Source organism: Wolffia australiana, chromosome 5 (assembly GCF_029677425.1).
Source record: "Wolffia australiana isolate 7733 chromosome 5, ASM2967742v1".
Classification (NCBI taxonomy): Eukaryota; Viridiplantae; Streptophyta; class Magnoliopsida; order Alismatales; family Araceae; genus Wolffia; species Wolffia australiana.
This window is the reverse complement of record NC_135839.1, coordinates 13,442,912-13,587,090: the sequence shown is the minus strand read 5'-3', so window position 1 is coordinate 13,587,090 and position 144,179 is coordinate 13,442,912. Positions and strand designations below refer to the sequence as shown.

At 40.8% G+C, this 144,179-nt stretch overlaps 4 protein-coding genes and 1 pseudogene across 8 annotated transcripts; 3 read left to right on the top strand and 2 right to left on the bottom strand.

Moving 5' to 3' along the window:
* Positions 1–39,722: 39,722 nt before the first annotated feature.
* LOC144703284 (transducin family protein / WD-40 repeat family protein) lies at positions 39,723–73,825 on the top strand. Of its 2 annotated transcripts, XM_078575428.1 has the most exons (17): positions 39,723–40,190; positions 40,342–42,966; positions 48,363–48,747; positions 49,627–49,855; positions 50,367–50,531; positions 67,333–67,605; positions 67,706–67,945; positions 69,133–69,447; positions 69,529–70,659; positions 71,085–71,141; positions 71,337–71,741; positions 71,815–72,038; positions 72,109–72,242; positions 72,730–72,894; positions 72,976–73,154; positions 73,239–73,394; positions 73,550–73,825. In XM_078575428.1, exons 1-16 carry the CDS (start codon positions 39,767–39,769, stop codon positions 73,341–73,343), a joined length of 7,056 nt encoding a protein of 2,351 aa, XP_078431554.1. In that variant the 5' UTR covers positions 39,723–39,766; the 3' UTR covers positions 73,344–73,394; positions 73,550–73,825. The 2 variants fall into 2 exon arrangements, with proteins under 2 accessions (XP_078431554.1, XP_078431555.1); XM_078575429.1 differs by lacking the exon at positions 50,367–50,531.
* Positions 73,826–81,543: 7,718 nt separating this feature from the next.
* LOC144703282 (alpha/beta-Hydrolases superfamily protein) lies at positions 81,544–85,160 on the top strand. Its single transcript, XM_078575423.1, has 11 exons — positions 81,544–81,804; positions 81,912–82,098; positions 82,183–82,265; positions 82,351–82,451; positions 82,871–82,966; positions 83,054–83,107; positions 83,173–83,321; positions 83,426–83,543; positions 84,445–84,532; positions 84,634–84,837; positions 84,915–85,160. The coding sequence occupies exons 1-10, from the start codon at positions 81,684–81,686 to the stop codon at positions 84,834–84,836; spliced, it is 1,200 nt and encodes a 399-aa protein (XP_078431549.1). The 5' UTR covers positions 81,544–81,683; the 3' UTR covers position 84,837; positions 84,915–85,160.
* Positions 85,161–85,221: 61 nt separating this feature from the next.
* On the bottom strand, positions 85,222–89,885 carry LOC144703283 (protein ABIL2-like). Of its 4 annotated transcripts, XM_078575425.1 has the most exons (10): positions 89,738–89,885; positions 89,364–89,650; positions 89,183–89,265; positions 88,968–89,118; positions 88,794–88,884; positions 88,617–88,706; positions 88,490–88,529; positions 88,294–88,400; positions 88,101–88,210; positions 85,634–85,781 (listed from the first exon to the last, which is right to left on the bottom strand). In XM_078575425.1, exons 2-10 carry the CDS (start codon positions 89,472–89,474, stop codon positions 85,707–85,709), a joined length of 858 nt encoding a protein of 285 aa, XP_078431551.1. In that variant the 5' UTR covers positions 89,475–89,650; positions 89,738–89,885; the 3' UTR covers positions 85,634–85,706. The 4 variants fall into 4 exon arrangements, with proteins under 4 accessions (XP_078431552.1, XP_078431551.1, XP_078431550.1 ...); XM_078575426.1 differs by lacking the exon at positions 85,634–85,781 and adding an exon at positions 85,222–85,579 and having other exon boundaries at positions 89,364–89,847; XM_078575424.1 differs by having other exon boundaries at positions 89,364–89,843.
* Positions 89,886–123,745: 33,860 nt separating this feature from the next.
* Positions 123,746–125,392, top strand: LOC144703182 (uncharacterized). The gene has a single exon (XM_078575295.1). It carries the CDS (start codon positions 123,799–123,801, stop codon positions 125,149–125,151), a length of 1,353 nt encoding a protein of 450 aa, XP_078431421.1. The 5' UTR covers positions 123,746–123,798; the 3' UTR covers positions 125,152–125,392.
* Positions 125,393–140,045: 14,653 nt separating this feature from the next.
* On the bottom strand, positions 140,046–141,547 carry LOC144703529 (putative acetyltransferase At3g50280; annotated as a pseudogene).
* Positions 141,548–144,179: the final 2,632 nt, after the last annotated feature.

Below are 144,179 nucleotides of genomic sequence, written 5' to 3'. Positions count from 1 at the left end.
TGGGATGAGATGATAGTTAAAGGAAGGTGGTCAAATGGGTAAATTAATGTTTGTGTTTTGGTGAAGATGAGATATAGATATATAATATAAATAGCAGGTGTGGTTGAGATATGGTCATAGAGCTATATGAAACGAGAAGATAATATGGATCCATGTAATGAATATGTTAGAGATGAATGAATATAAGACAATAGACTAACCCTAGATCCCTGGTGTATCGGGATCAAGGTGATTTACTGATCCAAGGAAGCATCTCTTCTTCTCTGATTGATCTTCTCCAAACACTTTTGGCAGCACCAAATGCTTTATGGGTCTTCAGAATACTTAATCTATTTCAATCAGCCTCTCTAAGAGCGAGTGACTTTGAAGATGTTTCATAAAAATATTAGGGGCGTTTTCTAGATAGAATATAAATATTTATGGAGAGAGAAGATAAAGACAAATATGCCTTCACAATTTCAGACATATCGGCTTTGTAAATCATGAGATATCAATCCTAAAGTTGATTATTCTCAGTCGTTGATTTAATCTGAATATTCGTCTCTCATCATTTCTGTCGCTGGTATCACATCAGGTCTAGTGTTGTTATGGAGTGTTAGCCATTTATTGACAAGGCTTTGTAATTTTCATCATCAATTCAGGCCTCACAATGTACCATGTATTCCTGCAAGCATAAAATCATAACGGACGTAAAAGTACATAATTATATATGTTAGATATATGTATGCCACCTGGCAACATGGGTGCACCCTATCCCTACATTCTGAACTCCAACCAATATTATTGAGGCACATCGATATTCATGGTGCCTTGATTCTCATGACACAAGGGGATGATGCCACGCTAGTAGACCTATCTAACGACAATAATCAGAAAATATGATATTGATTCTCCCTCCGTCAGTCCACCCAATCACATTGATTTCAAAAAGAATCACACCTTTTTTATTAGGCTACATCTTCCTGCACATTCAAATAAAAGTAAAAGTTTATGTAAATGATTTGGACATCATGGAATTGTTTTAATGCTTAACTGACAATAATTATCGCCAAAATGGACTATTGGTGACCATTTAACAAATTCGATGGCCACGTGTGACACCTAAAAATATTTACTCAGAAACCCTTATTAAATCATACAAAATAGAATATAGATAAGTAAACCAAAAACAAATATGTTTTCCGACCTAGATAAATTATATCTTTATGAATTTAATATAGAAAAATTTTGAAAAATAAGACTCTGACTCAAAAGATATTATCCTTTTGAATTTTAAATTCTTAAAAATACCTGAACCTTTAAAAGTTTCAAAACACAATTAAAATTTTAAATTTATTGAATTAGGATTTGAGCAAACAGGTAAAAACATTCTAATGTAAATAAACATGTAGGATTTTTTGGTTTCAATGCCAAAGGACTATTTCACAACCATTAAAAAAATCATCCTGATTGAAATAAGGCACAGTATCATTCAAGGATTTATATAAATTTATTCAGTGAAATAGTTTCCCCCTGAGTAACTACTATTTGTGTTCAATGTCTTCACACAAGTGACTACAAGTTTTTTATTGATGAAATAATACATCATTATTCTTATTAGAAAGAAGTGAGTAAGGGTGGAATTCACACAGAAAAAAATGAAAAATTTGGGAGCCTAATTTATTATTATCTCTGGAGGAATCTTGCATACTTAATAATAAAGTATAACTTAATAAAAACTAATTTTTGGAATGTGAGTAATTTAATACATGAAATTCCAAATAGTTCAAGGTATGTGAGAAAACAATTTTAGGAATTTATGGGATTTTCTCACAAAAACAATTAGTTAGAATAAAATTACCAAGTCTTGCACTTCAAAAGCACCAGGCAATGAGGAGATATGGTGATCTGAGTGGAATAGAGTGCTTTTACCATGACAGAATGCTGCGGGGATTGTAGCATTCACAGTTGGGACATGGAGCAGGGTGAGTGACACGAGCTTTTAAGGGCTGGTAACTACAGATAATGAGGCAGGTATGCACTAGAGAAAGGCACACTTGATGAAGGCGTCTAGGATGATTATAGTCCAGGCTTTTCTTAAAATCATAACCTGGAAAAAGGATATAAAAAATAAGTTTGAAAATGATCAAAGATTCCGGAAACCTCATTTTCACATTTCAATGGCCCAAGTGATTTGAATATGAATCTCTCCACTCCTGGTAAAACTTCCAAAGATGCATCTCTCATACTTGATGGTCTATTATTAAATCAAAGAACAACGATACACACGTATCTTAAAAACTTAAACGGTAATATATGTTCAAAATGCATGAAATACAGTTTCTTGGGGATGTGCTCAATTGAAAATGGACTTGGTGCATTTATTATTGAAAAGGGTTGATATACTCTAGAGGATATCACCCTCAAATTAGATAAGGCATTTATTATGGAAAAGGGCTGGCGTTCATTGATGTAATGAGTAATAACATAATCCGGTGAATAACTGATTATAAGCATTGACCATGAGTAATAATTTTTGTGGCCAAGAATTTGGCAGGACCAAAGACTATGCACAATCCAAAGGAATACAATCATCACAGCTGGTAGTGTCAAATAAATAGAAAAACAATTATTTAATGAAATGAAAATTTTAAAATATTGAAATTAATAGTAACATGAACATGTCATTTGTAAATAGAAAGTAAACAACTCACAGTAGTCACTGTAAATCCTAAGATTGCCCAACTAAGACCTCATTAGGTTGTTCATTCAAATTCAAAGAAAAAAAGACATGTACGTGAAGTCTTAAAATTATGTCAACTCAATGTTTAGTAGGAATAATACTTAAGACAATTTATAAACTAGCCTTTTGAGGAATGTGTCAATGCCCCTTTTAGTCAAGTAAATTTTGGTGGTCATGAGAAGTGAATATAGTTCTTGGTGGTCAGGAAATTGTCAATCATAAGCATGAGTTATTAGTTGCATCTCTGCATTAAATTACAAAACTTAGGTGTTAATTTGTTTTAACATTTTAGCCCTAATGCATCATTTCAAGCTGTTTAGCTTTACACTATGAAACTTACCAATTTTGCTTATTTGAAACCAAATGGTGAATTTCTGACATCGTCCGGAGTTCATGTGGGTTTGAGGATTTAGGTGCAGTTGTAGGAGGGCATGGACGCAAGTTCTAATCAATAAGACTAAAAAAATGGACCCTTCATCCTTTTAGTGAACCTCCAATGGAGAATATAAGTGACTATTCTTGATGGTGCACATGATCACGACCCATCATCCGATGTGATTCCACCACCATAGGAGCAAATGATCCGTGTCATGACACATCATCATCGTCAACCTCAGACTCAAGATCCAAATTTCCTTTAGTATTAGGATTTGATTTATGAACTCTCTTTGAAATTTTTAGTCATTTCTCTCTCCCCAAGGGCTAATAAATATTCCCCTCCTGTAATGGATAACTGATAACACCCCAAATTTGGTATTTAATTCAAGTAATTAACCCAATTGGATGCTTTTGAAGAGTTTAAAAAAGGGTTGTTATCATATATTCACATGTAATTAATGTTTTCAAGTAATTTCTGATTTTTCCCTAAATTTCTGTTAACTTTATGAATTTTATGGAATTTATTTAAGCTTGGAATAATTCTGTTTATATGAAAATGGCAGGTTTAAAACTTAATTTTGATGTTAATTAATGTGGGGACGAATTACTGAATTTTTTCGAATTTTCTGAAATTTTATTGGAGTTTTTGGGAATTTATTCGAGGAAGAAATTAATTTCTAACTAGGAAAAAGATATACTTATGTAGTTTTTAAGCAATTTCTATAGTGAAAAGTGGTTTTCTTTAATATTTGTTGCAATGATACCCCTAAAACAGCTCTCGGTTGTGATTGTATGCCATTAAAATAGTTACAATGTTTTATTGAAATTGATCAGGATTTTTTCATGGTTTTTTAGGAAAAATGGAGAGAGAAAGCGAAAAAGACATACTCATAAATAGTTTTTGGGCGGCGTCAGTTTGGGCGCCCATATTTAATCAGGAACTCTTATGCAAAATTCCAGAAAATTCTCTTTCTGACTGGTAAGTTCAATCCTGTGATGTGCATTAAAAGCACACGCACCGGAAAATATGTGGCATTCTCTCATGGGCTGTCTGAAATACAAACGCACCAGTATGTGTATAGTGCTATGTACACTGTTTATTTTTCTATTTTTTATTATTCTTGCAGGGGGTACATGACACTAGGATAATGAACCCGTCATTTTAAGTTCAAATGGATAGGCCAATCAGAGAATGACACGACATGGCGTGTAAAAAATTCAAATTAAATAAATGAAAATTGATCCAACGAATTAGATTCGTCGATTTGCATTTATTTATAACTTTTGATCTTGAAGTCCGATTGAGGTGATGTTTTACAGATTTGCTCATCTTGACTTTCTCTTTTTATTTGTGTGGTTGGAGCATTCAGATCAAGCCTACATTGATGGATAAAAATTAATTATTAACTGGGGGTAAAATGATAGTTTTTACCATGTAACCTAAGTATAAACGCCGAATTTTGAGAGGAGGAGATCATTCTGGAGGTTGTTCTTTCATAACTGCAAGAGAGAGAGGAGCTTCATCCTGGATCAGCCCTGTTTTGTACTTTTTTCTTCATTGTATTTGAATTTTTAGTGTAATTTGGATGATTTGGTGGCGAATTTCTTCATCATTCTTGTCATTCTTGGTCTGAACTTCTAAATCGCTAGGCTTGAGTGAAATGTACAAGCCCTTACTGGGATTGAGGGGAGGGATTATAAGATTTACCTTGCTATTCCAAGTGCACCATAAAAAAGTTACAAAAAGAAGGTTTAATTTCTAGGAGATATTAAATTTCCCTTTATGATCTAATAGTTCGTACTTTTTGAATTACCAAATCCCCAAAACCAACAAAAACCAAATCATATTGCATTCTAAATCCCTCTACTTGACTGCTTTGATCCTTTTTAATTGGATCAAAGAATTCAATTTACAGCTCCCTATTTCTTCTACTCTTCCTATCTCTTCTACCTGCCTTGCTAAGTTCTTCCTCTAATTAGGGTAATTTGGTCTCCAGGGAAAATTAAATTAACTCCAATTAGGGTCAAATTATTCAAGTAGACCATCAATTTAAGTACCTTACTAGCTTCCCTTGGACGATACCTCTACTTATCATTATACATCTTAAGTGAAGGTTTTATAAGTTTTATTGTATAAGCTAAAATTAACAACGACAAGGGATTATTAAATTGCAAAATTCACCCATATTTTTGGTGTATCAATAATTGGGGATATTTTTGGAATTGAAATATTCTCCTTAATAATTGCACGGGTCTCCTCTCTACTATTGTCACCGCACTGTCCATCCCACACCATGTTCTGACTGTCGAGCACCATCCAATGCCTACGCATGTGCCAAACCTCCACGCTGTCTGCATGCGCGGTCACTGTGTGCCGCTGTTTGCCCACGCAGCCATCGCACACCGTCACCCACCAGTGCAGCCACCACTAACCGCCATCTGCCCTGGGATCACCGCATGCTGCCATTTATCCCCGCAGCCATTGCGCGCCATCACCCACCCCTGTCCAGACCTGTCAAAGCTCTCTGCCATCCACTCGTCATCTGCTCATGCTATCAAATGCCTTCACAACTTCCCACATCGCCCTATTGTACTACACATGTGTTAAAGGTCCACTCTTCCTTCTTTGGTGACTTGCACTATTTTATCCACTGTTTTCTCATGTGTTTTTTCAACGCCTTCAGATTTTGTATATAGATTAATGGAATAGGTTTCCGTCTTCTCATAGTCGATCATCTAGAGTATTGGATTTGGAGCTTTGTTTTCACCGCCATGGTTGGAAGATAGTCCTCCCATCCTCGACATAGGAAAGGGGCTACACCATCATCATTTTCTCCAGATTTAAATGTTCAAAATAAATCGTGTTGAATTGTGGTCTGTTTTATCTTTTCTTAGTTGACTTTAGTTTTCTCTACCTGCATTACTCCTAGCCATCTTGCATCAGTTCTTCTTCTTGTTTCAGAGCTTTTTGTTTCCCTCTTAGCTTTAGGCTACCGGAAGGAAACATAAGGTATCAGGATCAAAGCTTTGCATTGTTTTTTGTCTAAGTTTCTTTGGAAGGCAAGATTTAGTAGAGGATCATGATCATAATGAGTATAGTAAAACAGGTTTGTGCAATGACTTGGGTATGGCTCTCTCTATATTCTCCTCCATTATTGGTTTGGAAGCTATTGCATTCTTTTTTAGATTTGACTTTATCATCATTACCAAATTCATCCACCTTTGATTTATCTTAGCTTATCACCATTACTGCGTTGCTTCTATTTTTTTTATGCAATAACATGTATTTAAGTAAACATAAAATGCATCAAAATATGTATATCTATGAGCGTATTAGTGTTATGTCCATATTATTTTGATCATCCTATCATCCAAATTTTTTCCGTCTCTTATCTAACTCATCTTCTGCAATCATATATATATATATATATATATACATATCCTTCTCTCATGATCCGGAAATCTCTAACCTTTGCACCTAGAATTCCTTAGGTTCAACTCTTACTCAGCCATATTATATGTGAGGTGATGACAAATAATTATTTATACATAAATTTAAAAGATATCACATATATATGACAAAGTTGAATTCATCGAATGTGTTGTTCCTGTAAACCAAGGTGTCATTGAGTTTAGCAACTTGCTAGTATTAGAAGTTTTCAATCGTAGTTTTAATCTTATGATTTTATGCCCATAAAGAAATGTGATGATCCTTCATGAATAAAGGTAGGTCTGGACAGCCAAATATCGTAAACTTATAAGCAGAGAGAGGACCATCCAATAATAAAAGTTACGGACAAATTGAAGATATGGATACCAAAATGACTCAAAGGAACATGATTGGGGATTGAGGTCAAAATTAAGGAATATGAAAAACATAAGTTTGAGAGATGAAGCTACCCATGAATACTATATAATTTTTAAATGAAGTTACAAATTCCTGTTTAGACTATACTTTTGAAAAAGATGTAGTTTGAAATGCTTTTTTAAAAAGGTATTTAAATGTAGACCACAAATCAGATAAATGAAGATAAAATATGTCTTTTACTAAGAAAAGTATGTAAAAGCTACCCTTGTCTAAAAAAGGTTTACCTAACAGTATAGTAATTGGAAAGGGGTTAGAACTTATTGTTTAAAATCAGAATTATTAATCATGTTTCATTTCCGAGTTGAAGTTTTAAGATAGAAAGTTAAATATTCAAAGAGAAGAGTTGAAACTATAACCAAGTTAAGTATTTTTAGTATTCAGTTTTAGGAATAGTAATAAAACATCTTAATGATTTAGAATTTTATCTTTTTATTCAGAAATTAAAGAATTAATTAGGAGAGTGGAATTAATTTTTTTAGTTTCCAAAATGTTATAAAATTCTCATAGCTTGCAATGTTAATTTCTGTTTTAAAATGCAGTATGGTCAGTAAGAGGAGTAATACTAAACAAAGGTGGTCAGCAAAGAATTTGCAGTTTTGTCTTTCATATAAGCGAGACACAGATATTAAGAGAAGCAGATTATTTTATTCTGTGTTTTCTGTCGATAAAGCTGTTTTTCAGTGTACTCAAATGACTTCTGCAACAGAAAAAGCTCATACTCATTTGATGAAAAAATGGACCTGAATGTCAGAACACGACTCTCACGTCAGAAATTTTTGTTGGTATAGATTTTGGTGAAGTAGATAAAATTATTTATAGTGCTATCACTTCCCAAATTTGACTTTCCGGATCACCACAAGCTTTCTAATTCGTAAAGGTTTGATACAATCGTGAGGGTAACAAAAGGCTTGTAAAAATGGTAAATTACTGAATGCAATGACTTTACTAATGCACCAATGATAACCCAAAACTATTTAAAAAGCGTGATTTTATACTTCCTTTTACCCACTTATTGTTAGATTTTCACTTACATTATTCATCATTTTAGGATAACATTAGAAATTTTATGATTTATTTTAGTAGATTCTATTTTTTGTATTTTGCTTAGTTCTATTTATTTTACCAAGTCCTTAGACTCAAGTAGACTTTTATCATGTTCGTGGAGTTTTATTTGAAATACAGGATACAAATGGGAGAAAAAGAGAAACCAAGGCCATCTACAAGATAATAAATAGACCTCTCCCAAGGCCCATTTAAACATCATTAAAAACTGGCCAAACTTGGGGAAAGAATTATGGAACTAACCCAAATTTTGAATTTAAAAGGTTTATATTCAAATATTTGAAGAGGAACGTATGATGTACCACGACTGCCGGGATCGGTTAGCTTGTGTTACACCACAAGGGAATGGAGGTGAGTGATGTATGTTACGTAACTGGATGAATGCAAAATCATTAAAATCAATGAGAAATACTTGATCATTGTTTAATAGTTCGACAACCAGTTAAAGATTCAGAGAGGACTAGACCACATTCAGACTCCCAATGAACCAAATCAGATCAACTAGATGACCTACGAGGTGAGGGACAATCAAGTGTCCAGCGACATCCACGACCTCCGGGGCTAATGATCCTAGTTGTTATCACAATGAACTCTCCATCTCACGACAAAGGTGGCTATGCTAAAATTGTGTAACTCACTAGCAGAGGAACAATTCAATACGACACTATAACAATTAATACTACTGCAATGAAGACGGGGGTAAGTCAATTTAACCTTATGGGTTGAAACCTGAATGTCCATGGGAAGGGTCTAGTTGTTGAGGGGCTATATGTTGATGAGACTGCAAGTAGATGGTAGTGATGCAGGCGAGACTGGTGCGTAAGTCAAAGGTTGCACTGGTAAAACAAACTCGAGACCAAATGCACGACCTTAATGGCAGAAGCAATAGCACGTTGCGAGTCTAACCGCACAACTGCGGAATGCAGGCGCTGGGCTTGCGGAGCGTCACACGGAGAATGGTGTGAATGTGGACACTATTCAGAAGGATTGGTGGTGAGGTAGGTGAAGCACGAGCGAGCGTGGGCAGGCACATTGAGCATTGTGTGCAGATGGAGACACTTGCACACACGGTGTTGACAAGAAGTTTGCGTGGGCAAATAAGCATAAATTGGGTAAGAAAATTCAGTTAATTGTTAGAATTAGGCTTATGCATTAAACTTTGTGCTACTTACCCTTAATCACAATTATCAAATATACGATGAGAAAGGGGTCAAACCACAGGGTGGCACTTCTCAAGAATGTTTTTCCTATTTGTTTATGAATTAATTCAAGAATAAATTAATTTTGTACTTAATGAGCCCTAGTTATGTTTAAATTTGTTTTGTAATTGGTAAAAAATATTTGGAATCCTTTATTGATATTTGTATATTTTGTCTGAACACTTTAGAGATGATGATTTCTATTCCTATGTCAAAGTAATTCGGATTACTAAGATGCAAGGCAATGTGATTTATCAAGAGAACTTTTATGTATTTAAATTAGGAATTAATAAGCAAAGAAATTGATTGGGAAATTGGAATTGAAGATGGACTAAAGTTTTAGCAAAAGTTTGGATTTAGGTGCTGTAAATGTGGAGTTGAGGTTTCCAACAATCAATTTTATGACTTGGAGAGAGAAAGTGGGAAAATTTGGGGAAAACTAGTTGTAGGTGAAATTTGAGTGTGATCCATGGATCTAAGATGCTAGATGAGATGAGAAACAGTGTAGAACTAGGAATTCCAATTCAGATATTGAATCAAAACAAAATTGCAATGTTAAACACCATTAAATTCACTTCCAAGGGCATGTACATTTAGCCCATGGCTTGGCGTTTTGAAATCATTCAAGAAGATGTTCAAATAGGAAAGAAGAATTTTGCCATTTTGATCCTTGAAGCAATATCTATCGACTTCAGAAGCCAATCCTATGTCATTCTTGGTTAATCTAGTTGGGGGAGAGCTCCCTAGGTGGTTTCGCCCTTCTTCCCGACCTCTATTAATAATCCAAACACATGGATCGTTGAGGGTGAAAAGACAAACCTACCCTCAAATTTTGGGCACGATCGGAGAGTTAGATCTCAAGATATCGTCATTTTATTAGTGGTTAATCTCAACCCTTGGATCGGATTTATCTCTCCACGCGGGTACCAGCCACGTGAAAATGTTATATTCTTATTTTCCAGGGCGCCCTTCTCATTTTCTTCGCTATTAGGTCTTATGCAGCCACGTCTCTGCGCACGGAAAACAACACAATCAACACAATTGCATTCATTGCACAAAAAAAGGGCAGAGAGAGGAATCCTTCTGATGTAACACATTATGACCAGGATCGATCGGCATGTGTTACAACACAACAGGACAAGCTCGTGCAAATATGTGTGATATCAATGAGATGCAATTGTGAATTCAATGAAAGAGTATGCAGCAGTACTGATTAATTCAGATGGTCAATTAAGTTGACGGAGTTTGATTGGTCACAATCAGACTCCTCAACGTCCCTATGGACCAATTAGACGTCTACGTGATGAAGGGTAATATTATTACCCGATGGCGTCCAATCCTCTTCGGTGAGGACTAGTCGTACCGCAAGGAATTTATCCTAACTCTCACAAGAGAAGATGGCTACGTTCTATCACATTGAAATTGATATGTCAGAGGCTATTGGAACACAAATTCAACAGTAATGAAAGAAATAATGCAACTGCGAACAAAGGGGAAACGATGGAACCTGAAAGTTATGTCAGAGTTGCAGAATCAATGACAGCAAGGCTGATGCGGCGATATGATTAGGAACTGTCGGCAGTTGCAGAGAGGGGGCAGATGATCAGCACAATCAAGCGGGATGCAGCTGATAATATGGAGCGATTTTTGGCTAGGGGAATGGTTTACTATGCCAGCGAGGTACGCGGGCACCGCTAGATATGTGCGCGTGGGCGCACACGAGCCCGGGTCTAGATGGTCGTGCTTGCGCGCAAGAGCTGGCCTCACGCATGTGAGGAGAACGCCTGGAGTTTTAGGGGTGAGGCACGCTCCTGGAGGAGGGCAAAAGCCAAACAGCCGCGGTAGAATTGTGGCGTCGGTGATCGTCGCGATGACGGCGCCGGCCGTGACAAGCAATAGCATTTATGTGGGCTCTGTAGGGCGGAGGGTGCGTGTGGCACGGAAGGGGACGCGATTGTGCACAGATTTCTTGACATTTGTCAACGCAAGAATTCCTGGCAATGGTCTATGTGCAGGGTATTAGAATCCGGTGATGCTCATGGAATGTGGTTGATGATGACTCTCAAATATGTCATCAAATAATTAAACTTTTTAGCTTTCATTCATCAAAATTATAATGTTAATTCATGCTAATATCATGCATATGCATCATTTTATGAAATTACTAACCCCACTTGATCCTTTGAATCAAGTGGAATATATTTAACATTTTATGGTTAGTAAACATTCAGAGACAGGTTAAGAAGATCAAGGAAAGAGACGAGGATCAAGAGGAGCGGGCGAAAATTCAAAGACGCAAAAATTACAAAAATGCCCCTGGGCATGACTTAAGAGAAACCTATAAATACCCTCTTGAGAGTTGATTTTAGGCTGTCCAGAATTTCTCTCAAGGAAGCTAGGGCTTGGAGAGAAAGGATTTCTGCAGACCCTCCAAGGCTGATGAGCATTGGAGCTGGGAGAGAAGCAAGCTGAGGAGTAGCTGGAGCACGATGATCGTCGCCTTACCCGGAAGGAGTGACACGAGGAGGCGTGAGCGTTTCAGTTTCAGTACAATCTTCTTCTCCCTTTTAAGACAATCAGAGTTGGGTTGAAGATCACAAGCTGTCTTCAGCATTTCCAATTTCTGTTGTTCCTTTGGTTACGCTTGATTTCAAATTTCATAGTTGATTGAATCGTTTCCCATTCCGTTCTAGCAAAAATTCCATTGTTCTCGCATCAGATCGTGAAATCCATCCCTGTAGAACTTCCAAACTGCTAGCAACCCAGGCAACAGCCTAGGTTGCCAGCAATCCAAGCCGTGGGGAACAACGCCGCACGCAGCAGCGCTGCGTGCCGCAAACTCACCCGCGCGCGGCAGCGCCGCGAGCAGGCTCGCCTGCGCAGGCGCTCGCGCGTGCACAAACACCCGCTGGGTGTTTGTGAAATTGCCCCAAAGGGCAAAGGCAAATCCTCGAAGGAAAGCCTCATCAAGATTTGCTGCACCGAGTCTTTTAAAGAAAGCTCTGTCGTTTGTACCGAAGATCGTTTACCAGAGTTTTTACTTGAGTATTGAGATCCAAAAGAACTGATTTGATAGAAAGAATTCTTCTGCTGTTTTTTTTTTGCCGTCTCCCTGTGGATCGACCCTCACTCACCCTAAGCTGTGAGGTTATAAATTTCGTTGTATAAGCTCAATCCTCACACGTATTAACTGCTAAACAACCAGTAAAAAACACCCCAAAAATTGAGTTTATCAGTTGACGAGGGCGTGTGCAGCAAGAGAGGAGCGACGACGCGTCACAATTCGTGGCATCAGCAGTATCGGGGCGATAATGCTGGTGACGCTGGCCAGATGACACCTTCGATAACAGCGGGCTGGTGGTGATGGAAAATGATGAATGTGGACCTGATGGTATAGACCAAGAATGGAGTTCTTGGAGCGTAACAGGATCAAGAACGGTTTTCTTGATCAAGGGATGAATGTGACGAACAACTATCAGGTGCGTCGATGGCGGTTCCTCCACGGATAATCAGTGACATGGACTGATGAAGCGGTCGACAAAACCCAGAATCTACTCTAGGGAAATGTTAAAGAAATCTCCGAAGTGGAGATGCGGGAGCCAAAATGAAGAAAACACTCAACTTCAATTCAAGTCCAATTGCCTCCTTGGGCATGCCTTCCGTTATATAGGGTAGGGGGCATGCCTAATTGGGCCGAAACAGGAAGGAACCGTCTCGTGATGAGCGCGCTTCTCTTAAATAAAAGTTTAATGAAAATGAAACATTGGACAATGGCGAAATTCGAAAGGCCTGTCCACACTTGAAAAGAAGTTACAATCATGAAAATGCAAAAAGAAATAAACAATCCGATTACCTGTCATTAGGCCGTGTACTTTAATGTTGGGTCGTGGACATCGTCTCGGACTGGTCGAGGTGGCTGATGGTGTGCTTTGACGTCGTTGAGGAGATGGTCCGCCATCACCTTCTCCTCGATTAACCCACGTGAGGTAAGCATATTGTTTGCGATGATTGGATAGTTCTGGCATCGTGAATTGCAGTACCATAATTATCCTACAGCAAATGATTAGGGCATCCAATCATTTGCCCCATTTTTTTTGGGCAGGATGACTTGGAATCCTCTAAAATTCCCTAAAATAATTGTTAAATGTAAAAGATATCATCAAAATATATTATTTTCACTCTAAAAGTATTTTTGTGGCTCAATATTGGCCACAAAATAATAAACAAATTAGTAAAGGTGTTAACAACCTCAAGCCAACTATTCTCTGCCGGGAAAAAAATAAATCCTCAATGAAATAAGAACAAAATATCATGTAAAAATACCAAAAAATTAAAAGCAATCATGAAACAATAGTGCGAGCTATTTATGTCCATTTAATTTTGATAACATGCAAATATGACCAATAGAACACATATATGTATGTAATATTCATCAATTTTATATTATAATTGGAATTTATCATGGACGATGGCGTGTAGTGCGTGGAGGCATGTTGGGCGCGCGGTGATTGGGTGCTGGGGCGTGGGGTTGTGCTGAGTGCCAGCGGCGTTAGGAATACCGGCATGCTGGCGCGTGCAGCGATGATCATGTGAAGCACTTGTGGGTGTTTGTGCGCATGCTAGGAGCACGCAACTGGCAGGTGAGAGGCCGGGTGAACGGTGACGTGCAGGCATAATGGTAGGCAGAACGGCAACGGTTGGGCATTGGGCAGTGCTCAAACATGTGGTGAGCGTGGCTCAAACAAGAATGCTCATGGTGACATTATCCTGCCCGTAAGAAGGGTTAGAGAACCCTAAGGAGACGCGTTCTTGAAATTCTACTTAAAGAAAACTTCAACAACTGGCTATGGGTCCAAGAAGTAGATAATAATGGTGAGGTCATGCATCCTCGGAGGTGTGGCTCGTCGAGGTGAAGCTGGAGACGCGGCGATGTGTGACTCCCACAATCTACTTATAGAAGAATATAGTAATGAAAACTCCAAAAGGGAGGAAGCGGGAGCCCAAATGTGAAAATACTTTCAACTTCAAATGAACTCCAAACAGTTTCCCCTACCTCCCTTACTATATCGAGGCAGGGGAAACCATCTCATGACAAGACATTTCTCCTAAACGTACAACAATACATGGAAAAGTAAAATAACAAATGATAAGGGTCAAACATGATGGCCCATGGAAAAATTCAGAAAATTAAATTACATTAAAATAAAATCAACCATTACGACCTGTTGTTGGGCCGTGTACTTGAATTTTGGGTTGAGGGCATCAGCTCAAGCTTCGCGATGAGGTTGTTCACGACCCATTGTCCGCCTGGTGGGATAGTCCCTTATCAACGTATATCTAGGCTGAAATTCAAGTAATCATAGCCCAACAAACCCTTGGAATGAAATCTAGTGGCTAGGAGAGTTAGGACACTTCTATTTCAATTCTTCTCGCTCTTTCGATTCCATCTTAGATTTCTGCTCCAATTTAATGGCAACGAGGACTAGTATGTCAAATTTCTCTAATTCATTCTTGTAATACAACTGTGTGGGAGAGAATGAGATTTAATGTGTGACCAGTATTCATAGAGAATAAACATCCCTTGGCCCCTCAGGAAAGTGATAACAAGGTTTATGTGTTCTCTTGAATGTTTGATTGGAATTTTTAGAGGATTGTATAGACTTTAATATTTCCAATGCATCAAATGGCACTAAAAAATATCTTATGAAATTTTATGAATGGGCCTAGGGAGAGGTCTTCGTATGTATTAGCCTCTTCTTATTATCCACCACCATAGTTGCCTAATTTATCTGCTCGGTGGGGCACCATCACCCAAATATTGTGTGTTGCTAGTGTAGCTGGCTGTAGATTTATCCACAGGAAAGGCCACTAAGGATTCTAATTTTACGTAGAAAATTTTCTTGGCCTAATTTTTTTCAAAATTTTCCTTTATTTAAAATAAATTATACGAACTTGTCAAAAAAAATATTATTAAGTTCCTTTATTCAAAACAGGTCTGAGTAGTTTTAATTCCTTTTATTGATTTTTCTCTTTGAACATAATTCAATGTCTTGAAAATATAAAACCACTTAAAAAATTATTTTAAAATAATCTTGAATAGCAATTTACCATCTCATTGTATGCTCCTTGTTGATTCAACCCTAACTATGCCTGTACTGAGTAATGAAAATTATATAAATACTGTGTTATAGAATTGAATTTTGAAAGGACATATTAACTAAAATTCCAGTTTATCAACCATGCCCTCAAAACATTATGTGTGTATGTGATTGGAGATGTTGAATCCATGAAGTAATGATTTTTACATTAATTCCATCTGTTGAGACATAACAAGAACTATATAAAATAAATAGCATCATGATATGGTTTATTACAAAAGATCAATTAAACAAGTAAAGATAGATGTTGAAGTGTGAGTGTGTAATGAAGACAAAAAGAAGGGAAACTACTTAAATAATTTGGGAAAAAAATCTATCTATGCTTAGTCTATGTTCATGATTATAAAATAAGTGGATTCTGAAAAAAAAGCTCAGCATAACATGACATCCAGAATGTTAATATATGAAATGCTTGCATGTCTCATAGGAAAGGAATAACTTCCTTTTATTAATTAATCTAAGTAATATTCAATAATATAATTTATAATTTTAAAACACGTGTCGTTGCTTTAAGTGATAAAAATTAATATTTACTTCACAAAAATATTTGTCACTTGAATCTTGACAATTATTTTACTGGAAATATGCAGAATGCCAAGTAGATTTATACTTAAACCCCTTATAATAGTTTTAATCCTGATCAATAAAATGGAGACATCAACATTATTATGTCAGGATACCAAATAATAGTAGATAATAGTTTATTTTTTATCAGACAAATATGGTGTCGGTGGCAATCAACTCCAGGGTCATTCTTGTAGTCCACCTTCTAAGGTCTTGGAAGAACCATTAGTTCATAAATGTTAGGTTTCAGTGTTTTAAAAACAAGTGATGTGTTGGGCATAAATATTCAAGTATACTCACAGACCCAAGTCATCCATGCCCACATCAAGAAAAAATGACATATAAGTCAATACCTTGGTAGGTTATTAATTAGGTCTTTGATGCTAGAACTAGTTTTGCACCCATGGAGGCATCACTGCATGTAAGAGAGAAGATGATACCTTGGTCCTCATCAAATGTCATGGCAAGAGCACAGTGATGTAGCCATCACCTCTGCAGATTATCGTGACACTAGCTACTAGTTAAATTTAAACTACTCAGTTAGCATTTATGTTTTCTTTTATTACATTCAACTTCTTGTATTTATATCTCTATCACTATTGACTTAACTATGTCTTATGTCGGTCCCATTCCAGGGATCCTTGCATCTTTTATCATCAACTAGTGTCCAATAGAATGGTTCAATCCCATATCCATATGAATTTAAGTTGCGATTGCCTACCTGTTTTTTTAAGTATAGAGAATATTGGACACATGTATTTTTTGTAGCTCACAAAACAAAAATGGAGGACACATGAAGATTAGTTGTGGATGATTTAGGATTGGCTCAAATAAACCACCAACTGCAATGTCGATTCCCAATATTTAAATATGGGATTTACTAATAATGGCAGTCCCTTTCCTAGATTAAAGGCGGGAGGACTATCTGTTCAGTACAGTAGATGAAGTCCAAGATTCAAAGATCAGAAGGTCTCAAGCCTTTAGCATATGATGTGATGTAACACGATGGGGCCGGGATTGAATGGCTCGTGTTACACCACAAGGAGAGGAAGAAAATCAGAGATGCACATGCAGATGGATGATGCAAGTGTAGTAAAAATCAATGACAATATATGATGGAAACCACAGACCTAGGGTGAAAGACAAGATAAACAACACGATGGGTCTAGGGTAGCACACAAGCTTTCAATGACCCAAGGGACCAGCTTGAAGGTCAACAGGGTGGAGGACAATCACTGTCCAGGAGCGTCCACGACCATTGTTGAGAGCAACACGAATCCGACACCACGAACAAAATTCCTTACCTCTCAATTCGGTGGCTAAACCTATAACTCAAAATTTTCATAGCAGAGGAGCAAGGGAGGACGGCATTGAAGAAGGTAATAATCATGGAATGTAAGCGGAAGAGGGGTGTGAACTGCGGCCTGGGCCTAGTTGTTATGGCATTCTGAGATTTGTCCAAAGGGAAGTCAACGAGGGGGGATGGGTCGGGCAACCATGCACGCAAGCCTAGGCAAGCGTTAGTGACCTGACTAGCATGATGCCGAGTCAAATCAGCAGGCTGGGTGACCATCACTGATGAGGGTCCTGAATGGGGTTGGGTGATCGGCCAGGTGGCTTGAGCGACCACTAGAAGCCGAACAGACAACCCCTCAAGGTCATCAATCGACAACATGACAGTTTGGGAGTCACTGAGAGAAATGAGAAATGAGACGGGTGGGTTTGACAGTTTGGGACCACTAGAAGACCAACCGAAATGAGAGAAATCAGGCAGACACAGTGGTCATTGGGCGTGGTGGGCAGTCAACACAAGCGTTCGTGGCATTGGTAGTGGCCGGCAGGTCGCCATTATCAGTCGGCTCTGCAAGGCTACGCTCGAATGGTGCCACCATCACTACACGAGTACGACATTGGGCACGCACGAGCAAGAGGCTGACAGCTTGCGGGTGGCACGTATGAACCAACAACTAGGCAGAAACATGCACTGCGAGGGGCTCAGCAACCATGGCTGGGGGCGTGCAAGGCAATTGGTGCGCTGGATGGGCGATTGGGGTGGTAGTGGGCGCGATTAGTGGCTGATTGGGTGCGCGGGCTTGAGCACCGAAGAATTGGTTGCGGCTGTTGTCTAGTGGCAGACATCCAGTTCAAAACATTTATAAGCGTCGCAACAGCGACTAGTGGAGGGCGATGTTGGCAGTGACATTGCACCAGTGATGCCAATAGCTTGGGATGTCACGGTGGCGATGTTTGGGTGTGGTAGCAGCAGAAGCATTAATGGGCACCAATGACACGGTAAGACGAATGATATGGATTTCTACCAACGAGCAAGGATATGTAATGACGGCAAGCTGTGATGGCTGTTCTTTTGGCATCAGCAATGGCTTTGAGGGCCGTGAACTTGGCAGTGGTGGGTCATTCAGTTTTGTTCTCCTCAAGTGTATTTTAGAAAGCAACAAGATAGGTCTCTATGGAGGAGAGGATGAAACCCCCAAAGGTAGAAGGAGAGCTCAAATTTCAATTTCTCAAATGGGATTCCGAAGATCTCTATGGGCTTACCTTCCCTTATATAGTGAGGGCGGGTTGCCCTAATTGGCCAAGTTAGGGGAACGTCCAAAGTGAGAAGTACATTCCCGTAATGGCCCAAATCAAACCTAATAGACATGAAAATATGGGGACCCCAAGACACAGGGGCAACCAATAAAATCCATAAAACAATGCGTCGAAAAGAAAACGAACTCTGGAGACTCATCGTCAAACCTAATACTTGAAGCTCGGGTTCTTCGCATTGGCTCAGGCTCCAAGGTATGGCTGCTCATGAACTCGGGCCTGGTCTTCTAGATGGTCATCCATCATGATGGCCCATAATGGCCCATAATGTTTACTAATATATACCTAGGACAGTAGTGAAACACACGAAAACATACTGAAATATTTTAGAGCCTCACTACAGAAGGGAAACAAAGAACCCAATTTTTGGGTGATCGTTGCTAATGACTTGAGCCATTGTTAATCAGATCAAGATTTACAATTGACGAGGTCAAAGTTGACTATTGATCAGGTCATTGTAGACAATTGATTGGTTAAGGTGGACCACTGACCAGAAGTTCTAATTAGACTATTAAGTGGATTGGCTTGACCAGTCACCAAATATAGTACATCATATCTACGTTTTTTGTACCATTGACCAGGCAAGGATGAACTATTGACCGGGTGTTGCATGGATATTATAGAAGGGTAGCTTGTTGTGATGGGTCTTTGCAGCAACACCGGTGGTGTCCCCACCAATTCCCTTGGAATTGATGAACTTGACTCTAATGAGTTCTTTTATGGGAGGTAGAGTAGGGTCACAAAGCTAGGATAGAGTAATGGCTTGCGGGCCTATAGTGGAGGGTGCATGAAATAAATTTTAAGCAGAAGAAGCATAAGATCACAGCAGAATTGGTCTCTAAATATGTGATATAGAGTACCATATTTGAATTTTTTACCCCTGACTTGGTTCTAATGAGGCTTTTTTCAAGGCGTTCAATTAACCAGCCTCTAGTTGCATCCACACAATTGAAAGATTGTTGAGTCTTCTATAGTGTTTACAATTTCTTCTTGAAGATCTTGTGAATCTTCTCATCATCGAGGACTTGTTGAATGAGTGGAGAGCGCAGAGAAAGAAGAAAAATGGTGGACGGCCATCCAGATCTGGCTGACCTAGGGAGCTAAAATGGGTGACCCCTCTTCTTCGTACTCAAGAAGATTTTTTTATAAATACCATTAAAATAAAGTATATCTGCCAAATCCTTTTAGTACATATAGCAATCTAGCCCCGTAAAGTGCTCCAATAAATAACTTAAGTCCTATTAACATTTATTGACCATTCTTCTTACTCAATGCATTCAACATTGATTAATTAATCATGTATTCACAGATCTCAATCGATATTTTCATTTCTAGCCATTGGGTACTGATAATCTCAATTTTAGGGTTAAAATTCCTCGTTGGTGATTGAGATTATTCAATAAAATGTATTTAAACATACTTAAAATACTTAGTTAGTGATGAGTACGGATTGTCTCCACAGGGAACGATGATTAAGGAATTACTTTCTTATACAAGTGATGATGGACAAGAGGATCGACGAAAGCAAGATTTGAAGACGTGAGCTAGTGATATCGATAAAAGATACATAATTATAAGCTAATTTAACTTAAATAAAAGAGTAAGTGATTGTGATGGATATGACGATGAACGACAGTATGAACGAGGATAGTGGTTCGATATGGAGAGGTACGATGGCAAGGATGGAGAGATGAGAAAATGGGGACGTAAGTAAATGAAGTGATAAAGGAAACGTTGATAAAAAAAACTATAACTATGATAACGATGATGTTGGGAGAGAAACAACGTAAGGCGAAGACACTTACCTTAGATCCTTACGTTCCGCCATGATCACTGTGATTTGCGAGTGCCAGTAAGCTCCCCCTCTTCTTTTTTGTCTCTTCCCACACACCCAAGACACCAAGAACACTCTTGATGGATCTCAAATCTCACTCTCTTTCAATCAGCCCACAAAAGTAGGAAGCAAGTTCAAGATGATTTTTACAATATAGATCAGAGGGTATGGATAGAAAGAGGTGGGGAAGATCAAAAGTTATGGCTGTTGGAAGTTGAAGCAATCCTAGCCTTTAATTTCTTCTCTCTCTGAATCAATGTCATCGGTTTGGTGCCTGTTAAGAAGTCAAAGCACTTGGTATTTTAAGGCTTTTCATATTCTGTGGCTTTTTGTATTCCATAGCTTTTTGTGTTCCATGGCTTTTCGCATTCCGTGCTACATGTACATGACAGAACGACAAAAAGAAACAAAGGAAAAATTCTCTTTCTCGATGCTGACATGGCGGCGCATCGGCGTGCCACGTCACCCTATGCCATAAAAGAAACCAAAATACTTAAAATTTCATATTAAATCAAATAAAAGCCCAAAAAATATGTATAAATATATATTTTGACTCTGAAAAATCATATCTTTCCAAATTTAATATCCAAAAATTCCAGAAAGATCATATTCTGTATCAAAAGTTATGTTCTTCTAGAATATACTGTTAGAGAAATCCTAAAAAATACAGAAAATTCAGAAATTTGTTCTAAAAATAGATATAATCATTTTAATCTTTATAACATGCAAATATGAGTAATTTAAGGCATAAAGACACATAAATATAAGGCACTAGAAATGCATGTTATCAGGTACCAAGCTACACCTCATGGTCGACAAAATATGGAGTAATTTTTTATGTTTCTTATGGACCATAGTTTGTCAGCGGTCACCCTACATGTGTAATCCTTCGTTAGTGTGAGAATCCTGCATGATTTAGGTCATGGTTAACATCAAACCCTAATCCTTCATTCATTTAGTACTGATGTATAATGGGGATCATTGGAGAATGTGTTCTCTATAGTCCTCACTACCCGTGACAAGTATTTATATGCATCCTCTTTCTTGAGTCAATCTCCTTCTGCATGACAAATCAATACAAATGGATTAAATAAAAGTTTACTAATGCACCTTTTATTCGCATTTCATGTTAAATCTTAACTTGGAGTATGTGCATTTAGTGAAATATCCTGTTAGAAGTCTCCACATATATTCATCACTTAAATAGTATAAAAATATAGTTTTTTGTACTTAAGTGAACCACTTGGACAATCATCCAAGTGGGCTAAATCTAACCTCTTATTTAGGAGATATTTGGTCCTTTTTCAGGACTAGGAAAATTGCTGCTATGAAAGGAGGAAGGGACTCTTCATAAAACCAAAAGAGAGCTCATTGGGCTAACGGGCCCCCCTCTTAAGAGAAGACCCAAGAAGGAGCTCCAAGAGACCCTTTAAGAGGGTTCAGATCTTCTAGAAGGGGCACTAATGAGCCTACGGGCTTGGCCCAAATATCACCCATCATATTGATCCGTTATCTAAGGCATGCCAATAAATGCTTTTGAGTCCTTTGTAAAAGACATCCTGATTTTTCATTTTGAGTTTTAGTGAAAGGATGAGAAGATTCTTTTCTTGCTCTCTCTCTAGAACTCTGAGAGTTGGTGAGGGCCAATTGGAAGATGAGCTGACAAGGCCTAGGTGGGAGAAAGAAAGCCTTCTCTCTCTACATTGGAGGTGCCAAAGGATCCAAGAAGTTGAAAGTGTCCAGGGCTTGTCAAGGTGGAATGATGGAGCGCGCCAGCCTACTCCATCAGAGACATCATCAAAGCCGCCATCATCATCATCGACAGCCCGCTGGTTTGCATCCAACTCGACCGGCACACCAAAACGACGGTGGAGACACCATAGTTTAATACCCCGGATGAAAGTATGTCTGTGCATTCAAAGGTTTTGATTTTCATCAGCACATGCTCATTTATTCATTGTTTTTATCATGTTCGTATGTTTATTTTTGTCATGTCCATATCCATGTGTCTCATCATGTTTTTGTTTTTTCGCATTTGTGTCGTCGAGTAAGTGTCATGAATCCATGTTTATTCTGTATTAAGGAGGGTCCTATGTATAAGACTCCCCCCCCTCGTGCCGCGTAAGGGCACTTGTGCCCTTACTAAGGGTTCCCCTCAGAACTTGGTCTCACCAGAAGAAGAAGGAGAGGAAGGAGAAGGGAAGAGAAGAGGAAGGGGGGAGAGAAGAAGGAAATAAGAAGCGGATGACGTTATCTTTGGACCGGATCGCCCAAGGTTTCATGTGCCCCCCCCACCAGCACTGAGCCCATGCCCATGAACATTGCCATCAATGCCCTTAACGCACGTTGGCGCATCTGGCTGCTCTTGACGACACCCCCCGACGTGGCTAAGAGTTTCCGTAACAACGTCGGGTCAACGCAGCAACTTGACTCACCAGTGGGTTCAACTCGGCACGCACCCACGTCCGAACTCGCGATACCTGACTTACCCGCTGCTGGTTGGAGTCTCACGAACACTCAATGTCTGTCGTCATTGATGAGGTGACCCATGTGTCTCACGACCGCAGCTCGACGCTGCAGCCGCTCAAGTTACAGCTGACGATTGCAATTTTCCGACTGTTCAAGACGCTGTAGTTGTCTGCTAGTGCCCCAGAGACAAGCCGCCAAGTGCCCCGTTAGCCAGGCCAGTGTAGCCCCTGCAAACGGTCGTTCAAGAACATCTTGTGCTGGTGCCCACGTGTATACTTACTGGTGGTCATCAAAACCCTGTAGTCAAACCCATCCGGTAGCGCTGAACAATCTGCCTACGTGCGACGGGGCCACTGAATTCCTGGCGATGCAACAACGCGCGTGCGAGCAACTTCCACGTCGCATGCCGCGTGCGGGGACACCTCTGTACTGGGCTAAACACTGGAGGTGGTCTCACGATGACCATTACCGCAAAGAAGCTAGAGTGACTCACGTGACTCCGTCGTGTCCAGTCAAGCCGGTGGGCATCTCTGTGATGATCTCTATGGTGACATAGCACCATGCACGTCAATTCTTATTCGAGCAACCGCCAGAGAAGCCGAGGATGCCGTCAGCCGCTCGACAGAATCACACAACGGCCTTGCTGACGCGGTAGCCACACACCTGCTCCGTTGGGAACCTCGTGATCGCCATCGTCACACTACGCGCGTTCGGCCAAATAAGCGCACCCGTGGCTGCTGCCACTGCCTCTATCGCTGCCTTATCTGAGCTTTGCATGATGATTGGCCTTGCATCAACGAACATCGCCTGCCCCTTTGGGTGCTCCCATCTATTAATACAGATGCGCACATCGAGTTACAGTTGTTTGCTCGTGGCGCTCTGCCATCGCATCCCTCTCTCTCTTCGCCTCCGACCTCCCCAACACGCTCTAGTGCCACACCCATGCCTCCTATCAAGCTATATCGTGCCACCTCCTGGCACACCTTTGCCACTCTTGCCCCTCCCGGCTACAGCATCGATGAAGATATTTGGCGACGAGCGTCACCACAGACGAGGTACGTCATTTCCCTCGCTTGCTTGTTAAATTATCTTCTACTATATATTTTTGTTTGCAGTCCACCATGCTCGGGTTAGTTTACATGAGAGAATATATTGAGAAAACTATGAGTTGAATGTTTTTCTAGGTACGGGTTGAGCCCATACATTACGTGCGAGCATCTACCAAAAGATTCTGTTTGATGTCATAGTCACCGTCGTTGCTCCGACGAGGGTTAGAAGGTCACTGTCATCATCACCAGTCGCTCACCCCGGAGCTCGGAGCTTGGCGAACCCCACGAGTCGGGGCCTGCGCGTACATCTGCCTAGGATTCATTGCATCACATAGTTACATTCCCCATAGAGAATTATCCAATCGGACGACCTCCTCAATGACGTTTGACATCATCGCGGTATCAAAGCATTATCTCGATACACGACTGGACGATGCTCTCAATGATGTCCACCATCATGGAAGGAGGAGCCTACCAACCAAGTAAGCGAATTCTTTCTATCTTTACTCTTCTCCTCTGCTTATCTTTATTTATTGTGGTAGAAAACAAGATTAGTGGTTCTTTCTCTGTCTAGACCACTTGCCTTGTGGGAATTGGGTTCTCTTAACCTAAGAACACACCAAATTCCATCCACAACACTTGGCAGATCCCACAAGTGCGTAGTAAAACAGAATCTTGCAAATTTTGGTCAAAATTCATTTTCAACCAAGATTTGTTCAAGAAGCAGTTATTTTCTTATGAATGTTTCCCCGATTTAGTCATGATGAATTAAGCTGGCAAAAAATCTGTAAAATACCTAAAAATAACTTAAATGTATTTTAACCTTACAGGATGTTAACTCGTTCATAATCCTTTTAATGGATAAAGTCAGAATTCAGTGTCGTTTACACTCCATTTAATCAAAATAAAATTGAATATAATTCCTACAATTATTGCACCTGTTTTTTCCTTAAATCCCCTCACATTTGGTCTATTTCTCTCTGTGGATAGACCCTCACTCCCCTGTCAGTGAGGAATATAAATTCATTGCTTAATCAAGGGAACTCCTGACTTGATCTCAGTAATTAATACTTAGTATCAATAACCAAGACCCCTAGTTCCTTGGTTATCACTGTACCAAGGGTCGACGACTTAATCTTAGCCATTCAATCACCTTCATGTATTTCTTACTATTTTTGACGCTCAACTTATTTGAATCAAAGGTTTTGGGATTCATAAGCTGTAGCCAAAACATATTTGTCCATCCATAGTTGTCCTTGGTCTCTCAAGTCAAGGATTTATGCAGATTAATTCAGTGAACTCTTTCTCTAAAGACCACCCCCCTCCGTCCTTATTGTCTCCACACTAGCAGCTATTATATGTCCATCGTACAATTAGGATTAAATATTGCTACTCTGTTTGTATTACTCGATGTCCATCTCGACTATCCATCAAAAAAGAACAATTAGAATACATGCTGAAAGACTGGTGATAACTTCATTATGATCTCATTATAGTTCTCTAGGTCATTGCACATAATAATGAACTTCATTATAAACATCATAAAAAAATAATCAAGAAACATTTTATTCAGTGAACTTAAAATACGACCTGGTGTTGTGATCATCTTGATGGCCCCATAATATAGATCACAAATCCATGCTAGGTCATTATCAATGATCCATGAGTTATCCATAGAGTGTTTGCACTACAATCACCAAGAAGCATCCGCAGTGTTCCGCTCTTTATGAAGGCAATTCTTTCATATGGGATATCCTGTATGTGTTATTGGAAGTTGTAGGGTGACGAGAATGGATGAGACATCCTCACCTCTTGGTTTGGCCATTGCTTATACCTTTTTGCGAGGGTGGAGCTTTAAAAGAGACAGAATCTGATGTTTTTTAAGGTATGACTAATCCTCCATGTGGAGGTTATACCCACAATATATCTATTTTCTACAACCTATTAGAGAATCGGGAATGGTTAAGGATTAAAGGCTAGTAGACCCCAAAATAAAGAATATCACCAGCCTCACTCTCCCCATTATTAAGTCCCTTGTAATACTGTTAAAATGGATGATGATAATTGACTGATTGTTTGTATGTTGTGTTCCTTTAATAATTTGTTGGTGAATGTCCTCATATTGAATCCTTGTATCTTATACAAAAGGATTTCCATCATCTGAGTTTCTAGAATGACAAGTCATTGGGATTAGGTCAGTTGGCTTGGAAGGGGAATCACCATGGAATATGTCACATGGACTCATGCTAGTGGTATGGGTAACCAGCATGATGTAAGCAATGGAGGTTAATTCTATCCCAAGAGTGAGGTTATCTCCAAGAAGAAACTGCAAAAGGGTTGCAAGATTTCTATTGATTACTTTCGTATGACCATTAATCTAAACATGGGAAGTAATGGAGAATTCTAACTACATAGTGATATGGCAAAGTGTTTTCCAAAACTAGCTAGTAAAAATAATATCCTATATGAGATAATACTTATTGGAAGGCCATAAAGATGGATAGCTTCATTGGAGTAAAGGCGAGCGACATTAATGGCATTGGATTCGTTTAGAAAACTGAATAAATTGAACACTTGTTATATTCTATCCATGAAAACCATGATAAAATCATTGTGGAATAAGCCCCAGGACAAATTCAATGTTAAAGGCAGTCTAAAGCTTATAAGGTATCAGTAGTGAAGTGTAGAGCCAAGTGTTATATGTCACCTCCGTAACTAACACATAAAGACTACTCTAAGTTAAGATATTGGGTACATCTCTCATTACTGTATTTAAGAATAAGTGGCGCTTCACTAAGCAAGTCTTTTATTATCCATAGTGACTTCTCAGTTCCCATATGTGTGTGTTTTCTAGATGTGAAAGTTCTGAAGTTATGTGCCTAGGATGCACATGTGTCGGTTAGAATAGACAAAGTCCATATCAGGGGTGTTACCGTTGTGTCCAATGCATGACGTTTCTTTAATGATTTGTGGGTAGATTATGAGTGAGGGAAATCTGACTAATATTCCTTTATAGGCTTGAATTCAATAATTCAACTTCATGATCTTAAACAAGTGGCATCTTTTACTATGTGTCAACAACACAATTTCCGACTACCTTCTTGCGCTTAATAACAAAGGTATACAGTTTTATGTACTAAATCCAACGTTTAGTCATAATGTTTATTTTTAGGATTGTAGATGTTATATGGCTTTGTGATAAAAGTAAAGGATGGAGTCTTTGTAGAGAAGCCAGTGTTGATAATGACGAATAGATTGAATAACTATTGATTGTAGCTTTGCATACACGACTATTTTAGTTTGAGATTGTTAAATTTCTCACTCAAGTGATGGGATGAATTTCTTTACTTAATACGATTCCAGTGCCCAGGATTGCTGCATTGTAAACAAATTCAAATACCCTTTTGAAGTACGGTAATAAGGCAATTGAAGGATGTTTACTTTATTCATCCTTATCTTCATAACAGGGAGTGACCATTTCTGCTATTGAAGCCCAAACAAACTGAGCAGCCTTCTAGCAATCTTTTATAGGTGCCATCAAAGCTCTAAATTTTTAAATGAATGAATGATAGAAGATGGCCAGACCATGGAAACTAGAGTTTTCATGAACTTTTTTGGTTGGCGGTTGCTAGGAACATTTGAATTTCAATAGACAACCATTTTTTTATGACAGCCATACAATTCCTCAATCTCCTGTACTTTCCCCATGATGTGGTCATTCTTAGCTTTGATATAGACGAGGATATTTTCCAAATAGACAAAAATAAATTTACAGAAGGGCCAAAGGACCTCATTCATACGCTGGGAAGGTGCTAGGGGTATAAGATAATCAAAATTGTATGATCTTCCACTCCTCTAACATATGTGTAATGCTTAATCCTAATCAGGAGAAATGGGTAAGGATAATCTGGGGACCAGATTGATTATGTGCGGGATAACCCATATTTGAGGAAGAACATCCACTATACTTTAAAACTTGGCAGCCCAGAAGTCTCTGATGGCGGTTGACTGGGATCTACTCGAATGGGTTGCTGGCATATGGAGGCATACTCTAGATTTACTATCCAACTTCCATAGCAATTGGTGGCCATCCAAACCATGTAAATTAAATGAAGTTGATGTTTGCCAAGCGGTGTTAGGTGTAGTGGTGTATGGGTGCCTTCTCGCCCTGGAAAAAAAATTTGATTGTGTTACTGTAACAAAGGAGCTGTACAGCACTATCATATAATAATGCGGATCCCTAGATTATGCGTCCTACCTTCAAGTGAAGCACATTGTATAGAACCTCATTGGCTCAGGTTTGCATATTGAGAACAACGAGACACTAGTATTTCGCAGGGATATATGTTGTACATATCCAAAACACTTGATAGGGATGTTCGTTTTCCATTTACGATAGGTCCCGATGTGAAACCATGGTTTTTGAGACTGCGTTGATGCAGCTTCCATTATTAATAATGTTGTGTACGTCCTATAGCGTATTTGTATGTAGGTATAACATATGACGGTTTTGTATAAGTGTGGCAAACAATAATATTGGGTCAAGCTCGTGGAGTACTACTTGGTAGGCGAGAAGATAGTTCTATTACACCAAAAAATTACACTCCATCTTTTATGCATTCATATTCACCGCACTATTAGTTGGGGGGACGGTTCACGAGGTCAGATTTGATAACTAATTTGGTCAAGGCGTAAACAATGATTGAGTACCATTGCCCTGGGTTGTTGATGGCTGGGCTGGTTGTGGGAGTGGAAAAAAAGGCATGTGGCAACCCTACAATAATACTCAATCATTGCTCACACATTTTCTTATTTTTTATTGATACAACAAAAATTATAATAAATCACAATAAATATGTTTCATAGATCGAGAGAAAAAAATAAAATAATTATTTTTTGAAAAGCCAAACGTCTCATTGTTTCACATGGCACACATATGTACCACCACAAATAGTTTAAGTACGCTAATGTTGAAGTGACACAAAAGTATGTTGTAATGTTACACAATCATTCGGGCTGTATTGCCTCCTATTGGGAATGACACACATCAGAATCTCATTATCAGAGAAAGACAGAAAAAACAGTGATGTGGTGCCCAGTGACATGGTACCATGTCATAATGATTAAATAATAACACAAAATCCATTTCTTATTTTCTTCTTGAAATAATTGACACATGGTACACTCGGAGTTGCCATTTGTCAAAGATGAGAAATAGATGTGTGACACTCTTAGAAGGTTAATTGCACTAAAAATTGAGCGCCACTTCATGTTCGCCATCTCTTTGTATGCAGATGTTCTGATCTATATATTGAGGCATGGATTGGTTTCCAATTCATCCACAAAATTGGTACACACAGTTTTGGGCAGATTTAAAACTAGTGACTTTCTATCTTAACTTTGTGAGAAGAGGCAGCAGGAGCTTGCCTGCTCTCACAAATCATTATGATCCTAGCAAAATGTAAGGATCTCTGGTGAGTATTGATAAAGTAAAATATGTGTTAATATGTTGTTGCTGTTAATATTTTCCATTAAATAGTGTATAGTATTTTTTAAATCTTACTCTAGGATGTATTGCGAATAGTATGGTTGTGTTTTCAGGGATTGTGTGTAAGAAGTAGAATTAGTTAAAGGAGAGGTGTACAGTATATTACGATAATAATACTAGTCGGACTTATTATTATTATTTCAGACAAGGAAAATTTAGGAAGATATCTCTGGATATGGATAAGTTGAATATAAAGAGTGCAATGAGAGGGGTCAAAATTTATCTAGAAGAAAAGAAAGTATGAAGTAATTGGAAGGGATTCCATGTGTTTACGGAAATGCCAGAGTGAGACATAGTGGTTATGTAATATTTCTTATAAAAAAATTCAAATTAATTTTACGTAAGTACAAGCAGTAAAATAATATAATATGGTAGTAAATGGTTATAGGATCATTAGCCATTTTAAAGTTTTTCTATAGCACTAAAAATGTGGAGAGAAAGGCAGAAAAGTAAAATTTAAAAATCAATGATTGCAATGAGTTTGATCGAATTCCTATCTAATAACCTACACTTTTTATGTGATGTTAAAGTTTGTATCCTACTTAGTGTGTATGGTTAGCTTTGTATAAACGAAACTTATTTGGTTTTTTCAAATGATGACTTACTGGATTTTGTTGTGATTGGATGGTCGTCATTTGACTATTGCCCTTGCCTCCAATCTATGAAGTTCTAGTGATGTGCTGAGTCATGTTTATCTCCAAACATCTTTTCGTACTCATCGCTCACACTTTATTCAGGAACGTGAGGATGTTACATCCTTGACTATGTCCAAATTATAATGTAAAATTGATGAGTATTATATTACATATATGTGTTTTTTTAGCAATGTTTTCATGTTATCATACATAAATGGACATAAATGACTTACACTATGATTTAATGATTAATTTCAATTTTTTTGTATTTTTTACATTGCATGTAACCTCAGGGCATTGAAGAAATATTTTTGCAGGGCATAAAATACCTGGCTAGAGATCGTTAAGGGTTTTACTCCTTTGTCTGGAATTTTCCATATTGTTTTATACTTTTTCTGACCATTATATAGCCAATAAGTGACTTTTAGACTCAAAAGAATATGTTTTATGAATTATTTAGTATAAAAAGTAATTATGTAATTGATTTCGTGGCGTCCACGTTAGTCGACCAAAAAATTGGGCGAATAATTGGAAACACAAAATAAATCTTTTATAGTCTCATTATCGCATCACAATGCGTGGTGCTATACTGAGTGAATCATTGGTCGATGATCACTGTGCATGGATGGCGAGAAAATGTATATTTTGTTTTTTTTGTCTTTTTATATAATAAAATCACACGGAGAATCAATCTCTACGTGCATTTATAGAGTAAGAATATTCCTTGTGTGCAGAATCAATGCATACTGCAGTCGACTACACCTTCATTTAATAAACGGTAAGCTTTCCTTTGTTTTTTTTATATAAAATGAGAACAGGACGCATGGACGTGGCACGTTCTCACCCGCTGAAAATCCATCATTATTCCGCAATGATTGCAGCCTGTGTAAAGGTGCAAAGATGTGGTAGAACGTGATTCGAGGGCATTTCATATTTGCGTGGAGGATAGATAAACATCCAACAACTAGGCTTAATGGCCAGTAAAATGGCGATATCTAATGATCTGGTCGCCCGATTACGCTCAAATTTTGAGGGTAGGTTTGTCTTTTACCCTCTAGGATAAAGACGGCAGGATTTTTAAATAGAGGTCAGGTAGAAGGGGAAATTCTTTTTGGAGCTCTTCCCCAAGAAATTGGCCTATGAAAGACATTGGTACTGCTTTTAAAGTCGACAGATCTTGGTTCACCCTTCACAGTTGTAAGTTTATTCTTCACGGTTTGAACTTCTTCTTCAATGATTCTAAAATGCCAATGCATGGGTGAAATGTACATGCCCATGGAGATGAGTTTTATGGTCGTTATCATTCCAATTTGATTTTGATTCAAGAACTGACTTTGAATTCTTAGTTCTACATTAATTTTCATCTCATATTGCATCATAGACCTCTAGATTATGGTCGAATGTTATCTTTAATTTTTTTTCCCCAGATTATTCTATTTTCTCTCTTTAGGCTTATTCATCCGATTTCTCTCTAGATCTAGAAATTGATTTTTCAAAATTAAATTAAATGTATAAAAATCCTAAATCCTAAATTTCATTGAAAAATTTGTCCATTTTCAAGGCCAATTTCAAAATCCCTTTCATGTTGATAAATTCCTAATTTTAATTAACAAAAGATTGTGTTGATAAAACAGATTGATTTAAGGCCTGATAATCCAAATCAAGCTGATTTAAATATCAAAATTATCCTATCCAGATTGTCTTGATTAAAAATATTAAATAATTATTAAGCTTTTGTTTAATTTTGGTTGATTACAAAATAAAATGAAACATAGTTAAGGCATATTAAATACATAAATTAATTTATCATTGAATTAATTCATTTGAATTAGGATAAAAATTCCTACAGAGTGCTCCATGCGGTTCCATCCCTTGCTTGCTCTATACATAGTACTTAGTGATTAAGGGCTATTATAAAACTTATTGCATAAGTCTAAATTAAAATGATATTTTTTAATACCAAATTCAGGCTTATCCCTCCTCGTACTAAAGGATTTAGAAATTGAAGAAAAATTAGATGAGGATCTTTCCAAATTAAAATTCAAAATCATAGTAAATTAGGCAACGAGACATCATTTAACAGTGATAAAAAATTCTATCTTCTAAGGGTTAGGAATGCCATAGGATCCTAGATATTTGATGTAAGATTAGCTCCAACTCATCTCTGATATCTAGGCAGCAGTTTCATCCATCTCCATTACTCAAAACCGCTTATCAGTGACGTAGATGAATGCCAGGGGCTGCAATGGGAAATATTGATTTTGGTAATTTGATCCTTGGTCTAGACAATTCAACGGCTGTGATTCAATTACAACTATGGAGCCTCCGACTTATGGTGGTACTCAGAACCCTTTGATATTGTAATTAATCACAGGTTCATGTTGGTCTATGAGACGATGGTGCCGCTAATTCGTCACTTGAATGAGGATAAATGAGCCTCTTAAAGCTGAGAATATGTTTAGATTGTTTCGTCTTGTTAAAGATGATTGATGGTCCGAAAATCACATAATTTTAAAGAAAGCTCGCTTGGAGACAGGTGATAATCCATAATTTTGGTGTTTAACTAATGATTTTAAGACTTTGTTTAACTTATCAATGTGTGAGGATCTAAGATTATTCAACAATTAATTAACCTCACTAGCCTGGGGTAAGTAAGGGTCGAACCACAAGGAGCAGGTAATTCTTTTCAATTTTTATTTCTATTAAATTTTTTTTTCTGTTCCGTTCTTTTAATTCAATAAGTGTTATAAAATTTAATAGATTTAAGATTTCACGTCTCGAATTAAGAATTAAGATTTAATAATCTTTAAGTTTCAAATTTTGAATTAAATATCAGATAGATCTGGTCGTAGTCTAATTTTTAACTAAGTCTCAGATCTGTTCGAGATGTGTGGCTATGTGCGATGGTGGTGCACGACTGTGCGCCACGAGTGCAGCAGCAGCTCACAAATGTGTACTGCGCGCGCAGTGGCGTGCGGCTGCACAACCGTATGCGGTAGCAGCCCTCGGCTGTGCATGACTTGTGCAGTAGCCGTGCTGCTATGCACAACGTGTGCGCTGCGGCTTGCAGCAGTCGCGCACTACAATGACAGATCGGGACTTAGTCAACATTTTGACTCAGTCCTAGATCTGCTTGTAGGGCAATTCGCGTGCGGCAGTGTGCAACAACTATGTGCAGCTGCGCACGGCTTGTGCAGCAGTGGTGTGCTGTTGTGCACAACCTGTGCGGCGGCAGCGCACTTAACACGCTATGCTTTGCACAATAACAGTAAAAATGAGAAATAATGAACAGGTTGGATAAGATATGCTGGAAAGTCACAACTCTATGATTTCCAATCTAATTCAACCTGTCTTAAAAGCGATTTAACAATTACTGGATTCTAAGATATCACACTTACCTTGTGTCACGCCCCTTCACGGCTAGGAAGCGATCCTCCTCCTTAGAATCTTCTCAACTTTGCTTCTTCACTCAACTCAATTGTTCATCAACTATGCAGGGTCTACAAAACTTCGAATTCCAACAATACTTCCACTCTCACAACGAAATTCTAGACAACTTTATCATTGTTCTTGAGATAATATTTATAGAAATTCATCTCTCTAAACTGCCTGGAGCTTTTGAATGGTCCATATTGATTCATAACCGCCATTTGACTTGATCCATATTGATCCATAACTGCTATTTGACTTGGTCCAGGCGCCCTTCTTGATTCATTTTAGCCCATGTGCATTATCTCCAAATCAAAATCTGTGCTCATTTAAACCAAGATGAGATCTAGTCCACTTGATTCATAGAATCAAGTGGGGTTAGTTAAAATAAGCGTATATTGAGCAATAAAATGTAAAAACTCATCATTTCATGATATTATATATGCGTAAATGACGGTATAATTTATCACAAAATTATGTTTATCAACAGGCTCTGGGGCCAGGTTGCCCATGAGTTCATTCTCTTCATATGCCTCTATTTCTTCATCATACACCCATATGCCACATTTTCTTGGACCTAGGACCTATGTGCACTTCTCTGAAAGTGCAACTGGAGTTATCCCTTATGGCAGAAAAAATGAAAGGCCTGTATAATTAGAGTCGATAAATAAACTCAAAATATAAATACCTTATCCCATGGTCGTGTGCACTGACATATTCAATCATGTACTCTCCTTGGGCAGCCTGCCATTGCTATGATTACCTTGAGTTTTGGGGATGTGCTCACTATGGCTGTATCCCATCATTGGGGCTGCACCCAGCTACGGCTGTCTCGGTGATAGCAGCCACTCGCGCGGCTATCTATGGGGGCCAGCGGCTATTGCTTCATAAACCTTATTTTTCTGTAGCGTAATTTATGATTATTATATATTTTATGATTTTTTTGCTTTAAAAAAATCATACACTATAATGCACTTAAAATGTAGAGGTTACATTTGTTGTACTAAATATGCATAATTATGACCAAATGCAGAAATAATAAGAGTTACCCATCAATAACTCAGACAAATGTATCATAATTGGACATTTTGGACATGAGATTAACTTAGAAATAATAGAATGAATGGATATTTATATGCCAAGTATCTTTTCCTTATGCTGATACTTCTCATCATCTACATTAGGTTATAACCATTTCCGCATCACATTCCATCGTGTGATTGCATCCATACACCCTTTGATCACATCTCAACAGTTTGAAATCACCATATGATCATCATCACAATTGTCATCCCCCTTATAGGACTTGATCTTTTCATCCTATCACCCCATCCATTTTCTCAGTATCCCCCTCATGTGAATACAGGTTTATACTTTGATCGATAAAAATCAAAAACACCAATGACAAATTCAAACCCTGATTTTGAGCCTATCAACTTACACCGTCCCTGACGATAGTAGCCGTTAGGGATTTTTTAAAATTTATTTGGTGATTTTATCATGCGTACTAGTGATGTGTGGATAGCACAGCCAGCCACACAAAGCCATGGAAGAAATGAAGGAAAGGCGATATTCTTAGTTTTAAACATTATTTTAATATGTTTTATTGAATATATGTAACCATGAATGGTAGAAGATCACTTAAGAATGCGTGAAATAAACATCAAGTTGAGAGAAGGGAGCCTTCAAATAATAGAGTGTATAATCTGGAATATTATATTAGAAACAGACCTGTAGAAGATAGGTGACAAAGATTAGAATATTCTGCTCTACTAGGATATGAACCACTTCCTAAAATTAGTGTGCCTATTGATGAGGGCTCAAAGATGGCATATTGATTACCCTATGATTTAATCTTTCTATGACTTCTGTAGTTTATCTCAGAGCAGGAATATCAACACTTTGAAATCTTTAATCTTATTTGTAAATGTTTTTACCACGGTAATATTATGACTGAGGTTATAAAATGTGTGTGTTTTACTTTTGTAGCTTTATCCTAAGGATAAAGCTATAACCTGGTTCAAAACTTTATCTTTGAATTTAAATTCCTGAAAGAAATGGAAAATACATTCTTAAAAAAAATATCTTGAAAAAAGAAATGGATATCGAACAGAAATAAGACAATTTTTTCATGGACCCAATGACTACCTAGGTGAAGCATTGGAAGAATTAAACGGGTCAATCCAAAAGTCTTCGCACTATGGTATTGAAGATTCAGAAATTTTTCAAAATTTGTATGTAGGATTAAGAGATCAAGACAGATAGGTGATTAATGTGGTTAATGAGGCACTCGGAGTTTAAGAAACTTTTATTAAAAAAATAATAATTTTTTTGCCACTCTTAATTGTAATGGAACAAATCAAATTATACTAAAGGTGATATGTTATATGAAAGAGCCATTTAAGATGATTTACGTATGGAACAACTAGACAAAGTTGTTTCCAAGTCAACTACATGTGACAATAATTTAAAATTGATCAATTTGTCGTGCTCTTCTTAAACAGATATTTCGCATTGACACCATTGGCCTTGTGCTAATCATACATAAGTAGACTGTGATTTCATGGATAAGTTATGGCGATCAATAGGTTTAAGATGAATAGAACTAGAGAAATTGGGTAGCCTAGAAATGACATGCCACGGAATGCAAATAGAACAAGGAACAAGGAAATGTTTCCCATGGGCTAACAACAATAATTTTCATTGAGCTACTAATCCTTCATATGATGATTTTTTACATGAATGTGCAGAAAAAAGGATAAAAGGAGAAAATGCAAGCTCAAATGATCAGAATGCTTCAATGACTCATGAAGGGAATAAAGTGGATGAGAGAGGAAAAAAATATATGTGCACTGATAACATGCATTATTAGTACTTAATATGACCATATTTACATGTTTATATGAATTGAATTAACTGTATATGCATGTTATCAAGGTTAGTATTATTACATTAATTTCTAGAAAGATAATCTGAATTTTATTTATTTTTATATATTTTTGGAGACTTTTCTGACAGCAGACTATGAAAGAAAACAATGTTCCAAGTCAGAATATATTTTTTGGAATTCTTTGACATTAACTGAAGCCATACAACATGCACCCTCCTAATATAAAATTATGATAAATCCATTGTCAACTAGTAGATGATACAAAATAATTGATTTATGTGAAAACATTAGTTCTACTTTACAAAAATCTTCCCGAAAAACATAGGGATCTATTAGCACCTGTAGCCAAAAAGGAGACAGCGGGAATGATATTTGAAAAAATCATTACTTGATTCAAGAGTCAGTGTCAATACTTTGTCGAATACTTTACATGATATGTTCACGTTTAGAGACTAACATTTTAGAACTGCATTCATCCTCTGCCTCTATTACGCAAGCGTGTATATTATTAGAAGCCACTGATGTCAAAATAGATTATTGTTATTTCCCAGTTGTTTTCATTTTCCATACTATGAAGGTAGCAGAAGATTTTAGAAATGCCCATATTATTTTAGGCCCACCTTTCTTCGTTATTGCAAGGGTACACACAGATTTAGAAAGGTAATAGTCAAACATAAAAATGGAAAAGAAAAAAATATAAATAAAAATATCTAAATTCATTAAATATCCATAAATATCTTTTCAATAAACATGTTTTCTTGATAATTTTAAGGTTATGTGCATCATCTCACAAAACTTCTAATACCTCCAGATTTATTGAGCATGATGTTTACTCTCTTGAAGCAATGAATGACTTGAAACCATTATTATAAAATTTAAAAAGGAAATTTTAGGATGAAAGAATAGTTTTCTATGTATCATTTATTTGTTATTGTCTTTGCATCAATAATTTCTGATATCATGGGTTCATAGAATCTTTACAAGTGATAAACCTACAAGACAATGCCAGAAAAAGTTAATTCTTACCATGCACGATGAAGGGATTCATAACTTGGATGTTATCTTTAGAAATTCATGCATATTACATAAATATATGTGTTCTTATGTCCATATGTGCATGTTATCATAATTAAACGGATATAAATATCCTGCACTATGGGTTCAATTTTTATATTTTTAATAATTATCTTTACATGACATCTTGACCTTATCCTGAAATAATAATATTTGCAGGGCATAAAATACTTAGCTAGAAAGTGTTCAGGCATTTAGTAATTTTTCTAGACAATTTCTGTATTTTTTATAGTTTTCTGACCAGTATTTAGAAAATATTTTTTTAAGTTAACTGAACATATCTGATGATTTATTTTGGCATTTAATAAGATATTTTACGATTTTTAACGTCCTCCACATACAATACAGGTTCGCTAAATGTCTGGCGAATGATTGGTGCAACAATTCGCCCTATGATAAATATGGCATCACAATCCGTGATGCCATAATTATCCAATCATTGCCTTTCCTGTATACACATGGTGCGGGAGTCAAGATGAGCTTTGAGTTTTTAAAAATAAAAAATAAAAAATAAACACAATGGTCAATATATGTGGCTAAAGGGAGATACCCTTGTCTTTTGTGCAATAAATGCTTATGCTTTATCTCATGTAATAAATATATGAGATACACCATAACAATACGAATCTATAATCATAAATATAATGCTAATTCTATGATGGGGGACCATCCAGGAGACACCACGACGGGACGACATCAGCCTCGCCGAGCTGCTCGCGTCGATGCTTGCCACCCGGGGTTCAAGTACCTCGCGTAAGCATCCTTATCTTCACTTGTTTGGTGCAAATTTAAAGCCACAGGGTTGTTGTCCTTGTAGCTACTTCAATCCTGCATCAAATGGTTATATTATAGAGCCTGTGACTTAAGACTCATTCAAAATTCAATATGAATGTCATTGATGAGCTGTATGTTCATTAAAGATTCAAAAATCTCCAAATAAAGATCTAGGGCACAATCTTGTTGACAGCGTAAATTCTAGGTCACAATCTTGTTCTCCTTGTAACTTCTTCAAATATACCACAAGAATACATGACTTTAACTCCTTGGATCTGAGATCATGTTTGCAATAAACTTTGTGTGAATAATTCCTCAAAAACAGACTGGAATTTTCTTCAGAACATGAGAATTGATGCTCGCTATTTATAATGCAAAATTTCCCCGAGCTAACTCTACATATATGGGATTCGAAAGTGAAACGGATAATTCACTTTAATATTTACTTTATAAATAAGAGAGAAAGTAAAACATAATATCTGCTTTAGTTTCAAATTGTCATAATTACAATTTTTATCATTCTCTTCAGTTTCCATAGAAGATAAGACTAATAGTTGCATTTTCCCATCAACTTTAATTCATCAAATGCTGAAAAACTTATTTTAGATATCTGAAGTCATAAAATTCAAAATATTATAGTGATTTAAGTTTATTAATCTATATGTAAGGTCTATAAAATAATCCATTAATCCATAAATAAATATCAAAGGCATGGGGTTTCACAATCAAAATGGTGTCTGATCAACATTAATGCTAGAATTGACACTAGTCCCTCTAGAATTCTTGCTTCTGGGAGGGAAGTTTCATGTTGCTTCATCCTTTTCTTTTCACAAGGGTCATATCAGTCAAGTAGAAGCTTTGTTGATACCAATGACCCTTCTTTTGAAATCAAACTGCAAAAGTGAGTTCTGCATGCATCAGACTAGAGTAGGACATTTAGAGGACCGGATTGATCAGACTGAACCTGGACCATAGGTGGACCGGTTTATCAAATAAGTTCAGGTCGAAGGGTCAAACCAGACCGGAACCGGAAGTATATAATCTGATATTTTTTATAAAATTCTAAAAATATGAAAGACAACTCGATGAAGAGGTTTATACAGAGCTCAGTGTAGACACTATATGTTTGACCATATGTGGGCACCCACTTTATGTAAAGAATATTTAACATTACTATGAACATAAATTTTCTACTTTGAATTTGACATTGACTAGTCAACCTGACCAAATTGGGACTGGACCAGATCGAGATCTAAGAGGAACGGACCAGAACTGGACCGAAGTTTAGGTCTTTGCTAAAAATCCAGATCAGACCGGAACCGGACCGAGTTTAGGTAAAGTTTAGGTCTTTGCTAAAAACCCGAATAAGATCATGTACACAATCCAGGAAGAGGGCAATACCTAAGTATTTAACCGTTGGACTTTATAGGAAAATTTAAAGAAACTTTATTCCAAATTTATTATCATGTAGATCAACTGCTTACTCTGCGTGGAGACGCAAGTCAGATGCCTGAGACTAGCGGGAGAGGAAGATCGGAGGGGGCAGACCCCTCTGCAGAGGCAGCGCCGAACGAAGATCTGCCACGGAATCTCGTTCTAGGTCAGATAATTCCTCCTCCGCCCAATCGCTCGAAGTCGGCCGTCGATTGGATTCACGACTTCGGAGGATTCTCATGGATCGCTTATGGTGCTTCTTCGATCCTTGTCATTTCCCATTGTCCTTCCCCCACTCCGGGGGAACGATCGTTTGCCGGGCCATTGTTCAAACAAATTATAGAGCCGTCTCCGTGGTCTCCTGCTTGGTATTCTGCCGGAGACGATCGTCCACTGGTGAAGGCGGTGGCTTGGTGTCATTCCCATCCGTCCGACGGTGGAATTGCCGCGAGTTTGGGTGATCAGGTCTTTGTCTATCATCCAAATTCATCTCGCGGTATGTGTATGGTTTCGCATAATTCTTCGATCTGTTTAATAAAAAAATTCCGATTATCCCCATGAACTAGGGAATCGACAAAGTCGTTGAATTTCCCTGTTTAATTGGCTTCAATTTCTGCGTGATATTCTTTTTTAAATATCTCTTTCAGGGCCCCTCCGATGGGAGCAGAAAGCAGTTCTTCTGCATCCATTCGTTGTGCAAGCTATTGAGTGGACGAAATCTGGCGATGGGTTGGTAGCTGTTGGTAATGGGGTGGTTTCATGGAAAAAAGAACGGTCATCATGGATGATTGCATGGAAATCACAGCCGTCTGTTGCACAATCTCTTGTTTCTACTACATGGTTTACCAGTGGCCCTGTAGCAACTATGGCGTATCAGTTGGAAAGTTTAGAAACCTTTTCTACATCCGAAGACGCTAGCTTTAAAGTTTTGGTTTTTTTGGAGGAATGCAAAGATCAGGTAATGAAGTTGGAATTATGCCATCCTCGACCTGTTTCAATGATTCAATGGAGACCGGCATCAAAGAAACTCTCATGTTCATGGAGGGATATCCTCCTGACTTGCTGCATGGATGGTGCTGTGCGACTGTGGGGTGAAGTTGGCTGTGGCTTGGGCAAAAGATTTCCCTGTGATGACAATGACCGGAACCACCCAAGACGATCATTCCATGTGATTTCAGTGATTGAAATGATTCATTGCTCGAAAGGCATTGTTGGGCAGGATACATTTGTATTCTGGGCCACAGAAAGTTGGGGTGGATTTCCAAACAGCAATCGCTCGGAACCATATTTCTCTGTATCTTGTCCTCCTAGTGACCATGTGGGAGGCTGTGATTGGCTGATCAGTGTGGGGCCAGAATTTTCTCTTTCTTTGTTTTCTGTTCATTGCCTGGACGATCTTTTTCCTTTACGGTTCCCCAGAATAAAACTTTGGAGGAAATTTCAGATGGAGGACATCCGATCTGAGGAGTCTTCTAATTTGAAGAATTTTACTCGTAATGGTGAGCCATTACTACTGAAATCAATCATTTGGCGGAACTCTCCTTATGGTCCACCTGTTGAGTGTTCTGTGCTTAGGTTGTCGGCTAATTACACAATCATCTGGTCACGTTTCTCTGGCCCATTTCCAGAAACTACGGATGAAAAAACTTTAAACAATGTCAAGAAGGAAAAGATATCGTCAGATTACATAGAAAATTGTTTAAGTGAAGCTTGCCATGCCGACAAGATCCTACAAGTCTCTGTTCATCCATGTTGTACTGACATGGAGGTTTTTGTTTCATTAGATTCCAATGGCTTTCTTCTGTTCTGGTCGTTTTCAGAAATCGAGTCTGTGCCTGGTCCAGAAATGATCTCTGATACTGAATGCCAATTTATTGGGAAAATAAATACTGATGACATATCCAATGCCGCTAGATACCTGACATTGGCTTGGGCGCCTTCAATAATTTGTGGGAATAGATTTCTTCTTCTAGGGGGCCCCGAAGGGATTGATTGTATAGTGACTAATATTCCTGGTGTAAGAAAGAACAAAATTTTGTACCATAAATTATTCTCTATTTCTTTTTCTGATCTGAACATCAGATATGGACCTGATTGCATGTCAACAATCCCATTAGCTTCTACCTGTGAGTTATCTCATTCCCTTGATAGTTTCATGGTAGTGGCGGCATCGAGGAAGGAATTTAAGGTTTTTTCTTGGAAAGTTGTTTTGCAATCAGATGATGGCCGCCCATCCACAACCTCTTTAGGATGTCTTTCTACTGATTCGTATCTCTCTAAGTCTACAGGATGGAAGTATGAGTCTTACTTTGGGGGCAGAAGATATCTTGTGGCTATTGATCTTTGTGCAAACCAGTTCTCAGACTGTAGTAGTATCACATGTTTTGCTGTTTTATCTCCTGAAATATCTTACAGCAGTGCCAGTTGTGTGGCTCCATCTTCAAAGCGCATCCACAAAAGCTCCTCTTTATATCATATTGTGACGGGTCACTCAGATGGAATTATTAGGCTGTGGAGATCTGCTGCGTTGAAATCCATCGATCAGTTCTCAGATGAAACATGCTCTCCATGGGAGCTTGTGGGCTTGTTCCATGCCCTCTGTGGGTCAGTTTGCTCGGTAGCTTTGTCAGCTTGTGGCACTAAAGTTGCTGTTGCATCCAAGGAGTCATCCAGCAAGACCATCATAGTTAGTATATGGCATTTTATCTGCCTGTCTGGGGGAGGAGGTTTTATAGAAGAAGGCAAGGTTTCTCTTCATGGTGATATTGTGGGTTTGAAATGGGCCACCCTCGGAAATGGCCATTCGATGCTTGCTGTCTGCTTGCCAAATAAGTTTTGTCTTTACTCACCAAAGCGGTATCTTGATTCCAAGTCAGAGAAATATGGTCGTTTGATGAATTTGCAAGAATGGGTTCCCGTTGCGTGTTCTCAAAGTAAGTCTAGTGTTCAGGACTTTGCCTGGGGACCTGGGTTAAGGTTGATCCTTGTTCATGCGAAACACCTTTCTGTTTTTAGCCAATGGTCTGCTAGGTATCATTGTCATACTGATAGTCATGCTGACAACGTGCATATTTCTTCTGAAGAATCTCCATGCGTTGTTTTCTGTCAGAATGAAAGTTCTGTCATCAAGAAGATGTTGAGACCTCAGGATTGTCTAGAAGATGGCTCTTTCACATACAGTAACTCTTGCAGCTTATCTCGACTTGCTAATGAATGTTTTTTGTCATTACCATCATGTCATCCCCAGGCCATTCTAGCCCAGCTTTTTTCAGGTAACTCAATTTCCATGAGAATATTTTTTGTGAAATATATTTATTAACCTTCCTTCCTTCAAAAAACAAATCTTTATTAACCTTGTATGCTTATTAAACTTCTATAGATGATGCATAGTAATTAGTTCACCACCTGTTAATGAGTGTTCAGTTCCTTTTGATCATAGTACCAAGAGGAAGACGGGAAATGTGGTAGAAGAAAACAAAAAAATGGCTCGGTTTTCTATTAGAGTGATAATGTTATGTACAATATCTTAGTGTTCTACTTTAGGAAAGGCCTATGACAGGATTAAAATGCATAACTCTTATGGCAAAGCCAGCCTCAAACTATGTGCGACAAATGATATCACATGCTACGTCATAACAATCACAAATATAAAACCTTAGTCTTTAGTCTTCTCAAATGTGTAGTATTAGACTCCAAAAGACATTGCAACTTTTCTCTTCATCCTTATTGTGGCATGTGGGTTTGGATAATGATTCTCTTTTGGTTGCCAGACCCTTCAAGGAAGCTTCATAGTTAGTTCATGATTTCATTATTGCCAAATTTTTTTTTCCTTGTTGTATCTGTTGCATGGAAATTGCATCCATTATATTTTATGTTATGTAGTGAGTAGATTGATTGTATTTATCGAGGATGATGACCCAGAGAAAATGCTTCTAGGTTAGGTCCACACTTTGGGGATGGTGATTCATCTCGTTCCTTTTTAGGATTTATTGTGCTAGGATTTTCTGAAGAATATTCAACCGCTCATGAAAGAATCGATTTGGACTCAATGGAAACTAAAACATTGGTATATAAATGGCAAAGTGGGCAAAAGAGAGCCACAGAGGAAATCTCTGCTCTAGACAGGAAACGGGTGTCACCTCTTTGTTTCCCAATGAATGTCCAATTGACATCTGTTACAGTTGACGTGTCTACTACATTTTGAAGCAAAGTTGTGCAGAGAAGCAGGGTGCGGAAGGATTTGCTGATAAAAAACTTAAACAGGATCTGAAGAAAAGACTTCAATCTTGTAGGAACTTCCAACTGTAGGAGTCCAAACTGTCACAACAATGAGAAAAGAGGGGGGGATCAATATAGAGGGGGAGTGTTGAGAAATGAGAAGAGATAGAATGATGGATCTCCACTGGATCCATCTCTGTCCTCTGGACCAGAGTATCTCCACGTTCCAGCCTACGGCCTCCCCTGCTATGGGTAATTCAAATCTTGAGAGTCTTAAATGTCTTTTCCTCTTATTTATAGGGTCTCTCTATCCTTCCAAAGTCAGTTTGGGTTGGCACATCCTTTGTGCCTGACCCTTTTTCTGCACAGATACAGAACTACCTCAGATTGATCTCAAGAGAGGGAAGAGAAAGGCCTGTCTCACATGTGCCACTTCAAGCAGTGGATGAGAAAAGGGATGGGTGGGAATTGATAAGATCAAGATCTTTATCCGTTCATTAAACAAGACAATTGCAGAACGAGAGAAATGTACGGAATTCGTACATTGTAGCTTCAATGAGAAATGGATAGAGATAACACGAACCAGGGTCGAGAGATCCTTCTTCTGGACGCAGGATTCTGCTGCTCTCCAGCCCTTCCCCATGCTCCTAGACGGGACCCAACAACTTCTTGGAATTTTCCTATCTGTAGGTCTGTCCCTGCCTTTATTGATAGGGTTGTTGACCCTCTTAGTCCTCTTGAGCTGACGTGGACCTGGCTCTTTGGTTAAATCGTCTTCTTTTGTATTTTCTTCAAGAGAACATATCAGGAATCCCCTCCTATAAATAAAGATGAGGGACAACCATTTCTTGAAGTATGTTGCTATGGCGATCTGGGGTTGCAGCTTGGGAGATCCTCCTGATCCAGAGGGAGACAATGCCAATCTGTCTGGTCAACCACTCTATCTATCTATCATCTTCCACCTGTACCTTTTTCCTTCTCTCTCATTAATATCTATCCATCCTTGTTGCATCCTCTCCTTGCCTCTATCATGTAGTTCTTGGAACAGATTACTGATTCCAGTGACACCTGGATCCTGTAACGTTTGACGTTCTCTTTGGCATTTTCTACGGACAATTTATGATATCCTCCAAGGGAGCATATCATGCACCTGCTCAAGTAACTTGAGGGGAAATTCATATCAGTTGCAAATAAGAAGTCACAAATCAGATACCCACTTTCCTTCCCAGGAGGTTGACTAATCATCTTACATCTGTTGGTTTTGCCAATCCAAGAGTTTGTCTTCCATAGCCCTGCATCACTGGGACTTCCAACAGCTGTAGAGCAACTTGTACAGAAGACTTTGCTACGAAATTAGTCAAGGGTTATATAAAGCTGAGACATGACTACAAGAAAGGTAACTTCTTTTTTTTGAAAAGTTATTTAAGGCGGTCACCCGTCAAAGCGTAACCACCCAGAGTTACATGTGGAGATAGTTAAACTCTCCTCACCACCTGGCCAACCCCTCCCTTAACTGATTACCCCTCTAGCAAACCATGATGCTATGAGGCCCTCGACCTCGTGGGCTAGCCCGTCCTTGGACTCCTTGGCCCCCCTAAATACTACCTCATTTCGGTGTAGCCATATCACCTAGAGCACTGTCAACGCTCGACCTCCCTCTTCCCTCCTCCTAGTTCCCCCTTCCCTTATTTTTTTTTTAACAACCCCCTTGCCTTATGAACTCCCAAAAAACCTCCTCTGACGTCACGTTAGGCGCCAAGTGCACTTGGGTGGCCCAGATGGAACGGGCGACAGGGCACTCAAAAAATAAATGGTTGCAGTCTTCGTCACCATTTGTGCATATAGTGCACGTCGCAGAGGTATCAGGATACATCCGCCGACGGAAGACGTGTGTCACCGGCCTCTTGCGTAGTAAGAGCCAACCAAAGATCTTAACCTTTAATGGAATCTTGAGGCGCCAAATGGTGCCTGGATTGTTGATTGATCCTCCATTCCCTGGAATAGCTTCATGTAGGCCTTCTGAACAGAAAATGGAGCGTCTGTCCAAGCCCATCCGTCTTGTTCGCCATGTCTTGGCCGGCACTGGCACAAAGCTTGTTGCATGCCTAAGAAGTCTGCCACCCTTTGATCTGAGAGAGCACCTTCTATCGTTGGATTCCATGGGTTGTCCCAGCATTCTGCCACTGTGGCATCGGGGCATCTGGCAAGTGCATAGAGCCGAGGGAAAGCTTGCCTCAAAGGGCCATCCGAAGACCATGGGTCTCTCCAGAAGCAAAATAGGAAGCCATCGCCAAGTCGGGCAGTGAAAAAGTCTTGAACAGGTAACTACTAGAAATTGACTGGTTACTGATATGATCCTCAACCTATCTAGGGGTAGTCTCGTCACGTTAGTCATTTGGCCATTACGTAATTCCTTTGAATAGGGATGCCCTCGCTTTAGGAGGTCACCCAAGAAAAATAAAGGAAGTCAATTGTCTCTCCTCTCCATGTCTAAGCCCCCTCTCTCACTCTGTGATCCCCATCCCCTGTGATCGTCTCTGCCTCCCACGTTTTCACTCGGTTCGTCCCTGGTTGATCCCTGCCTCATCTGTTCGACCTCTCCTCAGATCATTCCCATTTCTCCTCTCTACCCTGGGAACCTGTCCTCGTCTAATCACCCCTTCCTGATACAAGCCTATATCTAGGTTCGTATCAAGGGTTATATAAAGCTGAGACATGGGTTTAACAAAGGTAATTACTAGAAAATTGAAAGGTTACAAGCATCGGAGAAATCTTAGTCTGGTCCAGCTTAAGGGTGTTCTCTACACTGGTTTCAATGATAAATGATATATTCTGTAAATTGACAGGTATTAACGTAAAATGCCACTTGACTTAATCATTGTGGTAATTTAGTACCTAATCAGGTTTCAGAACAAGTGATCAATGATGGACTTTAAGAGTTGCTTATGTTTGGAGCATCTAAAAAGGCATAAAGGAGTAAAACGATTACACTTCATTGAAGTTTTCTGTGACTGGTATATCGCATAGAATAGCAAAATAAGAGTTTGGTCAGTCGGCTTATGCGAGATGGAGAGAATGTAAGACAGTGGCGGTTCAACCCCAAAAAAAGAAAAAGCTGAATTTTTTATTCTTTTATTCCGTTCTATTTGAATTAAATTAGCAGATAGATGATTAATAATTTACAGAAAACACCCTATGAAGAAGGTTACTGGGCATTCTCCTCCTGTGCTCTTATACTCCCCCTTCAGATGGTAAGTGAAATAACTTCTTTGACAGCTTTAAGATTGTGCGCTGGGTGGAGAAAAAAAAAAGAAATATCAAGATACCAAACTGGTGCTAGAAAATTATCTTCTAACAGTAGAGAAGCTCCTGAACCTCATTATATTAGACGTCAGTGCTGATGCCAAATTAACCCAAGTCTTCATCCCGAGGCGGCTTTGGAACGTTGTTGGCTGGGGAGGAGTGTATATTTCAGATCTCAGGTGGCTTTGTTCAGATATTGTGTGGCAGAGCACAACTGTTCTTACATTATCTTTATCCCTTAGATGTTCTTCTCCTGACAAGTGAGAATTCTAGAAGAAATCACCACATCCGGTTAAAAGTAAAACTAGAGGTATTGACATCAAGGAAATGATAGGCCCAACTCAGCGAGAGGGAGGAAAAGATCCAAAGGAACTCAACAATTCCACTATCCCAAATCTTTAGCTCTCACAAACACCCCAAAAACTGGTGCAGATAAGGAATCTATTGGAGTAAAATGTCCCCCAATAGGGAGATAGGGGTATACAGATGGGTGAGCAGAACATGGTCTGCAAGTGGGTGGGCAAGGGGGAGAGAGAAGAAGGAAGTTTGCACTTGGAGCGCCCTTCGCCGAGATGCAGCCAATCCTCCTCTTGTCGCCGAGGCCTGACTGATGTTCTTCCTTGATGCCTTTACCTCCTTCCGCCCTTCCCCTGATATCAGGTCCTCCTCCCCAACCTTGTGGGGTGGGGACTACCTGAGGGGCCCAGAGTAGGCCCATTGTAACGGCCCATTTGAACCACCATCTCGGCTCGGCCTGCCTCCTGGCCAACTGTCAGGGGCCTATCAGGAACCTCTTCGCATTTTTCATGAAGTAGGATAGTCATTCTTCGTTGGGTTTTTAGGTTGAGTTTGTCTGAGTAGCATGGATAAATTTTAGGTGAATCAATGCTACAAATTACATGGGTTTATTCTGGGGGGGTTTGAGTTATGTCTATTCTATTGAAGGGCATGGAATGAGAAAAAGCAGATACCAGTCACATAAATCAGAAAGAGTGAAGTCTCTTTGGACCAAGTTGGATTCATCGTGGGTAGTTTCTAGGCTGCACATTTCATGTTCCAAAGTTTTGTGTTATTTGCTTCATTCCGTTTTCTTATCCGTGTTTTTAATATTAAACAATTGTATGAACTCATAGATATTTATTTATAGGTAATTGGAAAGGTGCTTATGGTATGGTGAGGCACCTTACTGGATATCTTAGCTCAGGAAATGATAAGTCTCCTAGATCGAACCTTTTCATTCCCGAGATAAAATATTCAGAGTACTTGGGTGGGAAAGATAACGTGGTAAGAAGATCAGATGGTTTCCAGTGGGGCCATGGCACTTCAAGAGGCGAATATAATAATAACAAGTCTTCTACACCCGTGGGTTCTGAGATTATGGCCTTCATTGATGCAGTAGAAAAGTCAAAACAGGTCAGAACCTTAATGAATATCGATTCAAATGAACTCCTTGCTGCAGTGGATCTACTGGGTGAAATTGTTGAGCCACGTAACACTTCCATATTTGAGAGCTTTGACCGGCCTGGGAGAAGGTATTCACTTATTCTTTGAAATATTTAGCCTTGCCATAAGTTGAAACATAGTTGTCTCCATGATTTCACTCCTTTCGGATTTTCACTCGGAAAGATTTGTCTCTGCCTCTTTTATGTTCTGAGATATACCAGAGTCATGTAATAAGATTTTGATGTGTAGTACGTCATCTTCATTAGAAGTCTTGTTGCTGCTCCACTTTCCTGTTCTGACAGACTCTGTTTCTCTGTCACAACCATATGCTTCCCTTTTAGTGTTCATTTGGTCTATTAAGCTAAAAAAATAGCATCGTATGTTGTTCATAAAGCGGGTGGATCTAACTATTCGCATGACCTAATCATGGAGCATCTTAGTTCTAATACTCTTTTCATTCCCATCGCCCAACTTTTTGAGCCACTATCCCATTATTAAACCTTGTATAACAAGTCCCATAACATCGAATATTTTTGAAAGCTCATGCTAGAAATTGAAAACTTAACAGATGGCACGGACCCAGACCTTAATCATCTGATAAGACCTTTTTTATAAAAAATTAGCTTCTTATTCTTATTAATCTCATGTTTTGATAGTTCCACTGTTCTTGATTGTATCAAATATATTTCTGCGTTTCATATTCTTAAATATTTCTTGGCTATTTGGATTTAGTTTGATACATTTTTTTTCTGGTGGAGGCTACAATTGCATGAAAGATAATAACATTGATGGCAGATTTATTATCTTAAACAAAATAATGGCAGAGTTCCAGTTATGAGATTATTAGATTTCCTCTTTTTTCTGATTGTTGTTTGTGCCAATTAAAGTGAATTCTACTCGCTTTTGTTTTGGAGGAAAAAATATGGCTTATTGTTTCTAGAATGTGGAAAATACTCCTTTTTGTGCAGATTTTGGGTTTCTCTACAGTTTCAACGCTTTTGTTCCTTCCGGAAGACAGGGAAATTTGATATACGGGAAGATATGCAGGCAGACTCCTCAATGATCGCGTGGGCCTTTCTTTCTGAGTCCCAAACTAGTTTTATCAGCTCTCTTCTTTCTGCTGATTCATCATGGAAGGAAATGAAAAATATTGGCATAGGATTTTGGTTAACTGACGCCGTGCAACTACGGTCAATGGTAAGACGATTCTATTTCTTTACATCATTCTAAGTGGTAAAACACATACCATTAGATCAATGAAATGTGATAATAACAGACTTAGCTTTGGGAACAGAATCTGAACTGCCAGTAGGCATGGATGAAATAAATATTCATAAACTTTTCTGCAGTGTTATAGGGAAATGTATTTTTTTTTCTTCCTTGGTTGAGTTATTTGAAAATTTCTCTTATTTCTGGTTTCCTGTTTATGGTCATCCTGTCACTTCATTCAGAAAGTTATGTACATTATACTTATCATACCCTTTTCTTGGGACAAAATGATGGTTGGTTTATCGTAACTTTGCATGAAAATTAAAACTCATTCAGCATGAAAGCTTTGAATGATGTAATGAGCATGATGTATCATATTAAAGTTTTGCTTTCGATGGTGTAAATTTGGTGGATTCTTTTACATGAATTTTATCCTTTATCGCAACTCTTTCTTCAATGCTGAACCAACTCTATTGAATGATTATTTTGATAAAAAAAGACAGAGAAATTAGCAAGGCTTCAATATTTGAAGCGTAAGGATCCCAAAGATTGTGCACTCTTATACATCGCATTGAATAGGCTCCAAGTTCTGGCAGGCCTTTTCAAGATGAGCAAAGATGAAAAGGACAAGATTATGGCAAGTTTTATATCTCGGAATTTTGAGGTATTTTTTTGCTTTGATTTTTGAAAAAATCTTAATTAGTTGTCTAATTCTGCTTGCGAATCATTTAATTAACGACATATATTTGAGCATAACTCTAGTATCAATTTTTGTGGACTACGATTTGCTTGATGTCACAAAATTTTGATTTCATTTGTGCTTCTGGTTGGCAAACTATGAAGCTAGCATCAACTAGGATGTAGTGTCTGTTGATCTTGCAGATCTGCCTTGCCTTCCGCCACCGCCACATGTCCTGGTATGGTTAGACACAACCCTAAAGTACAACATCCATTCATTCCCTTCTCAGCCAGTTAAATACTGGATTATACACAGCGAGCCTGGGCCTGTCTAGCTTAAATCACCTATTTTACACTTGTATTAGTAGACCGCTTGTAGTTACCTTGTCCACTAATACAATAAGGACTAAGTAAAACAAAAGAGACAGGAGAGAGTCACATATAATTCGTGGCTCACTTACAATAGAAATAACTGTTAAACACACTCTGTCTCTCTGTATAATGGCCCATTAGAATACCCATTAAGACTCTTTCTCCCCTCTCTCTATGAGTACTTTGTATCTAACCCTAATTCAAGATTGAGGTTAAGCCTCTCTCTTTCTCAGGGAGTCTCTGTCTTCTTCCAAATCCGTAAGTATTTTATAGCTAATCCTAATTCAAGATTGAGTTGAGGTTAAGCCTCTTTCTTTCTTGTGGAGACTCCATCTTCTTCCAAATCCCGCTTTCTTAAATAACACCATGGATGACAAGTATCAATTTCTGTGGATTTTATTTTCATTTTTTTTTTTTGAAATAAAAAGGGGTGAACACTCGATGAATCGATGAATCCCCATCAGGATCTTAGAGTCCCTTCACCATCAATCCGATCATATTCAAATCCTCCTCTCTCAGCCAGTTGCCCCCGGACCCATGTCGCCTTTAACCCTGATACGAGCCTCGATCTAGGCTCGTATCAGGAGGGTAGAGGACGAGGCGAGGTAGAAATTCCCGGGGTAGAGAGGTGAAACGGGAAGGATCGGAGAGGAGGCTGAGCAGAGGGGGTAGGGATCGGCCTTGGACGAGCCGCCTGAAGACGCGGTGAGGTAGAGACGATCACGAGGGGAGGGGATTGTTGAGGGAGAGAGAGAGACCAGACTTAGACGAGAAGAGGGGAGACAAGAGGACCTTACTTCAATCAACTTCTTCTTGGCTGCCCTCCTAAAGGGAGGGCATCCCTATTTAAAGGAAATACAGCAATCACTAAATGACTTAAATGCCCCTGTGGGCTAACATGACTAAACTATCCCCTAGGATCCTATCAAACCCCTCCACTTCGTGTATGGCTTCAGCTGTAGAAGCCATTCCTCCCTTGAACAGCACCTTGTTTTGATGCAACCAGGTGGCCCACAACACTGCCAATGCTTGGCCACCTTCATTTACTCTGCCTCTGCAATTCTGGACTAAGTCCAATACTTCGCTGGCCCAAATCGTGCGAGCAAATAAGCACTCAAAGAAGAGATAATTGCGGTCTTCTTCTCTTTAGAACATAGCAGGCATGTGACGATTTGTTCTGGCCCAGATCCACTCCATAGAAAGCGTCTCATCCTGCCTTCTAATCTCTTCCCGACTCCTGCTGGCATCTTGAAAACAGAGAGGTAGAATATTGGAATGGATGAGAGCACCAATCACAGCAACACCAATTGACCTCCTCTTGATAATGCAGCTTGCATCCCCTCTAGTTGTCTTTCCACCTTCTCAATGACCGGTTGCCAATCTGCTCTTGTCATCCTCACCTTTGTTAGTGATAGGCCCAAATAGGTCATTCGGAGTTTCCCAATCGGTGTTCTCAGTATCTCTGCACATTGTCTCCTCTTCTGGAGATAGGCCGTTGCACAAAAAGGCTGATTTGCTCCGGTTAATTTGTAGTCCCGAGAAATCTGCAAATAGATCAATTATGATAGATAGATTTTCTGCTTCCCTCTCTGAACCTTCGATGAAGAAGGTGGTGTCATCAGCATACTGGAGCAGTGGAATCCCATTATGGTGGTTGGACAGTTGATAGCCTAGCAACAATCACTGTGAGCACGCCTGATCGGTACAGACTGCGAGTGCATCCACTGCCAGGGTGAACAATAATGGTGACAGTGGGCATCCTTGTCGCACCCCTCTTTGTGGTTGAATTTGACCTCCTGGTCATCCGTCTATCAGCACCGTGCAGGAGTGTGTTGTGATGCATCTCTTCACCCAACTGATCCATTCCATGGGGAAATCCCTTCTTTTCATAGAGGGCCACAGAAAATCCCAGTTTAATCATTCATAAGCTTTAGTAAAATCAACCTTCCACATGAACCCTCTGGTACCATTCCTCTTTCATTAATGCTGTCCTCATTCCATGGATCGCGTGAACGTCTCATTTGTTGCACACATGATGGGAGTATGATTTGATAATGGTCTTGGCAGTGATCTCACGTCTGCATTTCTGAACTTTTCCGCTACCGTGACTGGACATAGAAATCTGTCCAGTCTAGATTTCATCTCACCCCCGGCCATGCTCCTCCACGTGTACACACAGTCCACTGGCCCCATTTCTTATAAGTCTGCATTGGCTATGAATGAACAAAAGTTTGCTGAGCCAGGGTCTTGCCCTCCCCTGTTATTTGGCCTATCCCTCGACTCTAGCGTCACATTGAAATCACCCCCCAACAGCATTGGAGACCCTTGGAAGTTGGATACCACATGTGCGAGCTCACCCCATAATGCGCTCCTCCTTGTGGCATTTGCTGAGCCATACACTGATACTATTACCATCTCAAAATCTCATTTATCCTTCTCAGCATGACTGCTGCTGTTGCTTGGGCCGACCAGATTTCCACTTTATAAAACACCGTATTGTTCAAAGCTACCACCACACCACTAGAGCATCCAACTGCATTGACTGCCAAGAATCCCTCGAGAAATCCTCGTTCCACTGTGTTCCACACTCTAGCTTCAGAAGATTCCAACGTAGTTTCTTGCAGGCATACTATTGTAGCTCCCCATTCTTTCAAATGACTTCTTATCACCCCTCTTCTCCACTCATCTCGGAGACCGCAAACATTCCATGAAATACACCTCATGATTGAGCATTTGCAATCCCACCTACATAGAAACCTTTCTACTTGGTGGCTAAGTAGGGGATCTTTCCCACCTTCATTTATCTCCATTGTCTTAGCTGCCATCTCTGTTTCTGGCATCCCCATGTCTGGTGCTCGCAAGCTAAGAGTCAGCATTTGGACCATCTTCTTTGTGCTGCTCTTCGCCTTTCCGCCAGCTATTAACTTCAAACAGCCGCTTTTCCTGGTTGTCATCCACATCACAATTTCCTGATCATGCTTAATTCCAAACTTCTTCCGTTTGTAGACTATATTGGCCGTTGAAGTCCCTCCTTTTTGTCTTGTACCGGACACTGCTCTATGGTTCTCTTACTCCCCTCTGCTTCTTGTTTCCTTGTGCTTTCCACTACATTTGTTCGATGAGGGATCGGACATATGGTTGTTGCCCTTTCGTCTCCCTTCTCCAAACATTGCAGTGCTTCCTCTTCTAGCGACGCCTCACTTGGCTGATATTCTCATCATTTTCAAGCTGAGCTACTGTGGCTGTTATCTGCATGTCTTCTGCATCCCTGGATTCCGCTTCTGCCATGTCGTCTCCCTGGTTTCCAGCCTCATCCTCTTGTATTTTTTGCCTGCTGTTTTGCTGTTGACTTTCATTAATGCTGTCCTCTGTTGATGTTGTAGTCTCCTTCTCCTGTGATGTATCCATATCTTTACTTGCTTCTGCCTCTTCCTTTCTTGTTCCTGCTGTTAGTGGTGGTTCCGGTATGCGTGTAGACATCCTGACCTCAAAAATCTCCTCTGGGCCCCACATTCTGAACATAAATGGATAACCCCACATTTTGAAACGCTCCGCGTCCACTATCACACAATTTGGGTCCCCGGATACAAGTCTGGTTAAGAGGATGCGTCGGAGCATGCTGAATGGCTTAACCATAGCCTCCAATGCTGGCCTGATCCTGTAACCCATTGGGATATCTCGAGCCTCTAGTATGGTTGTAGTGTGCGCCCCCTTTGGTGCTCCATCCTTCGGGAGTATGTGCCGCCGTTGCAGCTCCATGTGGTCGTTGACTTGCTGCTTCCAGCCGTTGACCATGATGTACGCCGCCATTGAGGCTCCACGGATAAAGAACTGTCCATTTTCTAAGGCCCATAGCTCTGCCCTATCCAGACTCGAACACTTCTCCAAGAGACCATGTCTAACCTCCTCGAAATCTGGGGTTCTCCTATTTGGCAGCCCCTTGGGATACTATCTTGAGCCTCTAAATCCTGCTTGCTCTCTGGGCCTTCCTCATGTCTCCGGATCATCTCACGGTTCCCCCTGTTCACCACGGGAACCTTTGTGCCAGTTATCTCTTTTTTCCTATGTTGACAATATGCCTGCCGATGCCCGGCCTTCCTTCATTTCTTGCAGATTACGGGACCTTGGCATTCCCAAGCATGATGCCCTTGTTTTAGACACTTGTAACATACATCCGACCTCCGGACGACAGTGGGCTGATTTTTCACGATCCGCCTTCTGTATGGTTCAACCCGCACCCAGCCTTTGACCTCCTCTGAGAGTCCAACATTTTGCTTGGGGTTTGTGTGACCACCTTGATTTTTAATAGTCATGTTTGATGGTCCGGAGCTCCAGAGGAAGGTAGCATGCTGTCTCATGGGCTTTGGCATCCACTCCTTCGTTCAAGAAAACTGTAGCTCCCTCTCCTCCAAGAATCAAGAAAAATTCGCCAAGAGATCTCCAAGAATCGATAATCCATAGCTCCCTCTCCTCCAATAATCAAGAAAAATTCGCCAAGAGATCGCCAACAATCAAGAAACCATAGCTCCCTCTCCTCCAAGAATCAAGAAAAATTCGCCAAGAGATTTCCAAGAATCAAGAAGCCGTAGCTCCCTCTCCTCCAAGAATCAAGAAATAATTCCCCAGAGATCTTCCGTTCCCAAAGTTATATTTTTAACTCAGTCATCTCGTTATTTCCTTCATCTCCATGGATCTTATTTTGATGATGTCACGTAAATTTTGATTTCATCTCAGCTTCTAATAGGAGAAATCTGAAACTAGCATCGATGAGGATGCAGTGTTTGTCAATTTTATGCCTTATCTGTCATAGGCACTACCGTTGACTCATAATATTTGTGAAAGATCGATAACTGTTGTATTTAGAGTGATTGTTGAAGATAAGGGTGTTTGTGCAAATTGTATCTGGGATCCCTACTCCTTAAAAGTTAGAACTCTTCATTAGAAAATTGGGTTTGGCTAATTTAGTTTCTACTGTCTCTCACCGACTCTCAGGCAGCAGGGTCCCTTCTATGCCCTGCTCTCTCTCCATTTCTACGTGGTATCAGAGCTTATGGTTCCTTGTCCTTTCCTTCGGTGAAACTTTCACATCCTCTGTGGAACTTTGGTGCCCGATGTCGCTCCCATCAGTGTTAATTTGTGGATCACCACTGCTACGCAAGTTTGCTATTGAGTTACCCTCCATCAGTTGCTGCTTCTTCGACTACTGCATCAGATATTGTAGCTTCTCTGCATTCCTCTCTGCCACCAACCTACCTGCTGCCAAACCTCCCGCTGGTTTCTGTCCTCAATGTTAGTTCTTCAGCTGATTAACGGCCGATCAGTGATCATTGCTTCAGTTGGTTAATCTGTTGTCGGTTTACGGGCATAACATCTGCAAGTCTTTGGTCAAAGGAGTTGCGAATGTAGGGCCTCCACGTCCTGCCTGCGTGGTCCTTACCCTCTTCTGGTTGGAAGGAACTAGGAGACATTGCATGTAGAGAGATGGCAGCGTCTGCCCGCTTCTCTGCTCTGGTGGTTGCCATTGAAGATCCGGCTGGCACAAACACTCTGCACCGCTAGTTCTTTTGTCTTCCAAAGGGACACAGCATTTTGGCATTGTTATCATCATCAACATTCAACTTCTCAGATGCTGTCCTGCCGCTCTAAAGGTGATGGCATCCTTAGATCTCAAAGTGCCACTTTCATCAGCATCTGTCAGCATCCATGATTCCACATCGTCCTCTCCATGCAATGTCGGCATCTTCTTGCTGCATCAGCATCCTCATGCCATGTGGACATCCATGCCACAACACAGAATGCGCCCCATGTCAGCCTCCATATGCCACGTCAGCATCCATGTGCTGTATCAGTCTGTCTGGCATATCAGCCTCATCTACCACGTTAACCTTCACACGCCATGTCAGTCACTGTATGCAACGTTATCCTCAGTTTGTCATGTCAGGCTCCTTGTGCCACATTGTTGTGCATATGCCATCTAGTCATCTGTGTACCACAGCATCATCTGTGCCATGCCCCACCCATGGCGTGTATGGCAGTTTCCTTTATACCATTTACAGCTCCATTTTTAGTTTCCTTAACGCCATCTATGGAGACTTACCTCAGATTTTTTCAGAAAATTTGGGCATCTTTGATATCAGTGCTGAGTTGGCTTATCACCATCTTTCACCATAGTCCTTATCATCTTTGTTCTTGCTGGTGACTTGGAATCTTCAGTGGGTACCGTAGACAGTTTATTCCCACTGTATCTTTGATATCAGTGGAATTTCGATACATCTCGAAGTGTTAAATCTTGTAGCACAATGAGAGAGAGAGAGAGGGTGAAGCAGAAGTAGAAGAACAAGAAAATAGGCTTGTATTAAGAGATAAAAGGATAACTGAGGAAATCATAGTTTGTCCCTCTTTTATAGAGGGACAATTAGCTGTTAATAACGGCCAGTTATAACGGCTATTAAAACTAGCCGTTATAACTTACCTGATTCCGACAAGGAATCGGGTAATGGGTCTACCCGGACCTGATAAGGGAAGACAGAGAAAAAATCTTATTTTAGGCTTATAATTTGCCCATACATTCAACACTCCCCCTCAAGTGCAGGAATGGATATTCGCCATTCCAAGCTTGGACTTCAAATATTCCAGGCTCTTGGTAGATAATCCATTGGTGAAGATATCTGCACATTGCTCTTCAGAGTTAACATGCTCTGTTTTAAAAATGCCTTGTTCCAAGTGATCTTGGATGTAGAACCGGTCAATGTTTACGTGCTTCATCTTGTCATGATTGACTGGATCATGAGCTATGCTGATAGCCGATTTTTTGTCGCAGCAGATGACAATTGGACTTATATAGTTGATCTTTAGATCATCTAATACATATTTATCCACATGGCTTCATCGGTTCCTTTAGACATAGCTCGAAATTCAGCTTCTGTGCTGGACTTGGAGACGACACTGCCTCTTGCTTCTCCAAGTTACTAGGTTTCCTCCAAGCATTGTGCAATATCCAGTAGTTGACCTGTAGTCAAGACGAGAGCCAGCAAAATCAGAATCAGTTTATAAAATAAGGTCAAGTTTACCTGTTTTCTTGTATGTGATGCCCAGTCCTGGTGTGCCCTTGAGGTACCTGAGAATTCTATTAACCGCTTAAAAGTGAGAGTTTCTAGGTAAATGCATAAATTGGCTTAAAACGTTTACTGCATAGCATATATCCGGTCGGGTGTGTGACAAATATAAGAGTTTTCCAATGATACTTTGATACGAATTAATGTCTACTCTAGGTTCATCCTCATTAGGGGCTAATTTATGATTAACCTCAATTTGTGTCTCATTTGTATCACAATTCATGTGTTTTGTTTCCTCAAGAAGTTCCAAAATATACTTTTGCTGAGTCATTAAAATTCCTTCACTTGAGCGTGCAAATTCAATTCCTAAAAAATATTTTAGGTGCCCCAGTCTTTTGACTTGAAAATGTTGGTCTAAATGTTGTTCCAAACATTTCATCTCTTCTACATTATTTCCTGTAATTATAATATCATCTACATATACTATCAAAATTGTTATCAGTCCTTGAGACATATGTTTGAGAAACATAGTATGTTCCCCATTACATTGTTTGTACTCAAGATTCTTCATGGTTTGGGTGAATCTCCCAAACCATGCTCTAGGTGATTGTTTTAGTCCATATAGAGACTTCTTTAGTCTACATACTTTTCCTTGATTTACTTTATCTTCATAGCCTGGCGGAATATTCATGTAGATTTCCTCTTTTAGGTCTCCATGAAGAAAAGCATTTTTTATATCATACTGATTCAAAGACCAATCTAGGTTTACGGCTAAGGAAAGTAAAATTCTGATAGTATTCATCTTTGCTACTGGAGCAAATGTTTCCTGATAGTCAATCCCATAGGTTTGAATATATCCTCTAGCTACAAGTCTTGCCTTGTATCTTTCTAGACTACCATCTGATCTACATTTCTGGGTATATACCCATCTACAACCTACAATTTTTTTCTCCTTGGGACGTTCCACAATTTCCCAGGTATTATTTTGTATTAATGCCATCATTTCTTCATTCATTGCCTCTTTCCACCTGATATTCCGCATAGCTTCCTGTGTAGATTTGGGAATATGGATATCTTGGATCTTTGTAAGAAAAAATTTGTATCTAGGTGATACCTTTTGGTAGTTGAGATAATTAACCATCGAATAAGGAGCTTGTTTTACACAAGCTCTAGTTCCCTTTCTCAGTGCTATAGGCCAATCATCTCCTCCACCATCATTAACTGTATTTTCATCTCCAGATATCACTCCCCCTTGATTAGAAACTTCTCCCCCTTCACCTAAGTCTATGACTCCCGTGTGGTTTTTCTTCTTTTTCTCATTGTATTTCGGATACGGAGATACTTGATGTGAAATTTTTAAATTTTCCACTATCTCTGTTTTTACTAGGATGGCATAAGTCATTACTTGGGTGACTTGACTTTCCATCTTCCAATATGGGTTCCTCAGACTGATTCGATCAATTGGATAGATGTAGGATCAGCCTTTTGGTCACTATCAGGGGAATTTTCCTGGATGGCTGAACTATGATTCTTATTATTGAGTAATTGAGATATCTCACTATGAGCCTCAGTTCCTTGGGGTTTATAGTAAAACGATTTTTCATCGAATACTACATCGATTTTTCATGTATTTTCCGGTAATAGGGTGATACGACTTGTATCCCTTTTGAGTAGTCGAATATCCAAGGAAGACACATTTTAGTCCTTTCATAGACCATTTGTTCTGTTTATGTGTATGGTTGTGCACATATCCAACACAGCCAAATGTCTTGGCTGGTAAACCAGTTTTAAGTTGCACATTTGGATAGTATGTTTCTAGTATTTCTAGAGGACTTTTGAAATTTAAGACTCTAGAAGGGAGACAATTTATAAGGTGTGTGGCTGTCATTACTGCAAAGCCCCATAAGCTTGCAGGAACATGATAGGATTTCCCGGGCCCACGTGGGGGCATTATCGTCATTTGGCTATGTTTCCTTTATATAGCATAGCCCTCCTTGTGGGAGGGAGGACTAGAAGTTGATATTGAGTGATTGTTTTCCCTCCCCTCCTCTCATCTTGCCCAAGCTCTATCTTTCTCTACGGTCCCTGTCATCGTGATCGTCTCTCCCTCACCGCGTCTTCAGACGGCTCGTCTCTGGCCGATCCCTAACCCCTCAGCTTGGCCTTCCCCCGACCATTCCCGTTCTTCTCTTACCCCGGGAACCTCTCATCCTCTCCACTCTCCTTTGGACAACGATTTTGAAATTGAATCAATTGCATTACGATTTGGGCGATTTACATTGCACAAGATACGGTCTCAAATCGGGATCGTATCAGAACATTGCCATGGATAAGGAGAGTTCTCCCCTTATCCACAATATCTCCTATTTTCCTTTCAGCTAGACCATTTTGTTGTTGGGTATATGGACATGAAGTCTCATGTCTTATCCCTTCAGCTCTGAAAAACTCCATTAACTCATTATTAAGGAAATCTTTTGCATTGTCAGTTCTGAGTCCTTGAACTGGATACCCAAATTGTTGTTTGATGAGGTTACATGGTCCTTTCAGATTCTTGGTAACTTCAGTTTTATGTTTGAGTAAAAAAACCCAGCTATATCGACTATAGTCATCGGTACATACTAGGAAATATCGATGTCCTAGTATCTCTAGTTTGGGGGATGGTCCCCAGACATCACAATGGATCTTTTGAAATGGTTCGGTCATTCTAGTGGTACTAGGAGGACAGGGAACTCTTAAATTTTCCCAATTGACAAGATTCACAAATAATGTTTTCTACAAAAATTCCCTTAAATAAGTCAGGGTACATATGTTTTAGGAGGTGATAAGAAGGGTGACCCATTCTTTGATGGATCTCCATAATAGAGTCTTGGGATGATATAGTTGCAACCTTGGGTTCATGATGTAATACGACCTGCCGGGATCGGTCGGCTCGTATTACGCCACAGGAATCGATGGACAGGTTCGTGATGTTTATATGAATGTATGCGCAAAAGATGGAGACCTCGAATGAGCAAATATGACTATCCACAGTGTAGGGAGATAAATCCACGACGATCAATGGCGAGATATTGATCCTAGATCAAACTCCCAATGACCCGCTGGACCGACTCGACGACTAGGCAGTGAGGGGCGTTAGACGGCCCTAGGGCGTTCGGCATCTAAATCACTGATTATCCTATCAACCACAAGAAGGCCCTATCTCTCGACGATGGTAGCTATCCTATTCGTAGATTATATAGAAAATGGGCAGTGGACGAGATAGCAGATGACGACACTGAAAGCGGTCATAATACTGGAAATGATGGAGGGGAGACGAGAAGGTACCTTAATGTCGATAGTCTGAGGCGCCGTTCACGTCAGAGTCAATGTCGAGGAGGGAAGTGACGACGGATGAGGAGACTGGTCGGAAGGGCGCAGGACCGGAGGACGCTGTGACCTGGCTTGCCCAATGGGGTTTCACGCCCGGCCTTCGTGCGGGACGTGGGTGCCGGTCGGCGTGAACACGCGGGCGGGCGCGCGGCGTTCGGTGCTCGGACAGGCGCACGGGCGTGCGGCGTCCTGGCAGGCGCGCGGGTGTGTGGCGCTCGGCGGGAGCAGACGCGCAGATGTGCGGCGCTCGGGCGTGGGCGCGGGCGGCCCGCGGCGAGGGCGAGCGTCTGAGCGCGGCAGGCAAGCGGGCGCCGGTGTCTGGCGGCGAATGGGCGTGCCGTCGTGAGAGGGTCGCGCGGCACGGGCGGTGGGTGAGCGCTGGCCGTGCGCGGGGGCGACCAGCGTCCAGGTGGGTGACCGGCGCGCGCGGGTGGGCGCCTTAGCGAGGGCTGGCGAGCGAGAGTAGATGGCACACGGAGAGGGCGGGTGATTGAGCGCGACAGGGCGGAGGCCGGCGGAGTTGGCGGGCGGCGCTGGCGGAGATGGTGATCGGCAGATCTTGGAGATGGGTGGAGCGGTTCTTGATGGCGCCCGGCAGAGATTGATCCCAGGAAGAGGTCCTTCTTGGTCTTCTTGATCAGAAACTGCCCCGAGAAGCCTTCAAGAACGTAAGTTTCTTGATGATTCTTGACAGCCTTGGTGGGATCTGGAGGACCCCGTGGAAGGCAAGCGTCGGCTCCGAGTCTTCGGCCTCGGGCTCCCTCGGAGTGTTCTTGACAAGGAAGTCTTCAGCTCTAGGCGCGGGCGACTTTCTTGAATTTCTTTCCTCGTACCGGAGTGATCTCGACGGTGCGCTTGAACACGTTCCCCACGGAGTGATCTCGACGTGGAAAATTGCAGGCTCTACACCACGGAGTGATCTCGACGTGGGCGGGAATAGCCAATTTCCCTCTACGCTCTACTCACTACGATAGGTGGAGACAAGAGTTGTAAAATTCTTTCAACAAATGACTCAAGTGTTCTCTTGGGCCTGCTATCCCCTTATATAGTGAGGGTAGGTGCCAAGTGAACGTGGGGAGAGGACGAACCGTCGCGAGACGTGGTTCAGCCTCTCCTTACAATTTGAAAATAAAATTGAAACATAAAAGTAAAAGACGAGGACGACGCCCAACACCGGCCCAGTCCATGAAATCCAAAAACACAAACAAAAACATAAACAAAAGCAAGTAAGATAGGGATGCTTACGCGGGGTACTTAAACCCCGGGTGGCGAGCATCGGCGCGAGCAGCTCGGCGAGGCTGATGTCGTCCGGTCGTGACGTCTCCGGGATGGTCCCCCATCAGTTCATCTCTTAGCAGAGTGCTGGAAGACTTCCAAGGTAGGTAGTAGAGGCCTTGTTGGACTTTAGCTAGTCCAATCTTCCACCCTAGGTCCTTATGACATAAGTAGGCATCCAGATTATCAAATAGGATATTATACTCCCTTACTTTTGCAAGCTTTTGTACAGAGACTAGGCTTACAAACAATTTTGGGACATGAAATACATTTTTTATTTCCCCAATGGGTTGGATGTTCATATTTCCAATGCCCACGACTGGAAGTAGTGTGCCATCAGCAGTTTGAATATGCTTGCCAGGAACAAGTTTTTCATATGTCATGAAGTTTTCTCTTCTTGTTGCTCCTGAGTCTAGGATCCAGGCTTTTCCTGGATTCCTAGTGAAAAAAGTAATATGAGTAAGAATTTCCTTTTTACCAGAGTTAGCCATGGATGTCGATCCAATGACAGCACCAGAGTTGATGATTGTCTTCAAGGTCTGAAATTCTTGAAGCATCTTCTGGACATCCTGGGCTAAGGGATAATTATCTGAATTTGTTGCTCCTTGTTGAGCTAGGTGCGCTCTGGCAATGTGTGGTGGCTTTCCATGAAGCTTCCAACACTGATCCTTGGCATGGCCCCTTCTTTTGCTGTAGTTGCAAAATAATTCTTCTTTGTTCAATTTTTCAGTTCCAGCAGGAATCTGACTCTATGTAGCATATGCTGCACTCTCAATAGTGCTTCGAGATGCATTCAGACGACTTTCCTCTTGCATGACCTTAGTCACTGCCTGGTGAAAGGTGGGCTCCTCCTCCCTGTTATATAATTGACTTCGGATTATCTCAAATTCAGGTCGGAGCCCTTGTAAGAACTGACAGCTGATTTGTTGCTTCATGTGTTCTGGCGACTGGGTCTGTTGATGGTGGCCGGCAGTGATCCAGCTCATTATGGATCTCCCTCAGCTTGTTTGAGTAGGTCAGAACATCCATATCTCCTTGCTTGAGATTATAGGCTTTTACTATGAGATCAATGATCTTCGTCTTGTCATCTCTTTTTGAATGACTTCGACGAATTGCTTTCCATAACCCTTTTTCTGTCTCTTATGTAGCATATCTTGCTATTTTCTCTGATGAAATGGAGTCTAATAACCATGCAAAGACAAACTCCTCCTCCATTATCCATTTCTGGAAATGAAGATGAGTTTCACAAGGACCTTCTTCTGTGAGATGACATATAAGTTTCCTGGGCCTCAAAGCAGCTTGAACATTTCTCTCCCATAATAGGAGATTATTCCCATTGAAGATATTGCATTTGGCAATTACTGGGAGAGGTGTAAGCCATCTATCAGGAAGTAAAATCTGATTACCTGATGATGGCCCCATTTGAGAAGTCGAGGAGAATTGTGCAGTTTCTTCTGCCATGACTTCTTAAGAAAAATAGAATGAGTAGAAGATCCTCCCGTGGGATGAACTCCAGCTCCAGTGATCTTCAACACTTCTCAATCAATCACTGACCTAGCTCTGATACCATGTTAAATCTTGTAGCACAGTGAGAGAGAGAGAGAGAGGGTGAAGCAGAAGAAGGGGAAGAACAAGAAAATAGGCTTGTATTAAGAGATAAAAGGATAATTGAGGAAATCATAGTTTGTCCCTCTTTTATAGAGGGACAATCAGCCGTTAATAACGGCCAGTTATAACGGCTATTAAAATTAGCCGTTATTCCGACAAGGAATCGGGTAATGGGTCTACCCGGACCTGATAAGGGAAGACAGAGAATTTTTTTATTTTAGGCTTATAATTTGCCTATACATTCAACACGAAGCATCAGCTCTTCACTGTCGAAGGCATCCTCTGATGACTGGCATTTGCTACTTTATTGTCAACTCTCTGTCATCCATCTGGTGTGTCTTTCTTGTGTTATCATCTGCCTTTATCTCTGGCTCATCTCCAAGCTTTGAATGAGAAATTTATTCTTCAGATTGTGGTGGAGTGTTGAAGATAAGGGTGTTTTGTATAAAATTGTATCCGGGCTCCCTACTATTTAAGGAGTGGGAACCTTTCTTTATAAAATCGAGTTTGTCTTACTAGGTTTCTATTGTCTTTCTCCAATTCCTAGGGTGGCAGGGTCCTGCTTCCATGCTCTCTCTCCATGCTCTATCCCTTTTGCTTCCATAATCTCTGTCCAACCCTCTAGATTTCTACTATTAGTTTTGCCACTTCAGCTATGCAGGTATTTTGGTCCTTCTCTTGGATGTGTACTTCTCTTTAAATAGATACTTCTCTCTGTCACATGTACCCCTTACGAGGGCATCTGAGCATTGAATCGAATGGTTGCAGTTATGTTCTCAGTTTCTCATCTCAAGTCTCAGTTCTCCTCAGAAAGCCTTAAAATCCACTTCTTTCACAATCCTCTCTACTTCATCGCATCTCCATGCGGATCATCCCCGCCTATCCCTGCCTCTTTTCAGCATTTCCTCTTCTCCGGTCTGTTCAGACCTAAATCAAGGTTTGTATCAGCTCATTATTGTGTGTAAGGGCAAAGGGTCAGGCTATATGTATGTGAGAATTAAGTCATTATTATTCCATATTATTTTAGATCTGCTTCATAGGGTACCACAAAATTGGAAGACTTGAAGAAATAATAAAAAAACTTCTAACAGTTAAAAGGTAGGGTCTTCATTTCACCTGGTGAGTGTTTATCATTCAGATAAGGTACGATAAGCCAATGTGTATGAAAGAGAAACAGAAATGCAATGTGCTACATTCGAGAGCTTTCCTCTATGCTCATTAACTTAATAGTCTGCATTTGTGAGCTGTGGCCTTTCTTTGGAGGAGGAGGCTCAATGTGCAGAGGCGCTGGGAACACCGATCGGTAGCCTCCCTATGAGATACTTGGGTCTGTCGTTAACTAGAGGGTGGATGACTAGGGTGGATTGGCTGCCAGTGATAGAGAAGGTCGAGAGGCGATTGGAAGGATGGCAAGCCAAAGTGTTGTCCAAAGGCGGTAGGTTGGTGCTACTGTGGGCAGTCCTGTCAGCAATCCCTAAATTCTATCTCTCCGCATTCAAGATGCCTACTGAAATCGGCCAGAGACTCGAAGGCTTGATGAGACGCTTCCTCTGGAAAGGCACTTGTACCGACCAGAGTCGAGGGCTCGCACTGGTTGCATGGGATACCGTATGCAGGCCCACCAAACATGGCGGACTAAGAGTATTGCATATCCAAAGCATGAATACGGCATTATTGGCAAAGTGGGTGAGGAGGATCATGCAACCAAGCGATGACCTCACCATACAGATTTTGAGGGACAAGTATGGTCGGGGATTGAAGTGGGATAAGAAAATAGACCCAATCAAGGGGGCGTCAGCATTCTGGCGAGGCCTCAGACAAATCTTCCCAAATTCCAGGAGTTCTACTCTGTCCGAATAGGCAATGGCTATTTGCACTCGCGCATTGCCCCGAGGCTACAGTAGGTGAATGCTAGGACAGTACCTGGAATCTGAGGTTTGAAGGTGCCTTGTCAGACCAACGACTAACTGATTTCTTGGGCTTGCAACAAGCTCTAAGTCAGATCCACCCTAACCCGGGGGAATCTGATGGTTCGGATTGGACAAGAGCTCCTTTCTCAGTGGGGAAAGCCTATGCATGGATCCGACAGGGCAACGAGGAAGACACAAATATGATCCAGGCGTGTCGAGCCATCTGGCATCTTAAGGTTCCGCTTAAGGTCAAGATTTTTGGGTGGCTCTTGCTCCGAAAGAGACTGATGACCCGCGTCTTTCTCAAGAAGATGTATCCAGATGCCCCGATGGTATGCATGTTGTGCACGAGAGACGACGGGATTTCAATCATTTATTTTTTGGATGCCCTTTCGCACGCACAGTTTGGGCCACCCAAGCACAGTTGGCGGTGAACGGGTTATCAGAGGAGGCCTTTTGGGAGTCCATGCAGAGGACCGGTCCCAAACGTAGAGAAGTGGGGGCTTGAGCGCTGACAGTGCTCTGGGGAATCTGGCTACACAGAAATGAGGTGATCTTCCGAAGGGGGAAGGCCTCTACAGACGGGCTTGCCCATGAGATAGAAGGTCTCATAGCATCATGGTTTTCCTTGTGACGGGGATGGAGAGGGAAGAGGAAAATGTATACATGTAATAGAGCCCTAGGGCTCGAACCATGTACTTGTCAAGTGGTTACCGATTTGTTCGGGTGACCGCCTCACATGTTTTCAAAAAAAAAAACTTAATAGTCCATCAGCCTCTCCCATTTGTGCGCCGGCCCACCCCGTTTCCCATTAATGTTCCCTCATACTCAGCATTGACAGTCCACTACCCCCAACATCTTCCCCGATTCCGCTACTCTTGGTTTCTTGGTGCCAACCCTTAATCCTGAGGCATCTCTTTGTTCTTTAGGGGTTAGTAGTTTTCCCAAGTTTGCAACATTTGTAAAGGGGATTTATCAGTATTTTCATCTTGCGTCTATTTTCTCTCTCACAGACAGCCACCTTGTCCTCAATGGGGAACAGAGAAAATTGTGGGGACAGGATCGTGATGTCCAAGTGTCAAGAATTTCTATCTGGCTTCTTGCTTTATGACTGCACAATAGCGTAGATTGCTGTATTGATGATTCATTAGAATACTTTTGCATCTTTGGCTTGTCTCACAATCATTTGTATGTGCAGGAAGACAGAAATAAACTAGCTGCTTTAAAAAATGCATATGTCCTGATGGGAAAGCACCAACTAGAGCTAGCTGTTGCCTTTTTCTTACTTGGAGGGGATGTGTCTTCTGCCGTTAACGTCTGTGCGAAAAATCTTGGGGATGAGCAACTTGCTTTGTTGATTTGCCGGCTTGTTCAGGGCTATGGTGGGTCTCTAGAGAATGAGCTAGTAACAAATATTTTGCTACCAAATGCGATCCAAAAGAACGATTTTTGGCTTGCAAGTGTGCTAGAGGTTGGGAAGTTTGGAGTCCTCTTTTAATTTCTATGAATTAATCATTTGATAAACTATAATTTACTCAACTTTTTAGTTTTCTCTGAATTCCTATCTGCAGTTATCATTGGGAAACTGGACTAACTCATTCAAGAGGCTGCTCGCACTGAATGCAGATGTTCAACATTATGAATTACAATATTCTTCTATTACATTCTTGGATGCAAACATCAGCGAATACCTTGAAATGCTATCAACAAAGATTGGTTTACGGGCTGCTGTAGGAGATCACCAGTCATCCGTGCTATCAAATTGGGCGAAATCAATGCGCATCATTGCATCCTTCAGATCTGGGTTTTCTGTAAGCATATCTTGAGTTACTCCCCCCATAACTTGGTCACTGAAAGCTACTAATCATTTATTTTTAATTATTTGCTTGATGTTTTTAGTAACCAGTTTTTGAATTGATTGAGGGTTAGGCCATAAAAATGCCTCTTATTTCTTTTGGATCCATTCCTCAGCAGAAAGTATCATGAGCATTGAAGTTACTTGGTTTTTCCCCATTTTGGCCACCTGAAGTTTGTATGTTCATTTAAAAATAGATCGGATGGTTTCTTTCTAGTTCATAATGTAGTCATGTCTAATCAAGACATCGTCTAGAATTGTCATCCCAGATATCCCTCTTAAAAGCTGAGGGATTATCGTATGAGGTTATGATTTGATTCAGGAATTATCAAAGAGGGAAAGGTTATTGGATAATTTTTCCTACATTTGTCCTCTCAAAAATCTTTATGATCTATAAATACAGACGTCAGAATACATCCTTTGATATTTGGCGTATGCTATTTTCTTGAGGAAAAAATTGATCACGGGGATAATATACTAATATTGAAGGGAATTATTACTATCAATAGTTTGGTGAATGTTTATCATAACCTCGAACATAGATGTTTCTTTTGGTAGCGCAATGTCTTATTTATCCAAAGCAAGAACCACATTATTAAGCCTATTTCTTTTGATATGTACGCTTGATGAAGGTTCTGCTTGTCCTGAAAAACAATCTTTAAAATTTTCTCATTTTTGATTTCTCATTTCGTCCAATATGGGAAGCTACGCAATTTTTCCGCCTTAAATCAGATACAACGAAAACTTACAACTATGTTCTCTGTCACCTTTACTTTTGACTCCAAAGTTCTGGTTCTGCAAACATCATGAAAATCACTATAGGGTTCAGCTTCTTCCATGATTTTAATGTGAAACCATTTATTTTCTGCCTGGATTCGGCAACTGCATGATTTTAAAGTATAGTTTTTAAGTTTCATACGGATGGAAGTGTATGGTTTTCTCAATAATGAATAGCCTAGTGTACTAGTTATGTTTTTTAGCATTTCACGTTATGTTATGTATTAATTTTACTTGATCTAAATTGTTAAATGATTTTTAAATATTTAATGCTCTATCATTTTCTGGTCCAGTGAAGCATTGGATTTAATTAGTCATGATTAATTATTCAGACTATATTTGCCTAAATCTGTTTGTTTTTTTTAGCTTGAAGCTCTTGACTCTACATCTTCTAGCTCTTACGAGGGCAAGGGCCCGCTGACCATGGTGAAGGAAAATCATCTCAGCGGAATAAATCCAATTTCAGATTACGGTTGCAATTGGGTGGCGGAAGATGTCGCAATAAGCTTAGACCACAAGTTTAAATTAAATATTGCAATGCAGTATCTTTCGAAATTGGTGATGGAGCATATCTGGGAGGAAAATCAAGAGAAAATGGCAAAATCTGCGTCCCATATTTGGTTTGCAGTATCAAAGTTAGCTGAAAAGTACTCAATAGATCTAGTTGAGCTGATGAACTTGGTAATATTCATTTTCATTATTCTGCATTTGAGGAAAAAACTCTCTAAGCCTGACTATCATTTTTGTGTTCTAACTTTACAGATATTTCTTTATGCCAATAATCATATGTTCCTCTCACTCGGATATCATGTAGTACTCCAAGCTACTTCTCAAAATTTTTCTGAAGATGTTGAACTCTTGAATCGACTGGGAAAATCTATGGAAGAAATCTGTATTTTTGTTAGTCGGTATGTTTCATTGATCGGATTCACAAATACAGTGAAAGTTTCGGATTGTCGACCAAGCAGTAGCAAAATCATGAACAGTCAGAGCAACGATACATCCTCAACATTGAGAAGAATCATCAAATATTTAACTGGGTTTAAATTACTTTTGTGTTCATCTGCTTGTAAAACCTCCCATATTCTTGATTTCCTTGAAATATTTTTGCATTTATCTTTGGCATGGGTTTGTAAAGATCTCAAACTGCTCACTTTACTTACCCTTCCAATCCTTAATTCGGTCAATGGTAAGGAATCTTTTCCTGATGTCTCGGAATTTCTGCGTCAGACTTCATCATTTGCTGTATTAAGTGCTTCTACCAATCACGAGGAGGTAAATCTGGAATCTTTGCATGATGAGTGCCCGTCAAATCATTTGCTGTGCTTGCCGCCTGATGATGAACAATGGCTGCTTATCAGTTTTTCGCTATGGAGAAAATTTTCTGCTTTCTTTAGAAAAGAACTTGGTCTTCTTAGTTTTGAAAGCAATGAAGATGACAGCATTGCTTCCTTCCACCCTGATTTGTTGATATCATCTCTCGATTATATTTCTTCCACCTTGAAGAGATATTTGAGATCACTGCTTAATAGGAAAGTGGAGCTGGGGGAAATAGTTGGCATATTTGGTTGGCTACACAAATACAAAGAGTCTGGACCGAATATGTCTACTCTGCAACTAACGGAGGATGTCAATGAAAAGTCTCTATTACAAAAACTCTGGACAATTTCTGTTGATCATGAAGAAATACAGGCATGCTTCTCCGCTGAAGAAATAAATTTCTTCCATTCTGATCGTACGAAGCAGAATGTTGTCTGGAATGATATCATTGGGGGTTTATTGCCGGAGAGCTCAAATGACGATGAACAAAGACAAAATTCTTCTGTCTCAATCAGAGGAAACATTTTTTATGACTCACATGAAATGTATAAAAAAAATGGGGAACTCTTCGAGGTAAATGCTTTTCTTTTTTTTTGAAAGATATAGATGCTTTCATTTTTAAAAACATTCTTATCTGCACATGCTACAACCCATAGCATAACCTTCTCTATTTATGATTTTGTTCAGATTATTACCTCTCTGATCTGATACTTCAACCGTTGATTCTTAGCCTACATTGTTCGAGTATTAAATTTATAGATTTATTTCAAGCAAAAACTAGCTTCAACATGGAATGTATGGTTGAAAGTTGATGTATACATTCTTCTGGCATCATGTGTATCAAACACAGAGTATTCTTTTGGACTTTTCTAAATTCTTTCCCTGGAATTTCCTTTTTTCCCCTAGTTGTGTTCTCTCTTACATCATTACCCACATTCTTGGTGAGATATCATGTCTTCACTCACTTTTGGCAATAGCTCACTGACTTCTTGGTGCAGGCTATATCCATCAATTCTACAGATGAAAGCCAAGTTGCTCTAGCAAGCAATCGGAAGGTGAGTATTCCTTGCAAACAACAGTGCATGCGTCATGGGTGTTTTTTATGTCTCTATAATTATAGTGATTTTATTGGATTATGTATTTTTGGGCTGTCCTATCTTTAAGCCGCTAAAACTTTGCTCAAAGTGCAGTGATTCTTTGCACCATATATGTTTGATCTCTATTTGAGAAATTTAATTTCTATTTCCCAGGGGCTTGTCTTTCTTAATTGGAAGACAACTAATTTTCCCAAGTCTCAAGCCCAAAGCATATGGATGGATTGTGATTGGCCTGAGGAGGGTTGGGCAGGGTCGGAATCAACGCCAATCCCTACTTATGTATCTCCTGGGATTGGGCTCGGCAGTAGAAGAGGGGCCCACCTCGGTCTTGGAGGGGCAACCGTAGGAAGAGATTTAACTGCTTTCGGCGCGTTTGGAGTTCCAGGCTATGCTGGTGTTGCCGCCTCTGGCTTAGGATGGGGAGAGCAGTCAGATTTCGAAGATTTCAAGGATCCTCCTGCCACTGTTGATAATATACGTACCAGGGCCTTGAGCAGTCATCCTTCAAAGCCATTATTTCTCGTTGGATCGAGCAATACCCATGTTTATCTATGGGAGGTAAGAAGAGAACGTTTATCCAAAATTCTACTTTGTCGGAATTGTTTTCACAAGTTATTTCTTGAATCTGTAGTTTGGAAAGGAGAAAGCAACAGCAACCTACGGAGTTCTCCCAGCAGCCAACGTCCCTCCGCCATATGCTCTTGCATCTATATCTGACGTCCAATTTGATACCTATGGTCAGCGTTTTGCCACTGTGGCACTAGATGGCACTGTCTGCACGTGGCAGCTTGAGGTTGGAGGAAGGAGCAATGTCCACCCTGTAGGGTCGTCCTTGTGCTTTAACAAGCATGCATCGTATGTTGTTCTTCCCTTTGATAGTCTCACTTATTTAAAGCCATTAAAAATGAATGCTGTTATGAAACAGGGCCGTTGCTTTTATTGCGGGGAGTGGATCAATTATTGCTGCTGCTGGACATAATACAACCAATGCAAATGTCGTCATATGGGATACCTTGGTGCCACCATCTGCATCTCACACTTTTCTTACTTGTCATGAAGGTATAATCTCAACCATTACTTATGTCAACACAATCTTCTGTATCACTTTGATAAAAGAAACATTGATGGTGAAGATGATGCTGATGACAATGAGAATGACAAGTGGACGATGATGATGATGATGACAAGTGGACAATGACTAGTGAATGATGATGATTCTCATCTGGATTTTCAGTGCAGTCAATGTCATTGTCATCCATTAGCTCATGAATAATCATCATTTTCATCGTCATCTGATTTATAGGACTGTCATTATAATTATCGCCATTTGTTTCAAAACTGTGATGGTGCAACACATTGTGTCATTGTTGTCGCCATCATCATCTGACTTCAATAGATGTCATCATCATAGTCATCGATCAGTTGAATTAGCCATCATCAACATCATTGTCCACCAAAAATGCTTAACAATAACACATTTTTCCTAGAAAAGCTATCACAGTCTGTGCTCCACCCACAATAATTTTCAATTGGCTGATTCCTCCAGGTGGTGCTCGATCTCTCTCTGTGTTCGACAATGACATTGGATTCGGCCTAATGTGTCCGTTGCTGATCACTGGTGGCAATAATGGTGATATTGCTCTCTATGACATCCGTTATGTAATGTATGGGAAGAATGGGATGATTTGGCAAGAACCCAGCGCACATCAAGGTGGGTCACTCTTAATTACTCTTTTTTCATTTATTATATTTTTGGGCTTTATCTAATGTTTTCCAATCTCTACAAATGAAGGAAGCGTCACAAAGATTGTGCCCGTTCCCTCGACAAGCTTGATACTAACAGGCGGCAAAGATGGGGATGTTAAACTGTGGGATGCCAGAAGGTGTGAGATGCTATTTCACTGGAAGAAGATGCACGAGAGACATACCTTTCTCCAACCTAGTTCACGAGGTTATGGAGGAATTGCTAGGGTATGATTTCTTTATTACATATCTTGGTTATGTGCTTCAAAGATAAATCTATCATTAGTCTTAATCGTGGTCCTTAAATCCCAGGCCGCCGTTACGGACATTCAAGTTGTTTCTGGTGGGTTTCTCACATGTGGTGGGGATGGGTCAGTAAAGTTTGTGAAGCTGAGTGATCCGGCACGGGGGATTTGAGAAGTGGAGGCCTGTTAAGCCCAGCCACATTCATGAGACAATAATTTATAGGTATTTATTTTCATGAAGAAAATAAAAAATTCTCTCAACAGATCGGAAACATAAAAATGAAACCTCTAAATCCACAATTGTTCTGCATTTAAGGCACCACCTTCCTTTTTGTTAATTCGAATGCTGCTCTGTCTCATGTGTTTGTTCTTTTCCAGGTTTCTGACATGAAGGGCGGCTTTCAATCTGGGAATGCAATAAAAAAATAATTTTTTGTAAATTATACTTTTCTATAGGCAAAAGGAAGACAGTTTCCATGCTTATCTGGTCCGAACTTTTGAGTAAAGTGTACGCTTGGGGAAAACCTGGTGAGCCCTCAATTCTCTATGTTTTTTGTTTTTCCTCTTTTTTCTTTGAGCCAATGGCTTGAAAAAAATTGGTTGGAGATGATGAGCAGTAACATTCTTTGATCACCAATTTACTGGTGGATTGTATGTTCTGGCTTTGTTCTGGCCCAGCAGGCCTGCCGGTGAACTAGATGGACATGGGATTCGAAATATCCCATAAAAGCATTTAGTATGTGTCAGCAATGCTCTATTATTTCCTCTGGAAGGAATCCGATATAGTTCTAAATAAATCAAGAAACAAATTCTTGAAAAAGATAGAACCGACTCACAATGATTGTCACAGAGATAACAGTTCTTCAGACCAAGGGTGCCAGAAACCCCCCTGACCAACAACTTGAATGTCCATTATGACTGATAAGCCTAAAATAAGGGGTAAATTATCCAATTAAATTACCTTGTCGTTGTTAATTTTAGCTTAAACAATAAAATTTATAAAACTTTAGCTTAAGATGTACAGTGATAAGTATAGTTATTGTCCACAGGAAGCTAGTAAGGAATTCAATCAGTGATCTACTTGAATAATTTGACCCTAATTAGAGTTAATTTAATTTCGAATGAAGATCAAATCACCCTAATTAAATGAAGAATTTAGAGAGGAGGGTAGAAGAGATGGGAAGAATAGAAGATGGAGCTCTAGATTGACTTCTTTGATCCAATAAAAAGGATCAAAGGAGTCAAGTAGAGGGGCTCGGAAGGAAATTTGGTTTTAGTTTGTTTTTTGGGAGAATTAGGTATTCAAATTTACTAACTATTATTTCATAAACACAATCTAATTTTCCTAGAAATTAAACTTTATAATTTATTTGTGCCTAATTTGCAATTGGAATAGTTAGATCAATTCAATGCTCACTTCTCTTAATCCAAGTAAGGACTTGTACATTCCGCTTAAGCCTAGCAATTTAGAAATTCAGACCAAGATCAAGAAGAATTATTTAAAATTTCACTAACAATTAATCCAAATTACACTAAAATTCAAATACTATGAAGTAAAAAGTACCGAATACAATTGATCCAGGCTGGTTCTCCTTTCTGTCTTGCAGTTGTGAAAGAGCCCCTTCCAAAATGACCTCCTCAACTCAAATTTCTGCTTTTATACTGAGGTAAAATGGTAAAAAATACCATTTTATTCATCGATGTAGGCTTGATCTGAATGATCCAACCATACAGATAGAAAGAGCAAATCCCTAAAAACTTGAGATCAATCCGACCTCAGGATCAAAAGTTATTAACAAATGAATATTGACCAATCAGAGCCATTGTATAAATATTCATTTATTTAACTAAAATTTTACAATACACGCAATCGCGTATCGATTGCAGATTGGCTGGAAAAAATAGAGTAAATTTGGCAGGTTCTTTCTCAGCGCACCACGTACCCCTTGCTGGGAATAAGAGAAAATAAAAAATACACAATACATTTTAAACACACTTACATGTGCATTTTTACAAGCGCCACACAATCAGAAGATGCCACATCACCTCTCGTGAATGCGCTTTGTATGTAGAACATGGCAGTGCACTTACCGCCCAAGAGAGATAATTCTGCCAATCTCAGATTCTCTTCTGAAGGCCAATATTGTGCCACGTAACATGGTGAAATCCAGTACTTGACATTTCGTGCAAAAAAACCCTTCTTTAATTGGTGCGCACAAATTGATACCGCCCAAAAGTAATTGAAAATATGGCCCTCTGCTTTCTCTCTCCTCCATATTTCCTAAAAAACATACAAAAATCCTGATTAATTCAATAAAAACCCTGCACATGTTTTAGTTGGAACTTTACACCTTCCATGGACGACCAAGAGCTGTTTTAAGGGCATATTTGAAACCAAAACTTTTAAAAAAGTTCTGCCTTCAGAAATTGATTTAAACTACTATTTTTCTTTATAATTATATCTTTTTCCATTTAAAAATTCAATTCTTCTTCGAATAAATTCCCAAAAAAATTAATAAAATTTCAGAAAAATCCGGTAATTCATTCCCACCTTAATTAACATTAAATTAAAATTTAAACATGTCTTTCCATTTAAATAGACTTATTCTAAACTTAAGTAAATTCCATAAAATTCATAAATTAACGGACAATTAGGGAAAAATCAGAATTCACTTGGAAAAGTAATTAACATGTAAATATATCATAAAAATCCTATTTTAAACTCTTCAAATGGATAAATTGTGCTAATTAGTTGAATTTAATACCGAATTTAGGGTGTTACAAATGACATCCTGATTTGTGATGTCTTAATGGCACCTTTTCACAATGACTAGCTGATTATCAGCAAAATCACTAATTAGTTGTCATTTGAGTAAATCCTATGGAGACATGTCAGGGGGAAAACTTAAAAGGGGAAAATCTATTTAAATAGAATTAAAGTCTTAACTAATCTTGAAACTTATCTGACTTATAAAATTAATAACTGTTTGAAGCAAATGTCCAAAAACTTGAAAAAATCATTCAGACTACAAAAAAAAATTCCTTTATGAATTGTGTATCAGAAATTTTGGTAAGAAAACAATAAAAAATAACAGTCTAAAAATAAAATTTATCACTTTAAGTTTGGTAATGCACATCTAGAACCATTTCAGTGCAATATTCATTATATTAATAAAATACTTAATGTGTTATCGCCTGAGTCATGGCAAACACGGGTCTACCAAGAATGATTTGAACATTCCTAATATTACCAATCACCTTAATGTCGGCTATAAATTCAAAATTGAATTTTTTTTATTCTTAGTATAACATTCTCCAAAATGGGTTGGATAACCTAATAGAGCCTTATGCTTAATGGAGTTTTATGAATATATTTTATAAATCTCTAGATTAAATTTTTTGGAAAAAGAGTGTAAATAAAATATAAACTTTGACCAGACTCAATGATTTACAAAATATCAGCCCTTTACTTTATACTCGATGAAATGAGATCCAACGTCAGCAAGTTTTTAGGAAAATTTGTTAAAATATAGCTAACACTTTTACAAAGTTGAATTCTTTCAACTTATAGCAAGGTGCGGTACAAAGGTTTTCAAAAATTTTCTGGAGGAATATGATGCATTCCTGAGATAAAAAGGATTTTAGTAGTGACCTGATTAAATTAAGAAAACTTTCTCTAGTTTTTGGCATGAAAATCTTATCCAGCTGCGATCACATATATTATTCCTGATTTCCTATAATTTTCATTATTTCTATTTTGATTATGAGTCATATTATTGATAACATGCATTTATGTAGGCTAATATGACCATATTTACATGTTTATTTGCATTAAATTGATTATATATACATGTTATCAATCCTAAAATGATTTAATTTATTTTTAGAATGATATTATTAATTTTATGAATTTTTAAATGCTTCTAATGGATTTTGTGATATCAAATTATGTATGAACATAATTTTCTTATCTCCATATAATTTTCCTGATTTTTTTGATTTTATTTGAAGAGATATAATTATTGAAATTTAATATGTTTATATTCTAATATTTTTATGAAGTAATATCTATTTTTTATGAATTATTAATGAATCTTTGAATTTTTCTGGAGGGGAGAAAAAATCAGAGGGATGACAATGATATCTAATGGTATAGAATGAGTTTTGGGCTAAAGTTTTGAGTGAAGCTTCCTTTTTCCGCCTATTTTGAGCCATTGAGTTGGATCTATAAATAGAGCCTCAATTTTATGTAAAATCCATCTTTAAAATAACTTCCTCCTAGAGAGTCAGTTAGAAAGAAAGTGAAGTTTTGAAGGCCCATCAATAGTGTTCTTGGTGTCTTGAATGATGGATATTTTAATAGGCGTCAAGCCAAATCACACCACCCTATTTTATTTGTTTCATTGAATAAAATATTATGTTAATTGTTATTCTAGTGCTATGTTTATAATGAAGTCCATGAATACGTGCAATAACATAGTGAATTATGATAAAATTATAATATAGTGATCACTAGTCTTTAAATATATATTCCAAATATTCCTCTTCAATGGATAGTCAAGATGGACATCAAATTTTCTAGGTAGAATAACACTAACTGATCCGACTTATACCATCAATTAGTGATATCAATGTGGTGACACTAAGGACATATAGTTGGTTCTCTTTGGAGAATGATTTCATTGAAATGATCCGAAGAATCCCTGAATGGTATTATACCTAAATGTTAATCATGTTGATTCATGTCACGGTTGGGTAAATGGTTCATTGACCTGAGACACCAAGGATATCTCATGGATAAATGAATAACAAACCTCTCATCACGGGATTTAAACAAGTCATAGCTCGGATGTAGTAAGAAGCTCACAGAGATGATCGTGTGGTCAAGACGGGATCATCCGTCATCGGTGTAAGAGGAGATTGAGTCAAGGAAGACGATGTAGCAAATCCATGGCCAAGTTAGTGAGAATATTGGAGTACGCATCCTCTAATGATCCGTGTTACACATCAGTACTAATCTAATGATGGATTAGGGTTTGACGATCAACCATACCCTAAGTTATATGTATACGCTAACTGATGGCGGTAAACGTTCCATGAGAGTGTTTGAACACTACTCGGTATCTTCTAGAGCATGAGCATAACTCGGCACCCCACGGGGTGGAAACGTAACCTACCTATTGGGTTAAATCAATCCTTAGTTAATTAATAGATAAATTGTGATAGTTAATTGATTAGGTGGGCCAATAATTGTTATTGGGCCACTAAAGTTATTAAGTAGAATGATACATGGGCCTAGAGTGACAAATGAATAAGATCATAGGGGCATTGGTTAATATATTTTACATAATGGGTTTTTGAGATAAAACTTTAGTAAAATATAAATAGGGAAGGGGAACCCCATTTTAAACACATAGGCTAGCCAAAATTGGGAGCCCCCCCCCCCCCCCCCGCCAACACTATGATCTCTTCTCCATTCAACCAAGGAGAGTGTCTTCATAATGAGAAGATCGTCAAAATTTTTAAGGAGAGGTGAAGAATAAGAAGTAGAGATCCAAGATCAATGTGATTGCGTGTATACTTCTAGAGGCTGGGCACATGAATGGTTTCAGAACGATCTCAAAGTGAGCAGTTCAAGGGTGGAACAAGTTCCCTAAAAGGTACATATAATGTATGATTTTAAAAATTGATTTGGAATCGATAGTCGCTTCTGCATTCATGGAAAAACTTGTTTTTCCATGATTGAACCAAGGCAAAGAAACCCAATGTTGAGAGTTTGGGAAGATCAACAGAGAAGTAGAGAGGCTATTCTAGATTAGGGAAGTGCATTGATATTGGCAAAACATAGGGATCTAAGGTGTCTCTTGGCTAATATTAATTTCTCTCCTTCACATCCCTTTAGTTAGATCTACATCCTTATTTTCAGAAACTCCTTATCACCATCTTCTATCATCTCATCTTAACCCAACCATCTCTTATCCTGATCTCAATCTCATTACATTCGTCCCATAAAGAAATCCTAAATCATCTATTCCATTATCCTCTTCTCCATCTCACAACTACCCATCCATTTTTCATCACATCAATTAGTTAGATCATTATCATTCTTCTTCCAACATTCTATTTCACCATCATCCATCCACATCTGCTCACATCCATTCACCCATTTTATCATGCTCTATTTATATTCATCTTCTGGATCCATGATCACTTCACTTCTCCATCTATTTCACTCTCTCATTTCCATTTGATTTATCCACATCCTCCTACCGATTACTCATATTATAATTCCTATCATCCTAGTAAAATAATTATTATAACCTTTTCACCACTTGGTATTGCATCACAATGTCCAATGTTATACATATCTTCTATCCCTCTTGAATCACCATTTAAAGAGTATTTAGACCCTAATATCCATTCCATGTGAAGATGACCTTTGCTCATTACTAATTAGTCAAATTATTTTTGAATAAAGGTTTATAAATTATTATTGATTAACTCAAACATCAACGACTAATTAACACCCTAACTTTTGAGCTCATCAATCATCTATATCATTGTTGGCCAAAGTGTGTAAAAAATTAGATAACTTCATCATCAAATTATTTATCAACGTTACCTTCAATAACCTCCATTCATGGTCTTTCTATCTTGATCTCCTTCATAAAAATACTTAATGATATTTTCTAATTATTCCACAAATAGTAAAATATCTATCTTAAGTGATATTTAGTTTCTAATTGTAGAATTTTCTATCATTTTTGGCTTAAAAACTGTCATATTATATATTTTGAGAATTAAATCAGCTGAACTTTGATATGTTAATTCTACATTACATTTCAGATATTTCTTTTAACTAATTGTCAATACGATAGTTTTATTTAATTATTTTAACCTAAATTGCCAGGATATGAACATTTGCGATGATAGTCAATAAATAAAGTTGAGTTATAATTAATCATTTTAATTATTGGGTTATAATGGTTATATTTAGTTATTTTTCAGAAAAAGTTGATGCTTAAAAATTTGTAACACTTACATGACACTGTTATTTGATTCATAATGGCAGAGAGAGAGAGAGAGAGAGAGAGGGAGAGAGAGGGAGAGAGAGGGAGAGAGAGAGAGAGAGGGAGAGAGAGGGAGAGAAGGGGAGAGAGAGAGAGAGAGAGAGAGAGGGAGAGAGGGGAGAGAAAGGGAGAGAGAGAGAGAGGGAGAGAGAGAAAGAGAGAGGGAGAGAGGGGAGAGAAAGGGAGAGAGAGAGAGAGAGAGGGAGAGAGAGAAAGAGAGAGGGAGAGAGGGGAGAGAAGGGGAGAGGGAGGGAGAGGGAGAGAGAGAAAGAGAGAGGGAGAGAAAGGGAGAGAGAGAGAGGGAGAGAGAGAGAGGGAGAGGGAGAGAGAGAGAGAGAGAGAGAGAGAGAGAGAGAGAGAGAGAGATAAGAGGCAGAGAGAGAGAGAGAGAGATAAGAGGCAGAGAGAGAGAGAGAGACAAAGAAGAGGCAGAGAGAGAGAGACAGAGAAGAGGCAGAGAGAGAGACAGAGAGAGTTACAGAGGAATCTAGATACATAGATAGATAGATAGAGAGAGAGAGAGAGACAGAGAAGAGGCAGAGAGAGAGACAGAGAGAGTTACAGAGGAATTTAGATAGATAGATAGATAGAGAGAGAGAGAGTAACAGAGGAATCTAGATAGAGAGAGAGATAGAAATAACGAAAGAGAAAGATTGAGATAGAGATCAAGATAGAGAGAGAGAGAGAGAGAGAGAGAGAGAGAGAGAGAGAGAGAGAGAGATAGCCAGAGAGATAGAGTTACAGATAGAAATCTAGATAGAGTTACAGATAGAAATCTAGATAGAGTTACCGATAGCAACCTAGATTGAGAGAGATAGATATAACGATAGATAAAGATAGAGATAAAGAGATAGTGAGAGAGATAGACAGAGATAGAGATAGAGATAGAGATGGAGAGAGAGATAGACAGAGATAGATATAGAGATAGAGATAGAGATGGAGAGAGAGATAGACAGAGATAGATATAGAGATAGAGATAGAGATGGAGAGAGATAGGGAGTGGAACAGACGGTGAAAAAACGGCCTATTATTACAAGAAAGGTCAGAGGTTCTTAGGACGCTGCTATTCGAAGACTTACAGTTTCCATCCTCCCCTAACCTTTCCTCCTCGCTCTTAAATGTCCCCGAAATGCAATTACACGTCGCTCTCCCTCCATCCTTTACCAAAGATCAGAGGGTACAAAATCAACTCAGCGTGGGCTTCATTTCTCTATCAAAAAAATCGTTGAAATTCCCAAACAGATATCGATGACGGGGCGAAACTCCAGGCATATCCAGCCACGTGTCAGTCATCTGGCGCCATTCTTGTCTCCCCCCTTATAAATTAAGTGGTGGTCGCAATTCGCCTCCTTCGGTCAGTCTCCTCCATTCCACCGATTCTCAAGATCGAATTCCTCCTCTTCCTCCGAGCAAGCTCCGAAGATCAAATTCAAGCCGGCAGGATGCCATTCTGCGACGTGAGCAAGTACGAATATCGCAGCCAGCGATCGGATTCCAGCCACGGCATCAAAATCTTCTACCGAAGGTACGGCCGCGGAAAAACGAAGGTCCTCCTCATCACCGGTAAGCAGCGAGATCATCGCTGAATTTAAATACTCCTTCGAATTCCGATTCTGAAATTCTTCGGCTCATCTGAAATTTCGATCGCGGTTGAAATTTTGGGGATGAAGGTCTTGCCGGTACGCACGCATCGTGGGGCCCTCAGATTAGGGGCTTGACGGGATCGGTTGAACCTAATGACGAAAATCCGGCTTCCGGTGTTCTTGAAGACGAAGAGGACGACGGTATCGAGGTTTGCAGCTTCGATAACCGCGGGATGGGCCGGAGTTCAATACCTACCAAAAAATCAGAGTATACGTGAGTGGATTCATGATTTTGCATGCTTGAGAGAGAACTTTCGAGTAATTTTATATTTTTCAATGTTCTTTTTCTCATTGGCAGAACGTTGAAAATGGCGAAGGATGCTCTGGCCTTGCTGGATCATCTAGGCTGGAAAAAAGCCCACGTCATTGGGCATTCTATGGGTAAGAGTTGACGGTTTCATATCCTATATTAGAATCCCTCTTTGACAAAATTTGATTTTTTTAATTTATTCTTTCCCTCACGCAGGAGGTATGATAGCGTGTAAGTTGGCAAGTTTGGCCCCCAACCGGCTGAGTTCTCTGGCGTTGCTGAATGTGACTGGGGGCGGCTACGAGTGTTTACCAAAGGCAATTTTTCAAACACTTTTCACCGATTTTCTTGCATAATGTCGGTGTTTCTGCTCCACTTGTCTCAAGGTTCAACCCGCAACATTTTTAACAAAAGGAAAAAAATAGAAATGATTGATGTTAGTCTTAACTATGGTTCTTCCAGCGGAATAGTTGTAAAATTGCGTATGGACTGTGATAAGGTAGCATTGTGATTCAATTTCACGCGCAATGTGTTAATCTGATCTAATCTGATCCATCCTAGAACAATGTGTTAGATTCAAGTGCTTACCAACTGAGCTAAAAGCTCTAACTGAAGGCAATTGCGCTTGAATCTATCATTATGCATCCTGGGAAAGTTTTCGGCATAGTTCTCAATTTATGTGCTTGCTGCTTCTCATGCTTTTTCGACCTCTTCTCTTATCGTCCTAAGTTGGCAGATAAACGGGCAGATGATATCACTTGCCTATCGCTTCTTAAGAGCCACTAATCCTGAACAGAGAGCGATGGTGGACCTGGAGACCCATTACACCAGGGTATGTCTCACTATAGTTTCGCATCATAATCGAATGAGATAATATTTTCCAGGGATCGAACGAGAATTATAATTTCTTATCTTCCAGGAATATCTTGAAGAGAAAATGGGATCGTCGACGAGGGGGCAAGTTCTTTACCAGGTAAATAGTCAAACGATCAGATGTGCTCATGCCGGAACTAATACAGGGTTAGTTTTATCATGCAGGAGTACGTGAGAGCTATATCATCCGCCGGGATGCAGTCACCGCATGGTTTTGAAGGCCAAATCAACGCCTGTTGGACACACAAGATCACATCAAAAGAGGTTGAAGTGATCCGATCGGGGGGTTTCCACGTGTCGGTCATCCATGGCAGGTCAGTTAATCTGCAGCATACTGATACATATCTGGGTTGCTCCATGAGTTTTATTGAGTTAAAAAATCATCTTTCCGATAATTAAACCATTGAGTATTCGTCAGGCATGACATTATTGCACAGATGTCCCACGCAAAGAGGCTGGCCGTTAAGCTACGGCCGGTGGCCAGGATGGTTGAACTCCATGGAGCTCATCTGGTGAGCCACGAAAGGCCAGAAGAGGTATTACACCCCATCAAAGTTTTCGGTAATTCCCAGGATTACACGTTTTTAATGAGAGAGCCACATAAAAGTCATAACATTTAGAAAGAAACGTAGGAAATCAAGGGAAAACCAAACAAATTTTACAAAGGCGGGTTCCCCATCCATATGTAGGAAACCTTAAGGCGAATTACACAGAGACTCCTATCTCCAACAACTTAAGCTAAATTTATTCTTGTCAAAGGTCTTTCTGGACGTTTTAAGAGCATATCAGAAGCCTGGAAATGTAAAATCCCAGTGAAGAATTTCCAAATCAACTCTTTTTCTCCCTCAATTTTTTTGGCTGTTCTACTTGGACAATGAGACAGCGTAGAAATACTTCCAAAAGGGCAAATATTTGATGTGAACAAATCGGGAAATCTAATGAGCAAATGCCCACTTGCATAAAATTATTTCAGCGAATGGAGACGAAGGACGTACCCCACGAAGGAGCATCTGTGCCAACAGATCTGTTAGTATACGATTTCCATTCGGACAACTCAAGTTTTGAGCAGATATTTTAATGAATGTGGAATCGTCCTATATGAACGTTTCGCCTTGGGAATCAAATTTGGATAAGTACCACATTTCAATGCCTTTCACGGAGTACCGACCAGGGAATAGAAGACAGTTCAAACTAACAAGTTGTGATCGTATCCATAAATCAAGAACAACTATGCTCTAGAATTGTTTCCACTTCCACAATATCAAATTCCTTAAGTTCCAGAAAAAAAATTAAACAGCTTTCCGTAATTAAACGATAAGATCACACCCTGATCACTTGCTTTGGGAAAATAGAATAAAACCGAACAATGACTTTGCTCGAAGACCATTAGTCTTAATTTGTTAAATACTATAAATTAACTAACCTAGAAATGCGCAGGTGAATCGATCTTTGTTTGAGTTGATCAAGGCATCGGAATCAAATGTATCGTTTCACATGTGGTCTACCGCTCCCAAGAAAGAAACAGGTGGTATAAATACGATGGTAGGCTATTTTTCCCTTTAATTTTCAGCAATTTCAGACGTCTTACAAAGTCTTCTGTTTTATCAAAATTTAATATCATGACAGGAAGACGAAATTCCAGCCTCGCAACACCATCAATCAGACTCCGTAACGAAGAGGGATGTTGTCTGGAAACAACCTCCGATGTTTTATCAAAGCTTCAACTCAGTTTCTTGTACTTATTTGGGCTACTCATGATGGCATTTGGGCATATCTGGAAGATCCTCCGGCTTTCCAAGGCGGCAAGAGTTGGAGAGACAGTATCCTAAGGTAAAGTACACCTATGCGGAGGATTATACTCTCTAATTCTAGCATTATATTACAAATTACTGCCTGCTCTCTGTCAGGATTTATGAAGACGATCGACGATCTCCCAAGCAAAGGCAAAGAAATGAGAGAACACGATGCGACGAAGAGTAGAACGAAGGAAATAAAGGCGGAGATCTGACGATGTCCATCGGCAATAAACGTAGCAAAGGCCGGCGATCTGACCTCTCGAAAAAACGAGAAGAGTTAAGATTTTAACCCTGCTTGAAGTTCCAGGAGGCGGATCCTCCGTTTTCTATAGCTTTCAAATAAGATTAAATACACAACTACCGACTCTAGCGTTGGATGGGCAGAACAGGAGATTAAACGAGGAATAAAGGGGAGAAAGGCGTCTAGCGAGTGAAAAACATTAAGAACTCGGTTCAAACTTTCAACATTAACGGTCTTAGATTCGTCATAAGCAAATAGATGAATCCTTCCACAAACTACAGAGACTTACCGGCAGATTAGAACAGATGCACAGCAGCTGAAACCCTACCGGAGTTGTTCGGCGGCGACAGGGCGAAGCAGGAACTCGAAGAGCTGGCGCGGGAACGAAATCGTGTTTGTTACGACTTGCAAGTTGCAATGATGAGTCTCCCTGAAGAGTGCGGATCAACCGAAAGTAGATTCCTTATCGAAAAATAATATTCCAGAGGAATATCCGAATTTCAAATCGGACGGATATTAAGCTCGCTTCATCGCCCTTTAGATTTCCGCCACGTGGATAAGATGAAATTTGACGAGAAAGGGGATTAAATGAAGCAGAAACCATAGCTTTTTTTCGCTTTATGATAAATAAATGTTCATAGGAAACTTTGGTTCCCCATGATCTAGTTAAAAAAGGTCGGGCTCTGGTCGATCTCATCCCAACTCCCCACACTACTTCTCCGTCCGCCTTCAGTCCCCTACAAGGAAGATAGAGATGGAATAACCTATATATAATATGGAGAAGTGGATATTGATAAATTGACAGAAAGATAGGTAAGTACTTATTTTAATGTATATTTATGTAGAGGTACATAGACTGATGGATAGATAAATAGATAAGTTGGTCGATTGGTGGATATATTGATAGGTCTATTACATGGCTAAGTATAAAATAAATACAGAGAGAGAAAAGAAGATTTGTGGGTAATGGATATTGATAGATAGAGAGAGAAATCAATGGATGGATAGAAAGAAATAGAAAAATATATGGGTAGAAACGATTAATCCGTCCCATTACCGACAAATCTGTTGAAAGAAAGATAAATAGATATACAGATCTGTTGACAGATGGATTGGTGGGTAGGAACGCAGACAGAAAGCTGGGAACAGAGATAGATAGATGGGTAGAGGGAGAGAGATTGGTAGATTAAGAGACGATTAATACGTCGAGAGAGAGATTGATAGATTGGTTAAAAGATAAAGAGAGATAACCATAGAGAGAGAGAGAGGGAGAGAGAGTGGGAGGGAGGGAGATATATATATATATAGACAGAGAAAGAGTAGGCATCGGGGATCGGATGGGATCGGATTGTTCGAATCTTGATCAACAGATTTGAACGAACACAAGCGGATTCGAACGATTTGTTCGAATTTTTCGATCGAATAGACCCTTTGTTCGTGTTCGATCGAAAGTTTCGAATGAACAATTTGGTTCGTTCGTGTTCGATTACCATTTGTTCGACCTTGTACGAACAAGTTCCAACAATTTCGAACAAATGGCCAGTGGCGCCAGCAACTGCTAGCGAGTCTCTCTGCTGGCCGCTGACCGGCGCTGGCGGCCATTGGATCGTCGCTGGCTGGTGCTGGCCGGCCACTGGCGGACACTTGGCGCAGCTGGGCGGCGCGGGCGGCCGCCAGATTCAAACATTCGATTCGATCCGATTCGAAAAACGTGTTCGAATCGGATCTTATTCGAACATTCGATCCGAACAGGCACCTTGTTCGAACAATCCGATCCGAACAGATGCTCAGATCGGGTTTGGATCGGATTTGAATGGGGCAGATCAGTGTTCGGATTGGATTTGAACGGGCCAGATCGGTGTTCGGATTTGGTTGTTCGAATGCCCGATCTGATCGAACATTCGAATGATCTGTCGGAATCCCCGAAGCCTAAGAGAGAGAGAGAGGGAGGGAAGGAGAGAGAGATAGAGATAGAGAGGGAGAGAGAGATAGAGTGAGAGAGAGGGAGAGAGAGAGAGGGAGAGAGATATAGAGGGAGAGAGCGAGAGAGAGAAAGGGAGAGAGAGAGAGAGAGAGAGAGAGGGAGAGAGAGAGAGAGAGAGAGGGAGAGAGAGAGGGAGAGAGAGAGGGAGAGAGAGAGGGAGAGAGAGAGAGAGAGAGAGGGAGAGAGAGATAGAGAGAGAGGGAGAGAGAGAGAGGGAGAGAGAGAGGGAGAGAGCGATAGAGAGAGAGGGAGAGAGAGATAGAGAGAGAGAGGGAGAGAGAGATAGAGAGAGAGGGAGAGAGAGAGAGAGAGAGAGGGAGAGAGAGAGGGAGAGAGAGAGGGAGAGAGAGAGAGAGAGGGAGAGAGAGAGAGAGAGAGGGAGAGAGAGAGAGAGAGAGAGAAAGAGAGAAAGAGAGCGATAGAGAGAGAGAGGGAGAGAGAGATAGAGATAGAGAGGGAGAGAAACAGAGAAAGAGAGCGATAGAGAGAGAGATAGAGATAGAGAGGGAGAGAGAGAGAGAGAGAGAGCGAGAGAGAGAGAGAGGGAGAGAGAGATAGAGAGAGAGGGAGACAGATAGAGAGAGAGGGAGAGAGAGATAGAGAGAGAGAGGGAGAGAGAGATAGAGAGAGAGAGGGAGAGAAAGAGAGAAAGAGAGCGATAGAGAGAGAGAGGGAGAGAGAGAGAGAGAGAGAGGGAGAGAGAGAGAGAGAGAGGGAGAGAGAGAGAGAGAGAGAGAGAGAGAGAGAGAGAGAGAGAGAGAGAGAGAGAGAGAGAGGGAGAGAGAGAGAGGGAGAGAGAGAGAGAGAGGGAGACAGAGAGAGAGGGAGAGAGAGAGGGAGAGAGAGAGGGAGAGGGAGAGAGAGGGAGAGATAGAGAGGGAGAGAGAGATAGAGAGAGAGGGAGACAGAGAGAGAGGGAGAGATAGAGAGGGAGAGAGAGATAGAGAGAGAAAGAGGGAAAGAGAGATAGAGAGAGAGGGAGAGAGAGATAGAGAGATAGAGATCGACAGAGAGATAGAGAGATAGAGAGAGAGAGAGAGAGAGAGAGAGAGAGAGAGAGAGAGGTCAATACCCTAATCCAGCATGCGGAAAACCCGCGACGACGGAGGGGGCTTGAGAAAGAAAGTGAACGGAAACTGAGGTCAGAACTCGGAGACGGAGCTGTTGATGAGGCGGGGCTCTCTACGAAGGAGGCGTTTACAGAGAGTATCAAGACATAGTAGAAATTTCAAGCTATCTATCAATGGCGACAACTTAGTAAGTACCTGAAAACCGTGTAGTTGTAGGCAGAAAGGAAGACCCTGGAGCGCGAAAAGATTTCCGAGAATTGGTGGAGCGACCCCATCGAAAGGACGGGGAGGAGAAGAACTTCCTGTCCCCCCCAAAAAATCGAATTTGCTGGCCTTTAAATTTCATTCTCGGAGGTTAAAAGCAGATATTTATGAAAGAATTTCTCTCTACCTCAATGAAGATGTTTTACTTCTGCTTGATGAACAGATCTCTGAACCACCACGAAAAGGGGGCAATTGAGCAGAACCAAGAGGCAGAATCAATGAACAAAGAAAGATAAAAGGGAGATAGAGATGACCTCTCTCTCTTAACGGCTCCAATTCTAGCCCTTCTTTCGAAATCGTGTCTACTGTACAGGGCACTGCATGAGCAGCGTCTGATCCTCCGCCTGTGAGAAGGGTCAGATAGAAAGAGTTTCAAACGAAGAGATGGATAGAGAGAGAGAAAAAGAGAGACTAACTAACGTTTGATTTACCGGGTAAAATGTAGTGTTTGTGATGTTTAGACTCGGAGGGGGTTAAGTACGAAGTTTGTAGGTCAATCATGGCGCGAAAAGTCCGAATTCTCTGCAAGCATCGAGAAAATTAACACTTCTTCGCCTCACAATGAACGAACAGGCGATTCGAGTCGAGTTTTAGAAGGGAAACACCTGTTCGGCGCAGGAAAGACGAAGCTCCGTTTTAGAGAAAACGTCGACCTCCTTATCGACCAATTCTACGACCTTGGAAGAGACAACACCAAGATGATCGATTGTGCTGACTAGCGCTCCAATCACGTATTCTTTCAGCGTTTGGGGAAGTCTGCAAGGAATCGACAGCGTTTCTTAGCAGAATGAGAATCGTACTAGTAAATTAAGCATCTTACTCTGGGTTAAGGGGATCTTGGGAGTAGGATGATTCGAAATACTCAGCCGCCGAGTACAGCTGAAATTGTAGTTTTCTCAGTTCCTGCAGTCAATGAAGCGTTAGGGAAGAAGATACAACATGGAAGAAACATAGCTCCAAAGAGTATGGATTAAGGCCTAATTAGCAAGGTTTATACTGACCTCGCAGCTGCTGGAGAATAGCAAGTTTCTCTCCATGAAATGCTCGTCGAAGTTGGAGCGCTGAAATTGAGGATCAACCGGCGAGGCAGAAAACTTGACGGAGGGCTCCATCAACAAAACCGACCGTTAGAATTACCCGTGGAAGATGATTCAATAATCCGAGAATGCAAATTATTGTCAATTCTATCAATCCGGAGACATGAGAATCCAAGCACCACCAAACAAAGCAGGAAAACCGCAGTCTTGTCTTCTATGGCCTTTGAAATCCCCTTCTAGCCTGACCCGCCCTGACATCCATTTCGAACACTCGGCTCAGAGACTTTCACAAAAGAATTCATTTCGAGCACTCAAATGAATTCCGTCTCTGTCCTTACACGAATTCTCTTCCTCTCATTCAATTTCTCAGCAGATGGCTGCTGCTAATCTCCGATGAAACAGCGGCGGGAGGATCGATCCTCAGAAACCCAACTAAAACTTGAAATAATTAAAGCAATCAGATAGCTAAACTCTGCTTTAAATTTTTGCGTTTAATGGCGCAATAAATCCAGTAGCCACCCTACGCACAACACGCTATTTTAAAAACCCCGGATGGTCAACGCCTGGAATCCGACGGCCCTTCGTTAGAAGACAGGTGGGCGTTTCTCCGTTTATAGAATGATGAGACGATGACGGGCGTTCACTTGGCCTGTTGGGAGGACGGGCCGTAATCCGTTCCATCCTATTTTTTCCTCCGTCGTGTTGAGCAAGGTTGGCTGATGACGTTTTGGATGAAGAAACTATGGATAAATATTTTAAAAATAAAATAACTGAGGACTTTACTTGTTCCGTTTTTCCTCGGTCATCTATTCCGTTTTTCATCATGAACGATAAAAACGAAATCAAGTGCCGTGTACGGATGACTGAACAAATGTGTAACACGCATAGCAACCACGAAGAATTAGATAAATACGAATAAAACTCCCCAACAATTACACGCCACCTCCCTCGTTCCCATTAAGTAAACTCAGGTTGCAAGAGGACAGCATATTATAGATGAATATTTTACTTTCCCGGGACGAGGTGGGCCAAAGCCGTCAAGTTCTTCTGTATTTGTATATACTTCTTTAAACGATCTTCCGCATCTTTCAGCGAAGTGAGTCGCGATACATCCGCGGAGCCGTGCGCTTCCTTCTGCTCGTCCATGGAGCCCCTGCCGCCCTCTTAAGACCGCCGTAAATGCTGGCCTACAGTTCGCCCATGAATGTGAGAACTCAACTAAAGATGTAATTTAAAATTGAAATCCTTTCCAATTTTTTCGACCATTAGCGTCAGAGATGAAACAAAGAGAAGAAGATGCGGAAAAAAAAGACGTCGGACCCGCCGCCAAAGACACCATTTCATGACTGCAACTTTAGGTAAAACGTTCTTATCGAGCAGTATAAATATATGAGAGTCGTGACAAGGATTTCTCCATGATCAAATGAACGGAACACGGGAACAAGAAAATAAACCCAGATCTAACCCGAGAGCGCGGAAAGAGGAAGACTGGATTGGTGAGAAAATTATCGAAGGTTTGGATACTTACCAATAAGTGAGCCGTGGCGGTGGACAGACCCGGAACGCTTCTGCTCCTAACATGTCTTGTTATCGTCGTCCTCACGGCGGGAACCTCCGCTTCTGCGCCCTCTTCCCTATCGTCCACGTAAAATCTACAGCTAATCGCGGGATAAGAGCGAGGCAATACCAATGAATCACCATTATTGCTAGCCTTGGGCGCGGCCCTTTTCCCGAATCTGAAGGAACGATCTCCGAAGGTGAACAAAGAACAAGAAAGATGACTGCCTCGCCGCTTATCGTTGTCCTCGTTTTTCTGGGGCAAGTCCAGAAGAACAAAGTAGGTGCCTTGCAGGACCTGTTAAGAAAAAATGTATCGCCTTTGCCATTAGCTACAGGTTTTTGTGCAGTGGTAGGCGACTAGGCGCTCAAATTCTAACATGGAATGAGGGCCAATCTCAAAAATATCGCACTGTTCATCTGGGTCATGTATAATAGGCCTGCGGCATGTATTGGGGGTGAGTGTTAGAGATCGGTATCCTGCCTAAATGTTAAGCAGAAAAGTAGTGCCCATGCTATTAGCTACAATTTTTCGCACAGTTGTAAGAGCTCAAATTCTCACATGGAAAAAGGGCCAAAGTTGCTGGTTCTACTCTAAAAAAAACCGCACTGTTCGTCTGGGTCATGTGCTGGCCTGCGGAAGGTGTTGTGGGTGAGTGCTGGAGATCGACTTCCTGCCTAAATTTTAAGGAGAGAAGTTTCGCCGTTGCAACAAGATATAGGAATTTGCATGGTGGTAAACGCTTATATTCTAGCATGGAATCAGGACCAAAGTTGTAGATTATAATCTTAAAAATAGCCTAGGCCTGTGGCAAGTGTTACTGTTGGAGATCAACATCCTGCCTAAATGTTTTAAGGATAAAACGTTACAAAACAGGTCTATCTTGGAGGTTACCTCAGCGTCTGGGCCCTTGGTTATAAGCCTTGGAGGAAGCTCGAGCTTTCTCGCTGCTACTGGCTTGTTGGCGAGGGGATTGCTTGAATTTCGCGGTTTCCCCGGCGCTTCTTCCCACCTGAAGGGCACTCTTCCCGGCGCCTGCACCGGCGGGGTCATCATCCCTGCCGGCTCCGGCCGCTGATTCCGCCATGTTCTGTAGCACAGCTTCGGCGGTGACTTCTCTCTTCCCATTCCTCTTTCTCCCATTCTCTCTCTTTCTATCTTTAACTTTCCTGCGCTCCTGCTCTCTTTTTCTCTCTCTTCGTAGCTCCTCGCAGGGGGGGATAATAGCAAGTGGAAATGATATATAGAGCCGCGCTTCTCCGGGAGCGGGAAGCGGAAGGCGGGATGTGCGTGTCGTGAATGAAGTCCCCAGCGCTCCGACTCACGCTTTTTTATATGCCGCTTTCATCACGAGGAAACTCCCTTTCGATATTTCTGTGTGCTCCGTTTGTATTCATTTCATTGGCTGCATATCCACTTGACGACAAAGACGGACTTACAGAGACGGATGGATAGAAAGAGAGAGAGAGAAATGGAGAGACATAGAGAGAGAAAGGGAGAGAGAGGGAGAGAGAGGGAGAGAGTGAGACAGAGATAGGGAGGAAAAGAGGGAGAGATAGAGAGATAAAGAGAGAGAGAAAGGGATAGAGAGGGAAAGGGAGAGAGTGAGACAGAGATAGGGAGGAAAAGAGGGAGAGAAATGGAGAGAAAAAGTGGTGTAACTCGTTGAAGAGAAACAACAACCCAAGACGCTACGGTGAAATGCGGAATCAACTTGGATGTGATAACTGTGTCGGCGTATAGAGACAGAAAACAAGAACCTCTTTACGTTACCGGCGTGACGTCAACGTGCAAGGCTCTTGGTGCAGGGCAACGACTTCTCATATGGTGCTGCGGAGCAACTCCTCAAACTCCCAAGACAAGGGAGCGGCCACCAAGGAGTGATGAAGACAAACCAAAGGAGAGAGAGAGAGGAGAAGAGAGGAAGAGACAAGAAGAATGAACAGAAAACTCATATGCCCTTAGCATTTCAGAATAGATTTTCCCTCTATATATAGAGGGCCAATTACAGTTTCAGGGAATTTGAAAGGTCTGGAATATGAAAAGCCAAGAGCCTTTTCATATTCTTCAAAGAAGCCTCTTCATATTCCCACAAAGAGACAAGAGGAGCGGGGTTAAAACTTTTCAACTCCCCCTTCCTTTATTGGGGTTTGACTAGTCAAGCCCTCCCCCTTCACATTCCCGTAATGGGGGGGCTGACACACCCCAACAAACTCCACCTTGACAGACACCCCAGTCGCGCTAGGTGTTCTTGTCGCTTTCCCACGTTGCAGGCGCTCCACCTCCATCAAGGTACCTGCAACATGCACCAAGTCCAAAAAATGTTTGAACTTCTCCACCGTGACAACCTTCGTCAACATGTCTGCGGCATTCTCCTCCGTGTGCACCTTCTGAAGGATAATCTCCTCAGAATTCAACAGCTCCCGGATCTTGTGATACTGCATGTCAATGTGCTTCGACCGTGCATGGTAGACCTGATTCTTTGCCAAGCAAATGACACTCTGACTGTCACATAACAGAGGAACTCCACCTTGAGCAATGCCGAGTTCTTTGAACAAACCCTTCAGCCACAAGGCTTCCTTAGTAGCTTCTGTGGCCGCCATGTACTCCGCCTCCGTTGTAGACAATGCCACAGTTGACTGGAGTGTTGACTTCCAGCTCACAGGTCCACCGGCCACCGTAAACACATAACCGGTCGTGGATCTTCGATTGTCAATGTCACCTGCAAAATCAGCATCGACATAACCACATACTGAAAGTGAACTTCCTTTGTTGAAGAGAATTCTTGTATCAGTTGTGCCCTTCAAGTATCGAAGAATCCATTTCACCGCACTCCAATGCTCCTTCCCCGGATTGCTCATAAATCTGCTCACCAGTCCAACTGCGTACGTGAGCAATATCCGGCCTTGTACAGACCATAGCATACATGAGAGAACCAACGACACTAGCATAGGGAATAGACTTCATTTAAGCGATGTCTTCAGGAGCTTCAGGTCTCTGCGCAACGGACAACCTGAAATGGTTAGCAAGAGGAGTATTCACTGCTTTAGCATTCCTCATGCCAAACAGATCAACAATCTTCTCAAGATAGGTCCTCTGAGTCAACCATAGACGACCATTCGCACGGTCTCTATGAATCTCCATTCCAAGGATCTTCTTTGCAGCACCCAGATCCTTCATTTCAAATTCCGTGCTCAACAATGCCTTCAACCGTCCAATCTCATGTAAATTCTTCGAAGCAATGAGCATGTCATCCACATAGAGCATCAAATATATAGGAGAACCATCATCACATATCTTCATGTAGACGCAACAATCAAATTCGCACCTTGAATAGCCAATGCGCACCATGAATGAGTCGAACTTCTTGTACCACTGCCTCGGAGACTGCTTCAGCCCATACAAGGACTTCCTCAGCCTGGAAACAAGGTTCTCTGCCCCCGGTACAACGAAGCCTTCAGGTTGTTGTATGTAGATCACTTCCTCCAAATCACCATGAAGGAATGTCGTCTTCACGTCCAACTGCTCCAGCTCTATGTTTTCATAAGCAACAATAGCTAACACCATGCGAATAGATGTATGTTTAACAACAGGTGAGAAGATCGCATTATAATCAACTCCCTGTTTCTGAGCAAAGCCCTTTGCGACTAGCCGTGCTTTGTATGATGGCTGCTCTACCTCGGAAAGTGGCGCCTTCTTCTTAAACACCCACTTGCATCCGATGGCTTGCTTCCCTGGCGGAAGCTCCACCAACTCCCATGTTTGGTTCTTGTCCAAGGATGTGCGTTCCTCGGACATCGCCTGCAGCCATTTCTCTTTCTCGGGGCAATTCAGTGCCTCCTTGAAAGACGTTGGTTCTCCATCTCCTGCAAACAAAGCAATGGTCACATAATCCTCCAGACGTGCAGGCGGCCTCGTCTCCCGCCTCGCCCGCCTAACAACAATGCTCTCAGAATTCTCTGCGGCCTCATCAGCTGATTCTCCACCATCAGCTGAACTGGGTGGAATCTGCACATTCTCCACCTCCACCCAAGTTCTCTCTTGGACATTGCCGCCACCTGAATTCTGATCTCCCTGCTCATTGGAAGGCTTCACCATGTGATTTTCATCAAAAACCACATCCCTGCTGAACACAATCTTTTGCACTTCTAGATCCCAAAGCCGACAGCCTTTTACTTCGTCGCTATACCCCAAGAAAATGCATTTCTTGGACTTTGGATCAAGCTTTGACCTCTCATCAGCAGGTGTAAGGACATAACCTGGACATCCAAAAACACGCAACATGGAGTAGTCCACAGGTTTTCCAGTCCATACCTCTTCAGCCACCTTCCCGTCAAGAGCAGAATTTGGTGACCTATTCACCAAGTACGCCGCCATCTGAACTACCTCTGCCCAGAACTCCTTGGGCAATTCAGCATTCAACCCCAAACACCTTGCTCTCTGCGCAATGGTGCGGTTCATGCGTTCTGCAACGCCATTCTGCTGAGGGGTCTTCTTCACCGTAAAGTGACGCCGAATGCCATGCTCTGCGCAGAACTGATCAAATTCAGAATTATTAAATTCCGTACCATTGTCAGTCCGCAAGACCTTGATCTTCCTCCCCGTTTGGTTCTCAACTCTTGCACACCAAGTCTTGAACCGTGAGAAAACGTCCGACTTGTGCTTCAAGAAGTAAACCCAAACTTTCCTGGAAAAATCATCAACAAACGTTAGAAAATACCGCGCACCTCCACGGCTCATCACGTCAACAGGCCCCCAAACATCAGCATGGATGTAATCCATGACACCGCCAGTATCATGTTTTGCTGCCTTGAACGTCACCCGGCACTGTTTGCCCATGACACAGTACTTGCAAAAGTCCAATTTGCAAGACCTCATGCCGGGTAGCAGACCTCGTGCATGTAGCTTCTGCATGCCGGCTTCACTCATGTGGCCCAAGCGCAAGTGCCACAAGAGTGTGTAGTTTGTCCTTGGCTCCCGTGGTGTAGCAACTGCAGCTCCACCGATCACAGTGCTCCCTTCAAGCTTGTAAATGTTGGCTCGTAGACGTGCCCCCTTCATCACAACGAGCGCTCCTTTACAAACTTTCAATACTCCGTCTGCGGCCTTGAATGTGCAGCCATTCGCCTCCAAGTACCCGAGCGAAATCAAACTTTGCCGTAGATCTGGCACGTGCCGCACATTACCCATCATTCTGATTGCTCCATCGAACATCCGGATCTTCACCGTTCCAACGCCAACAATCTTGCAAGGAGCATCGTTCCCCATAGAAACAACTCCTCAAGCACTTGCATAAGAGTAAAACCAGTTAGCGTGAGGGCATAAATGGTAGGAGCAGCCAGAATCCAAAATCCACGAGTCTACTAATTCATCAGCGGCGACCAAGGCAGAGTAGACGTCTCCGTCGCTACCCTCCTCAACCCTCACGACATTAGCAGTGCTCGTCTCTGCACCATCCGTCTTCCCATTCTTCAACTTTGGACAATCTCTCCGAAGATGTCCTTTCTCGTGACACTTGTGGCATGTCACGCTCTTCAACCAATTGGTCTGAGACTTGGACCGATGGTTCTTCTCTCCCGACTTCCCCTTCTCCTTCTGCCGTCCACGTTCCTTCCCGTTCCTCACGTAGAGTGCATCGCCATGGGTATCTTCAGCTCCTTTCTTCCGCTGATAATACTCCATCAAGGTTGTAATAACCTCCTCAAGACCTGGCGCTTTGCTTCCATGCAACAAGGTCGTCACGAGGTGATCGTACGACTCGGGAAGAGAAACCAGCAGAAATATCACTTTGTTCTCGTCAGAGAACACCTCCTCAATCTTCATCAGATCTGTAATCAACTGATTAAAACAATCAATGTGAACAGATAAATCAGCACCTTCAACCATTCGTAGCCCGAACAATCTTCTCTTCAACGCCAACTTGCTCATCATCGACTTTGATGCAAAGCGCTTCGCCAACTTATCCCAAATCGACGCGGGATCCTTGTCGCCGAGAACATGATAAAGAGCACTATCGGACTAGCATGATCGAATCGTGCTCGCGGCCTTCTGCTGATACTTGTGCCAATCCGCTGCCGTAACATTATTAGGCTTTGGCCCGTCCAAGGTCAACGTCAAATCCTGCTGGATCAACAGATCGTACACCCGCTGCTGCCACAGGTTAAAGTTCGACGAGCTGTCTAGCTTCTCAACATCAAAACGAGATGAAGACGACGTCATATCAAATCCGAGTAAAACAACCAATAGCTCTGATACCACTTGTTGTAACTCGTTGAAGAGAAACAACGACCCAAGACGCTACGGTGAAATGCGAAATCAACTCGGACGTGATAACTGTGTCGGCGTATAGAGACAGGAAACAAGAACCTCTTTACGTCACCGGCGTGACGTCAACGTGCAAGGCTCTTGGTGCAGGGCAACGACTTCTCGTATGGTGCTGCGGAGCAACTCCTCAAACTCCCAAGACAAGGGAGCGGCCACCAAGGAGTGATGAAGACAAACCAAAGGAGAGAGAGAGAGGAGAAGAGAGGAAGAGACAAGAAGAATGAACAGAAAACTCATATGCCCTTAGCATTTCAGAATATATTTGCCCTCTATATATAGAGGGCCAATTACAGTTTCAGGGAATTTGAAAGGTCTGGAATATGAAAAGCCAAGAGCCTTTTCATATTCTCCAAAGAAGCCTCTTCATATTCCCACAAAGAGACAAGAGGAGGGGGGTTAAAACTTTTCAACTCCCCCTTCCTTTATTGGGGTTTGACTAGTCAAGCCCTCCCCCTTCACATTCCCGTAATGGGGGGGCTGACACAATGGGGGGGCTGACACACCCCAACAAAAAGAGAGAGGGAGAGAATGAGACAGAGATAGGGTGGAAAAGAGGGAGAGAGATAGAGAGAGAGAGAGAGAGAGAGAAAGCGAGAGAGGGGGAGAGAGCTAGACAGACAGTGGGAGGAAGAGAAAGAGAGAGGGCCGGGAGAGCGAAAGAGGAGAGGGAGAGAGCAAGACAGACAGTGGGGGGAAGAGAGAGAGAGAGAGAGAGAGAGAGAGAGAGAGAGAGAGAGAGAGAGAGAGAGAGAGAGGGGGGAAAGCCAGAGAGAGAGAGCCGGAGGAGGGTGAGAGCGAGAGAGAGAGAGAGAGAGAGAGAGAGAGAGAGAGAGAGAGAGAGAGAGAGAGAGAGAGAGAACAAGAAAGAGAGAGAGAGAGAGAGAGAGAGAGAGAGAGAGAGAGAGAGAGAGAGAGAGAGAGAGAGAGAGAGAGAGAGAGAGAGAGAGAGAGAGAGAGAGAGAGAGAGAGAGAGAGAGAGAGAGAGAGAGAGAGAGAGAGAGAGAGAGAGAGAGAGAGAGAGAGAGGGAGAGAGACCAAGACAGATAGTGGGAGGAAGCGAGAGAGAGAGAGAGAGAGAGAACAAGAAATAGTGAGAGAGAGAGAGCGAGACAGAGATAGGGAGGAAGAGAGAGAGGGAGAGAGCGAGATAGAGATTGGGAGGGAGAGACAGAGGGAGAGAGCGAGACAGAGGTAGGGAGGAAGAGAGAGAGACGGAGAGAGGGAGACAGAGATAGGAGGAGGAAGAGAGAGAGAGAACGATGGAGAGAGAGATAGACAGATAAAGAGAGTGAGAGAGGGAGAGAGATAGACAGAGAGAGTGAGAGAGGGGGAGAGAGAGGGAGGGAGCGAAACAGAGAGAGACAGAGAGCGAGGGAGAGAGAGAGGGAGAGAAGGGGAGAGAGAACGAGACAGAGAGAGGGAGATAGATATGGCGGTGACACACGAAAAGAGCGGAATCATAATTTGGACGGACACACGATGAGGATGATAGAGCCGTGATTCAGTTCATTTACACTGCACCAGATGGAGGCTTCTGAGCAATCATCTCTTGGCGGCTTGTGCAGCCGTTGATGTCTCAACCGCCAAACAGTTCGCCCGGATCAAGGTTTAAGATGCCCGTTACGTTTGCTTCTTTGGAAATATTGATGAGATATGCCCCATTATTAACATAATCTCTCTCAAACACTGACTTAGTCCCCATTGCCAAAACGCAGAGCGAAATCCGAAGATTATTGAAAGCTTCACTCGTGCCATCCATGACACATCCAGTCGACCAATCAATGAAAGGTAAATCGACTAATTAGGACACAATCGGATCAAGGTTTAATCTCTCTCTCTCTCTCTCTCTCTCTCTCTCTCTCTCTCTCTCTCTCTCTCCCCCTTATCTTGCAGTGCAAAACTTTTCGGAAAGCTCGTCTAACCTGAAACAAGATGGGCTATTCCTTAGTCTTTGACTTGAGCGTTATCTTACATATATTACGAATCATCATTTTGAGCTTAATTCCTTAATCAAGTTATTTCTATTTCGACCGACGCAAAATGACAGAGACGGCCCGTTGTCTTCCAATAACCAGCTTCCCATGGAAAAGCCATGATGTGCACGGAGCTTGGGAACGCCAAACTAGACAATCTAGGTCATCTGTCTCCTTCAGCTTTAATAAAGGATTAGAGTTCCGTTTGGCCGCTGCCTACTGCCTTTATTTGAACGATCTTCGTCTAATTTCTCTTATTTCCAACTTTGTGTGGTTCACCATCCAATGGGAAGGGACATACCACCTTCTTTAGGTCCTGAACTGTTTGAATTTCTTTAATATTTCTGCTGAGGCTGGGGACGACTAGAAAAGCGACGAGAGAGAGCGACCTTCCCATGGCTAATCAAGCTGGGCAAATTGCACAGATATCATTTGGTCTTTGCTTAAATACTTAATAATCAGAGCCCCCTCTTGTGCCAGTGTTCCGTAACTTTTCCCCATGATGCGAGCCACGGAAACTATTAGACCCGTCTGAATACTCCTTTTGAAGGCCCTGGGTGACAGAATCGAGAACTAGATGAGGCTGTGTGCTCGACAAACGAAATGTTTTCTTGTACTAGACAGTAGAAAACAGCGAATATTGAATTTGTATTGTGTTTAAAAGGGATATTCAAAGGGGAATAGTACCGTTGAACTTTCTCTTGATGTAATGTTTCCTTTGGTGTCATTTTAGTATTCTCCGGCCGGTTAAATGGTTTGTATTATCAGTCGTGGGTTTATGTGATTGACTCTGGTTGGTTTAGCTATTAGGTATCATGACATTATGGTTCAGTTGGATGATTCTTTGCTGGCTGTACCCGTTCGCACCGTTCTCCAGCCCTGTGCGAAAACTGTGTTTCCTGTATAGTTTATATGTAAAAGATGAGATGGGTTTTGACTGTAAAAAATCAAAGAGAGAAAGAGGAGAGGGGTGATGTATATAGGAGCTAGGGTTTGACGGTCCCGGTCCGGTCCTACTTTTAGCAAGGACCTAAACCTTACCACAGGATCTGGCTGATTCCGGTCTGGCCGATCCTGGTCCAGTCCCAGTGCACTCATGTTGCCTTGTCAAAGTCCAAGAACAAAAGGTCAAGATAAAAAAAGTGGTGTGGACTTCTCATTAAAGAGAAACTTTATTGCAAAGTCACATATAAGGCCCATTAACGAAAAGAAGAATAAAATAAAAAGAGAAAAAGAAAAGAAGATTGAAATAAGAATAATTGAACAATAAAAGAATAATTAAAGAAGAAGAAAGGAAGACGAAAAAGAAGAAGGTAAAGAAACATAATGAGAAATAATAAAATCAGGAGAAATAATAAGAAGGAAATTAGTATGAAACAGGTAACGAAGAATAAAAGCAAAAGAAGACTAGAAAAGGAGAAGAAAAAGAAGAATGAAATAAGAAGAAAAGAGGATGGAAAGAAGAATAAACTAAAAAGAAAGAAGAATAAAATAAGAAGAAAAAATAATAAAAAGAGGAGGAAAAGAAAAAAAAGAACGGATGATGAAAAGAAGAATAAAATATAAAGAGAATAAGACAAAGAAATGGAGAAAACTTGACAGAGTAGAGTGTAGAGTGGAGAAACCTAACATTGCTTGAACTACAATGAAACAAACTTGACAGAGTTTGATGAGAGAAAGAAACAAGGATAAACTAAACATTCTCAAAATTGAGAGAAAGAAAGGACTCAGAGGGTGGGCGAGAAAGAGAGAATGTGAGAGGAAGAGCGAGTGGGCGTGTGCGTGAGAGAGAATGGGAGAGAGAGATAGGGAGAGCGTGAGAGAGAAGGGGAGAGAGAGAGAGAGAGAGAGAGAGAGCGTGATCAAGATAGAGAACGGGAGAGGGTGAGAGAAAGAGAGAGAGAGAGAGCTTGAGAGATAGAGAGAACAGGAGAGCGAGAGCGTGGGAGAGAGAGACAGAAAGGGGGGAGAGAGAGAATGGGGGGGGGAGAGAGAGAGAATGGGAGAGAGAGAGCTTGAGAGATAGAGGGAACGGGAGAGCGAGAGCGTGAGAGAGAGCGAGAATGGGGGAGAGAGAACGGGAGAGAGAGAGAGAGTGGGAGAAAGAGAGAGCATGCGAGATAGATAGGGTTGGGAAGAAAATTTTCATTCAGTCGCGAACATGCTAACGAATGAACATGAGCAGGAAAAATCGGACATGAACATGTTCGCAAACGGTTCGCAAACAAACAAACCGTTCACCAACAGGTTGCATTCCAGAGGTAATGTAATATAAATTATTATTTTTTAACTCTAAAAGAGAGATAAAGAGAAAAGGAGAACAGGATCTCCCTCTCTCTCTCCCCGCCTTCCTCTCCCGCCTCCCATGCCCCCTCACTCACTCTTCCCGCTCCCTCTCCCGTGCCCCCTCACTCTATCGTTTGGCCATGCCCCCCTCTCCGCCCCCCCCCTCTCTCTCTCTATCTCTTTCTCTCTCTCTCTCTCTCCGGTCTCTCTCTCTATCTCTTTCTCTCTCTCTCCTGCCTCCGGTCTCTCTCTCTCTCTCTCTCTCTCTCTCTTGCTCTCTCTCTCTCTCTCTCCCTCGCTCCCCACCCTCTCTCTCGTGCTCTTCTCCCCCGTGCTACCTCTCTCATTTTTCTCTATCTCTCTCTCGCTCTCCAACCCCTCTCGTGTGTTCCCCTCCCCCTTGCTCCCTCTCTCATTTTTCTCTATCTCTCTCTCGCTCCCCACCCCCTCTCCTGTGCTCCCCTCCCCCTTGCTCCCTCTCTCATTTTTCTCTATCTCTGTCTTGCTCCCCACCCCCTCTCCTAAGGTTCACCCAACCGATATCCGTTCGATATCCGGTATCGGACAACCGATACCCAATATCCGGGAAAAAATGGGACGGTACCAGATATCGGATATTGGATGATATCCATGTCTGAGGGGTAGACGGATATCGGTAACGGATATGGGGGGGGTGAGGACGAAACTTGTATCGCATACCAGATATCAGATTTAGATATCCGGATATCGGAACCCATATCTGGATATCGATATCCAGTATTGAGCAAAAAAATAATCTTCGCATCACGTTAGACGAGTTAGTTTAATAAGCGTTGTTTCATTTTGATATATATTCAATCTCGGTTAATATATAGAGTGCAATTTGTTTTTCTTCCATATGGGATAACAGGATTCGAAGTTTAATGTAAAATCAGAATCCCGTTATCCCACATGGAAGATATCAGAAAAGTTTCTATGTGTATATTAAATGAGTCCGACATTACATTTAATGTTAAAATTATATTTATATCAATTATCGCTATATTTTAAGACCCTTATATAATCATCATTTAATATATGAGGGCACCTTCCAATAAATAGAAACAAAGAGTTCTATTTCCTTCCATATGGGATAAAGGGATTCCGAGTTCAACACAAAACCAGAATCCTGTTATCCCATATGGAAGAAATTAAAAATACTCTACTGTATATATTGAACGAGATGTGTGACTAATCAGAAAGCTGTTCTGTTACTCTCGTGCCCACGTTAAACTATGCGAAACGTTGAACATTGATTAATTAAATTATTTTTATTATAATTCGATGTGGATATCATTTTTCCATTTCTGCATCCGATATCTGATTTCGTCATCTGCCCCGTTGAGACGGAGACGGATGCCGACATCGAGACGGATATCGGTATCGGATATCGGCACTATAGCAACCAATATCCGATACTGATATCCGGTATCTGGATATCGAAAAAAATGGATACCGGAAAATGCTTTTCTGGTATCAGATACAGCATCCATCCCGATACTGGCATCCGGTATCAGTATCGGGACAGGTGAACACTACCCTTTCCCATGCTCCCCTTCCCCTTGCTCCATTTCTCATTTCTCTCTCTCTCTCTCTCTCTCTCTCTCTATATATATATATATATATATATATATATATCTACCTATCTATCTATCTCTCTCCCCCCCCCCCCACTCCTCTCCCTTTGCTCCCCTCCCCCTTGCTCCCACTCTCATTTCTCTCTCTCTCTCTCATCATACATTGTTTTACCATTTTTAAAGAGCCAGTAGCGTTCGTGTTCGTTTGCGACGAACTGAACACCAACACGAACATGATTTTTTAGCTCTTCGTTCGTCAACGAACAGTGTTCGTTTATTGAAGAAACATGAACTTCCCTACCCTAGAGAAAGATAGAGAATGATAGAGTGAGAGCGTGGGAGAGAGAGAACAGGAGAGAGAGAGAGAGAGAGAGAGAGAGAGAGAGAGAGAGAGAGAGAGAGAGAGAGAGAGAGAGAGAGAGAGAGAACGGGCGCGAGAGAGAGGGTGTGAAAGAGAGAGAGAGAGAATAGGAGAGAGAGCGTGCGAAAGAGAAAGAGAACGGGTTGGAGAGAGAGAGCGTGGACAGGTCCCACCAACCAGTCCACACTGAAATGGTGGACCGGTGGTCCCAGTTTGGTCTGGTCTGACAGTTCCCCCGTCCAAAATGTCCAAGCCTAATAGGAGCTGTTTGGCTCAAACACTCGCAGAAGCATATGTAGACGTGAACAATTGTAGAAGATGTCGAGGATGATCCCAAGCCAATACGAGGAGAAACACTGAGGCGTAGTCGTTAGCCTCGTCACGTCCCCATGTCGTCACCATCAAGAGAGCACCAACTCCAATAGTGAGGGAGAGAGAGGGAAGGAAGAAGAGACTTATAGTTCAAATGAACTTTCAAGAAAATCTACTCAACTCAAAGGGAGAAAAGAGAAACTCTACATCAAGGGATGTTAGGATGAAGAAAACATGGGAAATGGGGGGCCTTTTATAGACACAACCTAAAGCCTAAATACCCCAAAAAACTGGGCACGATCCTAGAAAGTAGGCACAATCCTATTCTCAAGGATGTGCTGGGTCATCTTACTTTCTAGGATGTACCAAGTCAACCCCCACCATCCTGAATTATAGAGATGGGGGATTTGACATTTTCAACAGGAGCATACCTGCGGTTACTGATGGAATCATCTAGCTAGGAATACCCAGTCTCAATCAGCTCGCGGAGCAATAGCTGATGTAAAATGACCCGACTTTCAACTATTCGGCCTTGTCAACGGGCCCAGAAGGTTGACATTATTCAGGCTAGTATTTTGTAGGCCTTATATGTGGGCCAAGTGTGCCTTTGTGGGCCTATGTGTTTGTGTTTGCTAGTGTGTTTGTTTGTGTCTTTGGGTTATGTGTTGTTCTATGTGTGGGCCTCTCTCTCTCTTTTCTAGAGGGCCCATAGGACCCTTATATGTGCGGGCCTCTCCCTGTTCTTTAGAGGCCCATAGGACCCTTATATGAGGGTTGGGGGTGCCCCATTTGAAAAAAAGAATGATTTTTATTTAAAAAGAGGGGTTTCATTTTCCCTTGTTTTGTCATTTTGCTTGGTTCTCGAGGACTATCCGCCGCTGCCGGAAGAGCCTGGTGCAGCTTCGAGCACCACTGGTGGTTCTGCTGCACTACTTGCGTAGCCTTACCACCCTCGAAGGTCGTCGACGTCTGCAACTGACAGCATTCTCTCTTACCGGCTAGAGTCAGCCTACACCGTCAAAGACTGGGGTCGAGGTGTTGGATTGCACCTTGAACGATCTCCAACAGCGCGGGTCAACCCTGACGATAGGCCCATCGCAGCTCAGCTCCGATCCCCCCCTGTGGCCTCTTCTGCCACCTGGTGTCACCCGCCGAACAGATATCGTCACCTGCCATGGGATTGACTTCTCAACGGGTCTATGGATGGCTTACACCGGGATCCAATGGTCCAAACGCCTCAACATCGTCATGTGTGAAATGAAGACACCGACCCCGAAGCAAGCCTCTCTACCAGCTCCTTCCCGTTGCCCTGGTACTAATTCCATCGAATTATCGTCAATTGTTGGCAGTGACAATGATCAACACATTGATTGATCAACCCAACTGCACTCCCCAACACTGACCATTCCGTCCAAAGACGGTTCAGGTTTCGATACGGCCGGATAATAGAGTTATCCCGTGTAACACCACCGGACCATGATCGGATTGCTGCTAGACCTACTGACACACCCTCAGCTGCATTCGTTTCTGACGCTACCTCTTGTGTGCGATCAACGACCATGCCACCCGTGGTTGCATTCAGATCAGCACGTGATCTGACGACCACTACTGCACATCCGGACTACTACTACCCCCGCTACGCCCCACACACCTGCACCATGGTCTGCAGGTCACATCCTCTCGTCCCTCTTCACAATAGTATTATATCTTTCAGTGCCAGTCCTCAACTGTTCTTTTGCCTTGAGAGAACTTATACATGAATATAGGACTAGCCACCGCCTTCGTGTTAGGAATCCTTCTTTGTTAATGTCGGACCGGTGTCTTTCGTGGTGACGGATGTGGACGCTCATGGACGGTGATCATCCCCCTCTCCGTTGGCCTCCTAGCTGATCACACGTGTCATTGATAAGCCTAAAAATGATGTATAGATACGTCGTTGACTAGGCTTTTTGACTTATGCAATAAAATTTATAAATACCCTTAATCAGTAAATACTGTGTATAGAGCAAGCAAGGGGTCAAACTACAGGGAGGCAAAAGCAAGAATTTTATCCAAATTTTAATAAATTAATTCAAGAATGAATTAATTTTGTAATTAATAAACCTTAATTATATTTAATTATGTTTTTAATTAATCAAAATTAAGTTAAAAATTATTTTTAATTTTAAATATTTTCGGGCAAAACACTCAAGATAGGATAATTTTAATTATAAGATCAGATTAATTCGAATTATTAATTTCCCAATTATTATAAATTTTAAGACCATTTTTATGAATTAAAATTTGGTAATTAATAATCAAGAAGGGGGTTTTGAAATTGGACTCCAAGATGGATGAATTTTTGGATGAAATTTTATATTTAGTTTTCTTATATATTGAATTAAATTTCTAGGCAATCAATTTAGAAATCTAGAGAGAGAAAATATATAAATTAACCTATAGAGAGAAAGTGAAGAATTTGGTGGAAAAGTGAAATCCGACCATAATTTAAAAATCTAAAAATGCTGGATCGTTCCAAATCTATTTACAACTAAAGATTAAAAATCAGATCTCAAATCAAAATCAAATTTCAATGCTAATTTCATTCAGAATAACTTCTGGGGCATGTACATTTCTTCCATGCCAAGGCGTTTTAGAATCTCTCAAGAAGAAATCAAAACTTACAAGTTTTAATGAAGAATCAAGATATGTCAACTTCAGAACAACTGCTATGTCCTTCCTAGCGAAATCTTTGGGGAGAGCTTCCAAAAGTGAATTTTGCCTTTCTCTAGACCTCTATATAAAGATCCAACCATATGGATCCTGGAGGGGTAAAAGACAAACATGCCCTCAAAATTTCAGCTTAATCGGACATTTAGATCTCAAGATATCGCCCTTTTACTGGTGTTTAATTTGAACTGTTGGATCTTTTATCTCTCTTCAAATATCTCATAAAATGGCATTTTCAGATTGGTTGGCACTTTTTTCTCGTTTTCCCCCTTCTCGGATCGCGTTCTGAGACGTCATTGTGCACGTCCGCAATGCGCAATCATTGGAGAATTGATGCTTCATTTAAATGGCTAGCATAGCGCCACGTCATCCCCGTTAGTGACCTTTTAGATAAAAAATAACACAGAGGGAAGCTTACCAATTTTTTTTAATACATGCGTCATCGATTTCTGCATGCATTTAATGCACGCGGCGAATCGACGTCGCAGGTATTAAATATAAGGGACATCCTTTTATTAATATAATTGCACGTGTTGGTTAGCGCGTGCATTAAATGCACGCGGCTAACCGATGTCACGTGCAAAGAATATAGGATATTCTTGTTTCATAAATGCACGCGGAGATCGATTCTCCGCGTGCATTTATTGCATGGAAAAGTTAAAAGACGTACCTTTCCTTTCTCGCTGACTGTGCCACCTTTATTCCTTTTGGTCTAATGATTTGCTCATTATGGCATCACGATTTGCGATGTCATAATGAGCCAATAATGCTCTTTCTTTCTCTCTTTTAGTATTATTTTAAAAATTTGCATCAACTTATGTGCTCAAATTTTGGGAGAATGACATGGATGCCACTTGATATATATATATATACATATATAATAAAATGCTTTCTAAAATACCACATAAATAATATATATTCTTTAATTTTATAAAATCATTTCTTGGCTAATATTGGTCAGAAAATTATATAAATATGAGAAAATTTCTTTAAAAAATAGGAAAATGATTACCAATCTCTGACCAAGTAGTTAATGCCTTGTAAAAATTGTTTCTTCAATGAAATGAGGTTAAATACCATGTAAAAAATACTATAAATTTAGAAATAACAATAAAATCAAAATATATATCATTTGTCTCCATTTATATGTGATAACATGCAAATATGGTCATTAAAACACATAAATGTAATTTAATATTCATCAATTAAACATGTTAATTTGCAAGTTATCAGTCATTGGGAGTCCATATGTGACACAACCTCTCTCATCGTCTACCTGCCTTATCATCTCGTATCAGTCGGTTTCGCCTCGTACTCCTTGTTCAATTTAAACGACGCATCATCCATTCACGTTTGCATCACGCCAATCATGCCGTTCCCCTGTGGCGTGACATGAGCCGCTCGATCCCGACACGTCATGTCATCGTGTTACACCACGAGTGGTGATGGAAGTCAAAGCCACAAGGATTCTAGTGGTGATCTCTCTCGAAAGTGATCCAAAGAGGACCGGCATGAGAAATTCCCATCAATCGTGAAAGTCCACATAGGGTGATTTGGGAAGGTCCCTATTGTAGTGTACCCGTAGCATGCAGTAAAGAATATAACCGGAGGCCATGTTGTTTCCATAGGAGTTGCACGTTCCCCATTAGAAATAGTGCCATGGTCAACCGTAGGCTATAATGGACAATGTTAGGGTGGCAAGCTAAGGGTGTGTCGGCGAGCCACGTATCATACCGAGCACTGATTGTACCTTGGCTGACATTCCAACGTGTCACATAGGATATCTCTAGCCAATGACACTGCCAAGTATGCCACATTTTGTGGCTTTTGATATCCGACTCCCTGCCAGACCACTCGCTGTACTTGACTGATATGAATCACCCCAATAGGGAGCTTGTGATACTCATACGCCACACAAGCTTCCTCTAAAGCATGTCTTAGACTCGATCAACTTAAACATTAGAAATTAAGCAGATTGGATTAGAATAATCTAATTTAAATACCATTCAAAATTGCTCTCTAAGTTGAAATGTTTTGAACACCTGTACATTTAGATATTTGTTTGAGCATTTGTGGTTCAGCTGAATTTATGCTAATTTTGTCTCACTTTGCTTTGGCATTTATCTCCTAAAAATACCATAATTACCTGTTAAATTAATAAATTGATATACATCTTATCATAGTAGTAATCTACCCCCTTACACTCTACCGCATATACTCGAAGTATGATTACCTTATAATTCCCCCTTATCATATATATTTATCCCCCTACCTAATTTCTCTATTATCCTAAACTTTATTTTCCTATTTGATATATCATGTACATTTACCTCATTATTCTATTGTATAAAACAATAACTGTCTGATGGTGTTTATGATCTATGAATCAATTTAAACTGTGACATGAAGTCCTTCGTGAAAAGGATCGTTAATCAAATAAAATTTATCTCATGATTTTATAAATCAACAAGGTTAACTGGAAGGACCTATTATAGTTTGATGGTTAAGCATACCCAAAGTTATCCAAGAATAATCAAACATATGAGGTATTAATTGTACGGCATAAATGATGATGCTAAAGGTTATGTGAGTGCACAAGGTGTAGCTAGGCACACCACTAGTGGGAAACATAACCAATCTGTTGAGAATGTTATTGATTAGCCTTTGATCATATTACTTGATTGAGTAAATACATTATTCTAATCATTTTCATTGAATCTACTACATTATTTTAGAAAATGACTAAGCTCTAATTTCATTAGTTCCAAAAAATTTGAGAAGGCAACATGAAGAATTTGACACATTTGAGCAAGGTAATTAAAAGTTTTTTAGGACTGTGAAACATTTGATATAACCATCCAAATGGTTATTTACAATGCTAGGAACTGTTATTTTCTTTTAATGAGGGGAATAACCAATATGTGATAATGCCCATTAAAATAAAATTTAAAAATTAAAACTGTTGGTTTTCTGTCTAGTTATGGCTCTATGGTGCTCTCTTGTTGTTTGAAGAAGTTATAGAAGTGGGCCTTGTTGATAATTCAAGCACAATTCTTCTTTCTTGTGAATTTTTGACTTGTGGTGTCTCCCAAGTCATCCAATTCAACTTCTGAAACTGGTTTGATAGATTATTCCATGATTGTTTGACCATGATATATATTCCATGGTTTTTTGTTTCTAGAAGCGTAGAATCCTCACCTTATCTTTCTTTTCTTGCAATCACGATGGAGATTAAATGAACCATTTTCATTTCATAATTCAGAGTTTACATTAAACAATATAATTAGCTATTATTGATTCATGTTCCTGATTTTAGTCTTGAAGAGTTAATATATTTACATGTGCTAACTAAATTTTAATGTCTGCAATTTTGAACTGCCTTTGAGATGTAAAATCTCCAATTTTGCAGCAGATAGGACAACATCTAATTTCTATCTGCGTTAAAACCTTAATCTCACTTTACAATTCTTGATATTAGTGAACTTGAAATTCATTTACTGCTTTTAGGCTTATTTGAATGTATTCAAAATAAAATTATCACCAAACTATATGTAGTATAAATAAAGTTTTTTAGTAGAGATATAAAGCATTAATAAATAGAATCTATTTCGAAATAAAATTATGCAAACCAAGAACTGTCTTTGGCATATACATGTAAACTTAATAAACTGAATCTATCCCTCAAAAAACTGTCTACGCGACCAATAAAATTATATCTACATACTAATAAAACTTTTATAATTTGAAATAATCTCAGCTAGTTTTCCTATAATAATGAATCTTCTTTTTTTATTTTGAAACATTTACCTTCAATTCTAATTCTGAGTTCTATGATAATCTTCATCTCATTCAAAATATTTTTTCCCCTTTGTGTACAGTTCTAATTAAGAAAGCTATTTAAAACTGTACTATTTTAATGAGTATAAAATTCAAGTTATTGAACTGTTAAATTTTTAGAAATAATTTTGATATAAATATTTAAAATAGAAGTACCTGCTCCTTACGAAACAGTTGAGGATGATAACATAATGAAATTAATCAAATATTGAGAAATATTGAGAAAACTAGTACAGCTGTTGCTAGGAACTTGTCTACATTATTCTTGTTTCAGGCTGAAATAAAAAGGTTAGGAAGACTTGTGTACAAGAGTCTCAGATGAGTATTAGAGATTTAAGATCACTACAAGCATATTAACACCCCGATGAAGAAAATATATATTAAAGGTGCTCATACGGAAGACTCAAGGGAATAGTGGTAGAAGTATCTATTCTATACATCTTTAGATAGTTCTGAGATGAGATTGCAAAGAATAAAGCTTGACACTATAACTTAGAAAATCCATTGGTATGATCTGATAACACCCTAATTTATGTCTTTATTTCATGTTATTACCATGATTTTATGCATTTAAAGAGCTTAAAATGGAGTTTTTATCATATATTTACATGAAAATAGTGTTTTCTAGTGATTTCTGATTTTTCCCTAATTTTCTGTTAATTCTATGAATTTTAAAGGATTTATTGAAGCTTGAAATAATTATTTTTGAATGAAAATGGCATATTTAATATTTTATTTCGACATTTATCAGCATGGGAATGAATCAGTAAATTTTCTAGAATTTTCTAGAATTTTCTAGAATTTTCTAGAATTTTCTAGAATTTTTTACGAATTTTTAGGATTTTTCTGAGATTTATTTGAAGAGGAAATGTATTTATTTCAAGGAAAAAAAGTATATTTATAATAGAAAAAGAAGTATTTTTATTATTTTCGAACTTTCAAGGGCCTTTTTGCAAATTTTTGTTGCAAAAGACCCTGAAAATAGCTCTCGGTCGCCACTACAGGCGTAAAGATCCAATTTAAAAATTTACAGGGTTTTATTGCAATTTTTAATATATATTTTTAATGTTTTTAGGAGAAATCGGAGGAGAGAGAGTGCGCCAGGGGCATATACGCAATTACTTTTGGGCGGCGTTCAAAAGCAATTCCAAGCTTTTTAAGGACGTTTCTGCAAAAAGGAGGATTCAAAATGCGCCAGCCAATGAGAGAGCGACACGTCATTGCACGTTTAAAAACGAAACTAATAAATAAATCAATTTTAAATCCAATGGATTAAATTGGTTTAAAATTGATTTATTAATAACTTTTGATCCTGAAGTCCGATTGAGATGATTTGTTTATGGATTTGTTCATCTTGATCCCCTCTTTCTATCTGTACGGTTGGATCATTCAGATCCAACCTACATTGATAGATAAATATTAAGTACTAAACGGGGGTAAAATGGTGATTTTTACCATATAACCTAAGTATAAAAGCTAAATTTTGAGAGGGGGAGCTCATTCTTGATGGTTCTCTATCACAGCTTCAAGACAGAGAGGAGTCCCACCCTAGATCAAGTTATCTGGTACTTTTTCCTTGATTGTATTTGGATTTGTGCGTTTTGAATGAGATTAGTTCAATTTCTTGTTTCTTCTTCTTGGTTTTGATATGAAATTCTAAATCGCTTGGCTTGAGCGGCATGTACAAGCCCTGATTAGGATTGAGAGGAGAATTTGAGGGACTCAACTAAGCATTCAACTGCATTCCAAAGAAAAACTCTAAAAAAATTAGTTTTAATTCTTAGGAGATTAAATTACCCCCATTTCAGTGCTGAATTATCAAAGTTGCAAAAACAAACCAAACTCAAATTAAAAATTCCCTTTTAACCTCTCTAATTGACCTCTTGGATCCTTTTATTAGGATCAAAGAAGCCAATTTAGAGCTCCATATTTCTTCTATTCATCTCAACTCTTCTACCACCCTTTCTAAATTCTCATCTAATTAGGGTGACTTGATCCTCATTGAAGATCAAATTCAGTTTAATCAGAGTGAAACGACCAATACAATCACCAAATCGAATTCCTTACTAGCTTCCCTTGGACGACACTTGTACTTATCACTGTACGTCTTAAGTGGAGTTCTTATAAATTTTATTGCATAAACCAAAATCCACAACGACATGGGCTAAAAATTGCATAGTTTTTACCCCTATTTTCGGCTTATCATGATCGTAGAGAGTTTTAGCTCCTCTTTTTGGTTTGATAACGTTCAAACTTAGAAAAATAAAGATTTCATAGTTTAAAACACTAATTAAACCCTCTTCATTAGTTGGTCTAACTATCACTTGTTCCAGCTCAATCGATTTGGGGTTAAATTAATCCCTGAATAGTTAATCGACATGATGATGTAGAAAAGTAAAAAGGTTATTCTTTGATTTTAGCCATTACCCAGACAATAATGGGGCTTTAAGAGTCACATGCAAATGTGTTGAAGAATTTAAATAAGAGAAAGTCTAGCTTGAAATTAACCAATATCAGAATTGTCCGGCTGTACATACTTTCTCTATATATCCTTATGTGCCCTCGCCTCCTAATGTACTAAAAATGTAAAAGAATGATAATAGATCTGTAACATGCCCCATTGAGGTGGAGGAGGATATTAAATGGTTGAAAGATCACACAGACACATATATAAGCTGGACACTTTAATATATCAACATAGCTTGCTTGGGGAACCGAGAACACAAATCTTATCCTGGCAAAGGTTATGCTATGATCACATTTTCATTTTTTTAATGATGTGTTACTATTATGTTTTATCTTGTGGCACTTAAATTGTATTTGGATTATGTCCATCAGGAATCCAAAGAACCCAACAATATGACAATTCAGGAGTCAATGCGGACCAATTCAGTTCACTTCATCTCTAAAGATCACCGACTCTCTCCTCGGCATATTCACACTAATGGTTACAAGACCAACTATCTGAATCAAAGGAAGGGGGAACATAGTGCTATAATGTGATTATATTTATGTCCTTATCAATAGGAGTGTCCAGAACTTGAGTTCAAAGATAAGTGTTGTATGGATTATGACCTGATCATAATCCATTGCTCATTCCGTATATTACATAACTTCATTCTTAGCATCACACATGCATGATGATGAATTTATATTTATTAATACATATTGAGCAAGATGCAGAATGTGTCATTGGCTTGCAAGTCATATATTTTTCCATCACATCAAAATCATAATACAAAACAAATTACACATTTTATTCCATCAATTATTAATTATATATATTCAAAGTATAAATACTAGGCATGTATTTTATTAGGGTTAATAAGTTTCCACATGAGACTTTAAATTTTAATTTGTATTACTATATTGGATTTCTATATTTTTTGTATTTTATATAAAATTAATAACTACTATATTCTTTCATAGGACTAGTTGCAAACTTTTAATGGCATGAACACTTGACTATACATTTTCATATGTGCATATTGCACATTTGGGTGATAACACATGAGTAAGGAATATTACAACATACATGTATAGTTCCGGGACAAGGACGGGACGGGACGAGGGCAGTTCGGGACGAATTTCGTCCCTTCCAACGTCCTATGATTGCGTTAGGACGAAGGACGGTACGATTGTTCGTCCCGTGACAATAAAACCGTCCCGTCCAGAAATGCCGAGACGGTTTTTCATCCCGTCCCGGTGAAAAATCATCTCGTCCTTCGTCCTGGACGAAAAAATTTGTCCAGCCTGCGCTTGGAGCCCTAATTCCCTAAATCGCCATACTCCCGCCTTCCCTCTCCATACTCCCGGCTTCCCTCTCCCCTCTCCACTCTCCACTCTCCCGGCTTCCCTCTCCACTGTCCACTCTCCCGGTCTCCCCTCTCCACTCTCCACTCTCTCGGCTTCCCTCTCCCATCTCCCCTCTCCACTCTCCCGGCTTCCCTCTCCACTGTCCACTCTCCCGTCTCCCCTCTCCCGGCCCCCCCTCTCCGCTCTCCACCCTCTCGGCTTCCCTCTCCCATCTCCCCTCTCCACTCTCCCGGTCTCCCCTCTCCACTCTCCTGGCTTCCCTCTCCCGGTATCCCCACTCCACTCTCCACTCTCCCGGCTTCCCTCTCCCATCTCCACTCTCCACTCTCCCGGCTTTCCTCTCCTGGTCTCCCCTCTCCACTATCCACTCTCCCGGATTCCCTCTCCCATCTCCCCTCTCCACTCTCCCGGCTTCCCTCTCCCGGTCTCCCCTCTCCGCTCTCCACTCTCCCGGATTCCCTCTCCCATCTCTCCTCTCCAGTCCCCCGGCTTCCCTCTAGAGTCTCTACTCTCTAGTCTCCACTCTCCCGCGCATGGCAGATCTAGGGCATTCGCTGGTAGCGGGTAACTTGGAAGGAAAGCGGAAGCACTAGGGAGGCTGGACTGGGAAACGATTACCTGTTGTCTCATTCGGAAACGTCAAGTCTCCCAGCAGGCATAGGGCTTTTTTCTGCCGCTTGTTTGACGTCAAGGTATGTTCTCGTCTCTTTCTCCTTCAATTGGTTTTTTATAATGTTGTGTTGCATCCCATTTTTCATAGGTTGATTGATGTCAGTTCTTTGCGCCATTAAGCGCATTTGTGTTGTGAAATCGTGATCACCTCCTATACGTAACGCATTTATGTTGTGTGATACCTTGGTTTTTCAGTAGCCGTGCTCACTGTTGGGAAATCAAGTTTGCTCCTGTGGTGGCAAGAAAATTTTGGTCCGGGGAGCTAAGAACGGTTGGGTAACGCACTCGCTTTCTATTTTGTAAACCCTTATTTCTATTTTGCACTGATGGAAATCGAATTTTATTTCCCCTCATATATGCTTCGTTAAGGAGTCATACGCATGCGTCATTACGAATTTTAGCTATTGTTTATGCTTGACGCTTCTGTACACACAAAGTTATAGAATCTGTAACGTCCAGCTACTGTCATCAGCTCAGTCCCACTATCTTCGCTGCGGATATAACTGTCTGCGATCTTGTCCATAAGCACTCTTTTTTCCTCTTGTTCATATCTGATCCCAGCAGAACAGATTCCCTTTAGAGGATAATAAAGACAATTGTGAACTTGAAGTGTATTCTAAACTTCATTTAAATATCCTAAAGCTTATTTTTACAACCCAATCTAGAGATTTTCTTGTCCTTCTTTACACACGAAATTACCCTATTCTCAGTTATTCCCAAGTCTGGTATATCATATGGAGATCTTTTTTTTATCCCTATAAAATCTTGAAATGAATGCTCTGTAGTATTTGTGATGGGTTTCTCTGTCTTCACTGTCTTTCTTGTGCCCCCTCCTCCATCGCATCCCTCTCTTTCTTCATCATTCTAGCGTCTCTCACCTATTTCTACATCTCCCACTCTTTTCTCTAGTTTGACTCATTCTGGCCTCCGCTTCGTCCATAGGAAGCCCCCTGGAAGTTCTTAGTCGCTCGAACACTTCCTCCAAATGGAAGGCTCAACTGCTCACCAGAATCACCAAAAGTAGTCAGTTTTAGTCCAACAAGTCATCCACTTGAAGGCTCTCATGCTCATCAGAGTCACCAAAAGTGGCCAGATTTAGTCCTACGATTCATTTGAGGGAATCGTTAGAACAAGGCATCCAGTCTCATCACATGGTTCACGGCCGATGTTCTAACCCTTGCTCCTTTCGTGTGTGACGAGTATTTTCCAGGTACACGGGAGTCGCGGGCTAGACCGATGCCTCGATCATCGTTGACAACTCAGCACCAGGTGGAGCCATGCGAGGGTACCCTGCACTGTAGTCGACGCGTTTCGCGCCGTAGTGTTTGTCTGCTCCTCCAACATTTGGCCTATCATCACCCTAATGAAGACGTCATCGACATTTCCTCAGATTCGGACACTGACACCTCGAAGCTGTCCTCAGATCCACTACCGGCTGAACTTTGCCTTCCGCCCCCCACAGTCCTGCTTCCACATGGCACGCCCCGGCAGCACGCCCTTATCATGGAAAGTTCACACCATCTTCTATCTCGTCTGCGACCCTTCCTTTTTGGGGTTCCAGATCCCCCCAAAAGGTACCAAAAAATTGTTTCACGGATACAGCTTTTGGGAAGCCCATAACTTTTCGCCGTACATGATTACCATCGTACAAGTTATAGTAGCCCATCCTTTCTGCGATGACCACGTCACTGATGGTGCACATACAACTCAAGTCCCCTTGGCGGATAGCGGTTGCAATGAGTGGCTAGTCGAGTAACGATCATGCCATGTTCAAAACCAAGCTTAGTTGTTTAAAAATTTTAAGTCTACTGTTTATTTAGATATCTCCTGTAATGGGGAAGAACGCAGGTGTTGTTGAAGTGAAACTTTTTTCCTATGTGTGGCGTTCTCCTCTCGTTATGTAGCGTTCTTTCTTCTCTTGTTATGTGGCCTTTTCCTATGTTTTCGCCCATCTCATTTTGTGATTGAAATTTTTTACTGAATTTACTAGTTACTGTAAGTCTCACTTTTTTTATAAATGATAGTGTCTTTTTAATTGCCCAGATAGAGTAATGGAATCCACTTCTGCTACCAACCCAAAATAGACGGCGAAGGCAACGCCATTGATGTCCATAGATTGCATCGCGATCGAGGTTGATGATAACCTATCGATTCATAGCGGCAGACGGAATCGGTCAAAAGTTTTAGATTATTTTCTTGAAATTGATCCGGACGAGTATCACTGCACGCTTTGTCAAGCAGAGAACCCCATCAGTAAGGTCGTCATCAGGAGGAATAAAGACAAGTGCACACGTATTTTGGCGACATCTAGAGAAGGTGCACTGCAGAATTCATGACGAAATTAGTGGACGCAAACTGAAGCAGAGAACAATACTACACTACGAATTACTCTCACATAAGTTATACTTACGCGGCATCACCATGGAGCAGACAAAAGAAGAGTTCGTTAGGTTCATCTGCGACAACGATCTTCCTTGGCGTCTTGTAAAGAAGAAGTCGTTTTGAAGGCTGTGGTTCTATGGGACACAGGTGGTGGGCGACATTCCCAGTCCAGATGCGGTCAAGGCGACAGCCGAAAGGATGTACGCTGATGTCCAAGGGAAGCTGGTGGAGATGTTTGCAGAGGTCTATAGCGTATCACTTACCGTGGATGCTTGACATCCCAAAACAACATCGCCCTTTTAGGAATCACTGCTCACTGGATCGACAACAACTGGAAGATATGTGAGCTTCTTCTAGGACTGCGACATATGAAGGGATCACATAGCGGCTCTAACTTGGCGACGATCGTCATGGAAGTGGCATATCATTACGACATCGAGTCGAAGATATGTGCCATCACCATGGACAATGCGTCCAACAACAGAACAATGATTGCTTCAATTGTGGAACAGTTGAAGACAATAAACCCTCAGTTCACCATGGACCGACATGTACCATGCTTTGCCCATGTCCTGAACCTCGTCGTCCAGCCCGGGCTCAAAGTCATTCGCAATCCAGAACCCCCTACAACTAATTTACTACGTGTCCAAGAAATTCACCCAGTAACACCGTTGGACACGGAAGACCCGACTGATTCAACTGTTGAGGAAGATATTGCGGCAGTGGTTGCACCTTTGGGGGAAGCTGTTCACGCGTGAGAGCCATTGTGAATGCCATTCAAGGATCCACGCAGCGTATAGAAAAATATGTTGACATGTGCAAGATGTTTGATTTGTCGGATTTGAACAAGATAAAGATCGACTGCCCAACACGCTGGAACTCAACCTTCACAATGTTAGAGCGTGCTTTCGGTAAGAAAGAAGTCCTGGACCACTTGGCTATGCGGTTCCTTTCGACGGCCACCAGAGATTACGGATTGTGTCAGGAGGACTGGGAGATGATAGACGAATACCTATGCGTCCTTGGGCCACTATGCCAGGGAACTGACTTTGTGTGCTCCGTGAAGAAATTGCCAATAACTGAAGTAACATCACTAGTGGCGGAGCTCAGGACGCACCTCGAGCATGCCACGGAAAATGCAGGGGCAACATTGTATGCCGATCGCCAGAATGCCCTGCGGTCAGCGTGTGGTGCTATGCGTAACAAATTGATGCAGTATGCAACGGTACTTTGGGGCAATAATACCGTCGCAAAAGTGGCAACATTAGATCCGTTCTCAAAATTAGATGTGGTGCATCCTTCGTGTAGACAGAGTGTGCTTTCCTATCTTGGCAGTCTATTCTAGACTACGGCTAAGTCAAAGGGAGATGAAAGCGACTCAGAGTGGGTAATGTTGTCGCAAAGTCGGCGTCCAAAGCAATATTTATCCAGGCGCCAATATACGCATTCGTGTAGCCGTCAACGTCCACGGTCAACGCTGAGGCAAGAGCTGGATACGTATATTAACATCCCATGCAGTGAGGAGGAAGACAACCCCCTAGGTTGGTGGAAGGATGTTGGGCTGCGAAACTTGCCAAATCTGACGATAATTGCTCGTCAATTCCTCGCCGTCAGTCCGACCAGCGCACCGGTGGAGCGACTTTTTTCAGTCAGTCGAGGCATCACAACATACCGAAGATCACGGCTTGATGCAGAGAGCATTGAAATATTGATGATTCTTCGCGCATGGTTCCGTCGTGTAGAGCGGGACTCTGACGACTCCGATGATGACTCCGACGATGGTGACAGCTCGACCGATGGTGGGTTATGCTCTAACGCTTTCCTTGTTTTCAGAAACATGTTTCTCTTTTATGGACTCTCTATGTTTCATGTTACAGAGTAACGCGAGAGACAATATGACCGCGATGTGTCATTCACGCACGACACATATTGTCATTGTAAGTACAGTCTGCCTACATATATTACTAATTCAATCTCTCACTCTCTACCAATTACAGTTTCAATTTTGATGAAAAACGAATACAAAGTTAAATTTGTCTTAGATTTACACTTCGAATTTTGACGTACACGTGGTCTGATTATTCTTGAACACCTGCGGTGTACAGCAGTCGAACGTAGTGTTTAATTTTTCCTTAACAAATTCTTAACGATTTGTTGATTTGGCTGACTGCTCTAAGTTGATATTCTTCGGGGTGACTCCATGACATGTGCATTTTCGTTGAGATATTCCAGCATGAATCTATCAACAAAGGAATTTCACACTTTTCAATGCAACGATGCTCCATGTCGCACCCACGAATGTGCTTCAAAATTATTGTATCATATACTTCATATCTTACTGAACAGGATTATAGCTCACAATTATCATTCCATGTACTTTCAGGAAGTGGCTGGCCTATTGGTCGGGGTAGGCGGCTATGGTGTGGGTACAGTGCGGCTTCGGCGAGGCTACGCTGTGGCTTGGTGCTTACCAGTCTTCTGCGTCGTATTATACATCCACTTCCTTCGCACTGAAAATAATAAAATACTTTTTTAACATTTAAGTTACTGTCTACAACCTTTTTGACCTGGACAAAGTGAAGGTTTGCCACTTTTACATTCATTTACGTACTCAGATCGAGTGCTAAAACTGAAGAAGGAGCAATATAAAAAATAATTAGGGAACTACCATTTTAGGTATTGCTTATCTTCATTGTTTGACTTAAGTGATCAAAATTGAACCCATGAACATAATTTTTTAATAGGTCGAGAATAATACGTAATAGTGCAGTTTCTTAGATTTATCAACAATTCTACAGTTAATTTTAACGTACATACAATAAAACATTAAAAATTAAACTATGAACATATTTTTTCTCCAGATCTATCATTAATTTTCATTTCATAAAATACGCAATTTAATTTGATTCAAGATAATGGAACTGATCTCATCTCTAATCATTAGCCTAATATTTCTTAGGGGATTAAACAGTTTTTGTCCATTTTTTTGTCCAAATTCGTCCGTCAAGCGTCCTAGCCTTTCGGACGGACAAATTTTTCGTCCCATGGGATGAAATTCGTCCCGTCCACAGGACCGACGGATGATTTTTCGTCCCCAAAACCGTCCGACTCTCCGGGACAGGACGAATTTTCGTCCCACCGGATGAAAAATTCGTTCGTCCGCGTCCCGGAACTATACATCTTTCACATGATCGTGAAGCTAGTTTTTGTCCTCTGATATCCATACAGTTAAACTAATATCACATATTTGGGACAGCAAAATGATTTTAGATAATGATATGCATATTGGAAGAAAACATTTGGATGTATATTTTCATCATGTTGATGGTGACTAATGCTGGTACTGAATCTGGGGTATCATAATTTCATACACAAGTATTGGAAAGTACCAAAGGATGTAGGAAATTTTCCACATATGGCAACATTAAAAAAACATTTCTATACACTAGTTTGTCAAAAAGACAGGGAATGACAAGGTTTGCCCTTGGGCTTGAGCATGATAAGATCATGTCTAGGTCCAGTGTGTACAGTCTAGCCTCTGTGGTTGATGGTCGAACCCCATTTTGCATCTTCTACATGGTGAATTCTATCATAAATTATTAATTACATTGTTGACGCTTCTAAAGATATATTATGCGCACAATAATCGTAGAATGCCAAATTTGTCATATCATGTGCAATATATATGTTATGTAATGACCCTGATGTACCTACAAATCAAAAGGCTGCATGTCACTTTAATGAACTAGAAAAGTAAATATATCTAACCTAAACATACACACTTAAAATATTAAATTGCTTAAAAATTTAACATAAAGTTCCTAAGTCATGACATAATATTATTGAAATCATTAAGTCATTACACCTACAAAATTCTACTTCGTCTTATTGTAATATTAATAAAATGTATTAAAAATCATGTCAGTAATATTCTCTGATATCTTTAATGTCGCAACCAATATTTAGATATGGGATAGGGTAGAGACCGTTTTACAGTTTTGCATCCACTCGACACCTACATATCATGGCCCTGAAGAAGGAGATGGCACCTCCCCCATATGATATGCCGACTAACTCTGGTGGTGACGGGAAACAGAAAGACAAGGAGGAGAGCAAGCGAAAGCAAAATAAAAAAGGTGACAACAATGTGTTGTTCGGCCAGGCGGCCTATGACAAGATCCTCACTGAAATCCCCAAGTTGAAACAGATCATGCCGTCTTTGTTCTTGGGAAGCCTAAGGATTGGTGCATCAGTGGCGAAGGCTGGTTGCTGCCCATGCGATCCAGCGGATGAGCAGATCCCCACCCCAGTCTCTCCTTTAATTTGCCTAGTCAGCCAACAGATCGGCACAAAAGGACCAATAGGACCTTTAATAAAGATTAGCTAGTAAGAATCAAACGCGCACCCTATACTCGTTATGAGAACTCGCGGGTAGGATTCAACATAGGTGCAAAGATTGGTAGGATTAAAGTTAAATGGTGAGGATTAAACATAGATAGTAAATAATCTGGGGGCTACGATTGCATCTTAACTTAGCCATTATAACTTGTCATAACGGCTATGGTTAAGTTATAGAAACTACATAGAATCTTTGATGGGATTAGTTACACTGATCCATTAACTGCCTCGTCTACTTGTCTCCAACTTTCTCTCTACTTCTTCTCATGTCACCTCTTCTTGCTCTTGAGCAAGGGTTGCCGTGTTAGATTAATTTCTTAATCTATAGACAATTATATTTATGTATGTATATAATTGCATATTGTTAAGCTATCAGTTATAAATCCCAATAATGATGGGATTAAGACAGTTATAACAATAATTATGGTAATTAATTGTGAGAGGCTAAGCCTGTCTTAATTATAAGGGCAAATACTACGAAAGAGCATGAACTTTCGTTTTTGTCAGCCGGGCAGCATGAACTTTCATGCTTGTCTAAAAAATAGCAAGAACCAATAAGAAGACGCCAAGTGGTGTCTTCTTTTTTTTTCCCTAACGGCAGTCAACTCATGACGTGGCTTCCACCGTGGCAGCCAGGTGGACTCCACGGTGGCATCCACGTCTCCGGCCGCCGCCGACGCCGCCCGTCTCCGTCCGCCGACGCCGCCTGCCTCCGGCCGCCGCCACCGCGCGTCTCCGGCCGCCGCCGACGCCGCCCGTCTCCGGCCGCCGACGCCGCCGCCGTCCTCTCTGCCCTCCTCCGCCGCTACGCCGCCCACACCCCCCTCCACCCGCCGCCTCCGCCTTCTCCGAGCTCCCCTTCCTCCCTCCCGCCTGGAACCTCATGCTCCACGCCCTCACCCTCACCGGCCGCCCCGCCGACGCCCTCCGCTCCTTCTTCCTCGCCATGGCCCTCGCCGGCGTCCCCCCCGACTGCTTCACCCTCCCCTTCGCCGTCAAGGCCTGCTCCTCCGCCCGCGACCTCCGCCTCGGCCTGCAGCTCCATGCCCTCGCCCTCAAGTCCGGCCTCGCCCACGACGTCTTCCTCCACAATGCCCTCTTGCACCTCTACCTCCGCTGCCACCCCGGCGACGCCCTCGACGCCCACCTCCTGTTCGCCAGAATGCCCCGCCGAAATGTCGTCTCCTGGACCACCCTTATCTCCGGCCTCCTCGCCCGCGGCGACCTCGACTTCTCCCGTGGCCCTCTTCGACAAAATGCCCCTCCGCCGCAACGTCGTCACCTTCTTCTTCTTCTTCTTCCGGCGGCCGGAGAGGGGCGGCGTTGGCGGCGTTGGCGGAGACGGGCGGCGTCGGCGGACGGAGACGGGCGGCGTCGGCGGACGGAGACGGGCGGCGGCGGGGGACGGAGACGGGATGGAGACGGGCGGCGGCGTCGGCGGACGGAGACGGACGGCGTCAGCGGCGGCCGGAGACGTGGATGCCACCGTGGAGTCCACCTGGCTGCCATGGTGGAAGCCACGTCATGAGTTGACTGCCGCTGGGGGGAAAAAGAAGATGCCACTTGGCGTCTTCTTATTGGTTCTTGCTATTTTTTAGACAAGCATGAAAGTTCATGCTGCCCAGCTGACAAAAACGAAAGTTCATGCTCTTTCGTAGTATTTGCCCTAATTATAATGATGGGATTAATTAAGATAGACTAAAGGGGATTAAGTATCACCTCTTCCTATAAATAGTGGCCAGGTCTTGCACTTATATGGTGGATATTAACTTTTCCCCTGAGCATCCCATTATGCAGAGAGAGTTCACGAAGTCATCTGGTATTGATCCAAAAGGCATCCCCTCAAGCTTGTTCGATCCCACTAAGAGAGGACGCGATGGATTGAGGTATGATTTGTACGGATCTAACATGCCGTTCATTCATCCACCATCCAGTCCACCGTCATCATAAAGTCTCAAAAAAATGATAATTCATTCGTCCCCTATCTCCTCATCGAACATCGTGTCCTTGTGACCATGAATATTCCGCTAGAAAAGAGCAACTTCCCTGGGGAACCCGTGTTGTACGCTATATATACCCTCCGGCCAGAAGTGTTTGTCATCCTTGAAATTGAGAGACGCCTGCGACCAACCTCTGTAACCCTCACCAACATTCGCCAATCCTTGTCCATTCAGCCATGGTACAGAGTTGCGGGCAGCCCCGACGCCGTGTACGCATCTTGTCCGAGAGAGTCATTAGACCATCTGTGACGGAGTATCCTCGCCGCTGCGAACTGTCTCTGTGGGACTTATCCATGCTTTCACTACGCTACATTCAGAAGGGTCTCCTCTTCTCTGTCCCCTACTCCACTCCAATAGAAACCATCGTCGACCGTCTCACATCGTCTTTACAAATCGTTCTCTCGCACTTTCGGCCCGTAGCCGGGCGTTTAGTCGTTGACAGTGTCGACGACGACGGCGGTGGCATCACAGTCTACATCGCCTGCGACGACCGCGGCGCGGCGCTCCGCCTCGCTGCCGTCGATGGGGTACAAGTGGCAGACGTGCTGGCCGCGTCGGATGACGTGCCTTCATTTGTTAGAGACTTGTTCCCCTACGATGGCGCAGTCAACTACGACGGGGTTTCCCTTCATCTGCTCGCTGTCCAGCTGACGAAGCTCGAGGACGGTGTCTTCCTCGGCTGCTCCTTCAATCACCTAGTCGGCGACGGCACCGCCTTCTGGAACTTCTTCAATGCCTGGGCCGAGATCTCGCGTTCTCCAACGCCCCATCTTCAACTCTGCTCTGCACCGGTGCTCGAAAGATGGTTTCCCGACGGTTCTCGACCCCCAATAAGATTTCCCTTCACCGATGAAGACCAGTTCATTGAGAGGTTCTCGCCCCCGCCGCTGAGGGAAAAGTTCTTCCACTTCACGGGGGCGGCCATCGCCCGGCTAAAGGCGGAGGCCAACGAGGAGCTGGGCACGGGCAAGATCTCGTCTTTCCAGGCTCTTTCTGCGTGCATGTGGCGTTGTATTACTCGGGCGCGTCGTCTACCTAAAGATGAGACTGTAGTGTGCAGTCTGGCGGCGGAGAACCGGAAGCGGCTACGACCGCCATTGCCAGAGACGTACTTGGGCAATTCTCTCAACGCGGTCTCTGCCTCAGCCACGGCCGGGGAGATTATTACACGCGGCATTGGATGGGCAGCGGGGATGATCAACGAGTCGGTGGCCCGCCACACTGATGTGGCGATAAGGGAGACGGTGGAGAAGTGGATGAAGGCGCCTGTGGTCTACCGTCCGGTCATGGAAAGGTTTTGTGTGTTCATTGGAAGCTCGCCGAGGTTTAACATGTACGGTTGTGACTTTGGGTGGGGGAAGGCGGTGGCTGTGCGCAGTGGCAGCGCGAATAAGTTTGATGGGAAGATTTCTGCGTATCCAGGCAGAGATGGCAATGGTAGCATTGATCTGGAGGTGTGTCTTTCGCCTGAAATCATGACTGCGCTCGAATCTGATGCGGAGTTCAACCGGGTCGTGTTTAATAAGTAAACTGTTTCAGGCAGTCATTCCAGTCGTGGCTGGATCTAGTAAGGCTGATTACCCGAGGTGGGATTCAAGTATGAGGCGTTGCATGGATTTTGCCTACTGAGCTGAAGTAACGGAATAACAAGTTGGACGGATAGAACGGGGATTCGATCTCGGTCCGGACCTTAATATCAATGAATTTTTTTATATCATTATCCTTCTTCTCTTTCCTCTCCTTTCTTTCGTATAGAAGGGCGATATTGGCTTAAACAATGGGCCTTTGTTTACGCAAGTTTTTAATTTTTGAAAAACTTCGAACCAAACGTAATGTTCCGTTTATCTTGGTTAGGACTGATCGGTTCGCTTTGACAATACCAATAGTTTGGGTCAAGGAAGGACGCTGTCGGTTAAGGCCTCGATTTAACTCAACACCCACAACGTTGGTTGTACGAAACCAGTAGTCATACCTGTTGGTAAGTGTAAAAATTAAAGTTAATGTAAAAATCACAAAAGTGGAGTTAGTATTAAGATGATGCTTCAAGCTTGGGTGGTAGCATTATGATCATTGGTATTCAGTCTTGTCTACTCAGGACCTTATTCATAATGCAAAACTCACAAAAACTATTTTATGACTTCGATGAATTTATGAAATAACTGAGTTTACTAAGGCATGTCATTGAAAATTAGTGCATGTGCATTGAAGATAGTTTCTCACATTTGATGGTTGGTGCGTCAAAAGTCAACCAGGGTTAAGTGAGCTACCTCTCTTACATTCACAGACACATAGAAGGTTTGGTGGTCGGTTTGTGTCAGGTCGTTCGAACTGGGCTGTAGGTCCGCTAATTTGCCCTGTTCAGGTGGGTAGGTCTGGTTGATTTATCATAGAGAATAAATGAGAATATTCAAATTTCAGTGGCTCAACCAATACATAATGTTGTAAGGACATCAGCCGATGGCAAATACTGGTTAATTCTGATGGTTTTTATTGTATTCTTGCACCCATTGGCAGCTATGGAGTTTCTAAGGCATCGCCTGCTGTGGGGAGAAACTTACCAGTATTCACCACCAGACTTCAATTTTTAAATGATTCAAGCATGAAATAGACCCTTGATATCATTGATAAACAAAGCAGAACATCAGAGATGCCTCCTCATATATGCATGAATACCTCCAAAGAATGTGAACCCGCTTCTGGCCTCCAAGACCTACTAAGTGACCTACCAAAGTATGACTCTTGGATGCCTTTTCTTCTTATCGTGGGTGCAGACGAGAGGGGTAAGTGTGAGCGTTGGGATATTTATGCTCACCCATGACTAAAACACCTGGCAATTATTAAATCTCAAGAAATATAAACCACCCTTGGGTGGTATTTGATAAAGTTTAAATTAGGGTTTTAATTCATCTGTGGTACTTTTAAGTTTCATCCATGCAAACACAAAATTTTACTCATTTTAATCAAATCTAAGTGATGAGTACATATCACCTCCACAGGGAACAGTTATTAAGGATTTAATATTCTAAAAATAGTGAGTAATGATATGAGATACATTTAAATATATGGGTCGAGAGACAAAGAAAAATGTAAGGCAATAAGGTGATAATTGTTATTAAGATATATATATGATTATAATAAATAGGAGATAGTGAAGTGATATAGACAATACTAGAACAAGAAGTTAGAGACAGAGGGGAGTGATGGCACCAAGATAAGAAAGTAGAAAGGTACATATGTGATGAAAGAACAATTTGTGTTAGTGAGATGGGGGTAAGATGACAAAGGGACAATAAACGATAGAAAGGTGTGAAGATGTGATGTGATGGTAAAACCAGATGATGAGATGGATGTATGCTAACATTGATGATGGAATTAATCAATGTAAGGCCAGGATGCCTTCCAGGATCAGGACAGTCGGTGAGTGCAGGTAAACTTCCCCTCTCGTTTTTGTCTCTTCTCAAACACCTAAGAGATAAAGAACGAGCTCGATGGATTTGAGAAACTCAATCTCTTAAATCATCCTACAAATGTAGAAGGCAAGTTTAAAGATCATTTTTAAAAATATTCCCTTTATTTTTTCTCAATTTATAAATCAGAGGGCCTAGATGTAAAGAGGGGAGGAAGATGAGGGTACCTCAAAAATTCCATCGGTCTTCTGGATTGTCAGGTATTCAGCTTTGAACTTGGAGAAATATTGGTATTAATCTCTTGATTTTTTTCCCCTCATCAGCAGCATTGTTCCTTTCTCATTTTCAGTCGGTGGTTTAAATTTCCTGTATATTCCCCTTTCTAATACTGGGACAATCTCCACATCTTGCATGATTACCAACTTCGAGAGCACCACATTTTCTCTATAGCAAAAGAAGACAAAAAATACATTTTCTCTATTAGTAAATGTCATTCTCGGCAAAAAAGGCCGAGTAGATTGCAACCATTGTTTCACATGCAGATGCATCATCGCATCCCACGACAAAACATGTTATCTTATTTTTATCCAATTTTATTTCCTTTTTTCAGTCCGGACATGCAATTATTATGGTTTTAGTAGCTTCTTTTTCTATTGGCCTTCGTCAAACCTACAACTTAAAAAATTTAACTAGAGTCAGCCAATCGTCAGCCATAATGGCATTGCCTAACGGCCCGATTGGTCACCAATGGATCGAATTAAAGTGTACAACTTGTTAATGCGGAAGAATAAAATTAAATATAATAGATAATCCTCATAAAATAACTCTACGCATAGAAAAAATAAGAAATATATATTAAGACTTAGAAAATTAGTAATCATATAAATATATTGTCAAATTTTGTAAACAGTATATTCCAACTTAGAATAATAAATTTTTTAAGAGTATGATGCCAGAAAATTCATTAAAAATACTGCTAAATCTACAAAAAATTAGAATTTCAATCTGAAAATACATTTAATGATTTTAAAATTGACCACTTGCATATTTAATAATTATAATCATAAAACCATGGAAAATGCATCATATCAACCCAATAGTTTGCATGTTATACATGTCCATGGTATAGTTGGATCAATCTATGAGCACGACCCTATGGTTTGTAGTATCTGGCACCATTTGTTTCTATGAGAAAATGTAACAAATGCTAAAAAAGTCTATCATTGGTTGGGAAACATAAGTTAAAGTTATGAGCATGAATCATGCCTGTTAATGTGATTCAAAGATGAATGGTTAATACGTAGTTGCTGATGGCGACATACATGCATGTGTCATTATATTCAGCAACTTGACTTTCCAAATTGAAGCAATTACCAATCCCAATGGTTACATGTCCTTTGGTATAACACAAACTTCTTGTCCATCTATGGAGTTGAATTATTTGTGTTGGTTATGAAGGTGGGTAAGAGGCATAAAGGAAAATAAAATTTAATGATTGGACTACGAAGAAAAGAAGTTATTTCAAAGCACTGTTACATTGTTTATATTAGTTTTAATTAGCCATTATACACAGTAAATTTCCATTAAGTAGTACTATATAAATCAATGCATTTAAAGTATGGCTTGTCTCACCCATAAATTCATAAATTAAGTATTTTATGATGAGATGGTATGACTCTGTTACTGTCTCAGCTGATGTAGAAAATCTTATAAATACATATTATAGTAAAAAATATAAAACAGTTTTTAGACTAAAAGTATCACAATAAGACACATCAACCTGGAATGATCATACAAAATGCATCTTCATAAGAATCATAAAAATTAGTTAAACAAGGTCTAATCAAAATTTAAATACTCACACTATGAAAAATGGAATATTCTATTTAAGTATAAATAATAAATTTATGAAGAAGACTAGTTTTCTGCATGAATCAAAGTCGAGATAGATCCAATGCAAATTAATTTGATGACAACAGTGTCTGATTTAATAAAAAAACCGATAATGAGGCAAATACATATTTGGATTTGATATCTCCTATTATTTCGTTGAAAATGAAATTTTCTTAAGGAAAGAGAGCACAAAGAGATGATAAACTATCGATGAAGATATCAAAATGGCAAAGGAGAGAATAAAATAGATGAACATTTGGAAAATGGAGAATTCATAAGTAGAAAAACTGGTAGAGAGAAAAAAGAGAAAAAAAAGAGATAAAATAAAACATATGGAAAATGCGAAAAGTTTTGCATAAAACCAATGGTACTAGTTGACAGATATTATGTGCCTATTAAGAAATCATACATCAGTATCATGTTTAAGGGCATTGAAATAAATGTTCATTAATTAGTATCCTTATTTTATGTATATAATTGAAGTCCATGGATACATTCAATGTATTATTGAAAAATTACTAGTCTCTACACGAGTATTTGAAATATCCCTATTCAAAGGTGAGAAAAACTAGATATGGATTTTTACTTGCACTGCATGACATGCGTCATGTTGGAAGAACACTGCTGTAGAATCAATGATATCAGTTGAATATTTTGTAGCAGCGGATGCTGCAAACCAAATAAAGTGCAGGAAGAAATTACTCACTAAACTTAGAATTTTTTTTCTGAACCTTGAAACCTATTGATTTGTTGTGTGGCAAATACGGTGCAATAGTATAAGCAAAAGAATCAAGGTCTAATAAGAAGTCAAAAAATCTTATTAAGTGATTTCACTTGATTAGGGAGATAATCAATAGAGGAGATATTTTCATGTTAAGTGTTCTATCAACCAACAACATTGTAGACCAATTGAGAAAATCCACTGCTCATTATGGTTTTAGTGTCATTATAAAATAGTAGGATCATTGAATTAGGTTTATTAGGATTTATGGATATTATGTGGGTGTCAATTTTCACAAAGTAATGTCATGTCTATGTTTATTAAAATAAATATTCAATCATATTATTATAGTTTGATGTTTCTAATAAAGTTATTGAATACCTTCAATGAGTTTGTGGAGTGTGATATGATTATAACACAGTGATTACTGGTATTTAAACATGGGAAATAAATATTCTGATGGAACAGATCCTTGAGAGGAAAATCTAACTAACAAGAAAAAGTAAAACTATCTAAATTGCCTTATAAGACTAATCCTCTAGCAATCAGTATATAGACACTAAGCATGTATGGTGGATGTTTTTTAGGCTGACTAATGTTTCAATCATAAAGTGGTATCAAGTCTTGAGACATGAACGACATCATGTAGATGGATTGTATTATTTCAAATAGAACTTAGATGTCTCTATTACTAGAATTCAAATTGGTCTTAGTCTTGGATATAGAGAGAAACACACAAGTGTGATTGAGTGGTCATGATGTGATCTTCCATCCCTATTATAAGTTAAAATTGACTCAAGGAAGGTGGTGCATTGAATTCCTTTGACAGGGTTTTGAAGATACATGAGAATATGTTTTCTATGATTTTCTTATGCATCAATACAAATGGGAATAATGGATTAGGGTCTCAAAGTTAATGAAACCTTAAGTCCTTCATAAATGTCATGGGAGTGATGGACTTTATGTATATACTAACTGATTACCATAATTGTTTCTTAAGGGTTTTGAAATTATACTATGTATTTTTAAGATCACAAGCTGTTTCTTGGAGACCCCAGTATAGAAACCTTACAATCGATTGGGATAAAATTTGTGTTTGATTAACTAATCTAAATGCTCACATAGGTAGCTAATAAGGCTGGTCAATATGTGTTATTGGAGCCTTAATGTAATTCAACTAACTGATTATAAGTTCGATTAGGTGATCACACATACAGAAAATATGAATGTTCTTAGATATTCTTAGTTCACCTGCCTATGACACCCAGTTCGGAACCACTTCATGTGTCTTCCCCCTTCTCATGTTTTTCCCCCTTATTATCAGATTGGATTGTGAAAATACCGACTAGATTCTCAAAAGGTATCTATCCATCTATCTATCTGTCTATCTATCTGTCTATCTATCTTTCTATCTATCTATCTATTTATCTATCTATCTATCTATCTACCTGTATATCTATCTGTCTGTCTATCTATCTATCTATCTCTCTATCTATCTATATATCTATCTATCTATCTATCTATCTATCTATCTATCTATCTATCTATCTATCTATCTATCTATCTATCTATCTATCTATCTATCTATCTATCTATCTATCTATCTATCTATCTATCTATCTATCTATCTATCTATCTATCTATCTATCTATCTATCTATCTATCTATCTATCTATCTATCTATCTATCTATCTATCTATCTATCTATCTATCTATCTATCTATCTATCTATCTATCTATCTATCTATCTATCTATCTATCTATCTATCTATCTATCTATCTATCTATCTATCTATCTATCTATCTATCTATCTATCTATCTATCTATCTATCTATCTATCCATCTATCTATCTATCTATCTGGTGAATTTAAAGGATGTCATCACAGGAAGATGACAGTTTCGAGTGGAGGCGGATCATTGATCCAAAACAAAATATGGCAAGTTTTGATTTGAATGAGTTAAATATAATGCATTTTTTTTAGTCTACTTATAAATATAAAACTAAGTAAGCTACAACATGGAATAATGCATAAAAAATAATAGTTTTTCTTTTATGCATAATACTAAGCACCTTGAGATTATCCTATTTTAAAACTGATTTTCTATATTTTTCGTTCAATAAAATCTTGAAACTTTACTTAAACTCTCTTACATGGGAATTATCTAGTTGCACCATTTAGTATATATCATTAAATGAAAATTAATCTCATTTAGCAGTAAGAATCGAGATAAATATTATATCTCAAACAGTGATAAATCTAATTTCACTGAAACGATCTAGTAAGCTCTCTCATTTCCTTAAACTTTTGGTTTTCTTTTCTTAATTTTTTGAGAATTCTTGCTGTCTCTAGCCATTTCTCCATATCCTCAATATCCATCTATATATTTATCTGCCTAGGTTTTACTTATATAGCAATGAAATAATAACTATTATAAGTAATAGTATTATTATCCTAATAACTCTTTGTCCTCTTTATGACTCTTTAATTAATTTTATCTCAAAACATCTATCCCTCAGGAGTTGGCCTCACTCTCTACTATACATCCTTGAGTGAGATTATAATGACAACAAATTAATACATAAAATTTTGGCTCATCCCTTATCTAACTCTTGATTACCTTTAATTCAATATATTTTTTATTGAGTTGTATTTAAAGAAGATAAAGGCCCCTAAAACACCAACTGGTTGTATGAGATTCAACAAATAAATTTATATTCCATCACTTAACTTGCACTCAATTAGGCTGTATGATTTTTGCTTGCATATTATCAGAGCATTATTTATATATTTTGATCATGAAACTAAACTCTAATAGTTAAACTGGATTATTAAACTTTGACTGAAATTATCAAACCGGATTAAATCCATTTGAGTTTTAAATTTTTGACTGTCAAACTAATCTTGTTGGAATTAATTATCAAAGTCACTATTTAAAACTCTTTCAAGCTGACTTTGATTCATTGCATACAATTTATTCTTGAAATAACCTATTTAAATATTTTGAGGTTTGTTTCAATTTAGAGTGTTTTTTATTTGGTTAAGTAATTGGAAGTTACTTTGGAAATCATAGTGCAGTCAATAAGTTAGATTGACGATAACAGGTACTTCTTGAAATATAGATCTATATCTGCTGATTGTTAATTGGAGCTTATTAAAAACTGATTTATATCAGGTGAACATATCCTTTCTTGATTAAACCCAGTTGACCAAAGTCAACCTATAACAGTTGCATCTAACTTGGATGTCTAAGAATTGAACTAGATTAAATTGAATAAAAGTTGGATTGAATTAAACAAGTATAACTTGTTTGGCTCCATAACAGCTAAAATTAAATTGATATTTTTTGATACTGACTAAGAAGATTAATCGTGATTCAATGTAAGTGATCAGTGCACACTTGTATCATAGAATGTTTGTTTCTTTTTGTTTGCGCCAAATTAACAGTGCAGGAAAGTCAAGGCATATATACCATGGAAGAAGAAGGAAGAATACCAAAGGATTTGCTCAAATCCTTTCAGGTTTCAGTTCAGGTTTTTAATGTTTTTTATGCGATCAAACATTAAATTACTTATAGGCAGGTAAACGTGAGAGATTTCTGAAATACAAACAAGAATCTGCCAAAATTTTCAATAATGAAGGTCTGTTGTTGAGGGATTTGAAAAGATTAACATTTGATGATTAAAGGAAACCATTGATTTTTCTGATTGATTTAAAGATCTAGGATAAACTAATTTAGGTGACATGAATCTGAGGAGAGTGAATGAATTGATTGACATAAAGTAACTCTTGGAGATTGAGATCTACATGTAGTGACCGAGTGATCATTTAAGTCAAAATTATATGTTGATAATTTGTATTTATCTTTCAAGTATTACTGTTTCGTGAATTATTGTGAATATTCAACACTCTATGGTGGTTAGTGCGATTAAGGAAATGAGTTTATCCGTGGGTGAAGGCAAATTGGGCTGATTGAGAGGACTTGGGTGGTACAACTAAAAGGAGACAAGAATGCTTGTGTACCTCTAGAGGCTAAGGGGGCTCGAGGTGACTCTTCATTTGAATTCCTAGATAGGAGATATCCTTGTATTCATATTACCCGGCTGATTTAGCTTGGAGGGCTATACACACTTGGTTAGGGATTGATTAAGAGTTCCGGTTGGATATCCCCGGACAGGAGTAAGGGATTAGCCCTGAGATATATAAAAATATGATATGTTATCCTTCCCTCTTCCATAATTCTAAAACATAAACAAGGTATATCCTGGATTATAATTTAACCTAAGTTAACAAAATAAAAAGTTCAAAAGTTAACCTAAGTTATCCTAAACCCCCCACAATATTGATAACTTGCAAATTAACATGATTAATTGATGAATCTTACATTATATTTATGTGTTTTAATGACTATATTTGCATGTTATCATATAAAAATGAAGATAAATCACTTACACTTTGATTTTACTATTATTTCTAATTTTTATCAATTTTTACATGGTATTTAACCTCATTTCATTGAATAAAATTTTTTTTATAGGGTTTTAAATACTTGGTTAAAGGTTGGTAAGGGCTCTCATAATTTTTCTGGAATTTTTTCATATTTTTATATAATTGTCTGACAAATATTTAGCCAAGAAATGATTTTTTTTGTTATTCAAATAATACATATGCTATTTATTTAGCATTTTTTATAATATATATCTATATATATATATATATATATTATAGGGCATCCACATCATTCGCCCAAAATTTGGGTAAATACGTGGATGCGTTTTTATATACATATATACATATATATATATTATATATGAAAAAGACAAGAATCGGTGTGTCGGCAGGTTTTCTTTATTATTTTTTTAATACCTTGTCGGTTAGCTGTGTGTATTAAATGCATGCGGCAACCGACATGCATGTTCCTTTTTTTGCACGTGAATCGGTTAGCCGCGTGCATTTAATGCACGCGGCAACCGACATGCACGTGCAAACAGGTAAGTTTTTTATATTTTTTTGCGGTGTCGATTCGCCGCGTGCATTAAATGCACGCGGAAATCAACGCCGCGTATTTTAAATTAATCGGCGGTAAGCTTACCTAGTCTTGTAATTTATTATTATTATTTTTTCAGGCGCTGATGACGCGTGTGGTCAAATATTGCGGCTTATTTTGTCCTTTTGTGATTTTTTTAGATAAAATAAGAAAAGGGCGACGTGGCTTCTTCCTGGTTGTTTAAAAAGATCAAATATTTTCTTATGATTGTGGGCGGCGGACGCAGACAACCACGTGTCAGATCGCAATCCAATACGTGGGAAAACGAGGAAATAATGCGGCAGCCAATCAGGAAGCGCCATTTCCTAACTTATTGGAGGAGAGATAAATTAAATCCAACGGCTAGGATTAACCCTTAGTAAAACGGTGATATTTTGAGATCTAGCCGTCTGATTGGGATGAAATTTTGAGGGCATGTTTGTCTTTTCCCCCTCTTCATTCCCTACAGTTGGATCTTTAAGCTAACCGATTCTAGAAAAGGGCGAAATTCACTTTTTGAAGCTCTCTTCAAGGATTTGGCCAGGAAGGACACAAGAGTTGCTTTGGAAGTCGACAGTTCTTGATTCTGCACTCAAATTTGTAAGTCTCTGATTTGTCTTTCAATCTTGTTCTTGAACGTTTCTAAAACGCCAAGGCATGGGCAAAATGTACATGCCCTAGAAGTGGTTTTGAATGAAATTAGCACTGCATTTTGATTCTGATTGAAGATCTGGTTTTTGATCTTTAATTCTACATCAATTTTGAATATTTCTGCATCATTAGATTTTTCATTTTGGGTTGGTGATGGGGGACCATCCAGCCTTACAAGCATCTCGTCTATGTTTTCTTTTGTGTTCCCGTGTATCCGTTTTCTTTTTTCCCTAATTGGGCCCTCCCTTTAAACTTTTGGGCCTTCTTTTCTTTTTCTAAGGAAGATGGCCCATATTTCCCCTATAACAGGGGAGGGGTGTCCATCGTAAGAAAAAGAGTCTTGAATTTTTTGAAAAGAAAAACCCGTTCCGTCTTTGTGAGAGGAAAGAAAGAAAAGAGGGTGAGAGAGAGAGAAGGGCGAAACGGAACGGGGCCGACTTTGGCCGCCTGTCCCGTTCCGCCCTGCCCCCCCCCCTCTTGTTCCGTCAGGCATGCCGACGTAACCCTAGGCGGCCACCGCCGGGATTCCAGGTTGAGGGGCCGCCGCCCTCCCCCAGGGCCGCCACCCTCGCATGGAGCCGCCACCCGAGCAGGGGGCCGCCGCCCGAGCAAGGGGCCGCCGCCCGAGCAAGGGGCCGCCGCCCGAGCACGGGGCCACCGCCCGAGCACGGGACCGTCGCCCGCCACCACACACGGCCGTCACCTACCGCCGCCTTAAACGCGCAAGCCGGCGTCCTCGGCCGCCGCACGTCGCCACCCTTGGCTGCGCACGCCGCCGTACTCGGTTGCCACACGCCGGCATCCTCGGCCGCCACACGTCGCCACTCTCAGCCACACACACCGCCGCCCTCGGCCGCCTCTCGCTGCCCTCGACGGCCGTCCTCGACACTACGCTCGCCTCCGAGCCCGTTACTGCACCCATTTGCACCACCATCCTCGATAGTGCGCTCACCTCTAAGTCTGTCAACGCGCAAAGCTGCGCCGCTACCGTCCTCGTCACTACGCTTGCCTCCAAGCCCATCGCTGCATCTAGCTGCACTACAATCATCCCCGATACTACGCTCGCCACCGAGCCCGTTACCACACCCAGTTGCGCTACCGTCCTCGATACTGCGCTCGCCTTCGAGTCCGTCAACGCGCAAAGCTGCGCCGCTACTGTCCTCGTCACTACGCTCGCCTCCGAGCCCATCACCACACCTAGCTGCGCTACAACTGTCCTCGATACTACGGAAATTATCTTTGTTTTGACAGATTACTTGGAAGAGGAGGAAACCTCCAAGAGAAGGGAGGAGTCCCTTAAGGGAGAAGAGGAAGCTGCCACCGCCTTGCCGCCGCTGTCGCACCGCCGTCGATCGGAACTCGCATCAGCAACGCCGGATCGCGCCGCCGCCGCCGCCCCTACTTCCGTCTCTCAGAGGAGAGACCGCCAGAGTGCGCCGCCGCCGCCGCCGAGACGCCGAGACGCCCTACCTCCGCCGCCGTCGCCGCCGACTCTGGCGCCCAACGACTACTGCTAGCGCCCTAGCCAGGAAGCCCACCGCCGCCGCCTTACCACCGCTGTCACCGTCCATCGCCACCGCGCTTGCCTCCGAGCCCATCCACCCCGCCTTATGCTGCTGCGCCGTCCGTCGTCACGTACCCGCCACTCCGATCTCCTAGAGAAGCTTCAGGGGAGACGATTGCCGGATGACATGCCGCCGCTAGTTTATCGCTGTGAAGTACATGCCGTAGTAGGATATACAGCCGCCGCTCCGCACCGCCGATGCCTATCTTTGTCGCCTGATAGCAGATTGAAGTCGAGTCCACTCCATCACCACTATCGAAGTGTCCACCCCATGCTGCCGTTTCGCCGCACTGCCCTCCACTCCTTATGGTGTAATCACGAGCCACTCGATCCCGGCAGGTCGTGTTACATCAGTCAGATTTCATATTTTCCCCAAATTCTTCACTTTCTCTCTCTATGTTAATTTGTCTAGTTTATCCCACTAGATTTCAATTTTTATTATTTGGAAATCTAACTTAATATATAAAAAACCTAAAAACAAAATTTGATTCGAAAATTCATTCATCTTGAAGTCCAATTTTAAAATCCCTTTCTTGATTATTAAATTCCCAATTTTAATTAATAACAATTATCTTAAAATTTTATAATAATTGATAAATTAATAATCCAAATTAATCTGATCTTATAATTGAAATAATTCTATCTTGAGTTTTCTGACCGAAATATTTAAAATAAAAATTAAGTCTTTTTACTTGATTTTGATTAATTAAAAACACGATTAAGCATAATTAAGATTTATTAATTTCGTAATTAATTCATCGAAATTGGATACAAATTCTTACTTGCTGCCTCCCTGTGGTTCGACCCCTTGCTTGCTATATATTCTATATTTAGTGATTAAGGGTATTTATAAATTTTATTGTATAAGTCTAAACATCAAATCAACGACATATTTACACGCATTTTTAGGCTTGTCAGCTATCCATAGCAGAAAAAATAAAAAATCATAATATAGTGATCATTAGTCTTTAAAAATGTCTTCCAATTATTCCTATTCGCGGGATAGTTGAGGTGGACATCGAATTATCCAGAGAAAATAACACTAACTGATCCTACTAATACGATAAGTATAGTTGATCATGTGGTTATTGGTGTGGAAACACTAAGGACATATAGTGGGTGCTGTTTGGATACAGAGTTCACTGAATTGATCTATATTAATCCCTAAATGTTATTATATCTAAACATCAATCAGGTTGATTCATGTCACAGTTGTATAAGTGATCCATTGACATGAGACACCAAGGACATCTCATGGACGGGTGGCTACATTTTGACTACAACTTACAAGCCTCTAGTCATAGCTTGGATGTAGTGAGAAGCTCGTGGAGGTGATTGAGTGGTCAAGAGGGGATCATCTGCCCTCGGTATAAGAGGAGATTGAGTCAAGGAAGACGATGCAGAAAATCCCTTGCAAAGGTAGTGAGAATATTGGAGAATGTCAATGATCCCCATTACACATCAGTACTAATCGAATGATGGACAATGGTTTGAGGATGAACCATACTCTAAGTCGTTTGAGAGTATCACACGGATGATGGATTATACATATACGGTAACTGATGACAATAAAGGTTCCATGAGAGAGTTCAAATAGTACTCGGTATCTTCTAGAGCACAAGATGTAGCTTGGCACACCACGGGCGAGAAACTTAACCTGTCGATTGGGTTAAATCGATCCTTAGTTAATTAATCTATATGTTGATATAGTTTATTAATAAGATTGGCCAATAATTGTTACTGGGCCACTAAATTTATTAACTAGAACCATGGCATAGAACCCAAAAATAATAAATGTTTTATATCATGATAATTAGTAATCTTCCATAACCACTTATCCTTAATGTAATGTTCTACCAAAAAATAAAAAATCCTGAATTTTCATCATCTTATAATTCTGATTTTATTGATCTCATGAGTTTTGCTTTGAATTAATTCTACATACAAAATCACAAAACTGTAAATCAGTGTCAAATTTGACATATGTTACTTTCATAATTCCAATTCAATGAAACTAAACATCAAGATTATAAAACTAAACATGGTCTTTTAATGCCAATATTGATCTCCACGCCCTGGTTTGAACACCTCAAAGACCACATTTTCTTCTTGAAAAGCTGACATTCAATTCTCTATGAATCTATCATTTACTTCATTAGTTCTGTCAAATTTTCAATAATAATTCTCAGATGTAGATGAAGTATATTTTACTTATGAATCGTCAACATTTAAATAAAATGTTTTATTTCTTGCACCAATTTTTCGGGGGTATCTCTATGAGATTTATTATTGAAAATTTGACAGAACTAATGAAGTAAATGATAGATTCATAGAGAATTGAATGGCAGCTTTTCAAGAAGAAAATTTGGTCTTTGAGGTGTTCAAACCAGGGCGTGGAGATCAATATTGGCATTAAAAGACCATGAAAAAATCAGTTCCGTGATTATAAAAGTTCCACAATCATTATTTTTTGTCCAAAACTCATCAATTGTCTGTAGATTTTTCAGGATAATCATTGTGAGTTATACAATTCTGGTATATTTCATGGTATAGGTAGAGAACCACAATGATACAATAGTCATTTTTACTAAAAAATTTTTAGATCAGGCATCATTCTTTCATGATGTCACAAAGATAAATGTATTGTTCTCTTGATAGTGAAAATCAAAACTCTGATAAAGATATTTTTGAAAAATGTTGATAGTTTAATGGAAAATACAAATATTTTTTCATAATTAGGTATTGATATCTCAAAATTATCTACCCATAGGAAATAATCTTCAAGGAATATAACAACTCTAAAAGCATATTTTTAGTGAAGAATGAAATTCATATACAAAGAGCGACAATTATTAGGCTGCATCTCATGTGTGAATGGAAATTAATTAAATTGTCCAAACGTAGAAGTTATATACCCATGTGTGAATGGAAATGAATTAAAGTTACTTGAAAATCTATTTATTAGGCTGCATCTCCATGCACGTCAACCATGAATGTCTCTCCAAATACCGGTAAAATCCAAGAAAACATAAATCACGATCATTTGTCATTTTTCGTGATGTTTTATTATATCAAAATATTTAACACGTGCTTTGTCATCCGTTAAAATCCTAGAAAACATAAATCATAAACCATTAAAGAACTCTATAAGTCACTATCATTTCACAACCGGTTATTTATTCGAACGGTAGCAAATACACCCATGAATAAAAACGTAGAGTTAATCACCCATGCACTAAAAGAAGTCAATCCGATGCCGCAACGCGATTGAATTCCGCATCCAATTCGAGGATGGCCATGGCTTCTGGCGAAAGGCTGACCTCGAGGTCCATGCTACCGCCGCCTTCCCTGCCAGGATAAGCCAAAATCATCCCTTCGTAATTCTTCTCTGCGTTGCCGCTGCGCACGGCCACCGGCTTTGCTCACCCAAAGTCGCACCCGTACTTGTCAAACCTCGGTGAGCTTCCCATGAACATGCAGAAGTTTTCCATCAGCGATAAAGGGTACACCACCGGGGCCTCCATCCACGTTTTTCCCTTCTCCCTGATCGCCTCAACTGTATGGCTTCCCACTGCATCGTGGATCAATCCCGCAGCCCAGCCCACGCCGCGGCTCAGAAGGTCGCCGGCGTTGGCCGTGGCGGATAAGGGGGAAATACAACAAGCGAAGTATGCCTCCGGCAGCGGGGGGCTCAGTCGCCTCCGGTCGTCCGCCACCAGCCCGCAGTGTACCGTCTCATTTTCGGAGATACGTCGCGCCCGGGAAATACACCGCCACATGCACGCCGTGAGAGCCTGAAAGGACGAGATCTTGTCCGTGCCCAACTCTTCGTTGGCCTCCGCCTTGAGCCGCGCGATGGCCGCCGCTGAGAAGTGGAAGAATTTATCTTTCAGCGGGGCACCGATATCCCCTCAATGAACTCGTCTTCGTGGGCAAAGGGCAACCTTATTGGCGGCGTAAAACCGTCGGGAAACCACCTCTCCAGGACCGGCTCGGAACTTAGACGAAGATGGGAAGTTGGAGAACGCGAGATCTCGGCCCAGGCGTTGAAGAAGTTCCAGAAGGCGGTTCCATCGCCGACGCCGTGATTTAAGGAGCAGCTGAGGAAGACGCCGTCCTCGAGCTTCGTCAGCTGGACAGCAAGAAAATGAAGGGAAACGCCGTCGTAGCTGATGGCGCCATTGTATGGGAACAATTCATCGACAAAGGCACGGACGTCTTCCGACCTGGCCTGCTCGTCGCCCACGTATACACCGTCCGCGGCGGCGAGGCGGAACGCGGCGCCGCGGTCGTCGCAGTCGATGTGGGCGGAGATTCCGCCGCTATTTTCGTGCTTGTCGACGACTACGCGGCCGGCGAGGGGACGAAAGTGTGAGAGCGCAATCGATAGAGACGACGTGATGTGTTCGACGATGTTTTCCATGAGATCGCCTGACGAGAAGGAGAAGAGGTGCCCATACTGGATGTACGGAAATGAGAGCAGGGCCAAGTCTCACAAAGACAATTCGCAGCGGGACTTGCCTCTGGCGGGTGCCCTCTCAGAAGGATAGACGATGCTCTCGGACAAGATGCGTATGGGGGACATGGAGACGACGATTGGATGCTCTGCAGGTTCCGTGGTATCTGCTATAGATTTATAGGGGTTGTGGCCGTGAGGCGGCTAATCTTGGAAAGATCCCACGATGAAAACTTGAACTTGGTCAAGGGTTGATATAAGAGGAAGAAAAAAAGGCAACCGGAGAGGCGGCGGCGTGAAAGGAAAAAGGAAGGAGAACAAGTCAAACAAGGCAGCAAGGGGGAAAGAAAGTGAGCAGATGAGGTGGGGGAGTGAGGAGAATAAATAGACTGTGAGAAGAGTGAAAGAAAGACAATACCCCGCAGAAGATAGGGCGTAGATTCTGAGAAGAGAACTCCAAATAAATGAGATGCCTGGCGATAAAATAACTAACCACTAAGGAAAAGAAAGAGAAGAGAAGCAGGAAAGGGTAAGATAGCCACCAGTAGGGAACGGCACGTCCAGGACGTGACGGCCCGGACGTGACGGGATGGATGACGAGCCGTGACGAACGGTGACATGACGAAATGTTCGTCACGTCACCGTCACATCATGCGTCCGAAGATTTTCAAAAAATCCGTCACGTACCCGTCACACGTCCATGCATCCTCGTTCCAAAAAGTTGACTCATTGCGCAATAGGTTGAAGCGGCAAAAAAACGGGTCTACGAACAGTTTCTGGAGGCATCTGGAGTGCAGCTATAGCAGAATATACCACGAGATGAAGGGAACTAATCTAGATCAACATACAATAACTGAGGCGTACGGACAAGGTGGTGCCGTCAAGAAGACGCTGGAGAAGACTAACGAGGTTATATCGCAGTTTGTCTGTCTCATGGACTCCTCACGGGCTATAGTAGACAACGTGGGGTTCAAGATTATGTGAAAATACACCGCATAGACGACAGTTGACCCGCCAGGTTCGAAGGCAATAAAGGATGCAACGTGTAAGCTATATGGGACCATGAAGGGAAAGCTCGTACATTTAGTGGCAGATGTCCCCAGGGTCTCCCTAAAGGTTGATGCGTGGACCGCCGAGAATTCTTGTGGTCTTCTCGGCATCATGGTTCACTGAGTGAACAACCGGTTGGAACTATGCGAATGTGTACTTGCTATACACGAGCTAGTCGGCAAACACAATGGCGAGAATATGAGCACAATAGTGATCCACGTGTTGGAGACTTCGGATTGAAGACGAAGGTCATCACATCCTAGTCTGGCTTCATTTTGGGCTCGTACTACCGTAGTGAAAGACTGACATTTTTATCATGCAGGTTGGTTTGATCACTACCGACAATGCATCAAGCAACGGGCGGATGATAGTGTTGCTCGCAAAGGAACTCAAGCTGATTAATGACCGTTTCACTAAGGATCGACATGTCCCTTGTGCTGGCCACGTGCTCTTCTTGAGGTGGAATGCCATCTATTCAACAGTAATTTTGTGATTGATTTTATCTTATTTACATTCTCTGTGATGGGGGACCATCCACTTCGAAGCCCTCATTCATCCACTTCGTCACATGAAGGTTCACGCATATGATCTAGTCTTCGGAGTACGCGGCCTCGTCAACGGCCCAACAAGGTTTGACGTTATCTTTACTTGCATTTTCTTGTTTAGTCGGCCATGTACGTAGGCCAATTGTTTGCTTATTTTGTTTGTTCGCGCGTGTTTAAAACGTTGTAAAACCTGCACGTTGCGTGTGTGTTAGCGTACGTGTAGGTATAGTCGTGTGACGCTCTCCCTCTCTCTTAATAGGGGGCCCTCCTCTTTAATTGGGCCTTTCTCTCCTTTATTTTTAAGGGGACAAGGGCCCCTATAAAAGGTGGGGGCCGCCCATGGGAAAGAGGAAGAAGAAAAAAAGACTCAAGAAAATGTGATTTTTAGCTATTTTTCTGATTTTTAGTGTTTTTTTAGTTTTCTACATATTTATGAAAATGCCACTACGAAGTTAGGAGAGAGAGAGGAAACCCTAAGGATCGCCGGAAACCGCCGCCGCCATCGCCGAAAACAGCCGTCTCCGCCACCGTCGCCGAAATTCCGGCGACCGTTCCTGAGGCTGCCTAGCGCCGCCAGCTGACCCTCCGGACCACCAGCGACCGCCGAGGGCCACCAGCAGCCGCCACCGGCCGCCCACGGCCGCCAGCGACGACCGCGGCCGCTAAGGCCGCCAGAACCGACCGCGGCCGCCAGGGCCGACCGCGGCCGCTAGGGCCAACCGCAACCGCCCAAGCCGCGCTGGTCGCCCGAGCCACGCGGCGCCTCAGATCTCGCGGCAGCCAGGGCGCCCGCAGCGCCAGGGCCAATCGCGGCGCCGAGCCTCCGCGGCCGCCCAAGCCGCCACGGCCGCCCCAGGCCTCCGCGGCCGCCCGAGCCACCGCGGCCGCCCTAGGCCTCCGCGGTCGCCAGCGGCGTCTGTGGCCGCTAGGGCCAACCGCGGCCGCCCAAGCCACTAGGGCCGCCCGAACCTCCGCGGCCGCCAAGCTGACCGCACCGCTAGGGCCGACCGTAGACGCCGTCCCTAGATCGCCGGGCCCGCAACCGGCCCTCGGCCATCCGGCCGCCGTTCTCTCGCAAGTGCCGTCCAATCCTACGGGCGCCCCACAGTCTCCCGTTGGACGCCTCGCGCCCGCCCCGTGGCCGCGCCTCGGTCAGCCCCAGCATCCAATCTCGGCTGATCGTGGTACCGCCGCACCTTGTTGCTCGCCTTCCACGGCTACCGAAGAAGACACCCCCGAGCCT

Coding starts and splice junctions, on each gene's coding strand:
- LOC144703284 (XM_078575428.1), top strand. CDS start 39,767: ATGCCTGAGACTAGCGGGAGAGGAAGATCGGAGGGGGCAGACCCCTCT. Junction 71,742..71,814: donor CCCATGTTTATCTATGGGAG/GTAAGAAGAGAA, acceptor TTGAATCTGTAG/TTTGGAAAGGAGAAAGCAAC. Junction 72,895..72,975: donor AGAACCCAGCGCACATCAAG/GTGGGTCACTCT, acceptor CTACAAATGAAG/GAAGCGTCACAAAGATTGTG.
- LOC144703282 (XM_078575423.1), top strand. CDS start 81,684: ATGCCATTCTGCGACGTGAGCAAGTACGAATATCGCAGCCAGCGATCG. Junction 82,967..83,053: donor TGGAGACCCATTACACCAGG/GTATGTCTCACT, acceptor CTTATCTTCCAG/GAATATCTTGAAGAGAAAAT. Junction 83,322..83,425: donor GTGTCGGTCATCCATGGCAG/GTCAGTTAATCT, acceptor AGTATTCGTCAG/GCATGACATTATTGCACAGA.
- LOC144703283 (XM_078575425.1), bottom strand. CDS start 89,474: ATGGAGCCCTCCGTCAAGTTTTCTGCCTCGCCGGTTGATCCTCAATTT. Junction 88,885..88,967: donor GTCTTTCCTGCGCCGAACAG/GTGTTTCCCTTC, acceptor CGATGCTTGCAG/AGAATTCGGACTTTTCGCGC. Junction 85,782..88,100: donor TTTCCGCATGCTGGATTAGG/GTATTGACCTCT, acceptor TCTTCCTTGTAG/GGGACTGAAGGCGGACGGAG.
- LOC144703182 (XM_078575295.1), top strand. CDS start 123,799: ATGGTACAGAGTTGCGGGCAGCCCCGACGCCGTGTACGCATCTTGTCC.